Here is a 125489-nt window from a genome sequence, read left to right on the forward strand (position 1 = left end):
AAACACTTGATAGTTGCACGACTATTTTCTGTTGACTGTGGCGCACAGTAGTCGCATGTGTCACAATGTCGCAGCCTAATTGCGCTACACGCGTAGTTACTTAGGGGAAAAAACTCGGAAAACTCGGCTGACAAGCCTACTTCCACTCCGCAGACGGGCGACGACACTAAAATTGGTGGGGAGATACCCAGATACAACGATACCAAGGTGCTCAGATACTCATATACCGAGATACTCGACTAAGAACCAACGACGAGCACTCGAGTCGATTTCAATTTCAAGCACACTGGGTGTTCGTTTTTATGGTCGTCGCCACTATCGATCGGCTATTTTGACACTTTTGTTTTGCCTAAGAAGGTGTTTTAAATATAACTTACTTAGGTCTAAACCAATCTTAACTGACCATAACAAAAGCAAATGTCTGGGATAGGGCACTGGGAGAAAATTCGATAAGGGATTCTTTGCATTGGGAAAAAAATGTTCGGATTCATATATTCTTAAAATAAATAATTCCAACATGTAAAGTTTTTTAAAATATCAATATGCCAGTAGTTGTAGTATAATATAACTTAATTTTAAAACATATCCGATCTTCAAGACATATTCTGAGTCAATACTAATTATTCTATTTAAAAGGATGAACTATTGGCCTTCTAGAATTATTATTATATAGAGGTATTAAGGAAATATCATACTCTTTTTATTTTAACACTCACTTTTCTTAACTCTTTTCGATCTTAATGAGTTATTGTGCTTCAAAAATTTAGTGTTTTTATTTCAGTGTGGCTATAACTATCCCCAGAGGCAGAGGCTATTTTTCTGCCCCGACTTTTCCGCCTTATCGGCCTGGCTCAATCTCCTCAAGCCAGTGCATTAATTGACACCTAGAATTGGAAAACGAAACCGGAGAACCCTTGGGCAGAGAAGAACCCTGGAGACAGGGGACTGTGCTGTCAATTAGGTTGCTGAATTTATCACCGAGCACAAATCAGTTTGGGAAATTTGTTAGCCCCGAAAATAAAGTTAGCCGGGCTAAGAGAGCGATCAATTTTATAGACAGACAGCTCACGGGCAGGGAGGTCCCTGAAAGTCCATGCGATAGAGAGACGGCAACCTTCCCCTCCCAATGGGAACTTAATTGAATTACCAGGGAAAAAACCACAGATAAAAGTGGAAACACCTCGGTATCAAGTTAGTTAGTGGACCAACCGGACCATCTTCCATGGTCTTGACAACTCTTTTGTTTGTTATGGCTGCGTTTTCACTTGTTGTCCGCTGTCTGTTTTATTTTTTATTATTTCATTCCACGTTCTTTGACATTTTAATGCGCCCGCTGGCTTTGTGTGATGTGAGCCCTCTTAAGGTGGCCACACAAACAGGCCAATGGTGTGATGGCCATAATCCGATATAAATAAGACATTATAAGAGGCTCCCCATCCAGGCAACCGAATGTAGAACCCAAGCAGGATCTTCTTCGGGCCCTGGGAATATATGCATTCCCATTCCCATTCCCATTCCCATTTCGGGATTACAAGGAATCGACGACATGTGGCGCTCAAAGCTCTTATTTATTTGAGCCGAGAAAATGACTAAACCGAATCACGGCGATTGACTCATGGACCACCTAACTAGATAGAGCTCTCGTCTCGTTATTTCCTCCCATCATTCATTCTCAAGTGGCTCAGCAAAATTCGATTTGCGGAAAGTGAAAACAAAGGTGTCAGGGAAGTAGTTAAAAAGGGGACAGGTCTTTTTCGTAATAAAGTAAAAGGGTGGGACTTAAGAAGCTTTTTTATCATATGACAGGTTTAAACAGAGTTTCACTGAAAGTATCGCAATAAACTTAGAACCAGTTATAAAAGAAATGTATCAATATCTGCTATATCTGAATTACTAGGTTATTAAATACACTGAATATCAGAATATACAGAATTATGGATTACGAAAAAAAAGTTTGACTTTAGAAAGTAATAGTTCATTATAATATTGAGGTCAAGAGTTGAGTTTAAATCTGTTAATAGACTATTCTTATTATCAATTTTCATTTACTAATATAATCGATAAGTCAAAGCCATTATCTTAATAAAAATGTAGCTTAAAATATTTATTTAGCAGGAAATTTAAATTTAGTTCCTTGTTCCGACAATACTTTCTAGAAAATACAGAAAACTCCCATTGAATTCCTAAAGGTTTCCCTTTCGGAACCCCTAGGCCTACGCTCCTGTTGATCTGCTCCCAGCGTTGATCGATTGATTTCATCGATTATGGCACAACAGTCAAAAGTCTCGGCCTGGTCTGAATGTTTATTTGTTTATTTGTTTGGGCCTCGCACGCAAACAACACGGATCGGAATCGGATCGCCAAGGGAAACGGACAAAACACATGATCAATTACAAGCCGAGGCAGGTTCCCAAGTACCCAAGTCGTAAGCTTCGGGCCCACGCTCTCCGGGGAGATCATTTCTACCCCGCTTAACCCTCTGGTGCGGTGCCCCTCTCCGCTTAACCCCTCGCCACAGGCATGCGCACAGCTTCTTTCACTTATTATTAAAAGTAACAAATTATTTTCAATTGATTTACACGCTGGCAGTTCAGCAGTTCAAAAGCGTACACCCGCGCAACCAAAAAAAAAATGGGTAAAAAAAACCTAACCCAGCCAAACCCTGACCCTGAAACCGACCCCCTTCCATCAGCCTCCCCTCTCGGCCGCCGTCACTGGCTGTTGATTAACCACTCACTGGGAACATTTAATGTGTAATAACGATTTGTATCCGAGCACAAAGTAGTTATGTTGAAATTCCTTGCCGCCGTCGCAGTTACCATCATTAATCATAAGAATGTGAATCTTTTCAGGGAGTTGGAAATCGGTGGGATTTGGGGGGAGTACACCTACATCCTACAGTGGGTTCACATGGCCAGAAGATCTTCCGAGTTCCGAACAATGATCTTGGACCAAGCGATATTTTATATCCATAAACGATACGGTGGGCATTGCGGGGGTATTTGGGGATAGTTCGGGCTCTTCTTCTTCTATGCCCCGATTTAACGCCCCGACATTTACATATGTATGTCCCGCACCTCCTCCCTGAACTTCAACCTGAATCTTATTGGCGTTGGCGTTTGCCAGTGAACGTGCCTACAAATTATGTTTCTACACGTTTACATGCCTCTGACATGCACTCCAGGGCGGGATTGGGCACTGTACGAAAAAGGGGTTAAGAACCTGAAAAGCAATGGATCTTCATTAACTATTAAATTCATTCCTATTAAAAACTGATTTATTTTATAGTCATTTATGAAAAACAAACAAACACAGAACTTATTTTTATAATAAAAGATCCTCTTCTTTCATTATCGAAAACGATATTCTTTATAAAGATTAGAAAGCAATATAAATCCATGGTTAATGGAAAACGTTTTAAAATTTATAAAGACCCAAAAAAGTTAAAAATCGGAACCACATATGGGTATCCTTGAAATAAGTATTGCAAGTAATATATTAAAAATCCTAATGTTGTGGACATTTTAAATCTTTAGTTCTCTACTTCACATCTCCTTTTTCCCAGTGTGATCTCTCGGTTTCTGGATGGGATTCAGCTGGGCCTCATCCACTCCACTGGAGATGAGATGCATCCCAGCCGAGTCGGGCGGAGAAGAGTCCCTGGCTCACCGGGGTGTCCCCGAGCATCAAAGTCAAAGCCATCAGGCCTCATTGATGCCTCGTCATCCATCCCATCGAGCAATCGACAGTGTCGGTGTTTTTTAGTTGGATTTCGACCTGGGTTTATTCTGTTTTTGTTTTTATTTTGGGTGGGTGCCGCTTACCCGCTGCGTGTTCATCGGGTTCGTTGAGCTTTCTACGTTAATTTGTTAACAACAATATAAGCGATACGCGGGGCTGTGTCGCAATCGCAATCGGTGGAGATGTGAGATCATTATGATATGGTAATTATCCACCGGTTGATTGAAGAGCGTTGAAAATTTGCCAAATTTCATCTTAAGTGGTTTTGGGGGTTTCGATTGATTGAGGGGAAAAGTTTTTGATTTGTGAGTTGTACATTTGGAATATTCTTTGGTATTGGCAGGATTCCCAGCTGTGCAACCTTATCTTAAAAGTTTTAAGTTTTATGGTCAACACATAGAAATTTTTTATAAAAACCTATTCAGACGGGTTAGTTTGTGATGTGTTTTATTAAATAAATCTGTTAGCAATAGATTATTTACGATTTTAAAACATAAGCTTGATGAAAATGTTTAATAAACCACCCGTAACATTATCTTCTTTCTAATAAAACTAAGTTATAATCATAGTTGACTATGTAGCAGCATTGTATTTTTTTAAAGTGCAATATATATTTAAATTATTTATTTAATTTCTTATGTAAAGCTAACTTAAGATTAAAAGCTTTAAGCAAAATAATGTGCTCTGAGCACTACCAGCTATTGATATTTAGAGCTTAAATAGTTGTTAATTGTTCTGAATCAGAATAGTTTTCGCTTGACCTACAAAAGAAGTTTGCGGTTATTTTTCCCACAAATTTATATTATTTTCTTTTCTCTCTTGAAAGCTTATTTTCTTAACAAAAGCTTACCTATAAAATCTATCACTGAAAAACCATAAAATCTTTTCTTCATTCATAAAATCACGAAAATCTATTCAGATGTGAATGAAACCCGATTCCCATGAAGATCCAACTATGCGAAATATGGTATATAAATCCATTGATCTCCTGCATAAATATGAATGAAGCCCGCGGCAAAAGAATTGTCTGAATAGATTTCGACCCGCTGCTAGAAGAACCGTTTCGGCCATTTTCACATGATTATGGGAATAGCAACAAAGGCCAATAAAAATCTCCACCACTTACATATGCAGAAAACGTAATTCCCTTGCCTTTTCTTTATTCCTTAACCCTCCCAACTCCCCTCCAAAAATCCTCTTGGCCAATTCCCAACTAATTTCAAGACCATATTGCATGATGTAGTGGGTACAACAGGCGATTTTTATGTTAAGCACAAGGAATTCGGGCTATTAGCGCCAAAGGATTTTCTCATGGTTTAAAAATACTCAACGTGCGACAAATTTAGCCGCCGGCCATCTGAAGCACGAAAGCTGCACGCGGAGCAACCAGTCGATTCGAGTGGCTCGGTGGTTGGCTACACAGGGAAAAACTATAAAAATAACAGACAAATATTGAAAATTGTATTCTAGAATATTTTATGATGATCAAAACTTTGAAGATACGCCTAGGTTCTCCTAGATCTCAATTTGATTTTATCACGATTTTTGTTTTTTATACCATTTTAAGATAGGATTGACTTTGTCATAAAGGTATCATTTTGTATTCTCGAGATTTTTGAGCAAAATAATATAAATTTTTTAATGAAAATTATACTGATCTTAATTAATTAAATAGTAAATTAATTAAATACAATAAACTTAAGGTAGTTTTAAAAAGAGTTTTATGTAAAGTTTAAGAAAAATTATAATTTTAAAATATTTCGAATAATTACATATGTTTTCTTTTAGTGCTTTTAGCGGAGTGAAGGCGTTCCTTTGGGGGAGGTTTAAGGGGATTGGGGAGGGACTGGCCGGCTGCTGACCGGCTGTGACTTGGACCTGGAGCTGCTCCAAAGTTGGGCTTGCGACTGAGGGCTGGACAGGCCATGGCGAACGGGCTGGGGCACAACACATCTGATTGCTCGGTAGGCAGCGGCGTGCTTTATGGAGGGACAACCCCCATCCATCCCCACCAACCCTGCGCCGCACTACGCCCCTCCTCTTTGGGGTCGCCCATGACCGGTCAGAGTGCGATGAAGGGGTCAGGAGCGGATTCGGGTCAAGAAAATGTATTAATTTTATTATCAACATAAAGTCAAAAAATTAAAAAAAAAATGCAGGATTTGCTTGTTCCCTATGAGAAAGGATACATTTGATAAGGGAATTTCTGAAAAATCTTAACATAATTATCATAACATAAATTATTTCAATAAATATGAAAATCCTTTACTATTATCTTGAATATCTGTATTATATCCTTACATTATGTAATTTATACTATTGCCTAATTTTAATGAACGTTGTACAAAGTTAAGAAATTCGTTTGTCTTTATAATAAGAGAAATAGATTTAAATACTTTTAATTATTTCCCTAACCAATTTAAAACTCTACACTGCAGTTAACTCCGTCCCTGTATTTTTGGGGTCTTGCCCACCTTGGCCGGGGCATACAATTTAATATTAAAGTTGATAAACATTTTGACCACGGCAGTTAGTAAGCAAACGTACGATCCACCTACTCGCCTTCTTTAACGGCAGCCAAAGTAAAAAAAAACCGAGGCTTTTGGGGCTGCTGAAGCTGCAACTTCAACTTCGGCAGCGGCGGCACCGCCATCATCATCATCAGCATCAGTGGTCCTCAAAGACGTGGTCGTGAACCGACTTTTGGGGTCGGGACTCCAGCTCGGAGACTCGGACTCCAGCCCCAGACTCTTGCCGCGGAAACTGGTGAAATAAATTCAAAAACTATGCCAGCGAGCCGACTTGTGGTCAACTGATTGCGCCACAGATTCGCACTTAGTCAGTGGCTGACTTGGCTGACTTTTGTGGTCGATCTCCAAGGGAGCGGGTATGGGTTCAGGTGGACCGGCAAAGGGTTAAAGGGGGGGGCTGTCGGATTTGGGACATAAACGGGGGCGTGTTGAGCGCAAAGTTGGCGTGGCAATGAGCTTTGGGAGTCGCCAAAAGTCGAGTCAAGTGTGTGGCAGCAGGGACCCGAAAATCCAAGTAAAATTAAACTAAATCGAACATCAAAATTTAAATTGCGGAGTTTCTAAAAAACTTTTTAAGGACCCTGTTCTGGATTTGCGCATTAAAAAAAAATTTCTTTTCAATCCTAGTTGATGAAAAAGGAACGAATTCTTATCTTAAGTTTTAGAAGAACAAAAAAGTCAAGATATATTTTGAATGTACTTTTGATGAACCATTCATATATAAAAATAATTATATAATGATGAGTGAGGGGAGTGTTATAATAATACATAAAATATTTTCATAATAAATTTTAGTGTGTAAAATTCAGAACCTAATAAATTTTCAACTAATTTTAATGTTAAAATTAAAAAACCTTAAAAACAACATACAAAATTTGGACACATATTTTATAGAATTAAGGATATAATATTAAGAATTTATTTGTAAATGTAATTCAAATGTTTCTTGTAAGGTATATTAAATAATTTTTCGCATTTGTTTGACACTCCCAAATTTTCTTAAAATTGGAATTTATTGAAATGGGAGAAATCGAAAATGAGAACAGTCGATAAACAATGGCAAGTCGCTGGATAATTTGCGTCGGGAGTGGAGCTTCTTCAGCCCACGCCCCAAAGCCGAAAATCTGGCTCCACCTTCGGCATTTTTTACGCGCCAGGCTTTCCTGCAGCCCTGGCTGGATTATATATACACTCGCTCCTACGTATATACCCGTACCCGATTTATATATATATATGCATATGTATGATCGTATAAAGCTGGTTCCTGGACCTCCGAACCAAACGGGCGAACGAACGAACGCTTTTCGAGAAATCAACGTCCAACGCGATTGTTCCCATGCAAGTTTCTACAAATATTTTTTTGTGAATTATTACCTTCGTATTTTTCCAGTTCGCGAGGAGTCAAATTGGTCGGCACACGCTCGAGGGCACACGCCATTTCCCACGGAGCGCATTTATGGTTGCTGCCAGTCGGCCGAAAGGCCCAGTCCCCCGCCTTTTTGCCCCGTGATTGCTGATCGAGGATCGCAACTGGTCGGTTCGAAGTCGAGTTATAGGCAAACTTAAAACCAAAAAAAAGAGAAAAAAATATATGCAGAATATGAAAAACGGATAATAAAAGAATAAAACCTTGGCTGGGCAGGTGGCAGGCAGACTTCAATTAGGCCCAGCCCCACAGTTCAATGCGTAATCAAATCTTGGCCAAAAACCCCCTCCGACAAAGCAGTCCCCTTTTTAGCCAACTGTCAACTGTCCGGGTAATGTGCAATAATTGCCAACTGCCGCAGTTGCCAACTGTCTCGCAAATCAAATATCGCTGCTCCCCTCCGCGCATCCTGCTGCGAATTTGATGCCCCGATGCTGAGAGCATTTTCGGCCTACACCTTTTGCGGCTAATGGGCCCCGAGATCATGGCCAAGGAGCCGGAGGAAGCTTTCTAGGCCCGGCTCAATTCAGCTCCCATTCTCATGCCCATGTGCATCCAGAGTCGCCGCTGAAACCCACGCATTTTAACTCAGCTTTGGGATCCCAAGTGGTCAGGGGTAGATTCGGTTCTGGAAAATTCTACATATCAAGAATAGGAAAATCTTAAGGATTAATTGCATTTTAAAGAACTCGATGTTCTCTTAATGTTATAGAATTTATCGTAATATTTTATATAAAGAATTTTAGCATGGTTAGTTTGTTGAATTTGATCATTATAAAATTACGTGTTTAGTTGGTGCTTTTACACCACGTTACGAATAAATTCTTCTTTCTTCGGTCTTTTTCATTAAAGTAAATTTTTTATATGATCCACTTATAGTACCACCAAATTTAGTTTATGAAATTTATATTACAACAGATTATTTTAATATAGATGACTTAATACGATATATTTTTTCAGTATTTGAGTGATGAGCAACGCTTTAAGAAGTACCTAGCAGTCCATCAATATTCTCTCCCATTTCACTTCTACTTCTGTTGCGACTTTTTTATAGTTTTAATTGGCTTGTCGCTGGGGAAAGAAGGGGGGCGCCCGGAGAAATGAGATTCAGGCTGTAGGAAAAGAAGAAGGATGCGGACATGGATGAGGAGTCATGTAACCCAATGGGCTGGGGACACACTCGCACAAACACGGGGACAGGGCTAATAGAAGTGATGTCGATAGCACTTAAACACGATATCCGTTTCAATTTGTTTGGATTCTTCAATTTAAAAGGTGATAATTTTCTACTTTATGGCCCTCGACATGTGGGCCACCCATAAAACTGATATCGGAGTAGTGCCTGTCTCGGTCCCTGTCTGTTTCTCTGCTTCTTTTCGCTGTCTCTTTCTGTGTCCCTATATCCCTGAGTCTGCAACTGCATCTGGTGCACTGAGAAAAAGGTACCACGCCTTTGGAATTATTTTTTAAGTCGGAAACGGTGTCAGAACTCAGAGAATAGAATAGAATTATTAAAGAGGTGTATAAGAACATAAAAAAGCTTTTAATTACAAAGAATAAAAATATAATAATTAAGCTTTATAATTGATCAAATCATTACAGATCATATCAATTAAGATCTTTGCAATAATGAATATTCTTTGTTAACTTAATATCTTGTACAGTTAAGTTCTTAGAATCAACACTATATTACTAAAACTTGTTTTAATTAAAAATGAAGTTACATTCTCTCAGTGCCCCGAGTTTGGGACAATCTTGTCCATATACATTCAATACACGGCCAGTGTCAAGTTCGAGTTGAGTTCGATTCTCGTTCTTGGGGCTGCGGACATGGTATCACTCGCTTAATTTGTTATTCGCTGGTTTTCACACTTGATAATTGTGGCAGTGGTGCGGATAAGGAGGGGCCCATAGCTATAGCTATATACCACTATAACCAGGTACCAGCATCAACCATCGGCGGATGATCATCATTGACCACTTTGTGGTGCTGGCTTCGCTCTGTGTGGGCAGTTTCATTGCCGTTGTTGATGTTGATGTTGTTGCGCCTGCAATGACTTCAGTTTATCAGCCTCCAAGTCCGGGGAATGTCTATATCTTTTCTTCTTTTATTTTTTTGGTTTTTTTCCTGTTTCTTTTTTTTTTTTTTTGATTGCCGAACTGAACTTTAGCGATTTAATGCGTATGCACACACACACACCGACTCGTAAAACAAACAACAGCCAGTCTCTAAAGTCGGAGGCGTTTTAGCATCGCGTTTTAATGGCCAACTAAATCAACAGACAATTAATTAGACATTCGACTGCGACAATGGTCGCTGCTCAGCCCAGAAACCAAAAACGTTTCCAAACTGGATTCAGATTCGGAATTGGAATCATGATCTGTTATGTTTGATGATGCAAATGCAAATTGCTTTTGGCTTTTGCTGGGTGGTCTGTTCAGAAATAAATTCAGCAGAATTGAATGAATGCCGTGATTTGCATAGAAGATCTCGTGTTTTGTCTTGGCGACCGATAAGCTCGGATTTTGATTCGGAACGAGGGGGAAATCGTAAAAGCTAAAGTTTCTTTTAAACGAAGACAATGAGTCTATCAAATCTTTTTAAGTTCTGAACGAGATGGAGGGGGATTCCGAATGAAAATGACTATAAGGTGATGACTACTCAATGGGTTTCTTTAAATAGGTTCGATTAGCAGGTGTGACAGAACAATAAAATTAAACAAGTAAATTATATTCAATACCCTGAGCTACAAGTATCAATTTATTTGAACAATAAAATAATGCAGCTCACTTTGATTTCCGACGTACATTTAAAAAGATGTGTATTTACATTTATATATCATTCTATTTAAACAGATTATTGTTGGAATTATTTTTTGACCTCATTCCTTCGTTTTTTAGAACGCCCCCTTTATTTCCCGTTTATCTCAGCGATAAATATTTCTAACAACTTCCTGGCCACCCCAACCTCCAAAATTTTCATATATTATTCATCAACCCTCGATCAAGTATGGCCCTCATGAAATTATTCAACCAAAGCTCGAGTCCCAACCCATCTGCAACATTCAACTACCATACATCATGACATCGTTGGAGGCGGCGGCCTTCTCTGAAAAGTCCGACAATCGAACGAAAAGCGAACCGTAAAAATACCACACAATACACAATGCGAAATCATATCACTAGACATGGCTTACAATAACAGAGCCCAACTTTGACTGAGTGCTGCGATCGCTAAAGAAGCGAAGAAGTGAGGGAACTTTTACAGTGAATAACTCGCTCTCCAACAATGATATTAAAAATAACAATTGTCTTCAGTGGTCTTTAACACCCGCACCGCTGATAGACAACAAAAACAGCAGAGCAGCAAAGGCAACATGAGGAAAAGAAACACTTGAGTGGCACATAAAAGTCACATCGACAACTTCGATTGACTAAAGAAAATATTGTACATGAACAACGAATCCAGCCGAAAGCGATCGATGGATCGACGGAATGGATCGGTGGACCAACCAGCGGAGAGCATTTTTGAATACCTGAACAATCATAAAAATAATGACGTTGCACATTCCGAGAGCAGACCAAATCCCAAATCCCAAGTCCCCATCCCAAACCCCCAATCCCAATCCAACTCCATCGTCAGCTGCTGCCGATGATGAGCTTTTTCAGCCACACAGCAAGGGAGCTGCAGTTGGCCAGAGCTCCATAAATTAGTGATATTGCATTATTATGAGCCGACTGGGTTTGAGCGGCACGGCGAGGTCAACGCGGCGTATGCGCAATTTTTGCAGAAAGTAATTCTCACAAGTTGGGTTGTGTATTGCTGAACTTGTAGATACCTCAAGCACACAAAAAGTATACAATTTTGTTATACTTTTGTTTTTATTGTTATTTATTAAAATTATATTGAAAGTATATAAGTTATAATAAATGAATTATATTTTTTTTGTGAAAATCATATGAATGAGTATTCCTTTTTCTACATTATTAGGGTTAGATACATATTTAGGATCAATGATCTATTGATATAAGTGTTATAATCCAAAATTAGTTTTAATTACAAGAGGACTAAATCAACTTTATTATTAAATATTTTATTATTTTTAGTTTAATAAATATATAAATATTTAAAATTATCACTTTTAAAGCCATTAATTTTTAGGTAAGCCAGTTGCTCGAAACGCCCCACTCCATTGAATAATAACAAAGCTCTGGCTTTTGCTTCCTTGGAAATTTTAGCATCATGTTGTGATTAATGAAGCATAGCTGGGGCCCAACTATTGACAGCTTATCAGGGTTCGTCTGCCGCCTGGAACCGAGGGTTTTGCTGTCCATCTTCCAGTTTTCCTGGCCGAGTAGAGGAGTCGGTCTCTTCCTTCTGGCCAATTGTTGGTTTGCGTGTTGCGTTGACTAAAGACTTCAATTCGGCTTCAATCATTTTATTTAACTGATGATCCGACTGCCGCCGCTGCTGCTGATGGACGGCATTTTGGTAAGCGTTTCGGGATTGGTATTTCTTGTTGGTGGCATCATCACGCAACTGCCATTTGGAGCGTTTTGGCTACCATAATATCATATTCGGGGCGAGAGCCTTTGGGGCACTTAACTACTTTATAGCTTCTTCAATATCGCATACACTTGTGAAGATCGGATCGAATGCAGAAGTTCTTTTATGGTTTTTATTGGGGGCCCCTAGACGACGCAGACACAAATGTTAGGATGGGGCCTGTGTATTTCAACGTTACGCCCGATATGGTCGTAAAACCAACGGTATAAGTCGGTTGATATTCACCCCGTTTTATAGCACTGAAGACGTCACAAAACACGAACAAAAAGAATAGAAAACAGATTTCCAAACGCCACACAATCAGGGGCTTCTTCTCATATCGCACTTCTGCTAATAACCCATTTAAATTGGCCATCAACCAAAAAAAATAAAGAACTAGAGGGGCCAACAAGCAAGGGAAAACGGAAAACCCAAAACGTGGCTGAGATTATGGATAATAGTCTGCGACTCGGGCTGTCGTATCATTTCATCGGGTCCATATCCATATCGGCTATAAATTTCTCTATCGGCTTTGGTTGTTTTATTTTCGCCATTGTGTGGGGCCTGCGATAATATCATCGGGTTGGGGCGTGGAATTTATCGTGCCAGGTGACGGGCGGCGGGGGAGCTCCGATATCAAGTCGGCGGAGGAGCAGCAATATTTCACGGCCTGATGGATGGCAGATAGATCGTCCGCCGCACAATACGGGATGGTCACCTTCCGATGGTGTGATATATAGACTCAAGCGGTGGTAAACATAAATCAGACAATGCGGCTTGGTGTGGGGCAAAGGAAAAACCTCCGAAATGTATTGATAGGGAAGTAATGAGAGGTTTTGTTGTTAAGTAGATATGGACCCTGCTGTTTCCTGCAGGAGATTCCACTTCATAATGATATCACATATTTCATTTACCAATATTCTTAGGGCATATTGACAATGGTAACTACATTTTCGATAAACAGTCAATAAAATTTGGGAAAAGAAAATTTAAACAAAGGTTTTTAGGAGGCAAATAATATATTTTTGCATCCAATCACAATATGTGCTTCCATAATTTTTTCCGTTCGATAATTAATCAATGTTAAAACTTCACGAAAAATCCTTTCTTCAATTTATTTGAATTTGAATTTTATTTTGCAGCCCAAATTATAATTTTATATGTAAGCAAACATTCTTAGCTGAGTTTCCCAGGACACCCAGAAATTCTGCAGCAATTTCAGCTTTCTTCCCAAACTAAACCTTTTCACATTGCGACCGGTGCACGCTCGTGAACTGCGACCTTTTGGGAACTTGGCAGCGGCTCCTTGGCCGCCGGCAATAAATGCAAAATTAAGTATTCAAATTCACAGGCTGATGCGAAAGACGTTATTCGGGGTCGATGCCGAACCGATGATGATAATGCCGGCAATAAAGCGAATGGCAACTGAAATCGCACAAACTGGTAGTTGGCTGGGCTTTTAAGCCTTTTAAACTTCAATCAAAAATTCTCAGGCACAATAATAATAATATTGTAATTTGGCTGATCCGAAGAATGCTGCGTAAACATGAAACCTTTCTCTGAGCGGGCAATCCTTCGGTTGGATACCTCGAATCTCGAATCCGACAGATGCCAACACGTAAACGATTCGAAGATTTGCAAGGAGAAGTAAAAGACGGATAGCTACCAAAATTGCCGGGGCCAAAAAGGAAGATTTTATGGCGATGCGAGAAGAGCCGAAAAATTCTTTGATGAAATTTCCTTTTCCACCGCGATCTTTTGGCCATATACAAATTGGCTGGGCCATTAGTCTTGGCCAGAAAAGAAAAGAAATACAGGGACTTAAACGTTTTAGTGGCTGCGCTTAAGACTTTTGCCGCAATTTTTCCACTTGAGTTTATTACGGCATTATAACCCTAACCCCAGGAAGGAAAAAGAGAAGTTCCCACAATTTGTTGTCGCCCCATTCGAGGGGCTATTCTTTCGATTCTGGAGAATCCAGATTCCCTTTATTTGGAAAACAATTCGATTAGAATTGACTTCTGTCGAGTGGCGGAAAAAAAGGACCCGGGAAAATACTTTCACGTAATGCCCTGAAATGGACATCGAGCGATAACAATGAGCCACATTAATTGTTTGCTATTGTAAAGAACCCGTCCCCCTTTTCTTTCTTTTTTTATATATCTTCAGGGACAATGAAAACGCTGACGCGGCCAAAAATAAAATTCGAAGATCCATGCGATTCCACAAGTGTCTCTCGGTCTGCTCTTCTTTTTTTCACGCACTTTGTGAAGTGATAATAATAATTTGTGATAATCCATTGTTTACGGGGGATGATCGACGAGAAGAACAAACTGAAGTTGAAGAAGGCCAGAAAACCGTTTGGTCATTTGGCAGCGGGAAGATGGAATCGATATTGAAATTCGTCTCACGTTTGTTTCTTGTAATTGCAGCTAACTTGGCAGACAACCAGGCATCTGGATTGGTCATGGAATGAGTCTGGCATCAGTTGATTTTGAGTAATGAAGCTACTGAAGTGGAAAATTATAACTAATTTAAGTTTTTAAGATCCCGAAAAAGATTAAAAGATAACAAAAAAATAACATTTAACACCTTTTAAATAATGTATAGAACTATACTTTTTTGAATTATTATGAATTCTCTAATACCTGAAATTTTTTTTATATTTTATAATTCTTCCGAAAAGCACTTTCTATAGAAGAACTTTCTATTCACATAAATGTTATTTGTATATCCAAATTGCTTACAAATCAATAAATAAAACTTTGGTTGGTAAAGTTTCCATTTTGACAGTTTTCAAAATCTTCCCCGATCAATCAAACCCCAAATGGCATTCCATTGATTCTCACCACCCTTCGAGGAAAAAGGAAGGACTGCACTTGACCGAAAACAGTTTTGTTTACCCATCCACCGCCATTACCATTTTATCTTAATCTATCAACCACCTTTCAAAACCCCTCCACCATTCATACGAAACAAATCCATCGATCGAAGCCGAGAGAACCCTCTCTACAGAAATCAAAACTCAATGGGAGTTTCAACAATCGCATTGGGGCGTTTTAAGAATAACAACAATAACTAAGAAAGGAAAACGGGCAGCATCCAAGAAATGAAATCGAATCAAATGATGTGTATGAAAATGAAAATAATACAAAGGTAAACAACAGCAACAACAATAAGATCGGGAGGGGAAAAATGCGCAACAAAAAACCATACAATAAAAAATCAAGAAAAATAACTACAAAAGCGCAAAGTATCCACAGTGCTGTTCAGGTGAGGGAGATCTTACTCTTGTGCACTTGGGAAAAATATATGAATTCGAAATAGAAATGGGTATACTATTGGTTAATATTTAAAATAAAAGTAATATGTGTGGTAAAAGATAAAACCAGAAATTTAGAAAGAACTCCAAGTAAATGGTTTGAAATAACATGGGTTATATTAAAAATGTATACTCATATAAGAACAAGAAAATTATTGTTTCCCCCTTTTTTTGGTTTCTTTGGATTGCAAAATTAATTCTATACGGTTAAAACTGGACCTCATAATACCAAAAGCTATTTCTGGTTTTTCCCAGTGTATCTTGTAGAGTTGTTGTCGATGTTGCTGTTGCTATGTTGCCGTGTTGCTGGCGGCGCTGCAGACAAGCAACATCGAACGAAGCGACAGAGACTCTTAACCTTTGACGCCCGAACAATGAAGTGGTTAAAAGCAAGACATTAACACACAGACATACAGGCGGCATCTGGAGGGGATCGAGGGAACCGAGGGGACCACGGACTTGTAGCACTCGAGTGGAATGACAGAAATTAGTGAAATTTATTATTGATATCCACTTGAATTTATAGAGCAGCGAACAAAGGAGGTAACCCTCTTTTTTTTCCCCGTATAAAAGGTGTATCTTTGTTGGTCAGGCGGCGGTGGCGTCGTAGTCGTCCCTTTGCTTCTCTATTTCTCAGCTGCTGCAGCTGAAATTGATGGGCGAGAAACCAGTGGATTTGGTTTTGGCCCGATCTAATGCGTGTGATAAACAGGTTCGCCTGGTAGGTGTCGCTCGGCCCATAAGTTATGGCCCAAAGACAATAAAATGCACACCGGGCAGCAGCGCTAATAGCCGATAGATACTTGACTCACCGCTGCGATCTCATCTGATCTGATCTCAGATGCGCTTTCTTTTCGTTACCAACTTGATTTGCCTTTATTGTACAATATATATTGAGCCACCCAGAACACCCGCAGCATTATGAAAACGAAAAGATCGGCAGCAGCCGATGAATTTCCGAGAAAACTTACGCACAACAATAGAGTTATTTAGGGCCGAACATTATTGATTTGAAATATCCCACGAAATAACCAAAGTGCGCGTTGAAATAACAGGCCAGATCATTGCTGGCTTCTTGGCCATGAAAAACTTGGAACACTCAAAGAAAATGTATAATAATTTGGGTTCTAACCTTTGGTATTTAATAAAATGTGTATAGTTCGATTTGTATTCAAATCAACATAGGTTTGTCAAAAAAAAGATGAAAAATGTATGGATATAATTCGGTATTACACACAAGATTGTATTCATGTAGTCAATAGATTTTTTGTTTCATAGTTAAAACATTGTTTTCTGAAATCCCTCCTACCATAATGAACCGATTGGTTCTTGTAATGTAGAATGTTTTAACATTTCTTAACAAATTTTTTGAGTGCATATTGGAGAGCGGTAAAAAGCCGCCGAACGCCGAACACACTCCACACTTGAGGGCTGATGCTGATGGACTCGAGTGCTTGGGGAACGGGCGAGACTCCACCTCAAGTTCCAAGACTCAAGACTGAAGACGCGGGACCAGAAGAAACCCAAAGCCTCGAGACAGGGAGGAGCACTCTTGAGAGACCCTCGTGCTCGTGCCCCGTTTCAAATGTTTCGTTCAAAAAAGAGGAATTGTGGAACCTTTAATTAAACGGTGGCCTAAAATATGCAAACGAGCTGGAGTCGTCGGAGATGGGAGAACCGAGAAGTGGGACCAGGCCAGTCCGACTCATAACTCATTTCCGAGCAGCTGGCAAGCAGCACTTTGCATACTCAAGGCGCTGCTAAACGGATCACGCCCCACTTTCAACACAGATATGTGTATATCCAAGGATCAAGAAACAGAACAAAAAAAAAACAAAACAGAACACACGTCCTTCGGGCATTCGCTGATCTTTTTTCGGCAGTCAGGTGGGAGGATCCATGAGGGCAGAGGCTACTGGACAAAAAAAAGACTCGGCTTTCTTGCAATTTGCATGGACCGTGAACATTTTGATTATGGTTTTCGGTTTCTGGGGCCCCCGAAAGAAATCTCATTTAAAATCGATTTATGCAGGAATTAAAATTCAGTTTAGCCGGGCAACCCTTTTCTTCCTCCAGCTATCCCAAGCCCATGCCCATCCTCATCCCCATTCCCTCGGAACTGTCCATCAGCCGGACTCTACGAAGTTGAGAAATTAGTAAAACTCATTTTGCATTTTTAGCCTCTGGGCTTAAACTTAATTCGGAAGCACAGCAGGAGGTTCTAAGTAAATAAATGTGCCTCGAGTCGGAGGAGGATTCTTCAACGGAGAACCGGAGGAGAACTGAGGAACCCGAGGTCTTGTGTTGGTTCGTTTAATTTGCATTTTATTGCTGGCAAAAAAGGAGACGCAACCTGGTCGGTGGAATTCTGCGACTGCAGCCAATTAAGCGTATATTTGCCACGCTTTACAGCTTTCTGCAACCATGGAGCTTCAGTCTCCATTCTCCGAAGCCCATGGACCGAATGCTCTACTTTGGCCATCCAGAGGAGATAAAAATGATTAAAAGCCTCCTCCAACAGCCAGACAGCATTTTATATTAATTTGTGTATTATCTTCCAGGGACTTTGCCTTGAGAAATTGAAAGTGAATGCTTTTTGGCGCTCGGATCCGAATAAAAGGCAGCAGGAAATGAGTTGCCAATAGAACAATCACGGGTCACCATAGGGGGTGACGATTTGTTTATGGCCCAGGACTGTGTGCCATATTGTGCGGTGAGGGCGTCTGCGGAAATTCTGGCAGTTGTTGTATTATATCCGGTGGAGTCCCCGAAGAATTGGGCGCTTTAGTACTTAAAATTTATTTTAGTTCATTGCTTAAGAATAAGAGGTATTCAAGGTGTGCAATTTATACTGGTTGTAGAGACTGGTGCTCTCTAAAATCTAAAAAAAATTATAATCATACGACATTCAAATTCCTTTTTTTATACCCGTTACTCGTAGAGTAAAAGGGTATACTAGATTCGTCGGAAAGTATGTAACAGGCAGAAGGAAGCGTTTCCGACCCCATAAAGTATATATATTCTTGATCAGGATCACTAGCCGAGTCGATCTAGCCATGTCCGTCTGTCCGTCTGTCCGTCTGTCCGGATGAACGCTGAGATCTCGGAAACTATGGGAGCTAGGCTATTGAGATTTGGCGTGCAGATTCCTGAGCTTCTTACGCAGCGCAAGTTTGTTTCGGCACAGTGCCACGCCCACTCTAACGCCCACAAACCGCCCAAAACTGTGGCTCCTACAGTTTTGATGCTAGATAAAAAATTTTAACTGAAATGTATTGTTCTCACCAATAGCTATCGATTGACCCAAAAAAAAGTTTGCCACGCCCACTTAAACGCCCACAAACCGCGAAAACCTGTGACGCCCACAATTTGCATGCTAGATAAAAAATTTTAACTGAAATGTATTGGTGTCGTCAATACCTATCGATTGATCCAAAAATAATTTTGCCACGCCCACTCTAACGCCCATAACGCTTAAATCTGTCTACCGCCGGTAGGTGGCGCATTTTAATTTCGCTTTGCTGCTTGCATATCTCCATTTCCCTTTGAGTAACGGGTATCTGATAGTCGAGGTACTCGACTATAGCGTTCTTCCTTGTTTTTTTTTTTTTTGATAAATTTGCTATCCGAGTTTTCTAAAATATATACATTTATTTTTATGAGTGCAAGTAGTAATTGCCCTTTCACCCTAACCTTGCCAATTCATCTATAAATAAGGTTTCCCCCAACTCACCCTAGTAACCATTCGTTTTTGACCCAATGCGAATGCGAAATTGAAAAAATTTTCTTTCTCACGTAGTCGCCTGTCATTAGCTCAATCAGAGAAACGTTAAATCGCATCGCGCATCAATTTGGCCATTTAGGCCTTTGGAAAAAAGCAGAAACAACAAGTCGACCATTTGGCAGGCAGGAATAAAGAAAGACAAGCGGTGACCGCGAACACGGAACGATGTTATGTTAGGGTTTTGGTTCGGATTCGGGTTCGGTATCAGACCATCAGACACATGACTTCCTATATATACAGGGAAGACTCTATAAATTGATTCAACTTGGCAGTGCGAAAAACCTCAAAGCATATCTCCGAAAAAAGGAAATTCAATGCATTTAAATGAAAATAATGTAAATATTTATTTAAAAATTTTACAAAAATGTAACAAATAATTTTTAAAAAATCGAAAAAAAGGTAGAACTTTTCAAAATAATTCTTTCTAAAATAAAAATTTTACCTTTCGAGGCTTCACTGTAAAGCCCATGCCCCAGTCAGCGATGCAAGACGAAAAGGCTTCGGCCGTCACTCATTCAAGCCGTTCATTCAGTCACTCAATAATTCGGCAGTTGTACGTCTTTTACTACTTCTGGCCGCGAGAAAATTGCAACAATTTGCCATTGTTGCAGTACGATTTTTACTCCGTTTGCTGCAATTAATTGACAAACGGAGCGCCTCGACCCTCGGATCTTTGACTTGAACCACACTCTCTTTGGAGTTTGAGTATTTGTGCATGCAAATTGTATTGAACTGATTCCCACGAACGTTTCGCCTCGGCCAGATGGTTTCGATTTGATTGGACCAGTTCAGTTCGTTCTTCGACCAGAAACTCGGTTTTATATCGGTTCCGATCGGATCTCCAGAGGCATGCAAATCATTCGCGGAATGTTTTGGGGGAAGAAACATTTCACATTCGCACTGTTCTCAACTCGGAATTGGCATTGGATTGGGTGTGGGAATTCGAGTCGAGTGTGATGCATAATCACTTTGGACGTGGCCCAAACAATTCGGAAATTGGCAACCATTGCAGAAATTCGCAAGGTATTGCGCTATTCAATTTGTGGCGCCAGCGAAAAAAGGGGGAAGTGTAGAGGAATTTAAAAGGGCGAGGAATAAGTTTAAGTACTCTAAACAATATAATAGTATCAAGTGGAGCTCATGAATCTTTCGAAAAAATTATTTTTTTAAATTTTTTAATATTTTCAATATATTTACAAAGTGAAACAAACATTTTTAAAAATACTTTCCTTTTCCTTGCTAGCAATAGTAGTATCAATTTGTATGCATCTAAAAAGGGGACTATACCACAGATAATAGAATTTTCACAAGTCCAGTTGTAAGAATCTTTAGAACTCGAAACGAAATCGAAGACCCTACCAAAAAATGTTCCCAGTTTATTTCAATTTTCCCGTTTTCTCTCTGTTTCTTACCCCATCCATTTACCAAAAAAGAACCACTCTTATTTGCAGATGATCTTTAGCCATGCGCCAACTCATTTGTTGTTTGCCCGCTCAAGAACTATATAAATAAACGAAAAGACTTCAAGTACTTCCAAAACAACAAATACGATGGGTCTTGACCTACGGCAAAGATGAAACGAAATATTAATATTTCCTAATCCATTGTAATTATGATTCCCGACCATTGTTTGTCGCAGGCAATGTAACCTTCGGATAAAAAGACAACAAACAGTTCGCAGCGAGGTCTTTTCAATAGATCAAATTACCAAAAAGATATGTCAATTCCTCACGTAAAATGCGATAAGAGATCTGCGTCAAAAGGGGAATAGAAATAGGAAAAGTAAAAAGCAATAACCGACATCTAACCACAGAAATATCGACTACCGCCTGTCTTTTTTTTCCCCCGAAAAACCTGGGCCTCTAATCTCTAGCAGGGGATTATAGTTGGTCCAATCAGCGGCAACGCCTGCGGCTAATGAGCTGCCGTCTGTTCCAGGGAATCCCGCAAGAAACCAAAGAAAAAACATTTTAGGCATCCAAAACGTACGCCCCTGATAATTACTCGGTTCCAATAAAAAAAAAGTCACTCCAAAACAATAGACCAGATGATCGGTGTTAAGCTGGTGATCTTGGCGATCTTATCGCAGCCCTAGATGTGTGTTATGACTTTTACTTTTCTTTGTCACGATCGTGGTGTGTCGCTTCAAATCAAAGCAGCAGATTAATAATTCTGGGCCCCCACCCATCCCTTTTTATCCAGCCATCGTTTGCGATCGGAAAGATGACAAGAGTCGGTGGAAAAATCAAAATCAAATTAAAAGACAGCAATCAATAATTTGACACGACTTGGGGCGATCGACAAAGGCACAAAAGACCACAAGGACCTATGCACGGTAAGAAATATTTAGTAGTTTTACTTGGTTTTAAATATTATGTATAACATGAATTAGGAAATAAAGTGAAATTCGCAGAAGTGAATGGGTGAATTTTTTGAGGTGGTGCAGATTAGGAATTATATATTAAAATTTAAGAAAAGACTAACCTATAGATATTGAACTATGATAAAAAATTAATGTTCTTTACAAGATTAAGATTGTTCGACCATATCTTTAGATCTTGAATTTATTTAAATATTTTCAAGTGCACTGTCGATCGTTTGTCGGTGTCCCGTTGTTCCAGATGGGTCTTGAAGTGAACCTGGCTGTGATCTTGAAACTCTCTGTAGATTTGTACGACTTTTGCGACATTTTGTATGAGGCGATGGATCGATCCGTTCCGATCTGCTCCTCTCTTTCCCATTTCTGCACTGATCCGGATCCCGTCCCGCTCCCATGTCGCCTGCTATGTACAACATCAAGTTTTATCGCTGATCGTGATCATGTAATTCCAGCCCACGCATGCGCACTCGGCGCTCGCTTCGAAGGAATCAAGTTTAGCGCATTCTTATTCGACTGAGACGCAGATGGAGATGGAGACTTCGGCTTCGTCTTCGACTTCGACTTCGACTGGGACTGGAACTGGGACCTTGTGACAGATGGTTGTGAGGCTTCAAGGCATTCCCTTGGATCGCCCAACCCAACTCAGTCCAGGAAAGGAACCGAAAGGAAGGGCAAGGATAGGACAGGCAGGAGCAAGAGGGACTGGTTCCTCCATTTTCCCTACACTTTGGAAAATTAAAGACCACAAACTTAAGGTTTGGTTAGTTTTGGCAATATATTATTAAACGTTACAAAGATTTAACACGTTTTGATATTTCTTTTCGATTTTTTGTTTATAATTTTTCATTAAAAGCGTTTTATAGATCTCTTCATATGTATTACTAAAATTTTTTAACAAGGGAGAACTGTTAAAGTTACCTTCTAGGCTTAACCGAAATTCTCGAAACACTTTTTGGCCAAGTGCAGCTAGCTTAAGCCTGTGCGATCTTTATGTAAACTGGTACTTGAAATTTGAAATCATGTACCATTTGCCTTGAGACAGACAACGATACTTGGGATGGGATGGGATTGGGGACCTGGCAATGGAGCCTGGCAATCGATGATCGTGTCCCTGAAGAGGAGACAGGAGATGCTCGAGAACCGACGATCGAGGCGGCACAGGAAACGAGCATTTAAAAGCGCGACTATCGAAATATAACGACATTAAGCCAGGCTTTTCATTTAAAGGAAGCTTGTGTCAATACGACGGAGTTTACCTTGGAATGTGCAATCGCGATTACTAATCTTTTGATGGCGCCGCCATTCAGGATGATCTGGGGATCATCCTCGCGATGATCATCATCATCCGCAAGTTGGCCACTAAGCGACATAATTGCTACCGTGAGACTGAAGATCTCGGGGCCCCAGACTCGAGTTTCCAGACTCCCGGATCATTAAAAGCTGCGATCCTAATGCGCTCCAATCAAACACACGCGAAACGAGCGTATGACATGTTTGTGCATTATTAATCACGATAATATCTGTATAAATGGTAGAAAACTGCGAGTCCCGGCCAAATTGCAATTTAATGCAAAAATAAATTGCACTCGGAGCTGGACTGGCCTTTTTGTTTTTGGTTTTTTTTGTACCCAGCCAACCGGCAGCCGGAGAGCTGGCAGCTCCCATGATTATTGGTCATTTACTTGCGCCGTTTAGCGCATTAAAATCCAGTCCCCCCACTGAATCCTGAGCTCCAGACTTTTTATATAAAGAATAAGGAAATAATTGACAGTTGAAAAGTCTCAGCTATGATTGCGGTTGTGATTCGAATTGTGATTGGGTTTGCTATGCGAGCGTATTTTTGGATTCTTCTGGCAGCATTCTTCTCTCGCTCTTTCTTCGGCACTTCTTTGGGGATGGCGTGCGAGGAGAATCATTTCAATCAACTGGCATTGCTTGGGGCTGAAGAAATCAACGCGTTGACTAATGGCCACAATTTGCAAGCGCTAGCAGGTTGATGCACTTGGAAAAAATTTTCGCCTATTACAAACAGAGGTTTTATGTATAATCATTTCTTGGAACCCCTTTCAAGGTGTTTCTTCTTGACCGCTCATCAAAACTCCTTTTAAGATCGTTAATATTTAATAGATTAAACCATTGTTCCATATTTTTACTAGGAATTTCACGGTTGCTTTAAAGGTTATACTTCGTTATCAGGAGATCAAAATTCTTTTATGATTGCCGATCACGTTTGATTCTGGAGAAATTAGTTTTAGAATATTTTTCGGAATGTGCTGTTATTTTGGAAGAATAAATATTTGAATATTTAATATAAAATTGCTTTCTGAAAAACCAACAAAACTCTTAGGTTTGGGCTTATGATTACCAATTCCAAATGTGCAAAAATAGTTGGAATTGGTAATCTCAGCTTATTGGTAAATGTATATTATTGGCTTAAACAGTGACTTTGCCTAAATCTATATTTAAACCGTAGTGTTATCCGACAAAAACCCTCAGTATCCAAGGTTAAAAGTACTTTGCGAAAATACCAGAAAGCCTGCGAAATTTCCTAGGAAGAATCATAAACAACTACTTGCAAAAATTATAAAAATAAACGTAAATAATCAAAGAGCGAGATGGCGAGAGAAGAGATAGAGGGAGAAGGCATGAGCGGGCGGAAAAGAGAGGGCGGGAAGAACACCCACTCAAAATCCAGGCATATTAACCGCAGAAACCGGTTCTCTCTTTCTCGCATCAGGCGCGATCTCTCTTTGTCTCCGATTTGAGTTTGTGTGGGTGAGGCGAGAGAGAGGGAGTAAAAGGTGCTCAAAAATACACTGGCAAAACGAGTTTGCACCTGGCCGAGGTACACAACTCCAGTTCTCTGATCACTCTTTTTGTAGGTGATCTTGTGGGCGATTCTCTCTTTTACTCTCGCAGAGAGAGGTCAGCAGCGGTGAGAGAGCCATAGCGATCAACAAGTGAGCGCAGGTCCGCGATATGTCCGCAGAGCAATGGACTTTTAGTTATTCCGTGATCTTTTACCAATATTGTGTGCAGCGACGGCTGATCGACGTCAAGAGAAGAAGAAGAAGAAGCAGCCGAATCAGAGAAAATAAACAACAAATATAGTAATATATATATGTCCTAACACGTGTGTGTGTCTGTGTGGGTCAAGACCGGAAGTCTGATTAAACGGAAATCAAAATATAGAAACTAAAAATCATCTTAAAGATCGTTTACTTAATTTTTCGCGTGTGCCGGCAAGCCAGCTTGCTGAATTACTATATTATTTTATTTGAAAAATCGAAAAAGCGTGCCTGCCAATTTGACTTAACTTGCTGGAGACTGCATTTTGTTGTTTCTCGTTTTTGGCCAGACGTCAAATTCGATTTTTATGACTTTTGAAAGCGTGACTAAGACGTGATTTATGATGGCGTGTGGTTTTTAATATTCATGTGGACGCGCTCCGAACCTCTCAACCTGCGTAGGTGCGCCAAACAATAAAAAATACAAAAAAATCACCACGGCAAGCAGCAACATCGCAGCCTCGAGGCTTTATCCCGATATCCAGCTGAGTGTGTGCGTGGATTCGACTTTTTTATGGAGGCAGTTAAGCATTTGAGTGCCGCTGCTGCTGCTGCTGCAGCTGCAGTTGCAACTTGCAGCGATATGCCGGCCAAGGCAGCAACAACGCCAGCAACAACAGCCGATATTGCCGAGGCGCTAAGCGATCTCGAGGCAGGCACAACAGCAGCAACACTAGCCAGCACCGCAGCAACATCGAAGCACAGCAACAAGGCAAGTGCAGCAGCAACACCCACAACGGCACACAAGAAATCCCAAGAGGGTTGCAACAACAGCAACAGCAAGTGCACGCCAGCAACATCGTCGATTGGCAGTAAAACCAGCAACGCTGCCATGGCAGCTGCAACAGCAACAGCGGCAGCAGCAACTAACGATCTTGCAGCAGCTGCTGCGGTCGTCCTTTCGCTGCAAGGAACCATGGTCAGCAGTCTGCAGCAGGCTGCCTTGCTGCCGGCCAATTCGGCAGCAGCGGCTGCGTTGAATCTCCAGGCCCTGGAATCCTATTTGGCACTGCAGCGACTCACCGGGAAATCGGATGTATTTCGCTTTTCCAGCAGCAATGCCAGCAACAACAGCAGCAGCAACAGCAACAGCAACCATGCTGCCACCTGCAACAGTAACAGCAACAGCAGTGAAACGGAAACTAACGCCTTGCCCTCGCTAATAGACATTGCCAATATAGAGCTCAAGTCGAGCTGCTCATCGAGTTGCTCGGGGGAACCCCCTTTGACGGCAGCAGCAACATCAGCTGCTGCTGCTGCAACATCTACGTCCGGAAGCAACTCTACCAGCACGTCAGCAACATCCAAGTGCCTGCCACTGCCGTCGATTGGTACCGTTAGTGCTGCTGCTGCAGTTGCGGCTGCTGCGGCTGCTGCAGCAGCTGCTGCGAACCAACAGGCGGCACTCGATTGTGCAACTGCCGCAGAACTGGCAGCCGAATGCGATTTACCCCTGCTGGATGGCGAGGATGCATTGTCCTTTGAGGCCGGAGATTTGGACAGCAGCTATGGCAGCTTTATGTTCAATCCATCGGCCTTTAGCCAGGCGGAAACGGACTCTGGTCTGCATTCCCTTCAGGCCACCATGTATCAGGACAAGATGAATGTCATTTCGGGGGCGGCGGGAGGCGGAGCGGTAGGGGGCGTGGAGGAGGCGGGCAGCTCGACGGCAGCAGCGGCGGCAGCGGCTGCACAGCGGTCTAAAAAACAATTCATCTGCAAGTTCTGCAACCGGCAGTTCACCAAGTCCTACAATCTGCTCATCCACGAGAGAACCCACACGGACGAGAGGCCCTATTCCTGCGACATCTGCGGCAAAGCCTTTAGGCGGCAGGATCATCTGAGGGATCATAGGTAGGTCGGGATCTTTACTTTATAGGAAACAACAAAGTTTGTTTTTATTTAGTCAATCAGTCAACTGCATTATAATTATAGAAATAATAGATCTTAACTACGCATTTTCCATAACTATATATCATGTGAGGAAGCTGTTTAAACTTTGCCTTGTTAACATCATAGTAATATTGCTTTTAAGAGTTCTCTTAAGAAATTTGTGATTATCTCCACATTTCAATATAATCTCACCCACTATACCATTCCCTTGTTCTTTAATTTCACAGATACATCCACTCCAAGGAGAAACCCTTCAAGTGTGCCGAATGCGGCAAGGGATTCTGTCAATCACGAACTTTGGCTGTCCACAAGATCCTGCATATGGAGGAGTCGCCGCATAAGTGTCCCGTGTGCAATCGCTCCTTCAACCAGCGATCCAATCTGAAGACCCACCTGCTCACCCACACCGATATCAAGCCGTACAATTGCGCCTCCTGCGGGAAAGTTTTTCGACGTAATTGCGACCTGCGACGTCATAGCCTAACTCATAACTTAGCCGCCGGAGTGGGCGGCGTTGTGGGTGGCAACCTTAGTGATCTATTTGGCTCCGGTTCCAATTCCAGTTCCGAGCTGGGCTTGCCTACGGGATCCACCACCACTTCCACATCCTCCAGAGACCTAGTGGCCGTCAGCGATTGATCTTCCAACTCTATACTATATAATACCCACTCAATAAAATTAAATCTCATTCGCAGCTCTCATGAATACGAATCCCTCCATTTCGTAATCGTAATCGTACTTACTGAACAGCATTTAGTTTAGTCTAAGTTTAGTCTTAGTTACTTTGGTTTAAGCCTTGGATATTTGTGACGTAAGCTTAGCAGGAAAGTTTGACTTTGTGTAAGGCACTTGATATGTTTAGAAAGTAAGTTAAATTGTGGACTCTTTTTGTACTATCGAATAAATGATAATAGCTTAAAGGAAATTCTGAAAATGTTGTTTATTTATTAGGTGGGCTATGCGGCTAGTGCTACAAAAAAAAAAAAAATTTTAACATAGCTTTCAGCTTGAATTTTGCACTCTGTATACAATCTTTTGGACTTTAAATATAGGAAAACTGTATTTTCAGTTCAATCTGTACGAATTTCTTGAGTAGATATACTGAAATTTCTGTGAACGTTAAACCCTTTTCTCACCCTTTCTACCGCTTCGATTGTACTCTTGTACTTACAGTATTTACCCACTTGTAGCTAACTAAAATCAAATATTTGTACCGATGTTTATCGCCCGAGTGCCAACAAGGGCAATTAATGTACCATTAAAGGTGCACACCTTCAAACACCTATCGTACACCTTTTCCAACAAGCCTTTGACAACAAACAAGAATGACAATACTGAGGCTAAAACAAAGAAATATTTTCCCACCATTTCCAGGTTTGGTTTTCCAGGCTGTTCCACATTTTAAGTCAAATAATGTAGTACATGTCGGTTGACAAGTGGAGCAGGCGCTATCTCATCGATCGAATGGACCACCCACATAAGTATATATACACACAGATATTGGGCCACCCTATTTCCCACACATGAAGGAAGAACCAGATAATTTCGGGCGTGTCCGCTGAAAGAGTTTGAAGAAGATTTTATAGCGAAAAATGGGCTGTCCGTTCCAGAACAAGGGTGGAGCTCCAGCTCCACCAGACTGCCACAAAGTTTACAATTTTTATTATCGACTACAAAAAGATGCGGCCATAACGACACAAACACATACAGTGCACTTCAAAAGGGAACGCCGACCGGGTTTCCTTCCATGGCCATCTTACCCCTTTACTGTTTTTTTTTATTTTTTTTCCTTAACTCTTACTTCCCGAAAAGAGATCGCCGCGTTTGTCAATCGTTAAACGGATCAATGTAAAGCCGCCTGCAATGTTGTCTTTATGGGGCCTTTGCTGTTGCTGTTGCTGTTGCATTTCCTGTGCTTCAGCTACACCAAACCAATTACAACGATCAAACAACAATTATGGATGAGTCCGAGTTTTGAGTCCCAGTTTGAGTCCGATTCTTGACCAGAGATCGCGGCTCAGTTCTGGTTTGTTTGTGGTGGCCGGCTCTTCTGCCCCAACTTCCCTCCTCGGGTGGTTAAACATTTTAAACACGACCTGCTTGCTGCTCTCAGCAAATATTTGCGCGGATATTGTTCTATTCAATGGAACAAGCGTGCAAGCGACACTGAGAAAAATAATACAAATATATAAATTAATAAACTGCGAAAGACTTATGACATAAAACCACTTTTACTTTAAATTATAGTTAGTTTTAGTTACTCAAAAATAAATTTACTACAATTCCCCTTTAATTTACCTAAGCAGATTTAACTGGAATTTTTTGTTTAATTTAAAAATCGTTTTTAAATATAAAAAAAATATTTTTCAATCATTTTTTCGAGTGCATTGACATCTCCCATTAGTCCAGGCTCTAAACAGCCTCCAAAGACTGAAAAAAACCCCGAGAATGGAGCGTCTCTGGGAATTGCCAGCAATTTCACACTTTATGCGAGAGGGCTTCATTTCCACAGAGTGTGTCCCCCAAACCCTTTCCGCCCTTTTCGTTGGTCCCCAAGCCCCAAAACTATATAGTACTATCCAGCTCATCCTCCGGCCAAGAGTTGGACATTCTTCCCAAGCGGCGCGTGCGGGAAGAGCGGATGTTTGAACGCTTTCGAGTTGCCAGTTTGGAGTTTACGAACGCTCCAACGTAGCTCCAACCGGCTGTTGGACCGTATTGATGGGAAAATTATGAAATTCATTGTTTGTGTTTGACTAATAATTATGACAGCAAACGCATTGTCGTCATAAATGCGAGGGGACAACCCCGGAAAAAGGTTCGGTGGAGCAGGGGCTGCGGAGGAGGCGGGAGCGCACTAAATTCGCTTTGAGGTTTCCGCACCGCCCCAGCCAAAAAAAAAAATAGAAGAAGAAAACAGTCTGACTAACTCTAATAAGCCCATCAACGGCAAACGACAACGCGGCAACATTCCACCTTCGATCTGCAACACTTACAGTAACAACGACAGCCCAACAGCAATTTTGCACGGAAAAAAGAGTCTAATAATATTAAAAAAAAGTTTTTTTTTAAATTTTATTCGAAATTCTGAAGTATTTAAAGAATGATAATCCCAAGAGTAGAAGTTAAATTGCCAAAAAACATCGAAGTTATAAATTTTTTTTTTTATTTATTTATTTTTTTTTTTTTTCTATGGGAGCTATAGGATTTAGTTATTCGATCCGGCTAGTTCCGACTTATATACTACCTGCAATAGAAATAAGACTTTTGGGAAGGGTTCATACCGACTTCTTTTAAACTGTTCCGTAGAAACGGACAGACGGACTGACAGACGGACGTGGCTAGATCGACTCGTCTAGTGGTACTAATCAAGAATATGTACAATTGGGGTCGGAAACGTCTCCTTCACTGCGTTGCAAGCTTCTGACTGAATTCATATACCCTCTGCAAAGGTATACAATTAGTTCAGATCACTATCCTTTCATTCCAAGTCAATACCCAGCTTTTTCTTTCGGTGTACCAACAACACCATCCAACAATGTTGTTGTCTAGTGTGCGAGGCGTGGCCGTTTCGAAGATTCTTTGAAGTTGGCTATTGCTTTTGGTCAAGGTGTTGTTGTGTAGCTTTGCTTTGGTTTGGTGGACACAGAGATGGCAAAGGAGCCTGCTGATGATGGGGCAGATGATGATGGCTAAGACAAGAAGAAGAAGGGAAACATTTTGGTGCGTTGTGAAATTTTGTTGCGTTTCCCGGAACCAACGCAAAAAAGCGGAACGTTCTCGTTGTCGTCTGGTTGTTCGACTCTTTTCGGTTGTTTAGTTGTTTGGCGATGTCTTTTTGGGGCGAATGTAAATGTCAGGGGGCTGTCGGCTGGTTTATTTGGTTATTTGGCCACTCTGCCATTTTGGCTCCGGCCAGTTAGTTTGTCGGCACCATTTGCTTTATGATTTGATGTATGTGGCTGTCCGTCCGGTCGTAACTACGCCAATAATTTTGACCTGGCCGCATAGGGACCTCAATGGGAACGAATCCGTGTTTGCTCAGCGCTGATATACGCACCAACGAGGCACTGAGCTTATATTTACTATTTTGTTAAACTAAGCTTGATCTTACTTATTAGGGATAATCTGGTATCTCAAAAAGTATAATAAAATACATCCTTTTTGTAATATTGAAAATTGATTGCAATTAATATAATTACATATATATCAAAACATTGGTTTTTATGGTAAGGTTCTTTCGATTGTGCGTTAGAACGACTTAAAAAACCCAACAAATTTACGAATTTTTAAGATTATCTTTTTGTTTTCTGTGTAAGAAAAGCGCCTCTTACTCTTTTTTTGGGCCAGTCGCCGGCGTTCGCGGATTTGAAAACTCTAAAGTTGAAAGCTGCGCCAGAACTGAGGAAAACGTAAATTTCTGGCGGCGTTCTTCTGCCTAATTAGGTGCCATCTCGTAAACGTTTTCGCATTTTTGTTGTTTTTTGTTCAGTTTGGTGATAGGTTTCTAAAGGGGTAATTTACAAGATTTTTTTTGCTTAACACAAAAGGAATGCGGGAGGTAGACATAGGTGGCTCGAAATATTATTATTTAGTACTAGAGCCGCCTGACTTGACAATAAAATTTAAAAAGATTTCTATCCCTTAGCAACACTTTTAAATCTGTAAAACAACAAATTAATTTAGTAAACTAATAAATAATTTACTATTTTCAAGGACCATTTATGGACAGCAATAGTCATTGTTAATGACTCATTAACTTATGTTGACAGTAAAATAGTTATTCCACGAATTCTTTCATTAAACCTACCCCCAAACGCCCCATCTATGTAGATTTACCCACACCCATGTCCTCACAGCTGTCTCCCAGACACCTCGTCTCCAACCGTGCCCCCCGCCTATACCACCCACCCATAAAAGCCCTTTGACAACCGACAAACGATCATAAAGATAGAAAAACTAAATTTCTGGAACTGCAGTCGCCGCCGCGTCTTTGTGCCAATGTCATCACACAGGAGAAGAAAAGCTGCCGAAAATCGTGCAAGTGAATAGAGAGACCTTGCTTATAAGGTCTGCTGTTGGGCCCTTAAAACACCAGAACTTGTCCACGGAGGGGAAGGGAAATGGAGGGGGCGAACGGTGTCCCCAAGTGGTTATTAGATTTTATTGGACGGGACACTTTTGCCGACGGGGAGTTGGGGCACTTCCACAGAGTTCTACGGTTCTCCAGAGTTCTCTTACGTTGCGGCAGAGAACTAAAGCATGCATATGAAATCCAACTCCTAGGTCACTACACCTAAAAAAATATTTGTCTCATGGGGTCGATTTATAATGATATATATCATATTATAATTTTGCGGTTTTTAAAAACCAATAATTTAAAACTTTGGTATTTTGTTGTATAATTTTGTGTAAAAAGGTGGTTGCTTTTCTCATATCGTTTTTAAAGAATACTCCCTTTCTTTATAGTTGTACGACAAAATAGTTATCCAAGTTCACTTTATTAATTTTAATTTCTTATAAATATGATCCAAAAACGTCCAATTGATATGAAATTTAGCACACGCATTGGTTTTCAATATCCTGGTTATTAATCCAACTTTTTGATATTCCTTAAGATGACAATTATATGTCACTATTTTTCAGTGTGTTCCCATATGCCAGAACCTATAACTCTTGCGCGATGTCGGTTGTTGGATTTTATTGCAGGCAGGCGCAAATGCAAACAAATGCGACAAATGTCGAGTGCACACACATATTTAGAGTTGTAATTGACAGTCGGACGAGTGCAGTGAGGTGGTCTCCTCTCTCTGGAGTCCGATCCATACTCTGTACTCTCCGTAATCCGTACTCCGTACCGCTCAGTATTCCGTATTCCCTGCCTGGCATTTCGTATTTGCCCACGGCTTGTTTGACAACTTGCCGGGCACGTAGCGCGGAGCAGTCGCCGGATCGACTTGTGTACTACAACCTCACACGGTCGTCAAACAGTGACAGAAACAGCCCCACAACTGGACTATACACTGAAAGAAAATCGGATTGATTTGGCTCAATACAACACAATACAATACAATTTTGGATAAGGAATGAATCTTATAATTTGTGATAGGAAGTGGCTCTTGAGACAGTTTAACTTCATTCTTGCTTTTTATGATGCTCTTAATACCATCATGAATATTTTTAAGGCTTCAAATGTATTTATTGGTATAATTTAGAATTCAGGATCCAGAATTTGGTTGTCTAGGAGGATATATACTAAACTTTCTTGAGTAGAAATCAAAAATCTTTTGAAAAAAATATATATTACCCACACTTTTTAACCCGAGTGGGGGGTTCTACCCCCCAAATTTCACCCCCCAAGTGGATCAGCGCATGGTATTTTGACACTCTGAAAATAATTCAGTTACACATTTTAGCTGATTAAACTTGTAGGACCCTGAGAGCTACCTTGAAAAAGTATTTGATTTTATTATAAAATCCAGATACATTTTTAGTGTAAACCACATTTTAATATAAAATATTTTTAAAGCTTAAAATTAAGAGAAAAAACATTTTCGCCGAGTGCAGAGAAGAAAGCGAGAGAGTCAGATACTGGTCGAGCTTATCTCCCCACGTCGCCCACCCACCGCCACCCCTCCCCAGGCACTACTGCACCCCCTTCGCCACCCTGGACAAACACATTTAGGGGAAACGGGGGGTTATATGACTTTTCGGAAACTGATAAGCTCCGCTGAGCTGCAAGCTAATTGAGTGACGACTACGAGTACGCGGTTAAATTAAAACGAAATCATTTGCAAGCACACCCCTGAGATCCCAGCCCCCGGTACCTCGTCCCCTTTTAGCACCCCACCTCTTTTTACACACAGCCACCCCCACCCACATATATATATATTTTTTTTACCACGACTACTTCGTCGGCAGTCGACGATGATTAGAACCAAAACAATCAAACAAAACACATCAAAGAGCCGGTGCCGTCAATTTGTCATTAACGTAATATACTGACAAGATTGCTTTGCACGGATATCGCGGACGTTCGTTGAGTTACTTATGTATATGTAAGCACTATACCATACCGTACCGTATACCGTGGTATACGTACCCCTTAATATTTGTCAACAAACACAGAGTTGAGCGTTCGTGAAGGTGTTGTAATACTGTTAGAGTCGGCTATTTCGAGAGTGGCTATTAGTAGAGGGTAGTTGTAAATTTCCGTTTTTAGAGTGAAAAAATGTGACATATTTTCGTTGTTTTCCTTAGGTAACTTGGCTAAGATCTTGTGTGCCTAAGGATTAGCAATTTGTGTGGGATTTTTCTAAATCATGAGATTTCTGTGTGGAACGATAGAGGGGGAAGGAATGTTTGGGGAGTGATTAATGCGACTTTAGATGGGATTTTTTTTATAATTTCTTATAGAGAGACCATTTACTATTTTTTTAAAATACATTTTTTTTAAGTAAATGGCCGAACAAGCTTATAAAACCCTTCGAAATATTATATTGACTTCACTTTCACCCAAGCATCATATATTTGCTTCAATTATCTTAAATCCGAGAAGAACATTCACCGACCAATGAAGTCCATGTTGAAGACTCCTTCACTTTTTCTAAGCCGACAGTTGTGACATGATGACGTTCACTTTATGGTTAATTAGGTTGAGTCCCTGTTCGACGATTACGACATCTAATAACAACGTAAGCTCCATATGAATAGCTAAGTAAAAAGAGAAATATGATGTAGAGCCCCAGGCGGCTCTCCAATCACCATTTCAATTCATCCTCGGGCCGAATTTATAAAAACTCTAAGCCGATGCACACGAGCGATAGGCTGAAACTTATAAAACATATTGACACTGTGAGATATTTAAGAGATATTATATAATAGATACAAATGACTAACATATACAAAACTTTAAACATTTATAAATTAAAAACGTACCAATATATCATATGGTTTTTTTCTGTGTATAAAAGGGATAGTAATAAATTCCACGACGATACCTATACCATTTCCTTAAAACCCAACAGATGCACAGCCAGGCGACCAGTCGACTCAATTATGGTTACGTAAGCCGTTTTGCGTTCAAAGATCAACGAAGCATATAACCAAATATATATCCCGGATTTAAAATTCCCGTGCCGGTAACCCCGACAACCGTTTTCGGATCCCTTCGGGCTGCCGATGACAGTTTACGAGTGGACACATATATATTTCACGCTTATCAGCACCCTTCCCTTTGGCATTTCAAAATGTGAGGGGACAAATTGCTTCTTCACTGTTATATCGGATATATCCTCTTCCTTTTGTTGCTTTTGCTGTTGATTAGCTTAATAATTTGTACCCACTTCGCACCCCATTTCCAGAATTTCCCTCTCGATAAAACGGGGGATGTTTAATGATCTCCGGATGGGCGTGGCATGGTGTAGATTACAAGGGAAACAGTTGCTACTAATGGATGGTTATGGTTATAGGCAGGGTGGATTGCTCATGGCTCTATTTTTCGGGATGTTTTTCCTTGGCCACCATGCTGCGATAATTGAATAAACATTGGGGCGGGACAAGGCGCGTTAATGTTTGAAGTTTACTAGGATTTTCATTCAGTTACCAGCTAAAGTGATGTATATCGTAGCTCTTATCTTCCATAGCCAACGGGGGCGTTACAACTTGATTCGAATCATGACTTTGGCAGTGTTTTGATTTTGTTCTTCTTTGCATATCTGAAATAGAAATCTTTGTTGACTTTTGAGGGAGGTGACCTTTCAAAAATTAAAACTCTAAGGAGAATCTTTTGATCTAGATGGCATAATCGAGTCGTTTTCGAGTTTTTAATTTAAAGATTTTTTATTTGGGAAAAAAGTAGTATGCATGAATAAATCTGTACAAAGAACTTATTTTAATACTTTAAAAAACTGTGCCTTCGCTCAACCCATGGTAATTAATTTGTTAGACTATCATCGACCACTAAGTGGGAAGAAAGAGAAGCGTGAAATACTTTGTTTTCCAAATCTTGAAGGAAAGCTTCTGATTCCAAGCCCGATTTCTCGACCTCTCTCTGATTGATGATCCCAACACGCGACTTCTTTGTACTAATAAATTCCCAGCAAAATTCAGACAAAATTCCTGGCCTCAGAGATAAGGTCCCCAAAAGCAGACACCAAATGAATCCGAATCCGATTCCGAGTCCGAAGTGTGGAAGAAAACGATCATCAATGGATCGGGGAGAGCGGCTCTTCCGGTTGGACATTTGACAGTTGCAGCCATAAATAAGCGTACAATAATTTTGTAGCCCTTTGTTTGAGTGTAAACAAATTAGAAATCACACGGCCACAAAAAATTGACCACACTTGGCGTGTGTGTGAGTTGTGTTTACTTAACCACTGATAACAAAGTTGAAACAATAAACATTTTTCTCGCACAACAAAACACACAAATCCACTTAGCCACGCGCGTAGAAAGAAAGCCACCGATGGGAAGAAAGAACGGGGACCACCAGGTCCCAAAAAAAAGAAGGCAGCTCGAGAAAGAATCGAGAAGAATTCCATATGATCGTGTGGTTGCGTTGGTGGTTCCACTGGCGTCATATAAGCCATGCGAAACAGACGGCAATTTATTGATGAGTTTATTGCAACCACTTCAGGGGGCACGGATTGAGGAGAGACTGAGGGGAAGACTGCAGAATGATGCTCGATGATGTCTATGTCGTCGCATCGGCATCATCATCAGTTGATTCTTTGTATTATTTTTTGTTTTTTGTTTCGACGGCGGGGGACACAATTTGTAAATTTCGTTTTATGACAACGCGCGCCACGTAAAATAAAACCATCTGCGGTGGCTTCGTGTGTCTCCGCTGACAACCGAAACCTGCACTAAAAAAAATGTGTATTCAGTCATTACCACACTTTAAAGATAAACCATATTGTAACTAGAGCCCATATAAACCTTTATATTTGTTACACACAAAACAGAAAGTAGGTTAATATTTAAAAAATAACAAGACTTTTAAGAATAGATATTTATAATATTTTGGCGTCGTCTTAGCTAATGTTAAAATTAAAATTTTGTTCTTTACTAGCATTCTAAGATTATAAATGAAAAGCTATGCTGAGATCGATTCGTTATTCAACGTTGAACTAGATCTGTTGCTAAAATGAAATACAAATGAAGTCAATTCTTTTACAGCAGCAACTAGCTGAATTTATATGCTTACATTGTTTCTGGATGCGGTTGTTCGCGTATTACATCATAATACAGAAATTAAATAAACTGTTTTTTCATTCAAATAACACACCTCATTAAAATTATTTTGGGGCTCTTACTAAAGAAGGCGTTTTTACCTATGTATGTTGACCTATGATTTCAACTATTTTCATTCCTATAACGGACGTAAGTGAAACCCTTATTTTTATCCAGTACTGTACAAGAAAGTTTAAGACTACAAATTTTTTGCAGTGCCATTCAAACTTGAACCAAAGCCAAGAGAAGATGGAACCAAAAATGCTAATTTAAAAAATTACGAGCTTCGTTCGCTTTTGGTCACACCTTAAAATGTTAACTTGATTTCAACCGAGCTGATCAGACTTGGCTTAGGTGCAGTGTTGTTGGGTTTTTGTGTTATTTTGAGAAGTCTTGGCGTATACGGTAGGTCCAGCTCTAACTGTTTTTTATCGTTAGACAAGACAAGCGGCAAACTGCCGCTGTTTTGAAACTCAGTTCCCCTGGTCTTAAAAAAAAAAAAAACAACGATGCGATATTAATAACGAATATTTATGGCACAACCAATTTTTTTGTTCCTGTCAAGAGGTTATAACAAAAGCTAACAATATTAATGAATCTTAGAGCACGAGCAAAATGCAAATATGCTTTAAATTGAAAGAGGTAGTCAATAGAGTTGCTTAAGTCGCTAGCCTGATTTAAATATGATATATCTGTTTTTTATAGCAGCTTGCAATTTAATATAATTCAATTAACAAGTGCATAAATCAAAGTAATCCAATGTATTACTGTTATTACATTGTTCAAGTATTTATAAGCTTCATTGTTAACCTTTTTTTATGATAATAACAAAGCTATCAGCTAGACAAATATTATTAAAACTTTAATGACCTCTTTATAGATTGTTTAAAGAATGTCTTTCAAAATATTTTGGTTTTTTATTTATATCACACTTTGGCTTGAACTTGCTTTTCACAGACTGTTTCAGAGACAGACTGTTTCCTCAGAAAAGTTTCGGACTGTGAGTAACATAGTGTTTTCCCATTCCTATATGATCTGCATCGATCCACGTCCAATTCTTCCCCCAACAGGCGGCGCTGAGTTGGTGAGTGAGTGTTAAAGGCAAATCATTTTTTAGTACAGCGCAAACGTGGTTCCCCTCTTTTTTTGTTGCTTTTTGGTCTTTTGCCGAAAATATGATTTAACTAAATTATTACCTGGAGCACACCTTAAAGTAATACAAAGGCACCAGCCACCACCGGCCGGCAACAACAATAAAGGAAACGCTTAATTCTGCATTGTTTTATTTTTTTTTTTTTTTTTTTTGTGAGGGGAGCTGAACTGAAACCAAACTAAACCGAACCTAACCGAAAGATGCACCTTCAACCAAACCGAAACCAAAACCAAAAACAAATCCGAAAACCTCACGGAAAGCGGGCTGAAATCGCGGGAGGAGGGAGTGGCCCCAGTGGAGCAGTCATCATCATAGTTTCGCTGGCTTTCTGCTCGTGGGTGGGTATCATACATTTGAGCAAAACGCCCCTCCATCTCCAGCCAGCTCGGCAGAAAGAGATGGGGAGTCTGAGGCCGCTTGCTGGGTCCGTTTTTTAACAATTTTTTTGTTTTTTTTTACCAAAGCAGGCAAAACGCATCACCATCACAATGTGCCATCAATAAGTGGTAACAGCGTGTGTTGTGGCCACATACCTCTTCAAAAACTGCAGAAAGGGTATACCGAAGAAGTGATTTCATAGTTTTTTGGGAAAATCAACAAAATTATTAAAATATCAAGACAGCCCAATAATCAAAATCTTCGGTATTTACGGTTGGTAACAGATACGAATCGAGCGTTATCAGTAGTGGCAAAGGAAGGGACTAGTCTAGAATGTAAACAACAATCTATAGATTTGGAATAACAAGGTTTAATACAGACAGAAAATAAAATTTACTTTACCTTCGATGGCTGTTTTTTTTTTATTTTATTTTGAACTGTTCCGTTGAAATGCATTTTATATCTTAATAATGTACGTATGAGTGCTCTTGACTCTCACATCATACTTATTTCATGTTGAAGATGACCTGTTGCAAAAAGAAAATGATGTTAGTTTATTTCAGTTGAAATTAAATGCTTACTTTGTTGTCGCCTCCTGCCCATTTTCTTCTTCCATGGTAGAATAATAACACCTGCAGCCAGTTGTTGAGATTTCGCACACTTCTATTGGACTGTACTTCAAGGGCATGCCCTCAATAACCATTAAGCTGTAAAATAATACAGCTAGTAGCCACACTATTTTCATTTTTTAAATATTTGATATGTTTTCGTGTTGATTGTACTACAGTCCAATTGCAAATGAGTTTAAACTTAGAGATTTCAAACATAATTCATGTTGACCCCAGATAATGTTTGAACTAATCTTTCAACATTATAGTTGTTAAATCGTGGACACATATTGCATAGCAACAATATATTAATATATAAAAATATCACTGCTCGCAAAAATTTGAAAAAAAATATTTTGTCATGTTAATATTGTTATTAAAACATTTGGTCAAAAAAATATTGTTGAAGAATTAATAATTTTTGAATGAGTAAATTAATCTTTTACCCAACCAAAAATATTTTTAAAATTTTTGACAATTTTAATACTGTTATTAAAACACAGTCTAACTTTGATTAGATTGTAGTGTTTTTGGCTTAAGCTCTTATAAGCAAGTTATTTAAAGGGGTATCCCTGGACTCCATAGCCCGACGGCGGTTCCTAGTCTTACAGCTGTTGTCGTTAGTGGTGGCGCGTACCCAGATCTCTGTTCATTCGTGAGCGGAACGTCCATCAATGTGGCAATACTCCGGCTCCGGTGGTTGTTGCTTTTGCCATTGCGACTCCGACGACGATCATAACTTGAAGTTCAATCGCAATGCCGCGGGCCATTTGCCCAGCCTTAGTGCCAAAGCCAAAGCCCAAAAGCAGAAGAAGTCGCAGCTGAAACTCAAACTGAGGCTCAAGTTGAGCCGCCGTTGAGGCCCAAAAGCTAAAAATCTGGGGAAGATGAGGCCACGAGGTACGAGAATCAATCGCCCACGTTTATGAATTGCTGCGGCGCCGAAAAAGAGGGGCCAGCCAGGGGTTAAACGGGGGGCGAAAGGGGCCGCAAAACCACCGGCAACGTGCAACATTTTAGCTGTCCACTGGGCCACAAGCCTTGTGTTTTCCTGTGGTTGATTTTGTGTAGAGTGCCTTGCAACCACAAAACGTCGCCACTTGCGCCTCATAAAATCGACAAAAAAAGTAAGAAAAAAAAACCGAAAAGAAAGAAGGAATGGAGCCAGGAAAATAAGGGCTAGGCACACGCGCCATCCAAGACTTTTCCCTTTGCGGTCTGTGCACTGCGAAAAAAAGGTATACAAAAAGATGGATTAACTTCATAATTCAAGAATGCCCATTGCTGGAAATTAAAGTGATTCCACAAGATTTGCTCTTTTTAGACACATTGCTTTCAGACCAATGCATACATATGTACAAGTAATGTTTATACTGACCCTTTATGTAAAAAAACTTATCTTTTTTTAACTTGTGGGACTAAACATTTTATGTTTGTTAACATTTTCTAAGAACAAAAATATTTTGTACTTCTGTGAATTCATTTAAAACTTTTTTAGAAAGCATACCTAACTTTTAGACTAATTTCTTCCTGTGTTAACCTTTTTTTCTCTTCTTCATTTTCGGGTGGAGGAGCAGACTGCACCTCGTGCACCATGGGGTTAACGTTAACCCAAAGCCAAAGCCACAGCCCAAGCCCAGCGCCACCTACGCTCGATGATGCTCCATGGATCCCAGCCATTGGGGATCGGGATCTCTGGAGCGGTGCTTGCGACAAATATTTCAACACACAGTCTCACCGCTTCGCTCGCTATTCTAATAGACCGATTTGTCAGGGATCAGATTACATGCCTGCTGACGCCCACATCCGGTGTAGGTCTCTTGGCCAGAAAACTCAGCCAAAGTGTTGAATGAATGTTAGAGCCGAGACTGTGAATGAACATATTTCACTAACTCACGCGGCGGGGGAGTTGAAACGCCACAGAAAAATGGTTGAGAAAATTTCATTACAAAATGCTCTAGGGTAGACCAAATGGACTAGAGCTTTTATATGGTGGGAAAGATCGAAGATATTTAAGAAAAAGTAGTATTTTGCATCAGTAGTACACATTCTAGTTATAATAATAACAAGGAATAGATTAGGTCGTAAGTGTTATTATAAGCAGCGGGGTTGTTAAATTAGTTTGTTCTAAAAATTTCACGGATCTTTTTACTAAATAACTTATTATCCAGCTTTCAGCTTTTTCAAGATTTTGTATAACTTTATTCAGTTATGTTAAGTTTAAGTGAAGAACACAAGCGTCCTTCATGATCACAGTCCATTATAAAAGTCCCAAGACTATCCCCTCTTTTAGGCTACCACATGGCTGCCTCCCTTGGCGCATTGTTTATGGTTAATCTTTATCAATTTAAAGAAATATCTTTGTTTCGACATTTGCACATAAACAGCGTAAAAAACTTTTTGAACAAAGCCCGCAGTGGCCGCCAAGATCAGCGATCCGCTGCCCAATCCAATTCCAATCCGATTCTCCTGGCAATTCTCCAGGAGATTCTTCAGGGTCCAATGCCAGTGGCGTCTCCAACGGAAGCAAAACCACAGGGGGTGGGCGTGGTGGCGGCGTCGTCTACCCCCGACCCCACTGAAAAAAGCCCCTTTCTACCCCGGAACAGAGACACCTTGGCCAATGTCTACAGACATATTCTTTTTGGCTGGCATCCCAGAAGAACTGAGCTGACAACAAGAAGCACCAAAAAGCACAATTTTAATGAGAATATATTTTGTGAAGTGGTCAAATGACAGCGGGTTCAACATTGTTCTGCCAACGAAGAGGGAAAAAATAATATTCCGTGAATTATGAAATGTAGGAGGTGGATCCTTAACGAAGCATCCCAAAGAAAATGTCGTTCACACAGCGTGAAATGTTTCTGAAAATGCCATCACCAAAGGCCCCAAAGAACCGGAGAACTCCCCCCCGCTGTTGGGCGATGACTACTACCAGCCAACTACTACTGTGGCTACCCGCAAAATGAAATTAAAGAGGCGGGGTATATAATATCGGGGGATCAACGCAACGGAGTCCCCAAAAACCCATCCCAATCCGCATCACAGTCGACCATTTATATGGTCATCAATAAAAATAAATCAAAGCGCATTTTTAGAAACCTTTCAAAAACGAAATGAAACAGGGAAGGAGTTGCTAACTATTTTGTGCCGACTTCTTAAATACTCTAGAGTCCAAACTATCAGATTTTATAATAATATTATGTAAAGTCTGTGCTTTGACTTAAGGAACTTGAAATATAGACAGATTTTCTTCACAACGCTTTTTTTGTGGTATCATCTTAAACTTAATATACCCCTTGGTAGATGTAGCCAATACGATAGTAAGGTCACAAGATTTCGGCTGCGGGCCAAAGCTGAAGACAAAGAAATTCGAGGCTATATCTGGAATATGTGTCTGCGAATCCATATATGGAAATTATCAAGAGATGCCAAACCACCTCAGTCACACTTGGCTTAAGAGCTGATTCTGGATCTGGGGTTGAGGTGAAGTCTTGTTATTGCGAGTCCTTGGCGCGTTTGCAAAAACAAACATTCATTCACATATGCCCAACATCGCTACCGGATTATATGAGGAATATAATGCCAACTGTGACGGCTGTCCCTGGTGTATTTTTTTTTGTTTTTCGCCTTTTTGAGATCTGAGGATCATCTTCACCACTTGGCACTCTTGGGGCGTCTTGTTAACATATCAACATCATGTCGCACTCTCGTTTGTTCAGTTTTCATTTCATTTCACCCCCTGTCTGGACATACATACCTATATGTGCAACCCTCCTCCCCGCCCATCACTTTGCCTTTTTACGATTATTATTATTTTTACCGCTGCGGCGGGATTCACACGAAGGCGCCTGCTCAGTTCTTTTTTTCATTTTTTGGTTTCGGTGCTGTTTTTTTTTGAGCGCCTCCTTTTATTTATTTCGCATATGGCTTTGCAGCTAATTGGGAATTATTTTTATGCATGAATTGTGTGAAGAAATTGGTAATCATTTGTTGAGCGTAAGCCATGACAGCGGCGACAGCGGCTTGCTGCTGGGTTTAATGCCTGTCCCAAGTCGAGAGCCGATGAGCTAAAGCGCCATCTACGGGGGGATTTGAGCGGATTTCAACCGAGTGTTAGGCAGCTGTCTTCTGAGAAGCTGTTGCTGCATCCGAATGTCTGCCACAAAGAACTCAGCTGTCACTTAAAGATTCCTAATTAAGAAGCATGTTGCTAAAATGTCTTAAGTGGCTCCCTCTATAGAGAGATCTGAAAAGAAAGAGTTTGGAACATTTTCAGGAAATATAAAATAATATTATATTTGAATTACTATGAATATTTTAAAGTTTTCCTGATCATAATTAAACAAAATCTCTTTCCTTAATTTGTTTGGTCTTTCTAGACAATCCATCATGTGCCTCAGCCCACATCCACTTTGTGAGTAATAACCATTTCCGCAACGTCAACCGCAGATCTCGTTTCACACATCGTTACAAAATGGGCTCAACCGCAGTGTCTGAAGACAACGCCGGAACTACGATTTGTTTGAGTTTCAATAAGCTCGGCACACATAATATAACACACACGTGAACTCTTGGGAAAATTGATATTTCGCATTAGCGACAGCAACCACTACAAAGGTAATGACAATGAAAAGGTGTCAAAGTCGGGCCGACCGGGTGCGTGGGACTCACATTCTCGGGGAATGGGAATGGGAATGCTGCACATCAGATGCAAGCTGGCCATGGCCATGGGAAACTCGAATCCAATACGAGGATTGGAAGACTGACCAGCTCCGGAGGGGAAACCGAAACCGAAACTGCAGCATTGAACCATTAAGACAAATGGGCTGGCATTCAAAGCCAAAGCAAAATGCTGGCAAACAAAGCAAAGCTCGAAAGACAAATGAGGCGGTGGCTTGGGGCACTCACACAATGTGTTGACACGCTTTTTGCCGCGCAGGAGAATGTGCGAGTATCGCGCAGATACAAAGATACACAGGTACACATACAGATGGGATACATACAGATGCGGCGACAATTTGTCAGCCCGACAAATAGCCGATGTACGTGAGCGAGCAAACCGTACGTGAACTGGGTGACAGAATCTTCAATCTCCTCAAAAAAAAAACCAAACAAACAAATAATAAAGAAAAGCGATTATGCAACCCAAACATTTGTCTAGGAATTTCATCGATTTGTTGTGACCACCAGGGATACAAAAAATTTAAAAAAAAAACCGAAAAAGACAGGAGAGAAGCCCGATATCAATCTTGATCTTGATTTCAGTTCGGCGCCTCTTTGATGGAAGCGGCCAAACAAATTCCTTTCGAGCTTTGGCTACACGACACCATGCCGGTATCCGACCTCAATGTGCGCTGAATTGTGTAAACAAGCTGACTCCAAACATACTCGGCATCATCAATTTCCAGAGCAGATCAGCCGACTGGAGACTGTAGACTGGAGACGGGAGATCGCTGAAGAGTGGAGAGCGGCGTCGGGTCTTATTGGAAATTATCATAGCAGAGCATCTGAGTTATGCCCTATGCCGTCTCATCGTCGTCGTCTTCGCAGTTCGCAGTTGTCGTTGTCCTGCCGATAATCAGACGCGCTTGGTGGCTCAGATTCTGAGTCGCGACACTGAGAGAAAATCCACTGGGGTGTCAAAACGAACAAACAGAACAGATATCTGAAATATGATCCGTAAAATTGTTTTTTTTTAATTTTAATTAATTTGATAGGGGGTGTGAAACACACTTTGTGCTTTAAAAAATTGGCGCCCAACGTGGGGAATTTTAGAATGACCCGTTCAAAGTATGTAAGAGTAATATCCATTAAAGGCCATATCCGTTGAAAGCCAAATATTTTAGTACGAACAATGAAAAAACGTTGTGCAGAAAAATTGGCGCCCGACGTGGGGCGTTGCAGTCAAATCAATGCAATCCCTTCGATAAGAAAACCATTAAATGCCAAATATATTTATATAAATTAAGACTAGTTTCTCTGGGTGGACTTTCTCGCCTGATTCCCATTCTGACGACTCCTGGCTGGAGCGACTCCACATGCATCGCAGTTGGAATATTTCAAGCGAAATCTGGCCAATGCGGTATCGATTGACTTGGCGACTTGGTCTCGATCTGGATCTCTTTTGCATTGGCCCGGGGTTTGGGCCTTTGGCTGCTTTTTAGCTGCTTTGGCTGCTGCGTTTGCGGCCTTTCAACAAATTGACTCGACGATAATTGAAACTGACATGTGACTAATCTGCACCGAAGACTGCTCAGCTCCGTCTGCTCCATCAGCCCCATAAGAAACTGGTTGGTTGTTTGGTCGCTTGTCTTTTGGCCTTCTTTTTCAGATCTTTTTCGGTTTTTTTTTTTGCCCATTGCCGGTTGACAATCGGGCACTGTACTTTGCGCCATAAATTTTCCAACTGTTTCTCACTCAAGTCCGGGGCCGGCTACTTTGTTGGACACAATTTTCGATTCGATTCGATTGCCTAACATGCGGGCTGGATATTTATTTCCACACACACTCTGTGTGGATTCGGACTGTGTGCATGTGGGTGGCGTGGCTCAGCGGCGCGTTATAGAAAATGTTACTTTTGATTATTATTTATGCGACATGATGAAGCGACGCCTCGCTCGCTTCCAGTCCCGTTTCCCCATTTCCAGTCGCGATCGATGGCCGGAGCGTGAAAACAACAATAATGTGGGAGGGCGGCGGATAGGTAGATGGATGGATTGTTAGATGGATGGAGAAAGTGTCACCAGATAGATCACCAGTTGACGGTGATGTAAGGCTCCAAACTTAACTTATGGTAAGTCTAAAGAGATCCTCTACCATTTTTTTATTAGAGCTGCATAGATTTATAGATAGATAGAAAAATTATATATCTGAATATTTTACTGTCTACCCGCTGAGAAAAACTGACTCACTAAAACTTTCCATTAATCATCATTACCAGCAATTTCGCCGAGCTACGACTATGGGCATTTCCCCAACTTTTTTGGCAACACCCACCCAAGAAAGCTCTTATCTCTGCGCTATTTATATGCCTTCTGGCATTATGCCTCACTACAGTTTAATTGGAATCTAATGGCCTTTCGTCACTTGCATTTCGAGTGGAGACCATAAAGTAATTTCGATTGCCAACGAAATAATCATGCGAAAAGAAGGAATCGTAATACAATTCCAGTAGTTTTTTCATATTCATCTGTGTCATATAAAGCTTGTGCGCTTGCTGTTCGATAAAAAGTTTATGGGGGCCATAGGTACTGAGAAATTAAGATTTTCTTAGATCTTGTCCGCCCACGAACACACAGCGATAGCACTTATCAGTTATCGAGACTCGTCATCGAACACTTGGCACACTTAGCAAATCGCATATCTGATCGATAATGGTCATTTAATTAGTTGTCGAAAGAGCAAAATAATTTAAATGCTAGCTAGAAAAAGGACCCTACAAATTAGATATACGTAGTACGTAGTACGTAGGGTAGCTTTGAGTAGTTTAAGGGGAGCCGGTTTGGGGTAGGGATCTGAGATAGGGGTATATGGGATCGACACATTTCGGGCATTGCTCAGGTTGATTCTTCTGAGACTCAGCATTAACTTTTATATATTTGATAGCATCGAGCGCCATAAATTTGGAGACAAATATCCGAAATACTTGTGACAGCTTTTATTTAGGCGGAATACCCTTTCCAAATGAAGCTTGAAGCAAACTTGGGAAGATACACTAAGCTTAAAAAAAATTGTCTCCTAAAAAAGTATACTTAATGAATGACTTTCATACTTCCCTTTCAATAATATTAAACATATATTTTTACTTGGCGACATTGTAGATAATTTATTTTAGGAAATGGATTGTCAAAAATTAAACTGTACTATCCTGGAAATATAAATATTTTTATTATATAATAGTAACTTTAGATCATTTAATATTCGACTTGACCAGATTAAGTTGGCCCTCTGTCATTCTTCTTTCAATTTTCTTTTTTTTTGGCAAAAAGAACGCCACAATAAAGATAAACTCTAACATGCTTTATACATCATTAAACATTCCTGCACAGTCGTCGCTCTTTTTATTGGCTGCTCTGGAGCTGCGGCCTTCCATTCACCCCTTTTAGCCCCTCTTAACCTACACCTCTGCCTCCCACATCCCCCACTTACCCCTCTTGACCCTCGAGGATCCATTTTGGGGAGATCTTGAGAGGTTGAGGTGGTTTGGGTTTTGGCGCAAGCTCTTTTTCAGGTGATTTATACATGACAGGGCGGGTTTGGTGCTTTGGGGCTCTCGTCCCCTTTTATTTCCCCCTGTTACTTATCGTTAAAGTGGCGTGCCAAAGCTACACGAGACCCGATAAATGTCACTGATATTTAATTAAGTCTGGTCGACCAGAAGTCCAAAGCAGGCTGTTGGGGAGGGAGGTCACATAAATGGTATATCTGACTTGCATACCAAAATTCATTAGGGTGGCTCATCAGGATTTTATATCTAATTTAATTACGTTACCGAAAGAAAATAGGTATTCCATTCCTTGGTTCTGACTAAGATCAAAATGTTTTTGAAGAATATTTTCTAATTTTTTAATCCTCTCCATCGAGCCACCCTAATATACTCAAATATTTATAAGACTATTCCGGTCATCCAAATCAATCGTAAATGCTTGAAACCGAAACTGAAACAAAGACAAAACTTTTAATTTTATTGTGCCCAATAGCCCCACCACCCGACTCGATTTCACCCGTTCCACATTCCAAGTCCGCTGACTCAGATCAGCCGTAAAACCGACTAATTTATAAGCCTATATACCCAAAGTAAGGACAGGGGTATTGGGATCGGAAAAAAAGTATCTCAAGAATCTCCGCTACCGCTGCACGCGCCATAAATATGTGTTAAGTATGCCTTATATCGAAAACTTGTGTTCATAACAATTTAATTTTGCTTTTGTTTCCACCAGCCAAAGAACAACAATGACAAGAAAACGAGGCTACAAGAAATCGGGCAGCGGAACCAAAAACCGAAAGAAAAAAGTTAAGATTGTCGCGTGTCCAAGACAAGACGACGACAGCATCGCCAAATCCTCCAATATTCCGAGCTCGAAGGGAAGTGGATCGCTGCGGTTCGGGATCGGATCTCCAGCGACAACAAGACGACAGAGTCGTGCTAATGGGAATAGTATGTAAACGGATGTTTTAATGTCCAAAAAGTAAACTGCGAAAATACACCAACAGCAACAACTTAAAAATCGTTCGGTTTTCAACTCGGAGAAAAAAATGCGAAAACCCAAAAAAAAAAACACAACGTATCGATCGGTCGAAGTGAGTGTACATTATAAACACCTACGAGAATTCTTCGCTGGCCGATACACAAGTTTTCGAAGCCCCCAGAGTTAAAAACGCGTACAAATTGCTTTAGGAAAGTGGTGACAAGCTCCTCGATCGCCAACATCATCGAGTAAACAAAAAAAGTTCAAATTGTGATACAAAGTGAATGGATGAATGAATATTGAAAGCGGGGAGGGTCGTTTGATACTGGTTAGATTTATATAAGGCAATTTCAATTGTCTATAAATCAAAGAAATTAATTGGTACAAAATAGGTAAAATTTCTAACTTCTTTTAGTTTAATAGGTAATAATAATATTGACCATATAATTTTTCTTGCCTAAACATTTCGTGAAAAATCTTTATACCACACAAACGAAGGGTATTTTAAAATTCCACATCCTTCCAACAGGGGCAGCAAAATGTCGTCCTACAAATTAACAAAAATTCCAAAAATGTTTGACCGTCTGCAAGAAAACTCCTCCTTCACTTTTGGCTTGAATGTTTCGTGCCACATTGATCCAATCATTTTGGGGATGCTATCAACAATACATTATACGCACTATCTCCCTCCCTCGGTATTCTGCATTCCATTTGATATGAAGCATAGGAGAATTTATAATGACCTACAGTAACTAATGGATTTGCCTTTGGCCTCAAAAAGATTGAGCCATATTTATACTTCAATAAAGAATTTTTTCCTTTTTTTTTTAATATTAAAAAAATTTTCCTGTTACCATTTTGTAATTTATAAAGTTTTGGTTTCCATTGGTGACTAAAGGTGACTAAAATGTCTTTTTAATGGCACAAAACCCGCGCGATCTTCATCGATAATATCGCCTGTGAGGGGAAAAAAGGAACAGGGAGAAAATAAAGCCAGCCAAGGAACCCGGTCAAGCTCGATCGGACCAATCGACTAAAACTGGACAGGGAAGTGAGCCCAACACCCGTCTCTTTCCTTGGGCGTAGTCCTGTCTCTTTCGTTTCGTCTGGAGCCCGCGCCCATTCATGTCATCAAGCGTGGTAAAACATGCAACGTGCCATTAGCCTGGGCGATGGGACACAACACAGTCGAGGAATCGAGGGAACCCAGCCAAAACCCAGCTGAAACCCAACTGAACGGCCGGCAAAATCGAATTCCTTGTTAGATGCATTCCGACAAGTTGTTTCCTGACACCTCGCCAGCAAAATACACTCATAAGCAGTCGGCAGTCTAGGTGTTGGCTGCGATTTTACGACTGCGTAGAGGGATCCAGCGATCCAGCCATCCAACGATACAACCATCCAGCGAAAGCTTGACAAGAGTTTATGAAACGAGCCACAGTCGTCGCCCGTTTTTATATGGGCCGTAAGTTGACAGGCCACTGGCGATCCGGCAACTGGACACGGCTTAAGATACAGTACTACTTGACTAACTCGTACTATGAGCCGTTTATTTATTAAACCTTTAAATTATTGTATTATATGCACAGAGGTGCAATGCTAGTTTGCTTATTTATACTATAAACCGTTTAACTGAATAAACAAAATTGAGTGAATAATTTTTTAAGCAATTGTATCAGGATAAATTTTAGTATCAGAAGAATTTATCTAGAAAAAAGGAGTATATTTTTAAAAATATACTAACTGAAGTATCAGACCTAGAAGTATGACTGTACTCAATGGATCGGAGGTTCAGTGGCTCAGTGGTTCGGTGGTTCGGTGGTTCTCCATCGGGTCCGGTTGGTGAATCATTATCCTCTACACCACTCTTGCGGTTGCCCCGCCGCTGAGTTTGAATTAATTATGAAACTTAAGCGAAGTCGCTGCCGCTTGCAATTTATTTTAATCGCACATTGCTAGGCGCATTTATAATCGATTAGGTTGGCAATAGTTGACCCCCCACAGGAGTGGTGGTGAAATGTGTGTCAATGGCTATCGTAAAATGTGTTAGTTTTATGCTAATGCGCCGGGTTTTATTCATTTAGTTATTCGTCTGGAGTCGTCGCCGGTAGATCGCATTTTAATTGCGGTCTTTTCCCGCTTATTAATCCCAAACCAAATGCTATCCCATCTATAACAATCCCTCCCGCGTGGCTACTGATTTAAGTTGGGCTGGTTCTGCTTAATTAGCCATTGATTTGTTTGCTTCCCGACTTAAATATGTAAATTAAAATCGGGCTACATGACTAATAGGCCTAAATGAATCGCATCAGCTGCCGGTTTTTTATCAATATGAAATGGGACTATCGGACTATATTAACTAATCTTTGGAACTCATCGGGACTATAACTCAAAATTAGGGAAAATGGCTTGGACAGGGAATATGGTTCGAAAAAAAATTAATATTCATTTAGAATCTACCATAGCAGATCTTATATTTACATAAAACAAATCAAACCTCAGGTCTAAATAATAAAGTTCACCTTGTGAATAAAGTTCACACAGTTGTTTCTCCCCTACCCCCAAATCAAACATAACTTTGATCTAATTAATAATAGAGCAGACCCAAAGATATAGCACTTGCCACCGCGCAAAGTAAGGATGGGATCGGATCGGGGTTTTTGGATGTGTACAAGAGCGTATAAGTAGGAAGCCCATCCAGACGCAGACACATTTAATCTTAATCATAACTTTGTTGTGAACACTGTGTGGCACTGAAATCTCCCAGGCAAAATTCCCAGAAATCAATCAGACAGCGACTGGAAGTTTCGGTAGCATAGCCAACGGTCCCCAGCCCCAAAATAAAACCCATGGGCAGTCATAAGTTGTCTCAGTTGTTCTTTTTGGGTTTTGAGGGGCGCTGCCTGCTGAATAAACGCATAAATCTGAAAGCCACAAATTGTAACATTGGCTGTAATAAATGCCGCGATCCGCCCACCATTTGCTCATGGGTTAAGGCAGCAGCAGAAGCAGCCACGCTAATCGAGAACGAGGGTTAAGTTCAGGAGAACGGGGAACGAGGGGAACTTGGGACAGACATTTTGGAATTTTCGACAGTTTTTTAGCCCTGAGCCTTTGAAAATTCACACGGGCCTAAACACAAAATAAACAAAATGTTGTGGTCGCAACGGCAGCACCGCAACAGCAGTCAGGATCAGCCTCTCGGGGCATCTTGCTGTGGGGATACCGAGCTCATAAGCAAACCCAATGCCAGGTTCAGATCCCGAGCCATATTGTCTTAATGCGCCGTGCCCTGTTGCCGCCCCCTTCGTGTTGCCTTTGGATCCGTAACCCGTAACCCCCAACCCCAGTACACCAACGCCCAACCGTTGCCCCAATTAGTCCGATCTGCTTCTGATACGCGCGCCGAAAACGTCGAAATCATCGAATGACCCAGGGCCAAAGGGTTCGGCCTAGAGATGGTACGAAAACATGGGAACCCACATACCTAAAATATCAAGTCTTAGGAACGGTTTCTCAAACGATTTTTAAAAAATAAATTCATTTTAGGGAATTTAAATTAGAATCCTATTTTTTAACTAAATTACAAAATCCTCTTTTAAAAAAAAATTTAATTTTTATAAAGATAAGGAACCATCAAACCTGTAAGTAAATAAATGCTGGGAGCTCGAAAAAATGTATTATGCAAATAATTTTCTTATGCAAGTTTTGAAAACATTTTTCTGGGATGCCCTTATGCAGGGTTTTCTTTTAGATAAGTCTCAACCGAAGTGACCCCTCACGCACTCATCTCGAATCCAAGTGAAGACGAGCATAGTCTCTCACTCTCTCTTCCCCCGCTACATATATTTCTCGACCTTTTGACAATTTAATAATAGGTTTTTGGTGAGTTGCACTCGCTGACCAAATGACGGACTACAATGTGGCCCGGTCCATATCCACGGATTGTGGCCACTCCGATGTGTGTGCGCCCACCACATTTCGTAGAAATCCGTGGCGCGACCTCTGGTCCACCGACCATCCCCCTATCCCCTGCCCCTTTCATCTTCCATCTGGAAACCCTACCTATATGGCATGGTAGCTCCCTTTCGTTTTCGATGGGCGTTAAAATTGGGCTGATCACGTTCCTGCACGCCGTTCACTTAGGTAGCCGTTTATATCTGCGTGTAATCCGAGTTCCAAATCCCAAGATTAACACGGAAAGAAATATTAATAAAATTGATCAGAATTTCGGTTTTTTTTAAATATAAAAATTCATTTTAAACCAGATATGTCTAATAACAGAATGATGTTTTGATTTAACAAGCTTGTGGAGATTTAGTCCTCCGAAATGTACATAAACCTGATAAATTGTAAATTTAATAAAAGTATCAAAATTATCAATATTCAATGTTCAAAATTCTAAAAATACATTCTCATTAATTGGCAATAGTTATTATAGCAACTAGTACCTAAAGGAGGTCATTATGATAACTTTTTTTAATTATTACTAATTGACAAATAACACTACTGTTTAAGAATTTAAATGATAAATATAATCGCAACTTGTATTTGTTTAGTAATATTCCTCTCTGTAACATTTTCAGATCTTGCTGCATCATCCAAAGCGTCGGCGTTAGACTTTCTCAGTTCTCTGTTTTTGGGCCTGGTTTAACCATGGGTTATGCGGACTTTTGTGCCAATAGACCGACTGACTGAATGATTCCGTCTATGGCTTTTGATTTTGATAAACGCTGCTAAATTGTGGCAAATTAAATTATTAAACAACATTTTTTTCCGTTGCCTTTTTGGCGTCTGGGTTTGGTTTTGGTTTTGTTTTCGTTTTTGGCTCCGTTTGATTTGGGGACGCTGCAAATTGTTGCAAATTATTTTTGGCCTTGTCTAAGTTTGGCTATATGGCTATATGGGACGTGATCGGAGTTGTGGGCCGTTCATACGGCCATTTTCAGTTAGTTGGATCGATTTAAGCCGCAATTTGAGCCACTTTGATGTGTGGTCGAAAGGGAAGCGGAGTGGGGACTAACATGTCATTAAATAAATAGTGGGGGAGGTTTACAGTAATGGATCAAGTCAGAGATTTGGTTCACAGCGTTCTTAGCAAATTCTTTGAAACCGTCAATAATTGCTTTAAATTTAATATATAAATTTGGTTTAATTTTTATTTAAAAACATTTTTATTATTCTACTACACGGAAAAGACCTTTTGACTCACGAAAACTTAGCCAATAAACTTGCCCATCATGACACATCCAACTTTGGACATAATCGCGATTACTTTAGCAATTACCCGTCTTCGGTTCACTTTCCCCAGTATTCTTATGAAATGCCTTTGACTAATGATTCAGTTGACCATAAAACAAAAACCTTCGGAAACCAGTTCCGTGATGTATTAAACTTTGTCGGCTGCTTATCCACATGAGATCCCCCTCTTCTGGGTTAAGGCCTGACAAATTTGCTGACAAATTCAAGGCAGCAACAGCCACAAAACTGCCAGCCATCAATCAAACCATTAAAAAGAATGCACCGCAAAATGAGTCAAGTCAACGCCACCTACAAAAATCCGCTGTCTGACAAAGGAGGGTCCCCAAAAAATCAGAGAGGGTTCAGAATTGGGGTGTTTACACAAAGATAAATATTGGATCAATCTTATAATATGTTATCTTACCAATTATTGGTAAGTATAACAAATTATTAATTTTAGGAGATAGATAGAATTATTGAAGTCTAACATTTTGATAAAAAAAAAAATTCTTTGTAAAGACCATTGAGATTTTATATATATTTAAAAGAGTATATGATATAATATATTCTTATTTGTATGGCCAATTTAATCTTTACTTTTTCTCTGTGCAGGAAACATTCCCCCAAAAGAGACTGGCGAAATTATCAGCAAACATGTTGATTGTTATTGATCAGCGCTGTTGATTAAAACGACGGGATCCCGAGTTGCCTTTTTATTCTCGATTTCAGAGAGGTTCGGGATCGGTATGGGACATCGGATATTTCTGGCCTGGGTGGCCGTCAAAGCGACACTATGTCGCCTGTCAAAATTCTTAATCAAATACGCGGCGGAATGTCATCATTATGCATAAAAGTAGCCTCCTTGAAGACTCAGCTTCTCCTTTCTGAAGACTGCCGCTTTTGCGCAGGCATTTACAATTACACGGGAGGCGGTTGGCGGGATAAAAGGGGCTCCTGGTGCCACCTTTTCTAGGCCCCTTTACCACTTGACAGACGGCCAACAACATTTGCGCCACATTTACTTCACACGTTGCCGTCGTCTCAAGCCAAAAGTCTCTCCCTTTCGCTGTCAGTGACATTTTAATCGCATTTGCTGAAACTCACTGAACAATTCGCCTCTTGAGGGGGTTAGCTCATAAAATAGTAGAACTTATACATACTCTAAAAAAGTCAGAGGTTATAGATATAGCAATAACCAGTATTTTTACAGCTCATTTAATAGGACACGCATCATTTAGTAACGTTCAATACGTGTCCGAGATTCGATAGATAGTCTTTAGATTTAGTATTAACAACTTAATAATAACATTATAACTTTAAGTAATGAAAACAAGCAGCTAAAGCTAAAAGCTAATTGCTTATTTACTTTCCTATTCAATATAGGCATAGATATATTTGATGCGAACTAACCTGATCATATTGATTCATTCAATGAAACTCCATAGTTTTAATACCCATTTTCATACTCATAATATTCTCTATAGGAACTGCAACTTCCAGCTGCAGGCTTCTTCTACGACTGTCATTAAAATAGAGGATCGCAAACGCGCGCGACTCGCACACGCATTTTACGAGTCAGCGGCAATCCGCAAGATCTGCCTCCCATTCCATCCTCAGGTCTTTTTTTTGCTCACCCAGGTGTATTTCTTGGCCCACTGTGACAAAGTGTACACCTAAAGAAATAAGCTACAAACATGAGTTGGGCATTTACTTTAAATAGTATTTAATAGTTTCTATCTAATTTGTTATTATCAAAATACTCTTTACAGTTTAAGTAAATAAAATTGTTTTGACCTCTGCTTTATCATCAGGATTACGACTATCTTACCAACCAAAGCTTTATAAATTTAAATATGATCCTTTGGGAATATTTATTAATTCGTTTTAATCCACATCCAATTCAATACTACAATAATACAAAAAAAAACTTTAAAATAATTACTTTAAGTACAACATTTTCTCAGTGCCGCCAGGGCCTCCGCATAAAGTTGAGAAGCCCGATTCCGATTCCGATTCCGATCCTGAGACTGAGCCTGAGCCTGATGATAGCTTACTTAGTGACTGCGACTCCGTGTGTGTGTAATGTATGAAGCGGATTTTTGCTCGCCGCGTCGCCTTATTTAGGAGATCGTGATAAAAGTTGGAAGTCGCGTTGATTTATGTCAACGCATGGTCTCCGGCTCTCCGGCCGAAGAATCCCTCACCTCGACCGAAGAAAAGAGGAGAATGCTCCGATCTCATTGAATTTAAGTGCCAAATTAGGAGCAATATTGAAGCACAATTGCCGGAGACTCGGTTCTTTGGGGCCCTCTCAGTTCTGGGATCTTGGGATCTCCCTTAGATTGTCAACCGAACTGAAGTGAGCTGTCACGTTTGCGGTCTGCTTATGTCAGCTTCAGCTGCAACCGGCTGCAGTCCCTCAGATTTCTCAGTCCCGCCTTTAAGCCCTTTAAAATGTGTTGTTATGATCGGGTGGCGGCGATAAGTTTTGCCTTCAGATGGGAATGAAGTTGGAGCCGATCCAAGTCTTTCCCAGTCGCCAAGTTGAAGCTGCAATCGCAATCTGGCAGCCTTGCCACAGACTCTAAAGTTACGCGGCATTGGGTTTTAGGTTTTAACTTTCGATGCAAATCATTTTACGTGTTGGCGACATTAAGCGCGAAATGACCCCGTTATCCCACTTGTCATCATCACTTCATAAATTAATGCTAACCGAGGAGGTAGCCAAGAGACCAAAAGGCCAGGAGACCAGGAAACCTGGAGACACCGGAGACCAGGCAGTGGGTTTTTAACTTATTTTCAGGACTACAATGGTGTGCGAGGGGGTCTAGAAAAAACAGAAGTTGTGCACCCAGAAAAATATTGAATACAACTAAGTATGTGTCATTACAAAGACTTTAAAATATAAGCTAACATTTAAAATTAGTTGAAACCTTTAAAATTGTTACAAGGACTTTTTTAAATACTTGCTACATTCATTTAACTATTTTGGTGAGATAGGTGACATTTCCAAGGGCTGAATATCACCTAAAAAATTTATAAAATATTTATATACGTATATATATTAACATTTCAAGTCGCACCAAATACTTAGTTCTATTCATTGGGTGCGAATCTCCCCTCCTGCCGTCCCCCTCGCAATTGGCCTCAAATTTGTGCAGACAAATTGGTGCCTCGGTGCCTGGGTGCCTTGGACTTGGCCAAAAGAAACCAAGCCAAATCCAAGTCCAATCTCAGCTTTAACTCCACTGAGACACTGGGTCTGGGACTGCGTCTTTTGGGCGTGTGTGCTCCGCATTGCGATTACGATCACTTTTAGATCCAATATATCAGGGGCGCGCTGACGTCGTACATTGGACGACAATTGATATAAGTTGTGGTGAAAAGTTTAGTGGCATTCAACGATTGCTTTGCTAGATTAAAAGCGACAGGCAGCCAAAGTTGGAACTGCGACTGGGTAGTGAACATGGTTTGGGGCTGGAGATCTGGTCCTGGTCCTGAACCTCGACCGGGATCTGAAGTCTTGGCCGGCCACAAATCTTTTCGGCTTCGCCACAATCACAATGCCGGGCAAGACAAACCAAAAGCAACTGAAAAAATGCGGAACAAAAATAAATAAATAAAGGAAAATAAGTTAAGAAGCAGGCAGACAAGTCAGCAGACAAATAGCCGCGAGTTTGTACGTGCCGCTTTTGGAATCCGTTCAGTTATTATACATATATACGTTTTTATATATATGTAGATGCGTACTTCTGAGGGTGTAGATTGTTTATATAGAGTGCCTTGCTCTCTGCACTTTATGGTAGTTGGGATCTTTTAATTGCACATACAGCAGCCGCCACAGGAGCGGCCGCCCGTTAGCCGTAAAAAGCTGAATTATGCGATCCTACGTGATGACAACCTGGTGAGGCATTCCAATACGTCGCACTGATGCTATCGGATCGGGGGCTACGACTCTCGGGTGTACGTATATATGGCCAGACCCACTGTCACTTATTACGTGCAAATTAGTGGTCCTTAAAGATCGAAGATGGGATCCCCTTCGAATTTAGGAACCATAAAGAAAATATCAAATTTTAAACCCATCCCTTGTCTTTAAAGAATATAATTTATATTCTAAAAATACGTATTTTGAAGTTATTTCTTTAAAATTGTTAAAGAACATTAAGCTTACTCTTCTATATTTATATTATACATATCACATATAATATATCATATATATCTTTTAAAACAGGTTTAATAGCAGTTATACCACGCTCATGTAGAGTATTTCAAGTGTTTATCACCAAATGACATCTAATGAGTTAGACACCGTCTCTTAACGGGTCCCAAAGTCTGAATCTGAATGCCGAAAGGTCTGATGAGTTGGAATCTGCTGCTGAGGTTGCTTCCCAGTTGCCCAGATGTATCTGCTGCCGACTCGTCGCACCTCCGAGATCAGTTTTTATCAGTTGGAGGAGGCTAAAAACTGGAACCTGTTGCCAAATATCTCGCTTAGATGAGACTGCGTGAGATAAATCTGCCAGACTTGAATAGAAATTTGAATGAGTCAGTGGGATGAGAAAAAAGTTTTTAAATTTTTTTGGTGGCCACTCAACGGTTATGAAGAGTGGTGAATCAGGCCATAAAAGAAATCTGCATTTGCACTTAAAAAAAACCCAAGTTGTCACACTTTGAGAGACGGAAATGATTATTGCGCTACCGAGGTGTTGAATCAGTTTTGGGCCTGGCCAAAAAGATGACCGAAATCGATAGGGATGATTTAAAACTTAAATGATCATTATTATAATTAATAGTTATTTATTAAATTGAATAAGAATAAGAAAAGGGTTCATAAAATAAATATGGGCTAGAAAAAAAAATTGGGAATATTTGGAATACATAATTTGCCGACTACAACAATATATGGTAAAATGCCCTATACATTTGCATCTTAATCTTTGGAGGTATGATTCGATGACGCTTTTCTAAGGCATTTATATAATTTATTCAGTTGACTGCGAGTGGGTGGGCAGTGGCTCGCCCCTGACCATTTGCGATATGTGTCGTATCGAAAAGGATCGGTTTGGCTTAGTTCAGTTTTGACTGGGTCTCGGACCTTAACCAATGTGCGGCCAAAAAATCAGCGGGTGACGGCGCACACAGCGGGCCTCCGTTTGGGCCTCCTTTTTGGCCCGGATTTGACTCTGAATGTGACTCCGATACCACCGATACTGACTCCTTTCCGATGCCATTTCGGAGTCCAACTGCGTGGCCGTCGTCCTTTTGGCCGGGAAGGTGGAAACAGTTTAGGTTAATGCCATAAGCAGCAGCAGGAAGCGGCGGATGCAGCAGCCTCTCCAGCGGTTAGCTGGAAAACCACACGTGCCTCGGAAGGCGACCACATGCCGCTCCACAGCGGAGGTCAAAATAATAGAAGTGCCACCGAGAAATGCGAGACCAATCCCAGTGCATGCCAATTGCGAAAAATCGGTCTTGCTTACCCTCTTCTCTGGGAAATTCTGGGAATATGTGTCGGAAGTAGTTGTAGAGTTCACTAAACCTTGGTAAGTTGTGCAAACAAAATTATCAAAGCTGATATATATTATTATTAAGGCCTTTAATAGTAAAATTATAAATGGCAACTTCGAATTTCTAAATTGCTTTTTAGTAGCTAAATAAAGTAACAACTAACAACAATAAGAGCCACCTATTTTATTACTTGTTCAAAAAATGTAGAAATGGTATAAGTTAAATTTGGTAACTTAATCAAAATTATGGCAATTTAATAATATATTTATTAGTTGAGTTTTATTTTAAAGATTTGCGTAACATATTTTTAAACCTTCTATTATAGGTTGGGACGACCTGTAAATCGGAAAACTCCTTTTTTTCGACACAATGTTATCAGAAGACATCATTTTTTCGGTGACCAAATTTTGAGGGTAGAATTTATGAATTAAAGCTAAGAACAAGGGCGCTTGTAAGGGAAGAAGGCATTAAAACAGTTTTTTAGTAATAGTTTTACTTTGGTCAAAGTACTAAAAAAAAATCAAGTTATGGACTTACCTAAATTGTCACTAAAAGCAACCAAAGTATGTAAAAAGTTTAAGGGAGAGTTTTATTGATTTTTTATATTACATTATATATCAAAGTGGGAAGAAAACAAGTGTTCCAACCAACAGCCCCCTTCCCTACTTTTTAACAACACCAGGACAACGTTCAAGTCAGCACTTCAGCTACATTTTTCGATCGCCCGGTGGCCCTCCCTATTATTCTGACCACTTTTGTACCTGCCGCGATAACCACAGGCCACATTTCGGCCACAGGCCCAATATCTATATGTCTATATGTCCTGGCCCACACTCACCACAGTAGCTGTTCCAGCATTCGTTTCGCATTTGGAAACGCTTTCATTATGTGCAACTCGCCGTGGGTTTGGTATCTTTTTCTCCCTTTTCTGGGATCCTGCCGCGTAGTGCTAACATTTAAATTTGTGGAAAATCGAACCTGAAATCGGAGTGAGGACTCCCTCCGCGGGGCAAATGTTATGGCTTATCAAAACATAGTCAATATTTAATTAACACGAACGCAGCGGGCCGAAGGGACCTGAAAATTTCGAATTTCGAACTTGGGAAATGATTTATGATCGCATGTGAAATTATATATGCCCCTCTCTTTTACCCGACGGTATTTACGTATTTACCAATTGTGCGAGCCGACAAAGGAGCAGTTGGTCTTAATAGTTTGCTTAATTGTCGGTAAATAGTTAACCTAAATGCTAGGCAAACGTTGCGATGAATTGATTATCGTATCCCTCACAGGTACAGTGGGTTCTCGCAAAGGGGAGATACGGGCCACACATCGGAGGTGAGAAGTTGCCTGAGCACACAGTGCGTACACCCACGTGCTGCAGATAAGAGTTCGATCAGTTGGAAAATTTGGGGTTTTTTCAAAAAGTTTTTTATTCCTAGTGTTGAAAAGTAAATTGATTTCCATATTTATTTTTAAGCATTAACAAATATAATCATCTTGCAGATGAACATGTTAAGCCTTTAAACTGATTTCCTAACCGTTTCCTTCTATCAAAACAAATCAAATATTTTTAAATATTAAATACATTCTCCTTTTAACTATTCACTGCTTAACTATAAGGTCAATTCAATTGCCTCATTAAATCACTATACGTTTTCATGTTCCTAACTGCCTTAATAGCAAGCAAACAAGTTCTGAGTTTAATAACTCATAAGTAAAGGTGAAATACATAGAAATATCTCTTCCATAGAATTACGCTTTAAACTGTCAAGTAACTGATGTTTTGTGTAATTAGAAATTACACTTAGTTAACACAATCACTTAAGCCCCTAACTGCATAATGAACATGCGATTCAAAAGCTTTGGAGAAACATTTACTCAGTTATTCAGGCTTTGTGAAGGGAAAACTGAATTTTTACTTAAATTTTATTGATATAGACATCACTTGGCTAATTAAAATGCACCTTAAAGCAATTTGTAATTCTCTTGTGCAAGACCTTCCTGTCCCCCAAAGAAAAACGCATTTATTGTTGGGTTTTTTTGATTTCTTTTAATTGTATAAATATGTTTATTTAATTACTTATTGTTTCGCCGTTTAAATTAGGTATATTTATAAATTGCTGTTATCGTTTTAGCTGCTTTATTCGAGGAAAATAAAACAGTAAATGTCCAGAGGGAGGATGGCATTATTAATTAAATCATTTTTTATTATAAATAGCGGAAAAACATTTACAATCTTATTGCCGGGCACTTAAAAGAAGGAAACAAAAACAAAAAACATTTTTTTCATTATTTTTCGTTGATTTTACGCATAATTTTTCGCTTTTCTTTCTATTTATTTAAAATTTAAACTTAAACAAAACAATCGCATATCGTAAATATTTATTTAATAATTGTTTTTATTATTATTATTAATTATTATTAATTTTATGTAATACATTTTCAACGTGTTTTTCTTTCGATTTTAAAATACAAATTCTTATGATGTATGTGGTTGGGTGTTTGTTTTTTGATTTCTTGCATTTTTAATAATATTATTAAATTGTAATTAATTTGTATTATTCATAAAATATAGCGAGAGTGGTTGTATGTGTGTAAATCTTTAATATTTTTAAGGCAAGATAATTGCAGCTGATTGTTGTCGCATGTTGCTGTTGTAGGTTGTTGCACGTTGCATGCTGCTGTTGTGTTGCTCTGTGTGTGGCTGTTGTTGTCTGCATTTTGAAAAGCACAAAAAGCTTTGGCTTAATTGCACTTTCGCTGGCAACACGGGCAACACACTTGAGGATGTCAGCAGCAACATGTTGCTGTTGTGTTGCATGTGTTGCTGTTAGGTTTTTTAGTGAATTCTGCTGGGACTTCCGATGATTTTTCTCTTGTTGGGTGTGGATGGGTTATGTGATGGTTTTGTTTTTACGTCTCCTAGATGTTGCATGTTGCTGTTGGCTAGACGTTTCTCAGAATTTAATGTAACAGTTGCAAGTATAAGTTTTCAAGATGTTATATATGTTATATGTTATTGCAGCTATTGCTGTTGTTTTCTTCAGTTTTTGTACCTTCAAGAGCTGCATTTTATTATCTACTGCATTTTAGGATGTTGCAAGCTCTCAACTATTAGATGTTGCAAGTTGCTGGTTGCTGGTTGCTGGTTGCTATGTTGGTGCTCCTCTATCACTTTCCGAAGCAGCCACGCCCACAAGTGTCCATGTGTAGATTTCTGGAAATATTATTGATAATATGCGGCTGCTGTTGCAATGTTCGCTGGAACTGTTGCAACTGCTGCAACTGTTGCTGTTGTGCTGCGCCTGCGCAACATTTGTATACTTTGTTTTTGTCTGCTGTTGATGGGGGCGTGGCAAGTGCATTGTATAGAACAGATAACCGAATAAATTGAAAACCAACACCTGAACTTAGCATTCCATTCACTATAATTGCTTGTCGTGGCTGTAGATTGCATCTAGTAGCTTAAGCAATATTGCAGTTGCTGCTGTTGCAGGTATGTATACATATATATATATTTAAAGAGTGGTGCATGAAGAAGTAGGCGGGGTGTGTTGCAGTTGCCTCATCAGATCCCATTCATTCATTCATTATGTGTGTGTAAGATATAGCTGTGATATTGCGTGCTGTTGTTGGTGCTGCGGTGCTTAGATATCGGTTTTACTTTATATATTGCTCTGTGTGTGGTTTTTATATATATTTATATATATCTTTATATGGTATTTTAGCTTATCGCCAAACACACTGACTACATCTACAAATAGAAGAGAGAGAAACAGAAAAATAGAGAATAATTCGTGATGTAGCAAAAAAAATTACAATAATATATAGTAATATTAACAAAGCGTTGCTGACTGCCCAAAAAAATTATTTCGGCTCTTTTATGGTTGGTTAGATGTTTATGTATGTATATGAGAGTGTGCTGATAATGTGATTAAGCTTTTTGTTCAATCAAAAAGAGCTTTTGATTCGGAAAATTCGATGGTTATCTCGAATATTTCATATAAGTCTGTGAAACGTATGGTACTTATAGATACCAAAAATTCCCTTTCATATTTATTATTTTATTTTATTAAGGCTTTTCAATATATTATAGATTATTGATTGGTCAAATATTTACTTAATTAAAGATTGCTCGAAATCAATACAATTGTTAAAGTTATTGAAAGCTAAACTAGGGTGTAATGTCAGACTGTTTGCCATGTATCTACAGTTTTACATTGTTAATTGCGTGAATAAATAATTCAAAAATATTTTGTTCTGGTTGTGTTTTACATATAATTATCTATAAGAACTTACTGAATTGTACATTAAAATTCATTTATTCCAGGGGACTCAAAGTTTCCCTAGTTATTTATATTTATTTCTATACCTACATTAATGAGTTCAACTTTAAAATATCTATACAAAGGGGATTTTTCATGGAATTTTAATTTTTAAAGTAAAATGTTCCCTATCACCGTAAGTTTCCATACTTTTTCTTAAGGTGAATTTAGAAAAAATATATGTTTATTTCCCATAACCAACACCATAAAAGAATAACCTAATTTTGATAGTTTCTTATAGCTCAATCCATGCATTGTATTCTTGGATATTTACATATTTACACCCACAAGTTTTTCATATTTGTCTTAAACGATTTGAGCCATGTTTAAATATATTGATTTAATATGATTTTCATCAGAACTGTTAATGTAAGAAGTTGTAAGCAAATTGAGGTTTTATTATATTTATAAGAATTCTCAAGTGAGAATATATTTTTACTTGTCTTCAGCAAATATAATAATGCCTGTAAAAGGTATATCTGATGACTTAGGTGCACTTCAAAAAGTAATTTAGGAATTAACAAGGAATAAAGTATTTAATAGAATCGTTTTGGAATTAAAATATGTCATAAATCTGCATAAAAATCATATGAAATCCGTTTTAAGAGGGGAAAAGTTTTCTGTGCGGTTGACATGGGGAATATCGATGATGGGACTTGGGGACTTATGAACAGTACGGGATGGAGGATATGGCTTACCTGTGCTGGCGCAGGTTGTCCCGCTGCTTAAAGTACTTGCCGCACACCTCGCACGAATAGGTGATCTCGGGGGACTTGTGGGTGCGCTCGTGGATCATCAGGTTGTACGGCTTGGTGAATCGCCGCTGGCAGTACTTGCAAATGAACTCGCACTTCGGACGCATCTTGCGGCGGAAATCGGACCGGCAGTCATCGTTGTCGATTCGCATTACAGCAAACATTTTGACAGGCGATATGTGTACTTCTGCTCGGCGGTTGAGTGTTTGAGTGCTTAAGTGGGGTGCTCCAAGTGCGGCGGTTGAATATCGCTCGGGGCTCTCAAAACTGTGTACTCCCGCTCTCGGCAAATGGGGATTTCTATAGGGTTCACTCCCGCTTTTCAGCCCTCTCTCTATGGCGCTCAGTTTGGCTCTTCAGAAGGGGGATTTTCCACTCAATGGGGTTTATTTTCTCGACACCTCTAATCGCTATCTACCCAGATAACACCGCGTTTAATTGCTGCCTTTTTGGCTGATTGGTCGGTGAAAAGCGGCAACGTCGCTTCCTCTTCCTCCTGCCGGCTTTATCTTTTTGGCCCGTATATCGCTGCTCTGTGATTTCACCTCTCCACCCCTTTTTTTTCACGGTTTTTCACGGGTGACCAGTAGGTGGTGTTGCGTTTCGGTGGGCGTTATTTATTTTTTTCCTCTCCGCCGACTTTTAGGTTTGGCTTTTAGTTTATGGCGCACTTTAAGGCAAACACCTAAAACAGAGGGAGACGCAAAGTTTAAATAAAGTTAGCAACGCCTGCGACAACTTTTATGGGTCAATAAATTTCAAGCAGAATATATATATATATAAATGTCCCCAACTTATATCCAAACAGCTGCGGTCAAATGAATAGCAAGTAAAATTTAAGATTTCGATAAACTGCGCATTACATTTCAGAGATTAAAATATATAAATTTGAAGTTCTAATTAAAAAAAAAATATAATAAATCCAGAAAGTTAGGAATTGCTTAAGAAGAATTGCTTTAGTAACACTTTAGCGAGATACACTGGTTTTAGCTTCTGTAGATCAACCGTTTAACTAATTTATGGTTAAGCCCAGGTGTCATTATTTTGACCACAACAGTATGCATATGTGCGGCAACCACAATATGTCAAGATCACGCAACATGAAATCGGCAATGACTCATTAAAGGCAACCAAATCCGCACCTCGGACGCGGTGTTGACATTTACAAATCACCAAGACGTCCAGACAACTGTTTTTCACAGTTGCTAACCTTCAGCGGGCTTTATAATAATTTGTCTCCAGCGACACCAAGGATTGTTCACCGTTGTCTCTGGATATATACATCTAAATATATACATTTTCTTTCAAACCTATAGCGAAGTTCATTGACAGAAGAGGTCTGTACCTAACTTCCGCAAACACAACTATTCAATTACTTGATTTTGAACATTATAGCTATTAGCAATAGCTTTCTTTAAATTTCACCAAGAAACTACCAAATGATCACTATAAAATGACACAAATATCTTGGAAACCAATAAGCTAAAAAGCTGGAGCATCAATAAAAACCTTTTTGGAAGAAGTTTTTATAACAGAGTGACCCCCATACCAAATTTAATAAAGGTATTTCCATAAATACCCAAGTTCCCATGGTCGGTTTTGCATTTCTAAATTAACTGAGTCATCTCGCAGACGAGCCAATTCCTTTTGAAAACTCCCCCGCCGCGTTATGACCAAGTACAGTTGCCAAAATCTCCCTGTTTTTGGCCACTTCATTAAGGTGGCGCTGTAACAAGTTTATTTTTAATTGGCGCCTTGCGTAGCCGATACAAATTTATGCCCATCGATGCGTTTTACCCTTCTCACCCGCGCGGTAGTTAACAACTGTTATTTTTTATGTAATTTTATTTTTGTCATTTCGGCGCCGCTGGATTTCTGGATTTTTTTCTCCTGGCCTTTTCGTTTCGGGATATATATTTCCCAGATTTAGTGGCCTTTTTGTTTCGCTCGGGGTATACGGGAATTTTTCTGCGCGAAACAAAAGCCAGCGCTGACTGGTAGCGACAAGCGTCTCGGCAAGACCCGATTTCGATATTTATTTATATGTTATGGTGCTTTCAGCTCGCAGCTGGAACACTTTTGGGAATGGGAATGGGATTGGGATTGGGACTTGGGACTGGGATTTGGATTCAGATGCGGAATGGGAATGGAAATGGAAACGGTTAGGGTTTGGGGATCGGCGATCGGGGAGCTAACGTTGACAACAAAAGGCAAACGTCACAGCGGGTGCTGCACCGGCCGCAGACGGTACGTAGTTATTGTCATTATAACATTAATGCCCACTAAACATATTCAAATTATAACACTGAGTCTGGCTTGAGTCCTGCACTCGGAGAAAATGGTTCTTGATTTCAATTCAAGTTTTGGTTAAAAATTATAATGCACATTTATAAGTTAAAGCAATCAATGGTTTTAAATTACAAGTATTACCGATAAACGTATGCTAACTTCTAGTATTGAAAAGATTATCGGTTTTGTTTTACTTTTGTAAAGAACATTACATCTTAGTCATCTTCTGAATTACTGCAAACTATAACCTCTTTATATTAAAATTCGATCTAATGTTATTAAACCCTTTACTCTTATCTCCTAACTCCTAATTTTGATACCCTTTTTTTCCCCAGTGGGTGAGCTGCAGAGGTTTGGGTCGCTGATCGCATTGGTCATGTCTGGCTGGAGACTGAGGCTCGGCTCAGATCGGCTCAAAAGCCTGGCCAAAAGAGGGACTCCTCCAATGTTAATTTGTGTACACAATGTGGCGTCACATTGGCATTTTAACGCCGTTAATCATGCGACACAGGGCGCCTGCATAAGGCCATCCATTCGATATGGATTCTTTTGGGTCCGGGTTTCTCCGCACCGATCGGTCTCGCATTTGGCTATGCCTTGCTTTGGATTTGGACTCGGATTTGGATTTGTACGTGGATTTTTATTTGCATTTACTTTGTCTCTGGGAGCGTGGGCCTAAGTGGAGCAGCATTAGCCACGGGTTCCTCTCCGGGGTTAAGCACTCTATTTGGCCATTTGCTGGATCCCTCGAACGACGATGGAATTGTCTGCAGAGTTGGGATGACGGAGGGAAAACCCTTGAGAGCGGTGAAATTCGAGCTGACAATTGAGTGAGCCCATCAATTTGGAAGGTTAAGTGAGTTGGGGAATTTAAATAATAAAGGTTTCCAATGGCAGAAGGACTATCCTATTGCGTGATAAGTTTGGGTTCTTGTAAAGTATTTATTGTAAAATGTCATTAAGAAATAATCCAATATATACAGATGACTTAGCAACAGAATAATACTAAAATTTACCAGGGATAACCGGTCAAAGTCAGTCTCATTACCCTAACTCAGTGTTACATACATTTCGATACGTTTAAAAGACCGAATCTCACGATCAACTAAGCAGATCATTCTAATCCGTTGAAAATCCAAGCAAAACAATCATCAAAATCATGCCAAAAACCAAGCGGGCGTTCCTTGGCAGCTTGTTTGATCCGGGATTCCAAACGATCTCCAACTGTTAGTATTTGGCAACTGCGAATAGCAATCCGCTTAAGCGGAAAACGAACACCCACAGAAACGGAGGGAAAACTGCCCAAATATTGTATAATAAACTGTTGTCCAACGCAAAGATAATCCCATTAATCCGCACTGAAAATAATTAGTGTTGTACACACACACTTTTTGGACGGCCAGGTTGAGATATGGAGATCTGAAGAGATCTTTCGCACAGCGTGATCCTGACTCTGGACTTTGGGTTTCCGTGTGAAGGGCATGCGAAAGGCGTTAATGCTGCGTGAAATTAGATTTGCACCGATGGCAAAGAGAAATAAAATGGCAAACTGCAAACAGAGGGTGAGATTATATATGGAAAGAGATCTCTGGCGATGCCAACATAAGAAGTGCAGAGTAAGTGCGTCGGTCACTTCCACGAATACGAGCCTCGAGAGTTACAGTTTAACACCCCGAGATAAACGTGTAGCGGTATGGGCGATAACAGGCTCAAAAACTGGGTCCAAAAAAGGGCTCAAAGCAGTGACACACACGTCGAAGGACGTGGGATATGGTCAAAAGCGATTACCACACTTCTTTCACCTCTCATCTCTGACCATCCCTTTATTTTTTTTTTTAGGAGGCGGACAGTGAGTTGGCAAGGTGCCATTAAAAATTACAACCGAAAAGTGAAAAAAAAAGAAAAAAACCGAAGCGAGAATAAATGACAATAAAAGGACATAAGGCTGGCAAGACAAAGGCACCGAAGTCCATTTGATACGAATCTAATTGTGCTAATGGCGCAGAATTCCCCAGAAAAACACCCACACACACACGAGGTCCTGTCCTGACAACAGAACCAATAAGTCGGTGGAAACAATTAACATATGTGGCAGTGCCACTTCAACGTTAACAAAGGATGGTAACCCCAAACACAAACACACCACAAGATACAAAGATACAATGACGGAAAGGTATGAGGGATCTCCTTTAGATCCATCGCAAATCGGATGGGAATTTCGGGGCGAAAGAAAGTCGATTTTGGCCGCTTCTCACCTTCAGCCGTAAAGATATGACAGTTGCTCAAAAGTCGGCGCAGATTAGCTGCCAGCTGAGCCCATTTACCGTACTCGCTTAACTAATTAGACTCTAATTGATGAAGCGCAGCGGGAGGTCCAGACGAGGTCAAAGATCAGACAGACGGAAAAGAAATGGTCGCGAGAAAGCGGTAAAAATACCAGAATTCTTCAATGCAAACAGCAAGAAACCAGAACCAAGAAGTACATAAATTATTTAAATCTATTTGCTAACAGTTCCTAAGTTGGAAAACACAACGATTCTAAAGTTTTCTTCAGGAACAAATTCTTTAAAAAGTCACTGTTAATGTTATACAGTTTACTAACTTGAACATATATTTTATATATTATTTCTTAGTGTCAGGAGTTTTTCAGAAAAAAAACACCTACTACTTAGTAATGAGAAATAGAAACAGATCAAAAATACCCACGAATAGTTCCTTTTTCTACATGAGTCATGAAAGTTTTAGCAAAAGTGTTGGCCTCTTGATAAACCCTTTTGTATTTCAAAATACCAGGCTGTCACAAAACTTTTTTAACATCTGTTAGTAGTTTGAGCCGTACTCACTGGTATTTCATAATCGAATCAAAGAAGCACAACTTCATGACTCATAGCTTAAAAACTTGTGCCAAAACGGCTGATGATGATCTGTCGGACATTCTTGGCGATGATTCGCTGGGTTTTGTGCGTCTTGCGATCAACCTTCGACAAACTTTTGTCCAATCTTAAAGAAGTTTCTTCATGCTGACTCATCAACTTTGTGAGCTTCCATTCGTTCGATTTCTACAAATGCCGACGGCTTTATGAGTTTCTAGAGGATCTTTCAGTATCTTCATTATATCATGAAAAAATCAGTGGAATCTAAGCTTAAGTTGGTAAAAAATGGATTTTATCAAGTATATATATTATCAGAAATGGAAAGAATTCTCTTTAGTAAAATAATCGATAGAAATCTTCTTATATTTTGTTTCTTGTATATTTTATTGAACTTTAAAGCCTTTTCAGAGAAAATTTAAATAGTTAGGGGTTCAAAACTCATGTTTAAATTTAAATTCGAAAAATGCCTTTTTCCTTAAAGTTTACCGTGAGTAGTATGGTATGGTTAAATATGGAATAGGAAAGTGTTTGTTTTTTTGAATATTAAACTATTAAAGCTGTTAAAGTATTAACCCATTTTGAAAATTGATGTCAAGATTTGTGTACATGATTTTACAATCCAATGGAATCTTATTTGGAAGATTTACTATTAATATAAATCACCTGATTTGGGAATTTGTGTCATGACTTTCGGGTAAAAACTTTTTACAATCCAATAGGGAAATGTTCAAACTTGGTGTCCGCCATTTTGGCAAATGGCGACACTTTCTCACGCACACAGAGGCCGAAAAAGCTCCGTTGGCCACACGCACGCCATGTTAGACGCATCGCCCTCTCTCCCTCTGGCGCACTATGTCCCAAACAGAGAGGCCCGGGCAGAAAGAGAGGGCGATACACGCACCCGTGTTACGTGTGGGGTTTTTACTTCTTCTTCTTTGCTCAGTTTTCAGTTGTCCAATGAAAGCGGCGTAAAACTGGTAGCGAAACAAGTGTGGAAGGGGGAAGAACGACGAGCAGAAGAACACGAAGAACGCCATTGAAGAGAGAGGCGGAAGAAAGACTTACCCAATGGGATGCACCGGAGTTACGCGTTCTTCGGGCTTTGAAATGTGGCGTTAAACCGATTTCCTTAGCTGTTTTCCCGAGCGATTTTCGAATGTCCGTTGGTAAGATAGATCGATTTGTATCTCTTTTGAAGGTACTCGCGAAGGAACTGATACTGATATTGTTACTGATACTGATGAGAGGGAACTCTATATACGCACGCTCGAGCGGCACAAAGTTGAATGAATGAATGCTACTAATAACTGAAAGAAATAGTAGTCGCCTCTGCTGCCGTCCTCTGTCGGCGTCGCTGCCGGCGTCGCTGCTGGCAAGTTGAGGAAGCGAGATCATCGCTCTGTCCCTGTCTCTTACTCAATTCGGTGGCACTGTGTGTGTGTGAGTGTGTGTGTAAGTGTGTGAGTCATCCGAAGAGAAACGAAGCAAAACGAAGACCAGTAGCCGAAGCTACTGCTCATGCGCAGCGCTCGCTAGCCGTCTCTTTTGCTCGCCCTAAGTTCTTATGCGTAAGTACAGTAGCTGGCAAACAGAAGCCACAAAATGGCGTCGCTTCTAACGGAAGCCAAACGAAAAAGCCACAAAATGGCGTCACCACTTACCTATTGCAAAAGCCCGAAATGAAATTCCCTTTGCTATTTGGCAAGGCAAAGCACAAATAATATGCGATTTCTGTTTGGTAGCACTGTGTTGGGTAATATTATTAATAAAATATATTTCACTTCCGAACGCTTCTGTGCGCGAGAGTCAACTGCAAAGTTACGATCGAAAACTTCAGCTTGATGGGTTGAACTTTTTGTGTTTTTCCTTTTTTTTCGTTACCCTCTTTTTTAACAGCCCTCTCTCGGTTGGCCATCTCTTTCTGGCGCACTGCCTTTGGCCGAGTGCGAACGAGTTTTGAGTGTTTCAGCTGATTGGTCAGAGGAAAATGAGCTAAAGAGCGAGCTGATAAACTGAACGGGAGAGCAGAGTGGGCGAGCGAGCGAGAGAGAGAGCTACCTGAGTTGAGTGCTTTCGAAGGCGTTACCTGAGTTGACTGTTAATTAAGCTTAAGTAAACCAACATTTCAATTAAGCTTTGGCTGCTAATGAGTGCAAGATGTGTTGGTGAATACAAGTTTAATATAACTCCGATTTCTTGGCATTTTCTTGGACTCCCTCTCTTTCCATCTAGCTGCTGTTTAGTTAAAAAGTAACTTTCTTTCACCTATACCTGTGCATATTTTTATAGATGTGGGCGTGGCTTTAGGCGGCGCTCTGTCTGTCCCTCTCACTCGCGCACCCGCTCTCTCTTTCCCTCTCACCCTCTTTTTAACTGCTTTTTAACCCGTTTTGTGTGCGAGCGAGAGGCGTAATATAAAAACCAGTGGCAGAGCAGAGCAACTGTATTACGCAGCACTGGATTTTTTGTATATTTTTGTTATTTCTTTTTTTTGTGGAGCTCCATTTTGTTTTCAGGGCCTGGGAAACTTTTTCTTGCATTTCCTTTGGCTTTGCCGCCTCCGCCTTTGTTGTTCCCCTTCTTCTTGTGTGGCCTCTTTAGACCCCAAGAAAAATAAAACAGAAAAAACACCATATTAATGGTCTGTTTATCTTTTCTGCCCCACCATATCTGTTTATCTTTTACGATTTCTCAATGAAAACAGAAAAATTGTATCTTTCATTCAACAAAAAAACTTCGTTAACTTAACACCCAATGTTTTTAATTAAGTGCGCCCGAAAAGGATTGTTTTTAATTAAGTTTTCGCCTGTCCATAAAGTTTAACAAATTATTTTCGACTGCTTTTGGGCATTTTTAAGTGCAATCCCTTGGCAACTCCACTTTGATGGCTTCATCTTTGTCCGCCTCGCTTTTGTTTTTTCTCCATTTCCGTCTGTCTTATTGCTTTTCGGATCAAATTTGCATATTTTAAATGGGCAATCAGCGGACTCGAAAAGGAGACGTATCGACAATTGCGAGGAGCTTCTTTATAAAGGAGAAACTAATTATGAACATTTCGAAGAAGATACAAAAAATGATTTTGCCTACATGGCGATTTTTGAGATTTAATTTCAAAGGCATGGAATGTGATGCAATATTTCTTTCGATTTTGAAAGATATTTACTATAAAATGCTTCGTGTTCAAGGGGTTCCATTATAAACACTATTCTATTCTACATGTCTCTTCATTTTATAAGAACCATATTCTACACTCATTTATCATCTGTAGACAATCTGTCATTTCAAAGACTCTAAAATTTTGCCCAAATACCTTGCCGCAACTTTCTCAATCTATCAACAAACAAAGTTAGGGCCAGCAAAAAATTCCAACGACTCAAAACTTGTGCCCCAGACAGTGCACTCAAAAGTATTAAATTTCATTAATTGCCAATATTAAAAAGGCAAACAAAATCGGACAAGAAAAAACGAAGATTGGTGAAAAATTAAAAATTCATACGGCAGCGATGCGGTCACATAAATTTCTGAGGGGCAACAAAGACCACGGCTGAAAGCAGAGACAGATGCAAAAAATTATAATAAATATATACACGAAAATATATACGGATGAATCTGTAGAAGCAGGCAAATGTCGAAGACGTGGGCGTTGAATGGGATCCGTTGGGGTTTTTTTTCGGATTCAGTTTTTTTATACTTTTTGGTTAATAATAATGAAACTGGACCGCAGCCACCGCAGCAAGGCGTTGTCAACAGTTGGCGACGATGATGCTGATGATTCCGATGATGACGAGGCCTCGACTTGGTTCCATCTTTATTTCTTCATTTGGCACACGGTAGTTGGCTGAGTTGTCATTTAGCTTCGGGTCTCTGGGCCTCATTCAAGGTGTGCGAGTGGTAAAAACGGGGGGTATCACTTCACTGAAGAAAAAGCGAGACACATATTCTACAAATTAAAAGAATTCGGAAAAATGTTAAGGTATATTATTAGAATATAAAGTTAAGATCGTTTCATTCCGTTTTATTGGATTAAAAAGGAAAATATAAATTTTGCGGCCTAGTAAAACTAAGTGTACACATTACATAAACTTATTTCGTTAGCATTTTAACAAATATTCATCATATTTTTAAGGATCAATAAAGGTATTTTTTCCAAGTGTATCCTCTCCCCACCAAAAGTCGTGACTTGATTTATTTTTTTGGCCCGGACTTGTGTTTTCACATAAATTTGAATTATGGTCGGCTGGCTCGTAAAGTCGCTGGGTGATGTGTCTATTTTAACAGTTAGTCGGGGGACAGAACTGAGCGGCGAACGATCTATCAATGAATCCGCAGCTGAATGAACTGGCCCGAACAAAACTTGATCGGATCCTCATTTGATATGCAGTCTTGATCTTCAGTTTGTATGCTAATTTTCGTTGTTCGGTTTTCGGTTTCAGACCGCGTCCATTGTTCATTTTTTGGCTTTTTTTCCGTGCCGCGTTTTATTTAATTTTAATTTTTATTTCGTAAATTTTAAATTTGTTGTCACTTCTGTAGGAGCAGACTAGGTTTTTCCACTCACACGAAATGTATTTTTTTATTATAATTGGGTGCGGTTCGCAGTGGCTCGGTAGTATTTCTGCAGAACTCCATGAATCGATCCTATTGTTCAGATAAAAAAGAAAAAAAAAACAGTCACTCACACACGAATAGCTATTGCTTTTTGTGAGGCAGCCGCTATAGAAATTAATAAAATTTATGGTTTATTTGAAATTCTTGTTCGTTTTTTCGGTCATTAATTTGCCATAAAGAAGTAGGCAAAGTGTGTGGCAAAAGCTTTTAAAGTGGACGGGGTCGGCGGAATCATTGTTTAAATGGAGGTTCGGTTTAGGTTTCAGGTCTTAAAATCAATTTCAAGTTTGATAACTTAGTTAGGAGCTGTGAATCAAAAGGTTTTCAAAAGCAATACAAGTGTTTAATTCCTCTTTAATACATATTCAATGCCCTGAATACCCACAACTAAATGATTTTACCATTAAATCGCTTTTAAATTTATTTGGATTTAGTTTAATGATCAAATTGGACAAATAACTTAAAAATGGTTTATTTACCATAAAAATCACTCTACCACTTGACCCCAAGAATATAAAACCAACCCCACCCTAAAATATACCATTATAACCCGGCTCTTACATACAACACCATCACTAACCAATTGATCTGAAAAGGTGTCAACCCATATCTCGTTAATGTCTAAATGGAAATTCCTCACCGCTTTGTGCTTAAAAACTTGTAAATTGCGTTATTTTCCTAGGAACACAATCCCCATTCTATACAAATTACCAGCCCACATCTTTTTGAACATTTCCACCTGGATTCTAAGTGATTTACGATCAATTCAGTTCTTTGGTCTTTTCCTAAGCGCCACATGAACTTCCGTTCCGAACTTGGGATATAAAATAATCTCAAAGGTGTCGCCTGCGTGGGTGTCACAAATTCAATTCGAAATTAATAGGATAGGACTAACCTATGCGACATTTAATACTGTTGGCTGCACAAAAAAGAAAAAATGGTTTATATCTTTTTTTAAAAATAATATAACGTGTTTTATTATTGATACAGTCTTATGTTTTTATATAACATGTTATCATTGCCAAGCCGAATTTAATAAAATATAATAATCTTTAAATATATCCTAATTAATTGAGGTTTGTTTTTTAAAAATATTTTTTTTTACTGTAACCAGGTCGCAACAAAGTGAAAAGACGAAAAAATGTTTTATTACATTGATTTGCATTTAAATCGATGTTGGCGGCGGCGTCACTCTTTCCAATTTTGGATGAAGGGGCATATCGGGTTTTTGCGGGGGGATAGACCGATGATTATGGGCACCGCGAGCGGTCAAAATGTTGACAATGATCCCAGATATCCCACACCGCGATCAGGTCAAAACCCAACCCAAAAATCTTAAAAGTTTTCAATGAATTTGTTTCTTTTCTTTTCTCTTCCCTATTCTTTCTTTCTTTCTGTTTTTTTTTTTTTGTTGTTGAATGGGAAGCGCCGAAGTTTTCATCCTTCACTCTGGAAACTTTTTTCTTTTGTATATTAGATCATAAATTATGGGACTTTGCATATATGACAAAACAAATAATTTTTTCGGTCTGTCGTGCTTCCAGTAGCCACCCCGCTGGGTTTCGAACCCCCACTTTGTCCGCTAGTTGGCCAAAATTTATTAGTTTTTCCATTTTTATTGGGGAATTACAAAGAGAGGGCACTGGGAAAAGGAATCTCTGGGGTAGGTGGCGCCTTGCTTAGGGATTAGAGTCTTAAAACTCGGAGAGACACAAAAGGGAGACCCATGGAAGAGATCCGATCCCCTCACGATTTATGCTCACAAAATGCTTTTTAGCCAGAGGCTCAAAAAAACCACTACAAAAAATAAAAAAAATTTCATTCAAAGTCGAAAACGGGCAACAGGTTTACTTATATTGTTTTTTTTGCTGTACAGTGGAGATTATTGGAAAATGCTCTGCAGACATTATTTCTTCAAATATATATATTCCTTTTAAAATTTTTTTTTTAACAATATCAATTTTTACTTATTCTCCTTAAAAATTCTTTAAATGTATAAAAGATTTTCGTATTTTTTATATTCTTTTTTATAGTATTTTTATTTGTAATTACTGTAATTTAAACAATGAAGAAATGAAATTCATCCAAGTACTCGCACAACAACAACAACAATGAGAGCAAGAGAGGCAGATGCCTCCCACCAAGCCAGCGAAGTTAAAACCGAAGCTCGAAAAAGCCGAAGGTAAAACGAAGCTCAAATCGAGCTCAGACCGGGCCGAAAAAAAAAACATGAGTGAGAGCTGCAAAGAGAGGCTCCCCTTTTATTGTTGTTGTTTTCTGTCTCACTGGAATGGCATCCCAGAAGAGCGAGAGAGAGAGAGAAGTCCTACCGTGGGAAATGAACAGTAGTCGACTTTTGGCTTTTTGCACCACGAGCAACAACAGCAATAAGAGCAACAACAACAATGAGCAGCAGCAAGTTTACTGACGTTCCTTCTCCTACTCCTTCCACTCCCACTCCCTCTCTTCTGTTGTTGTTGTTGCTCGCTGAGTGAGCTTTTGCAATTTCACTGCATCGCTTTGCTGTTGTTGTTGTTGTCGGCGCATTTCAAATAAGCCTAATAATAATGCAATTTATGTCAAGTGGGAGCAGTGTGAAAATAGTGAAAAAGAAAGAGAGAGGTACAGGGAGAGAAAGGTGAAGAATTTACATGGGTACATATGTACGATTTGATGTACAATGCACATAGATTCATGTTATTTTTACGTATACGTAATATTCGGTATATTGAAAACAATAAAATAATATAAATGTGTTTATTATATTCACGCTACGCAATTGCAAGTAGTAAAGAATCGCATCAGGAGAATACAAATTAAAAATCTCTATGAATTTATGGATTTAGGATTCGGTTGTGGGAAGTCTCTTAAAATAGATTTTTTGCAGCATAATTTTTATCATTTCTTTGTTTTTTTAAGTTAATTATAAAAAAGTGGTATGGTGGGTGATTTTATTTTAGCAGTGCCTTATTTTTGGAAAATCCCGTTTGTTATTTTAACCTTATTATTAAAAAAAAGTTATTCATTTTTTAACATTTCCCAATTTCCCGTTGGTGGAAAATCCCCTATTTCCATTTCCTTTTGTGTGGTCAGTGCTTGAGAATAATATTTTACCACCTTTTACAGACCGCAGCAAAAATCACAACAAGTTTTGGGCAAAACCGCATCCACATTTGGTCAAACACACGCAAACCAATGAAACTCAGTTTTGGCTTATCAGTTACCGGGCCTTAAAGTATGGAAACAAGGAGTTTTTGAGGGATATGTTATTTGAGATGTGCAAAGTGGGATACCCAATGCAGATGCGCAATGTTGACGCGGATGCAGTGAAAAACACCTCTTTACAGGATCTCGAGGTTTTCCAGGTACATATTAGTTTGCTTAGGTTATAGTCCAGGTTACACTTAGAAAAATTGCTTTAAAGTCTCGATATTGCACATATTGCTTAAAGTATTTACTTGTTTCAATAGGAGGCTAATTTAAAATTCTAAAAATGAATTAAATAATTTCCTAAAATTGTAGTCCTAAAAAAACGATATTATAAAACCATTATTCCAAAAGTGTTTAATGAAGTGAGTTAAATGATTTTTTCTAATTAATGTTCAATTCCAAAACAGTTTTTACCCCTACTTTCTTTACTAGCCAAGATTAGCTTGTTTTTTTAACATTTACTATTGTTCCTTTGAAATAAATTTTGGTATGTTGTACAATTATTTTTTCCAGTGCATGACTGTGTAAAAGGTAGTTGTGTGGTAGTGCGTCGTCGTCGGCGGCTTCTTTTGTGAAGTACGTGCGCCACGGACGACAGTGTACCGCTCTAGCGCGACCTCCGTACCGTTATCTGCAATCGATCGGCGAAGGAAAAGGATCGCACGCGCTTGTTGGTGCATAGATGCACCACGAGTGTGTGTTTTAGCCGAGGAGCAGATAACAAAGAGGTGATAATTGACCGCCCAATTGGCTTGGCAACCAATTACGAAACTTATCAACGCAACCGGCAATCGAATCAAACGATCGTCAAGGGGGGCGGGGTCAACGCGGGTGGTCCTAGTGCCGTTCCCCTCTTGCCTTCAGGCACTCAGAAAAAAATTATACTCAGTTCTAATTCAACAAATAAAATTTGAAAACGATGTGTCACAAAATATTGCTTACTATACCTACCATTTTAAATGTAAATACAAATTTATATACGACCAAAAAATGGACAACATCGAAAATTCATTTTTTTTTTAATCCGTAGTAAGGTACTGTTTTTAGTTTTAAATATAGTCATTTTTAGTAACAAATTGTATTGCAGGCTGTATATTTTTGTGCAGTGCAGCTATCTCTTTGGAACGACAGCAACCGCACACCCATTCGCGAGGTGTGAAAAGATCGGGATGGCAGGGATATACCACACCATGCCATATAGGTAACATGACAGTATGCTAAGTAGTTCCTTATCAGTTGGGTATATAGTTTATGGGTTGTTTGCCAGGTCGGTGGTTTGGTTTTCGTTCAACTGCCGCACCACAATGTCCTGATCGTGGGCATGCACCAGCAGAGCCACTTCCAAATTCAGTTGCGCAATGTCCTCCTTCAGCTTGGCGATCGATTTCCTGATCTGCTGCACCGAACCTGATAAGTAAAAAAGGGCCATTGAGTCGGGATTAGCACCGCATTACATTGTGGGTGGTTTTCGAGGGATCTGTGATTTTCTGTTGACCAGAATCAGGGATCAGAGATGGCAAACAGAGAGGGTCTTATCATTGCAGAGCAAATAGAGTGTGAGAGGTGTCGGTGCCAAAGGTATGTGGCCCTCATCCAAACTGATTGTAATATTTGCCATGCATGGGAATTACCTTACCCAAGGCTTTGCTTAAAGTCTAAAAAAATTGTTTTTAAAAATTGCTACTGCCTTATTCAAGGCAATAATCAATCTGCTAAAGTTATAGGTATTGCAATTAAGATTTCAAGAAGTAGGTTCAGGTCAGTAAGAAATCATTAGGAATTAATATTTAGTAGAACAGGAACACCTCGTGAAATATTCGGGCGGAATGAACGTACACACAAAAATATTGGTTGGATAAAATGTACCAATACAGAAAGTTATTTAAGTATAAAAAAAGTTTACTACTATTAAAAAAAGTGTCTTGTTCTTTGCTTTGGTTATGGTTACTATTTTAAACTTTGTTGCTTTGAGAGATACTATATCAATAGTCAATAGGTGACATTTCATGTGTTGGGAGTATTTAACTATTGTACTGGTCAATCTGACCAAAGTTTTTTCTGTGCAAAAATCAATTCAAGTTATATCTTTATAGTGATATTTGAGAGATACAGTTTTTAAAATTCAAATCTTTTCAAGTAATTCCCAGATACTCACTGCCATCGGACATGACCTGTCCACGTCGCTCCATTTCCTCCTTTTTGAGCTCCTGCTCCATCATGACCTCGTTGAGTTCTGCCATCTGCTTCTCCGTATCCGCCTGCATCTGATTTTGGGCATACTGAATGGTGGACAGCTCAATGGAAAGTTCCTTGAACTGCTGAATCAGGGGCTGGAGCTCATTATTTAAGTGTTTTTCGCGACTCTCGATTTTTTCCAAGCTGAATGTGAACTCGCTATGGAGTTTCTTCAGTTGAGCCTCGATGGTCTCCGAGGTCTCTGATATACTGGCTCCGAAGGCCTCCATCTGACTGATGTGAGTCCTCCAGTCCCGAGCATCGGCTTTGACGAACACTTTCAAGTGCGGCAGAACCCTCTCCAATTCCAGGCGCCACTCCTGATGATCGCTCATCCGGGCATCCAACTCCTGGTTCCGCTCATCGAGATTAACATCACCAATGGACTTTTTCTGTGGTCGGTTTAGCCAGTTTAGTTGCCTGAAATTATGCGCCTCCAACTCCATGTCGCTGTCATCACTCAAGGCGGCTGCGTTCTGCTCATCCTCCAGTTTTTCCAATATAATCTCCGCATTGTCCTCGAGATAATCGCCCAGGAACTCCTCCTCCTGGGCGATATGCAGTTTTTGGTAGCCCACTTTGGCCACTTTGCAGGCCTGCGTGGAGAGGACATCTAGGACCATAAGGCAAATGGGTCCGGCTCCACGGATTAGTTTGTTGGGTTGAAAGTCCACTGGAACATCCTAAGATGACAAGGGTTATTACATCTTTAAAATGTTGAGTTTTTTTAAATAAAGGTACCACTACTCACAATCTCCCCCAGCATTTTAATAATATTGGCTGCCACAGTATTGGGATCATCGTATTCCTGGGGTCGCTCCATATCCTTTCCAAGTTTTTTACACAGCCACCAGCATATTAGAGTAAACATATAGAACTGCTCGCCGGGATTCGTGGCCTTTACGAAATAAAAACGCGACAAAGGCTTGAGTTTGTATTCCTTTAGCAAATGCTTTTCATAGTTTAGTAACTTTAGTTTTTCGAGCAAGTCATCTGATTGAAAGTTTTGCAACTGCTGGGCTTTTTCCTGACCATCGTCTTGCTGCATTTTCGTTATCTTATTTTGACTTGAGTTTGTACTTTCTTAAAAATGTTCCAGCTGTTTGAAAAACAAAACAGTCGCCTTGGTGACCAAATGTGCATAAACATAAGGCAGGCGCATGCGTCTCAGTTACTCATTTTTGTTTTATTATAATTATTAAAATCACTATTATTATAATCATTTGCTTTTTAAAATAAACTTACAAGCTTAACATTTTTTTATTTTTAGTCTTTGAAAAAGGCGCCATATTTTAATGTTTTCATGAAGTTGAATCATAATTTTTTTGGTCTGGCAGCACTTATAATTTGCTTCTGGCAACGCCAGATACCGTTAATAAAATTAACAGTATCAGTGCTACCAGACTGGTATAAAAATGTTATATCTTAACAGTGGTAACTAGCGAATACACACTCCTGGCAGCCAATACACTCTCTGTGCTAGCAGGGACACTCTCCTGGCAGCCAATGCACTATCCTGGCTAGCAGGGACGCCCTCCTGACTAGCCGAGACACGCCCCTGCTATTTTAGGGTTACCATTTACAATCATTTTGGTATATTTTAATTGATATCGTATAGTATCATTTATCGATAACTCAGCAGTCACACTGCTGGCGTCTTTTTTTGAAAAAAAAAACAATTTATTTTTAAAAACGATCGAGTAAACAATTTAAGAGAAAACCAAACCTGAAAATGTTCAAAAATCTGGACCTGAGCGCACTGAGTGTGGACGACATCGTGGAGGAGTACAAGCTGCTACACGATCGCCACCAGCAGCTGAAGGATCAGAGCGACAAGGATGCGCAAAGGATTTATGAGCTAAAAAGGAGTCTGGACACCGCTTTGGCGGCGGAATCGTATTTAACCCAGGAGCTGGAACAGCTTAGCAACCAGCCGGTGGCCAGTAACTCCGGCGGGGATATGCAGGAACTGGAGGAGCTGCGTCGGAAGTACAAGGCGCTCAAGGAGGAACAGGACACCTTGCAGCAGGACTACGACTCCAAGGTGGAGGAGTCCAGCCAACTAAAGAACAAACTGGCTGCCGCTGAACGGGAACTGGCGGATAAGTCAGCTGCCAGGACAAGTGATCCCCACGAGGATTGCTTGGCGCGCTTAAATGCCCTGGAGCTGGAGAACTGCGAGCTGATGCAAAAACTAGCCGAATACGAGGATGCGCGGGTCAACAACACCCTTGCGTTGGCCGAAAAAGAGGTGTCTATCCACCACTAAGCATCACCTAAGCGAAACTACTTATATAAATCTTTAAACCTCTAGAAAACCATTGAGTGCCTGCAGGATCGGGTGAGCTGCATGGAGCAGAACCTTAACTGCAAGCGGGACGAGCTGGAGGAGAAGTTGCAATTGCTGGAGAGCTGCCAGGAGCAGCTGGTGGATGCCAATGCCAAGATAGCGCTACTTACCTCAGCCCCCGAAAACAATGGTGGCTATAGAACAACCACGCCCTTTATAACTAGATTTAAGTTTGGATTTTTGTACCATTTTTGTAGACCGCAAGGGCAACTCGCTGTTCGCCGAGGTGGACGATCAAAGACAGGCCATGAAACAGCTGCTGGCGGCCCAGAAGAAAAGCTACCTGGACATGAAAAAGACCTTCTCGGACAGCCAGTTCGAGATCAGGCGTCTCAAGCGTGAGAACGTGGCCATGCACACGGAGCTGCAGGCCTGCAGCACAATCTTCTGCAGTGCAGATAAGACCTATCAGAGTGAGTATTCCTTCAACGGTTTACTAAAATATATACAAGACCTAACAGTATCACTCCCAATAAGAGTATATAGTATCACCAACTAAGTTATCTTATTCGTTTATACCTATCTTTTCACTACTAATCGCCCTTTTCTCTCACAGATAAGTTGAACGAGCGCATCCGACATCTAATGGCTGCCAACGAGAGCCTGGAACGCCAGTTGAATCTCTCCCAGGAGCGGCTGCGCCAGTTGGCCAGCGAGAAGTCGGTAACCTGGCTGGACTCGATGCTGGATTTCTGCAAGTATGAGTTGCCCCTACTGGTCGACACCGCGCTGGCATCGCTCGGCAGTCAGTTGCTGGGCCTCACCAGCTACGGCCTGTTCTTGCTGACCAGTTAGGTAGCCTCCACACCCCTAATGCCTAATCCTCATCCCCATTTAGACGCGAAACGGACGAGCTGAAGGCGCAGCTGCATAGCATGCGCATCCAGAAGGCTGGACTGGAGGAACGAATGCGATCCGTGCAGCAGGAAATGGCACGGTATATCCCCCTAGGTCAATTTCATGATCAAAATTTTATTCCATCAATGTATCCCCATTTCCAGTTGGCGCTTTGAGTCCCTGAAATCTCGCTGCGTGCTAATTGACCGCGAAAATCTTCTGACGGAGCACAAGATTGGTTTCAAACCGATGCAGGCCATGGAGTTCAACATCAAGGAAGCGGAGCTTAAAGCTGCGTTGCCTCGCATTGTCAGTGTAGCCCCGTCATCTCCCTCTAAATCAGCTCAATTATCTGATCTTAAAACCACTTCAATATCTCTTCCAAAACCAACTGAAATAATACTTTTCGATACACCCATAAAACCAGCTGTTAAAGAAGAGGTAGTGGAGCCTCTTAAACCTACATTAAAACCCGCTCTAAAAGGAACACCTGTAAAAGTCAAACAGGAATCTAAAGAAACCGAAATCAAGCCTATGACAAACAGCACACCCATTAAGACTATTATGGGTGTTAAAATAAAAAGGGAAGTCAACTTAAACTTGGAGCATACTGTCCACGTCGACATCAAAAAAGAAACGGCGGTAAATACCGAAATGGAAGAATCGGAAATAATTCCAAAGCCCCAGATGAAAGGCACACCTGTCAAACCCGATTTCAGTCTTATAAAAATAGAAAGTAATGAAGGAACGCCTATAAACCTAAGTGAAACCGAAGAAGATGACCAGAAAACTAGCGAAACCCCGGCTAAACCTTTGATGAAGGGTACTCCAATTAAGCAGCGCTTGGGAGGCATAAAAGTAAAGTCCAATCAAATTTTGCTGGAGACGCCTGCTAAGCCGCAGCGCAAGGGAACTCCAGTTAAGCTAATAAAGCTGCAAGCCGAAACTGAAGACAGCGGTGAAGAGTCGTTTAAGGAAACTTCCTTGAAGGCAGATGAAATCGATTGCGTAGAAGTCCTGGATAGAACCGCGCCACAGAAGCCGCAACGCAAAGGAACTCCTGTAAAGATTCCTGTCATCAAAGACGGTACTAACAGCAATGTGCGCTCTATCCTGTCCAAAAAACGGGAAGTCTTTGCCGAAGATTCGCAAAAGGCGGTCAAATTTAGTGCAAATGATCCGATTGTCCACAATTTAAGTCCTCTCGAAAGATGCCAAAGTGAAGAGCTCGCCAAGGAAAACACAAAGCCAACGGAAACGGAAGAATCCAACGAGACTAAACCCACAATCAAGAGACCAAACATCATAAGGCGTATCGTTTTGAGCTCCCGAAAACCAACTATGAAATGATTGCATCAGTTTTTTAATGGAAACTTTAATTCGAATTTATACTAAGGCACTCTTAACAATAAATTACACAGCTACAGCAGAAAAATACAAATACAAATAAAGACTAAATAATATAAATTACTCGTTTTTTAGTTTTGACTCAAAACTTTTAAGAGTTTCGGAATTGCTATAAAGTTATTTAAAAGAGCTTATCACAATACAAAAAAAAGCAAGGTCGAATTTCTTTAAATATGTTTGTTAGTTGCTTTCTTAGGAAACATTGAAAACTTCGCAGAAATTCTTAGATGTGATTAGCAAGCAACTTTGCAGGAAGTGACATAGAGCATTCTTGTAACATTTTCAATGCCCGTATGACACTTACTATAAATTTACTGTTAACGTGCGGATTTAAAATAAACAAACACTGTTTATATTTTTATACTTTCTAAGATCTCATCGTTCATACGGAGGAACTCGATTATTGATCCTGATTAAGAAACATTTATCCTTTATATGATCGGAAACGAATTCCATTTACTCTAAGCGTAACGGGAGTATTAACTATTTTATGGTAATTTCGTTTTGATGAGTATAAGTTTTTGAATGCGGTGTGAAGGATATTTAGGAAATGTCTCTCAGTTCGTCCAGTTTTGGCATCTCCTCCACAAAGGACAGATGATCGTAGATGGGAGCCGTAGGAGCTGGAATAACTGCCAAGATCTCATCCGTGTCTCCATTCTCATCCGCCTGCTCTTTGATCTCTGCGTACAGTTGGTATGGCAGTTCGGTGGGTAGAGACTCGTAGGTGACATGATGAGTCCTTGAGCAGGTGGATTCCCTGTGACCCGTGCAATTACAAATCGAGGTACCTCCACTTACTGGAGTCTCGTAACCGTCTGGCAGCTCCGTTTCCAAATCCACTGCAGAACCATTACCATTGCCATTTGCAATGGGAAAGCGCACGATATCCACATGATCCACAAACCTAGGTCCACTGGATGATTTTTCGCCACCAAAACAAGGCAATCCCGAGGCGTAGTAGGAAAAATGGAAGAGTCGCTCGCAATGCAGGTATAGATAGAGCAAAAGGAAAAGAAATGCAATCCCTAGAGGCAACATGAACACGATTATCAAAGCCAATGATCGCTGACTTCGATGCAGTTCGACGGGATTTCCGTAAAGAACTGTAAAACTGGAGACGTTTCCGGGGGGATGCGGTACGGGAATCGCAGAATCCGTGCCATTGATTCTCACATGCATAATTCTTCTCGCCTTGGGCGGTTCTTCCGTGGGCGGTTCTTGAGGCTTACAGCTCAGTCCGTTAACATTAATATGGGATATATATTTGGAGTACTGGAATAGACGAAATAATTGGGGCTGAGTGTGCGAGAAGTTCAGCAACCACTGGCAGCTCCAAGGATTACCATCGATTGAGATCCGGAGCTGTGGGTTCCAGTACGGATAATTGGCTTTTTCTGTTTCCCTAAGGCTCATTAGTTTATTGGATCTCAAGTCAATATGCTGAATTGTTGCTGAAGAAAGCATGCCCAGTTGGAAGAGCGACAATGAGTGGAAGCGGTTCTCCTGCAGGTAGAGAGTCCGCAGACTGGTGGTCCTATAAAACCATGTGAAGTTCAAGTGCTCCAACTTATTTCTGCTTAAGTCCAATGTGGTAAGCGTACTTGGTCCATCATGAAAACTTATATTTAGAGACACCAAAGCATTGCCACTTAGGTTCAGATAAACAATTTCCAGATTGTGTGGGGGAGCCAAAGCAAAGTTTCGCAGCTGGCAATTTGTTAGGGTAACGTTAACAAGTTTGGCTATACCTTTGTTCAGAAATAAGTCCCCCGGCTGGATGGGCGTATCTTCCAGTATCAGGTCGGTTAAATTTTCTGGTATGTTCTTTAGAAATGTGCCCTCAATTTGTTTGATATTTATCAAACTTAGTTTTCTTAACTCAGGCAGCTGTAGAATGAAGTCCTTATCTTTTAGGACCAGATCATTTTCGTCTTGGATAAAGAGCTCCTCCAGTTCCGCAGATCCTTGAAGCTTTTCCAGGTATCTCAAGGAGTTTTGTTGCAGTTGCAGTTGCTTCAGGTGTGGCAATTCCAGGAATGTATCTTCACTTAATGTACCCAACTCATTATTTTTTAAGGATACTATGGTGAGATTTGGTATTGAAGCTCCTCCACAGCTTAATTTCAGGGTAGCATCGCCCACAAATCGTTGGATCTCAACACTTTCTAGATCTACACAATTATCCAGGTACTCCAGACCATAACTTGAGATACCCAAGGGAGGTGTTTGTGAGCCATCGAGGAGGACATGCCTCTTTCCGGCCACTCTTTGGGCGCCCATATCGAAGGGATTCGATTCCAGGGTATTGTTTACACTACAGTCAATATCCAGAGGCAATCCAAAGTCCTCACTGTTCCTTTTCGAAGAAGATGTCATATAGAGCGTTGCCCGAATGACGCAAGCAGAAGGCAATGTTATGGACTCGTAGGCGGAAGGCATCATCTCATCGCCAGCTGCCCGCACGTGTGACAAAATCAGCGATACGACAACGACGAAGACGCACTGCGTCATCATCTCGGAAAAATGCGAAGTGCCCATCGGAGCGTGTCACTGCGAATCCGCTAAACTATCAAACTCATCCGTGGTCGACGCGTCGTGTGCGAAAATCAAACTGAGGCGAGTACAAATCGCCGAGCGACCCTCACATTGGAAAAGCCAAATTGAAAAGCCGAATACATCGGCGCACCTTTGGCTTCATTTCAATATGCTCCCCGCTGGCCATCTCCGATAATATGATACCCACTGCTCCTAAATTGCAAGGTATGCTGCATTTATCTCTCTTTCGGCAACCAAACAAATTTAAAAACTTTTCAATCGAAGGTTAAAAAACCGTTGAATTGGCTCTTACGGCTTTTATGACTCATACAAATTTTAAAAGTGTCCATGGCTGAAAAGCCGCCATAAGCCGAAAGTCCACAAGAAGGAACTTGGGATTATAATGCTGGGGATTATTTCACCACATTGGAATGTTTTCTATTAAAAAAAAAACCATTTTTACAGTCCCGCAATCTCGTATCAGGAAATTTATAAGGACCGGAAGTTTACATATATGTTAAAAATCTAGATCAAAACCCAAATTTTTCTTCAGAACGTCGACATTTATTAGACCCCAGCAGCTTTGAGAATTATTTGCATTGAGTATGATCAAATTGTACAAATCTCTATATTACATATTTTTCTTTAATTAAGTATGATTACCTGCATTGCACTGATTGTTAAATAATTTATTTAGTAATATGGTTTGTTTGAGTTTTGTATATCAAAATACATTTTGAAGTTGTACCAGGTATCTGGTAGTCGCCCACCTTAGCATTTGTATTTTTTGTAATATCAAAAATTATTTCTCGTTGTTATATATTTAGACCGGCTGACGTTCTCTCTTTCTTCTCTCTCTTTCTCCGCAGAAGAATGCTTCCTATTTTCTTCGTACTCATCGACACCAATTCCCTGCCCCTTTAATTCCACTGGCGCCCACAAAGACCACCCGATTTCAAACACTTTTTGCACAGAATCACCCTCCAAAGTGGCTGTGGAAATTGTTTACATATTATTGCATATATACAACACCCGTCCGATGCTATATTCAATGTGAATCAGCTGTAGGAAAGAGCAAAGTGGATTTCTTTAGAAGGGTATTGTTTACATTGCATATTTTGATCGGCAATTGTTGAGTGCGTAATTAGGTTTGGAATGAGATCACAAAATGCCAAAAAAGGCAAAAATTTTAAATAAAATAATGAAGTATTTTATCATTAAGCACAGACCTAAACTATAGGTACTAATTTACTTGCAAGTAAGAAAACTAGAAAGACTTTTAAAGCTTATATTTACATGAGACGGCATTTCCGATTTGAATCTCATGGTTTCTCAGATTACGACCACTCTATAAAACTCTTTTATATAAATGTGCAATGGATAATGAATTTTAGATTAGAAATTGAACAATTGAAATACTGTTTTAAATTTACTGAAATCTCTGGGGACGCCACGTGCAAGAAAAAAATGTATAAAAAAGAGGGAAGTGATTCTACCACTCTATATTATTGTACATTTTTCTTCCGATTTTTCTTCTCTTGATGCTGATAAGAAATCAACCGCTGCTTGGAAATAGTTTCGAAATACTTTATCAGCTCCTTTTTCTTTATCCAAATTTATAAATTCTTGCATTTCGGAGGTATTGAGTTTTATTGCTGAACACGGATCGGTCAGTCTTTCTTCCACTTTTGCGGATTATACATCTAAAGCTACAGCCGCAGTACTTGCAGCTATGGCATTTTACTGGGCTTTCGTACTACTTCTGACTTATAGTATAGACCACACAAATGGAGTTTGTGTAAAATCTTTAGCCTTAGATCACGGAAAGGTCACATATAAGGACAATGGATTTTCAGTGCTGTTTGAGTGTGACCCGGGTTACAAACTGCAGGGAAGTCCAGAGCTTCCCTGCAATGAAGATGGTCTTATTACAGAATTAAAGCCATTCTGTGCCAGTAAGTGCTAAATATTTGTTATTAATTTATATCGATTTAAAGTTGTGTAAAAATAATTTTTATCAATTTTTACAAGTCAAGCAGTCAAGCAGTAATCACTAAACTAAAGCAAACTTGAACAACATTATGGACATCATTTTGATTGTTATTAAAACAAAATAAATTTAAATATAGCGTTAGTCTAAAATTCAAAAGCTTCTGTTACAACACTATTTTACTTTCTAGAACTAAATACGGTTTTAAAATTTGTATTGATTAACAAAGTTTGTGATTAAGAAAGACACGTAACAAGTAAAGCATTTTTGAAGGGAAATAAAAAAAAAAATTATTCTAGGTCAGGTTTTTTTAAAGAACTAATTAAATGTATTAATATTAAAAATATAAATGTGTTATATACCATACAAATGTCCCTTATTTGTTACAAATTTTAGAAAGCGGCTGCATATTTGGAGGCGCAAACATTACAAATTCTTTAAAGGAAGAGGTATCATGCCCAAATGAAGATTTGTTTGGACATTCCATTGCCTATTGCGATGGAGAAAAGTGGAGCAACGAGCTGGGAATATGTGGCACTCAACCCAAAATAGCATACTCCTGCAATTTCGAGAACACGAATCGGTGCAACTGGATGCCGTTCCCGAATCCTAGTCTTTGGAATCGGGTCAGTAATGTCACCCACTTCCATTACGCCGAAACTGGACCCCACGCCGATAGCGAATTCGATGGATACTACATGCGGATGGTGAAAGGCAAGTCCTCGGACAGGCACCACTTGTTATCGCCAACGTATCCCAAGGAATTCAGTCTGCAGAACGCCTGCTTCTCGTTCCGCTACTTCATGTTCGGTCGCGGAGTGGATTCTCTAGAAGTGTCAGTTGCACCAGACTCCAATCCCATCAATGTCACCATTACGAAGTAAGTTGATTAGTTGCTAAAAGGGCAAAGCTTACGCGATAGAAATGTATCATTAATAATTAATATTATTGTCGATATTAGTTCAGAACTAAATCAAAATATTATTATAATATTTAATATAATATTACTATCTTAAAACTTAGATTTCTTAATAATCTATCTATATTCCTTTAGGCTTATTATAACAGAGTCCCAAGCACCCAAGTGGTTAACTGGGACGATTACCATTCCCAAAATGGAGCAGGACTTTAAAGTGGTCTTCACGGGTATCAATTCTAGGCGTCAATTCGCGGACATCGCCATCGATGATGTGAAGCTAATGTCGGGTGAGAACTGTACACAGCTCTTAAGCCAGGTGCCACCAAATCCCAACACTCCGGCACTACCAACACCCAGTAAAGGAACACAATCGCAACCACAAGTAAAATCGCTATCACAAGTAATTTCGCAAGCACCAGTTCAATCGCCAGTATCAGTTCAATCGCCGACACCAGTTCAATCGCCAGCACCAGTTCAATCGCCAGCACCAATTCAATCACCAGCACCTGTTCAATCGCCAGCACCAGTTCAATCGCGAGCACCAATTAAATCACCAGCACCTGTTCAATCGCCAGCACCAGTTCAATCGCTAGTATCAGTTCAATCGCCGGCACCAGTTCAATTACCAGCACCAGTTCAATCGCCAGCACCAATTCAATCGCCAGTATCAGTTCAATCGCCAACACCAATTCAATCACCAGCACCTGTTCAATCGTCAGCACCAGTTCAATCGTCAGCACCAACTCAATCACCAGCACGAGTTCAATCGCCAGCACCAATTCAATCACCAGCACCTGTTCAATCGTCAGCACCAGTTCAATCGCGAACACGAGTTCAATCGCCAGCACCAGTTCATTCGCCGGCACCAGTTCAATCTCCAGGTCAACCAAAGGCACCAGTGTCGAAAGCGGCAATATTACCAAAACTCACCACTGAGCAACCAAGTGCGACCAGCCCTTCGACTAAAAAAGCTAAAAACAGTTCGTTTAGATCTGAATTATCTATTTTCATCGCTACATTGGCCTTAGCTTTGCCTCTTTATTTTATTTAAGAATATCATTGTTTTTTTAAATCAAGCCACAAATGAAGGGCACATCAGCATTTTCCTATTAGCATAGTATTTCTGAGATCAAAATTTGTAAAAGTTTGACGTTCTTTTTAAATCTTTAAATGTTACATTCTTAAACCTTGAATTAAGGATTTTTAATTTCAATAAATATTGGGTACAAATCAGCCCACGAGCACTACAAATTTGAATTTTAAAGATTTGGTGAAGTTATTATCAATGTCCGAAAAATTTTGTTTGGGGATGGGTAGTTATTTGAATAAGGTGGTACATCTGGAACAAGTCCAGGGTCTCGACAGCTGTCATCTAACTTATTTCCCTTATAATGCGATTGAGTACTTTATATAAATGGAGTTTTTTCAAAAGTATAGGGCAGATTGAGAACAGATATGTTTTGAATTCTGCTATTAAGGCAAAAATCATATGTTTGGATGGATATTACGCGGTTGGACATAGCTTTGCCTAATGCGATGGAAAGTGGAGCACAAGAAACAACTCCTTAAGAAACTACTCCTGCTACTTCAAAAGTGAGGGTATGTGCGGTTGGACGACGGAAGATCAGCTTTTGGGGTCTTAGAAAAAGATGAGCACAGTGCAAGACTTCCAATCCATAAAACCAGGGCCCCAAAATGATCACACATTCCGGAGGTCATCATCCAATCTATTCCAGGGAACTTAGTTTGAAGAACGCTTGCTCTTGGTTCCATTATTTTATGCTCGAACAGGGAGTGGATAGCCTGGTCTCCGTCAAACCCATTTCGATGACCTTAAGAGATATGTGGACAAGTTCAGGGTCAAGTGAGTTGCTTACATCGAGAATCTCTTGCTTCTTAAAAAGGTTCTTCCATATTATTACGAAAAAACAGGAATTTCAAGACACTATAATCTCTTGTTTAGTTATAGAAAAATCTGGCTGGAGCACACAATAACCATCGATGAAGTGCAGGTAGACTTTCAAGTGATTTTCACGGCCTCGAATGGGATGTCCCGATTTGGAGACATTGCCATCGACGACGTGAAGCTGACTTGTGCAGACTATCAACGAACCATCATCGACACAAGTAACACCGCTGACTGACGTTGAACTGATCTACGAAATTATATAAGGGAGTGCGTCACGGATCTCGTCAAAAATCCATATGAGACTTCTTTCTCAAGGCGTTGGAATCTAATGGAACGGGAGAGTATTGAATAATTAACTGAACCAACCCAAATACCGCAACACATTAAAACCAATCATTAAAAGGGCTTTTAAAAAACGTGACACGTTCACATGATCATTCGAGTGAAATCATTTGTGTTTCGATAACGGCGGGAAATGTCCAGGCAACTTGATGGTACGGTCAAAGTTACAACCGTGCCTTCAAGTTGCCTGGACAGCTGATGGAGCCGATCTAGGTCTAGGGCTAGACCCCTCTAGATCTTGGCCTTCAGCGTTCGCGGGCTACCGAGTCGTCCGGTGCTGGACCCCTGCTGATTTATCCTGATTAGACTGGGTCGATGGGAACCACCTCCAGCTAAGTGGGTAATGCCGGCCGAACCACCGCCACTACAACCGATGCCCGCACCACCCGGATTCGTCATGGAGTAGATGTGACGCCTTAGAACCCTTATATGCTTCTGCGACACCTCGAAATTGTGGACCAAAGTGTGGAGCTGCGTCTGGAGTTCAGCTATCAGGCTATCCCTTTCCTGGATCAAACTGGACGTGGAGTTTTGACTCCTACTCAGTTTCAGTTCGAGGTCGTAGATCTTTTTCTGGAGATCCCTGCGCTGCTTTTCGCTTTGCTCTCGATGGCGGGAAAGTTGCCTTTTACTGCTCGCCTGAAGCTGTTCCAATTGATCCTTTGTCGTGGACAGCTCCTGCGTTAATTTCCGCTTCTCCGTCTTCAGAGCCGAGTTGTAGTTTTTAAATATCTTTAGATCCCTTTCGGCCGCCTTCAATCGATTGATGGTGACCAGCTTTCTTCGCCCCAGCTCATCGATCTTGACCTTCAGTTGCATGGCTTCCTGTTGGAGGGCATGAAGTTTATCCGCCAGCAGACAATTTTCCCGCATTACCTTCTCGTATTTTGTATGCTCGTCCCGCATCATCTTGGGCAAATGCGACACACTCTTCAATTTGTTATCTATCTTGGATCGCAGACTATCAATGTCATGATAGATGCTCGACTCTAACTGCTTGTTGTTCACATGCAGCTTTTCGATTTCGTGCTTTTGGGTGCTCATGATGTCCTGTGCTTTGACACACCGGGTATGGTAATCAGCAATCCTTTCCTGCTGCTGCCGAATGAGCGTCCGAAACTGGAGCTGCTCGCTTTTCAGGCTCTTGATGGTGGTCAGGAGCTGGCTGAGGTCGTCCGAGCCTCTGTTCCTATCCCGATCTCGTTCATGCTTGTACTTGTGGTCCTATTTGGCGAGAAGGGGAATAGTCAAAAAGTTATAAAACAATAAATAATATTACAGATCATCAGAATTTTAATCTTTTCTAAAAATCCTATGACTTAAAGAGGCGTCTAAAAATAACGAACGCTTTCTGCCGAAAGGTATTGGTCGAAGTCCTCTCTTAAGGCATATTTATTTGCATACTTTTAGACGCCTTTATAAGTGATTTTAAAGCCACACAGATTTTTCTCAGCCAAATCCTACCTGTGAGGTGTTGATCACATCCTTCAGCACATTATAGACGTCCTTGAATGATGCTGGCTCCCTCTCCCGATCGTCCTGCTCCAAGGATTTTTTTCTCCGCTTTATATGACGATTGGCCAAAGTTTCCACAATACGGCTATCGAAAACACTGTCCACCTGCGATGAGAGACTTTCCTTGTTTCGATGATGCTTCGTTTGATGATTACCCCTTTCGGATGGGTATTTCTTTCGGCTGATATCATCACAGGAACTCTGGGCGGAAAGAACCGTCATGAAACTGGTATTGCTGCGCAGGATTTGGGGACTCTTTCGTCGGATGGTCATTTTCGAGACCACACTGCTGGCCGAACTATAGAAACTACCCGGATCCGCTTCACTTCCCATATCCATTTCCGAAATTTGTGCCCTGCCGGATACCAAATGATCGTGTTTTTGCTGCATTTCGCTCAGCTCGTAGTTGATTTTCATATACTTCTCCTCCAGATCCTTGGTGGTTTCGTTGTATTCCTTAAGCTCCTGCTTGTACTTGCAAAGCTCCTCCTTCAGCTTGCTCCCGATAGCTTCTGAGTTGGGTAATCTCCTGTCCAAATTCGCATCTTTGTGATAATCTTCTTGTTCTGGTTCGCCATCACTCATGATTAGATTAACTTCTCGACCTTCCTTGCCGTTCTGGGACAGTTTCATAATACTCGGACTACAATGATCCCGGAAGCCTAGGCTGCTGGCACTCATTTTATCCTGGACATTTGAGTTCTGACGGGATAGGCTGACATAGCTAGTCTTCTCATCGGGCTGATCTCCGCTCTTCTCATCCAATTCGAAATCCAGTCCCATCGAGGTGGAACGTACTCTTTCCCGATTTTTCGGTCGAAATCCAAGTGTGCGTTGTCTTGTGGCTAGCGGCCCCCTTGATGGCTTTAACATCTACGAAAATTTAGCCTATTTGATTTTCAATTCACTTGATTAATTTTTTGCACTGTTTTTGGCCAACAGAGAATTTTTTTTAAAACGTTATGACACATTCGTTTCCCAAAAAAGTAGAATTTTTACGTGAGACGTTACGAAAATTATTTCATGGAAGATATGCTGTTACGCCTACTCATATAACAACTTATTTCTGGACCATATCGCAAAATCTTTAGGATTTAGGATATCTTAGCTTGGTTTAGTTCTTTAATACATTGTAATGTAAATTATACATAACTTTAAAATATAATAATTGTAATATATTTTATAAAATTGTTTTTTTTAATTTTTTTTATAGAAACCTAAAATTCTTTATTTAAAAATTCCATTGCCTTTATATTAGACTGCGTTTTAATTTTGACCCAATTCAAGTAGCGACAGTAGTAAATATAGTTGTTTGTTTCGCCGAACAAATGCCTAGATACGCATTCTTCCTTCTGCAGGACACTTTCTTCACCCTGCCCGGGGTGGGGGTTTCCTGAGAAGCTCCACTCCACCTGGACAATTGTGCCCAACGCAGTGCTCCGGGATCTTTCGTTTGTCGCTCCAAAGTCCGAGCAGGCCATTCCAAATCTGCTGCCAACCGTCCAGGCCGAGCGTCCGAGGGTCTTTCAGTTCATTTTATTCGTTTACGAAGAAAACAACTGATTTTTTCTAAAACTTCTTTCGAAATTATTTCTTTCAGAATATGTGTTAAATTTTCTTGCCAGAATAGAAGTAGCCCAAAATCGTTAGTTATTCTAACCGGGAAAAATACAAAAAAAAAAATTAATCAAATTCCAGACAAGATAGACTAACTTCTATTCGTTTTTTGGCCGAATCGGTAACTGAATCTGAGACGCGATGGCGGAGAACACAGAGTACACGGATGAGGGGGGCGAGTACGAGGACGATGAGAACCAGTACCTCGGCGAGCAGCATATGATGGAGGAGGGTCCTGACGAGGATCTGTTCTCCAAACTGGGCGAATCCTCTGACGATCCCGAGCAGAAGCGAATGTACATGGAGTACCTGGCGCTGATCAAGGAGATAGACTGCCAGAACAAAATCATCCAGGACATCAAGAGCAACATCATGGACATGTGCGCCAAGCCGTGCAAGACGCGGAACGAGCTGCGCGAGATCAAGCGGCTGAGGATATGCATGGAGCAGGAGAACATCAAGCTGCACACCATGATGAACAGGGCGGTGCAGTTGCAGAACTTTGGCTCCCATCGCCACTACAAGGAGCTGCCAATGACCACCACCGTGGACGAGGACAACCTGTCACCCTATATGTGCGGTATAGGACCCTGTGCGCCGGCTGGCAGTGCCACGGATCCCTGCAGCGATGAGCCCAGCTCCTGTGCCAGTGTTTGCGGAGGCGGAGGTGGAGGTGGTCAACGGGATGTGGCCGGTCAGGACGACAAGCTGATCTGCGCCCTGCAAAAGGCCATGCAGAAGATGAAGGGCGCCTGTCCGGAGGACAAGAAGATGATCGAGGAAATTGCCTGCGCCATCATGAGCTGCAAGAAGCAGCCGGTTTGCGTTCCAGGACCATGCCCGAAGCCCTGTCCGCCACCCTGTCCAGGTCCTTGTCAAGGTCCCTGTCCGGAGAGCAGCAGCAGCAGCATTGCCCCATGTCCTCCACCCTGTCCGCCAAAAAGAAGGCCTCAAAAAGCTGCTACTTGCCCCATGCAACAATCCTCACCCGCCGCCAAGTGCGAGTCCTTGGAGAAGCTGAAGCGACGCATCCAAAGCATGCAGTGCTCGGTGAAGAAGTTGCTCCAGGAGGTGACCAACCGGGATGGTCCGGAGCCCTGCGAGGCCGACGACGACAGCGAGGAAGGGGAGGAGGATCCCTGCTCCAGGCCCTGTCCGCCCAGACCCCCGTGTCCCGAGGATCCCGACCCACTGGTCATCTGCGGCGGAAAGCGGAACACCAAGGCCGACAAGTACGAGAAGATGAAGGAGAACTACACCAGGCTGCTGACCGAGTTCCAGCGCAAGGACTGCCAGATGAAGGAGATGCAGAAGCGGTTGGTTATACTTAAAACTATATATTAATATGACATTTAAAATCCCTTTCTCCTGCAGGATGAAGGGCATCTGCGGACCCTGCCCATCGAAGGGGGGCGATGGGGATGCCGATGCCGCAGAACTAAATCTTCTCCGCGCCCGGGTCAACGAGCTGAAGGAAGAGCAGCTGGAGTTCAAGTGCATCATGAAGGAACAGTCTCAGCAGCTGGAGGATTACCGCAACAAGTACCTGCTGGCCCAGCAGAAGGTCGAGGAGCAGTGCGTCTCCCTCGAGAAGCTGAACATGAACAACAAACGCATTGAACAGCAGATCAACACCGAGGTCAAGGAAATCCGGGCCAAGTTCCAAGAGAAGCTCAACGAATTGCTCCATTTTCCCAAGCTCCTGGAGAACGAGCAACTGAAGTTGGCCCAGGTGTGCAAGGAGAAAGACGAGATGCAGACGAAACTGGTGGTGGTCTGCAAGGAGTTGAAGGCCTGCAAGGCCCAGCTGGAGCAGCAGCCCAATGTAGATGTGCGACCCCAGTTAGCCCAGTGCCAAATGGAACTGACCCAGGCCAGGAACGAACTGGAGGAGCTCCTTCGACAGCGGGATCTCTTCTGCGAACAGCTCAAATCCACACAAGACGATCTGGACACCCTGCGTACCGAATCCGCCAAGATTATAGCCGGCACCAAGGAACGGGCTGAGCTGATCAAGTCCCAGCAGCAGGAGCAGATCAATCGGCTGGAGAAGGAGCTGGCCCAGTGCCGAGCAACGGCCTCGCTGTCGGTCAATGATCGGGAGGCTGTGATCCGAGAGATGCAGGGTCAGCTGAATACCCTCTCCTACAGCTTCGATGCCGCCCAGAAGCAGATCAAAACGCTGCGCAATCACATCGCCTATGTGTCCAATGAGAACTGTTTCCCCGTCAAGTGCTAAGTGGTGAAATAACCGAACTACAGACTCATCGAAACATGTGCAACATACTGGCGTGCCTGTGCAAAAAAATGATACATTCTTTTGTTAACTATTTGTAAACCAAATCCTAGTCAATCTTATAAATATATTAGTATTCTTTCGGCCAATTTCGATTAAATTGATTTTTGTCGATATACAATAATACAGATTTGGATCACAAAGACAAAACGAAATTTAAATTAAGGTCGAGTGTGACAAACGTAGTTCGTTCGTGGTTCGTTGGAATTCTATAGTCATTACAGACCTTTCGCACACGAATAGGCGATTAAAAACTATTAAATTATTCTACTTATAAAGCAAGGGGTTGTCTTACACTAGCTTGTACTTATCTGACGCTCTTTCTCATCGCATCTTATCTGCTTTTCAACAGTCTAGAACATTATACGATCCAGGTTAGGTAACCACAGCTGGGGCTTTTTGTTTTGGCGCTCCATAGGAAACAAATAGATATTGCTTTATTCTGGCATTTGAGAGGAACAACTACAAATGGTCGGTTTGTGTACATTAAGGAGGAGCGCTCCTTGCGGCTAATGGCACACTGGAGATAAATCTACAGGGACTTAACGGCCAGTCTCTTCATTTTGGGCGCATTCCTCTTGGCCTGGCGCTTCTGCTCCTTGGCCTCCCAGCGGCGCTGCTTCTCCGGGTCCTCGTCGGCCAGGATGCGCTCCTTCTCCTGTTTGCGCTTGTCCTCGCGTCGCTGAGCAGCAGCTTCGGCACGAGCTGCATGGGTGCTCTTCAAGAACTCCTCCTCCACGCGCTGGCGATTTTTGTCCGACTTGGCTTTGCCCTGGAATGTCCACATTAAATTAGTCTTAATTCGAGCAAAACTCCCCTATATTAATCATAGATAATTACCTCCTTGGACATGCGATAAGTCTTCAAACGCTCCATCAAATAAAATATTAACAATAACAACGGTTTAATGGTTTCCATTTCGGCGTGCTTCGGCAGATTGAAGCCGGCGAGGAGAACGGCTTTGGTCTCGGGCTGCTTTAAGGTGCCGCCCTCCTCCTGCTGGATGGGTCCACTGAATTGGTCCGAGATGTGCAGGTAATCGATATAGCTTTGGTACTTATTAAGTGCAGTAATAACACGTGACTCGAGGATGGCAGACGTGGCCTCTGGGACTTCGGAGAGCACGCCAAAGCCGGTGGGAACATTGTAGCGATCCTCCGGCTTGCCGACTAGACTACAGAACTTGTTCTGTTCGTGAAAAGGGATGTGCGTTATTAAATGTATGTATAACTTAAGTTTATTCTCTTACCAGATCCGTGTACTCCTTAAACACCTTTGTTATAGTCTTTTTGGTTCCGACTGCAAATACGAATGCATCCATTACACCGCGTGTGAGTTCAATTTTGATGTGGGCCTGATCGAGCTGTGGGCGCATCAATCCCGCCACCAAGGACACCAGATCCTGTCGCTTGATCATCTTAAGCTCAACGAGCATGCCCTCGCAGCAGGTCCGGCCGGAGCACCACAGGGTGTACAGGCTCTCGCTCTCTTTTATCAGTCCCGGATTCTCGTTCTCCGCCTTGCCATCATCGCCCACCAACGCGAAGTTTTCATCCAGCAGGGCTCTGTGCGTACTGAACCAGAGCTGCGCTAGACGAGCGTTCTTGGCCTTTCCCGCAAAGAAGTTGGCAAAGTAGGCAAGTAGGCCGGCCACCATGAGCATTTCCATCCAATAGGAGTCCCAGTGGGTGCGGAAGTGCAGCGGGATATTGGGTATGTTGAGTTTGGGCTCAACTTTCTGGTCGATGGGCGGATCCTTGGAGTCTCCGCCATCGTAGCCCTCGAACTCTTCCTCGTCCTGGAAGTATTAAGTAAGTATTAAGTATATATAATATTTGATTTAGTTTCAATGGCAGTAATGATATAAAGAATATACAATAGATGTGATGTTGTGAAATAAGTTCTTAGAGGTCAAATGCTACTTTATAACGTTCGAAGTTCAAGATACATAGGAATAAAAACATGTGCGTACAGTCGATCTTCAGTAACTGTAACTGATATCTAGTTACATAAGTGGGTGGCTAACAATTTTAATAATTTTTACATATTTGACGTTGCAGTTCGTCAAATACTTTTAACTATAGAGTTGGTTTACATATATATTTATATAGCTAAGGTGAAAGTTTGAAAACCTTGTTTTAATTAGCCAATGATTTTTAAAACTTCCCAACGGAACAGTAGAATGACCCCAAGACAGAAGACCCATAATACAAATATAAACGTACAAACTCGATAGAAACTCATTTATAAAACATTTTAAACGACTAAATATGCATTGGATCAAAGTTCCTAGCCCTGGGAAGAAAACACCTGTCTTTGTTTACCTGGAAGTGCTCGAATTCATCGTCATCCTCCACGAGTCCATCCTCTTCGTCGCTCTCCACATTTTGTGCTGGCTTACGTTGCTCCTTGGCAGGCGCATCCTCCCGGGACTCCCCGCGGCTGGATCCTGCTCCTCCGGAGAAGGAGTCCGCGTTCTTGGCCGCTGGCTCCGCATAGAAATTGCCGTCATCAAATTCGGCAAAATCATCACTATCGTCTTCTTCAAAATCACTCTCCGATTTTGTGCTGGCAAAGCACAGAAGCGCCAGGAGCAGGAAAGCGAATACTGGTCGCATCTTCAGAGTAGATTTGATTACGTTGGCCCAATCTGGCGGTTCACTTAAGTTACAATTTATCTAAATGTCCTAAAACTTTTCACTAATTAAGAAAAAAAAACTAGGTTAAATTAGTGATGTAAAAAAACATCGAAGCAACGGGCATCGATGTTTTCCGATATTTTCGTTGATATCGAGTTGAGCAATGAATCGATGTTTCAGCGGTTCAATTCTTTTGAATTCAAAAAAATAATGAAAAAAACATTTTCTCCAAAAACAAGTATTTGCAAATGTCGTTCCTTTATTGATTTTATATCACTATGTTTTACGAGGCCTGGCAATGAAGAATTAAAAAAAAGGGTATTCGTTGGATAAGCACATCCCCACCGTTCTTAGTTTGTGCGGATTATTTGTCAAGTTTAATAAATGCTTTTAATAAATAAAATGCCACTACAAAAGTCGATAAATAATTGTTTATTGCAAGACATTTATATCTTAAATAATTGGTCCGATCAAAGTTATGAGAACAAACACGTTAAAATCAATTTTTGCAAAGTTTGGCATTCAAAATGTGAAAATGGATTCAGGCTATAAATGCACTGCGATAAAAATATCGATGACGCGCGGTCAAAAATCTAGGTTATCGATGTTTTCAAACCCGATGCTCCCACCTCTAAATAAAACCTATTTAAGCGAATCGCAACTCTCATCTCTCCGTAATTATTTGGGCGCGTTTGAGTAATCCGGAATCGGAGCGGAGGATCGGAAAAATGGGCAATTTCGACGGCGATTCTGGAACGGTTTTCGAGGAGAGCTACGCGACAACTAATGGAAGTGGAAAGGTGGCCAACGGAAATGGGGCGGTGAACTTCAGTCCTCCGGAAAAAGAGGAACTTCTCAGCCAGCGGAAATTCTCGGCACCTGCCTACACTGAAATTCGCACGCGACGCTGTCATGCAAAACCTGCAGTAGACGACAAGGTGAGCGGAACATTTTGGCGCAGTGTACTAAGCCAAAATAAGGAACCCATTAAAATTGGCCGAAAATGTGGTTCCATTTGGTTAACACTCCCTCTCGCTCGCTCTTTCTGCCGGCTAGTCATTGATTTTGTGAGAGGGTGAGTGAGGGAAAGAGAGGGAGTGATGAGGGTGCGTCAGCTGGATAAGTTCGCCCCAATTTGAACTCCCTTTAGGGCGAATTTCCTCGGCTTTTCCCGTTTTCTGGGTCAGCCACAGCTGTTTTGCCCCACTGCAGTGTTTTCCTTGCGTGCATTCATTTTCGCCCCAAGTGCTGCCCAGTTGGAATTTTGGCTACTATCAAAGCATTTTTGGTCTTGTTTGAATTTAGGAGGCAAGTCAAAGTAATTATTTTTTAAGAAAAAAATGTAAGTCAGATAAACAACTTAGTCAGCTTTTTAATATTAAAATGTCTTTAAGGCTTAAAGCACAAAATAAACTTCACGAAATTGGCTATGTCATATATAGAGTATTATTAGACCGATCGCAAAGATGTTCAACTTTGATCTAACTACGAAAATTTTTTAATATTATGAGGTATCAAAACGATTAGGGAAGGAAGAGTAATCAGTTATTTTAATCATTCTTATTAAAAGTAAAGGTTTTATAATATATGTAAAACGAATTTTAAAGTACATTTTTTTTTTGGAAAATTTCCCAAGTGTCAAGAAATTATAGCGATTTTCAGGAAATATGAAAAACACCTTTTTGGTTAGGTATATAACATAAATAATATTATCTGTGTAATCTCTCCAGCACTCCTGTACTCATTTGTAATTTTCCTAAGGTTGGTTGTCCGTACCCAAAACAAATTCATACTTCTGGGTGCATTGTTTGTAAAGAGCGCCCCTTAATACTGGGGTCTGGTAATAATATTGTCATACCATGCCATGCCGGGCCAGCCTTATCAGGCCCGTTCCGGCCAATCTTTTACGTAAAGCCACGCTGAATGCTATTCGTGGTGAATCACAATGCTTCCACAATCTCAAAAGTCAATGCTTTTCGGGTGGGCGTTGATTTGGCGCTGATAAGATTTTTTTTTGTCCATTTTTCGGAGAGTTAAGTTCTTAATCTAACAGATTATGTTATATCTTAAAGTATTTACCTGTGTTTAAAAGAAACATAAGTAAATATTTTATTTTGATAAGGTTTTAACTAAGGAGGTCATTGAAATAAAAGCTTTCAAGAGGTAGTGTTAAAGCAAGACAATATAATCCATAACAGAGACTGAAGTATTTCTTCGAAAAGCAATTAGATATTTTCTTTAGAACTTTTTCTTCGATGCATAGTAAAAGTAACATGCCTTACACGGTTGGTACCGAATTAAGAAAGAAAGTGTTAAAGTTTTAACCAAGTGTAAATATTTAATTGGGGTATAAAAATGCCTGCGCGTGCTAGCCTTGATAGTTCGTGCTATCGCATAGCTAATTTTTATCAGCATGTTGCATATACATATGCATGCTTTTTAAGATAGTGGCTTGGATAAGGATGAACAACATTTTAAGAGAGTTTTATTTTGAAAAATAAGTGAAATACCACAAGTGTGTCAAAGCAATTACTTAATGACTCACAGGTAAAAATCATGGAATCCCCATGAAAGTCGTTAGAACATTGGCATGCGCTGGTCGATTGTCAGTCGTTATCTGGGATTGTAGGGATCCACAACATATGGAAGTCATTATCTAGTTCTCACCCACTTTGCTACTTGTCCTCCTTTTGCACCCATCAAATCGCGTAATTAGTATTTTTACGTATTTCTTTATTTATTTATTCAACTCTGTTTCGATTTTTATCTATTTACCACGCTCTCTTGGAGTTCGTCTATATACATACTCTAACCCAGTCAGTCCATTAAAAAACTCACCAGCGCGTAACCCACTTCATATTGCCTTCCTCTCACTGTATCTCTCCAATATTTAGTAAACAAGCCCGGTGGCAAATGATAATAAACACGAAATGTTATTGTCGCCGACTCGTTTTTGTTATACGATTAAGTAGCCATACATATAAACGTATATATCAGCAATGCGAATTGCTCAATTAAAGGGAGATAATCTCCTATCGGATCCTTTGGCCTGCAAAATCAATAAGTGAATAATATCTACATATAAATAAAAAAGTTATTTATAACGCTCTATTTGTTAGCCACTGAGGTTAAAGTGTGCCAAGTTGGGCAATTGTAGAACACAGATATACATATATGGCTTCCTCGACTTTCCGTCTCTGTCTCTCTGTGACTTCATGTCGAACACGGCTCATGTGAGCGGTGAAGCAAATTGTTCATTATTCAGTTGTCGTGTGACTGTATACGTAGTACCTTGCATATATGGATCTGTTAGTTTAATGTTAATTGGCTCGAGAATTGAGTGAACGCATGGAAAAGCCAAGCAAGTTAAGAGGTGATGTCTATAGGCTTGATAAATATGATAAAGATTCTATATTTTACGGGGGATACCTTTGTAGTTCCGAAATGGTTTTAGATAGTTACCTAAATTATGATATGCTTAATGATCAAAGGCCCATTAATATATCCAATATACTAAAACTTGGAATACCTTCAGAAAGCCTATATATTAGGATAATTATTTGATTTTGCATCCAATTGTTATAGTAGTTATTTCCTCAGTGTAACTTTGCTCGAACTTAATTATATTTCGCACCTGTTGGTCATACAATTCCCTCGGTCAATTGTTATCTGCCCTCGCATATTTGAATTTCAATAAGTGGCTATTTAGATTCCCAGCGATACCAAGAATCAATAAGCAGCGATAACTAACTAATAATCGTTGTTCTCTCCTTGCCTTTTAACAGAAACCCAGCTTGATTAACTATCATCCGGAAAAGAAGTCGATACCCAATGGACATGCCTCCAGTCTGCGAGATCAGGAGTCCAAGCCCAACCAGGCAGAGGGCAAACTCTCGCCGGAACTCGAGCACTTTCAGAAGACCTCCTTCGAGGAGGTGCCCCTGCATACGGCCTGCCTAACGTACCTGGGATTCTATCTTCTGATGATCCTGGGCTACATCAACCAGCTGCTCTTCGTGCCCAAAGTGGCCACCGAGAAGGGTCGCGAAGGTTATGTGGCCCTGTACGATGCCTTCGAGAGCTTCTACTCGAGATACGTTTACCGGAGGATTAAGGATTGTTGGAATCGACCTATATGCAGTGTTCCGGGGGACGAGCTCACCTTGAAGGATCGTGTGACCGATGATTATGGCTGGAGTTTCAAATTTACCGGGACAGAGACCCGCTGTTTGAACCTGGGATCCTACAACTACCTGGGATTTGCCGCCGCCACTGGCCGATGTGCTGATGATTCGGAAGAAAGCGCTCGGAAGTCTGGATTGGCCTACTGCAGTTCTCGCTCTGAGCTGGGTGACAACGAACAGCTGCAAGAGCTAGAGGCCCAAACAGCCAGATACTTTGGCGTGGAGGATGCCATTGTCTTCGGCATGGGTTTCGCCACGAATGCATTGAACCTTCCCTCGCTCCTGGGCCCCAATAGCTTGGTGATAAGTGACGAGAAGAACCATGCCTCTATCATTCTGGGATTGCGTTTGTCAGGAGCCACCACAAGGGTCTTTAAGCACAATAACATGCGCGATTTGGAGCGTGTCCTTCGCCAGGGCGTTTGCTATGGTAATCCCAAAAAGGGCGGTCAGCCGTGGGACAAAGTCATGATCTTGGTTGAGGGCATCTTTAGCATGGAAGGTTCTATTGTCCGTTTGCCAGAAGTTATTGCTCTGAAAAAGAAATACAAGGCATACTTGTATCTGGACGAAGCTCACAGCGTTGGAGCCATGGGCTCTCGAGGACGTGGAGTAACAGACTACTTCAATGTGGATCCCAAAGAGGTGGACATCCTGATGGGCACATTCACAAAGAGTTTCGGCAGTGCTGGTGGCTATCTGGCTGGATCAAAGGTAGGTTTATAAGGTTACCCTTGTGAGTATCGCAAACTAATTCATTTTTCTCTCTAGAAACTGATCGACTTCCTCCGCACCAACAGCCATGCCCATTGCTATGCAGCGTCCATCTCGCCTCCCATCGCCCAGCAGATTCTGACCTCCATGAAGACCATTATGGGTGAAGATGGTTCGGAAATTGGCCGCCAGAAGATACATCAGCTGGCCAGGAACACGCGCTATTTCCGTCGACGTTTGGCTCAGTTAGGAGTGATCACATATGGCCATGAGGACTCCCCAGTGGTGCCCATGCTGGTCTACCTCTTTTCTAAAATTGGGTAAGTTTGAGGCTATATATACCTATTTTTGTATAATATTTAATATATTTTTTCTTTTGATTTCAGCGCTGTAGTTCGCACCTTGACTACTCGGCACATTGCCGCAGTGGGTGCTGGATTCCCGGCCACGCCCATTATGGAAGGTCGCATTCGCTTTTGCCTTTCGGCCGCCCACACCAAGGAGCAGCTGGACTTTGCCCTGGAGGCGATAGATGAAATTGCCGATGATCTGGGCCTTAAGTATTCGCGCAAGCCACGCGATCCGAATCCCGTCGTGTACTAAAAGCACATGCACGCACATAGAAGATAAGATGGGGTAATAAGGTAGACTCCGCGATTGTTAGACCAAAACTAAAGTTCAGTCCAGAAAATGCTAGATCTATCACGAACGTTCAATCACGTTTACAAAGCTTCTGTTGCACTGGGCTTTTATTTATGACTACTTCTCTGGGAATATCCCTTGAAAGGGAAGATCACTAAGGCAAAAGAAACAAAAGAAAAAAGTACAGCACATAGCTTAAATGATAAAATATTATTAATTATTTAGCATTTACCTACACGTAGTTCTTATTGTAATTGTAAACTCCAAATGTCTTCTTCAGTAAGCAGCTGTATTTTGCGTACATCTAGATGAGAAGGTGGCTGCGAAATGTATTAAGCAAGTGAGGTTTTTGTTACATTCAGAGCTAAGCTAAGGGAACGGAACCCCGTTTTTCGTGGGACAGTCGAGCACCTCGCTTCTACCATTTAAGTCATATGAGCTAAGCCAAGCAAAACGCTTCAGCGACATAATTGTATTACGCCATTTTGTTAGACCTTCTAGGGCCGAAAAGTTGGGCCAAGGTTTGAGGCATTGTCAGGAAAGTATGTATGTATAAAATTATGTATTAATGATTTTATTTTTCTATCAAGAAATAAATTACTGTTGCTTTATCTATTACCGAAGAGTTTTAATTCCTACTACTCGTAAAGTATCGTGAATTTTAATCGCTTGATGTATTTTATAAAAGTATGAAGATCGTCACTATCCAAGTCGATTTCGACAAAAATTTTCCGCGGCCACAATTCGCAGTATGGTTCCTACATGTTATCTACATGTGCGTATTTTTTGTTGCTAGAGGGCGTTTTCGTGCCACTAGGGGGCGCCACTCAAAGTAACCCACCGGTAAAAATGGCGCCCACTTCCGCCATTATAATAAAATAGTCAGCAAATTGTTCTAATAGTAAAAATAAATGCATACAATTTTAAATATCTAAAAATAACGCCTTAGAAAGCTTTTTTAATAATTCTTGAAGCAAACGGTTTTTTAAACAAATAGTACATTTTTTCTTTATACTTTCGACCAACGTTTTCCTCCTCGTGTTTTTCATGCAAAACGCAAATAAAGTTGTAATAAAAAATAGTTATATGACTGAATTAAAACGATTTAAGACAATAAAATTGACAGTTAAGCCTAAAGTTTTTCTAATCTACCCCCAAACACGAATTCACACTTTAAATATCGATGCCCGACCCGAATCCCTTGAATAACAATTTTCTAATTAACAGTAACTCATGACATCTCTGCATCGCTCCCTGTTTTCCTTTTCCGGTGCTGACCACAATGCCAAATAAATTCCAATTGTAATTGTCTCGGCCTTTTAAGAAATTAAGACAAAGAGCGAACAACGTTCAGATCGAAAGACAACCAGAGGACGAGGACGGAGGGATATGTTAAAAGTTTTGTTGTTTTATGGGCTTAGGCAATACTTTCAATTTTATATCCTGGGCAATATTTATTGAGTTGTCCTTGTTTATTCTGTGGGGAATACATGTAAATCGAATTTAAATTTTTGGCTGGGGAAGAGGGCGTTTGAGTGCTCGTTAGAAGTGCATTCGAATTGATTTTAAAGTAACATGCTGCACTGGGCATTTCACACAGGCAGTAATTATTTATTTTTAACTTTTATAAATACATGCAAGGTCATTATATTGAAAATGCTTTCAGTTCTGTATTGATTTTGTATTTAGTTTCATAAAATTTGGATGCATTATAAATGCAAGATGTTTAAACCTTGGGTGGGTTGTTCTCTGGGAAATATTAAATATCGACTGCAATTAAAACTTCAACAATTTTGTAAAATTTAACCAAAAACGAATATGTAAATCAGTTAAATTCTGGGATAATTCTGAAAATATACACTCTAGATACTGGCAGGTTGAATAGAATGACAGGGCCGCATCAGTTTGGACGGGTTTAATTTATCTGCTCGGTTCTGTTTACTTTTTTCGAGCTGCCAAAATGGAAAATGACAATACACGTCGGTACACAAATATGTGTATTCTATGCAAGCACGTGTGAGTGGGCGTTGGGTGGTGGGTTTATTGGGTGGTTGGGCGGTACGGTGGGTGGTGCTGTTTTCCCCGGCAACTTGGTGTGAGTAATTGACTACGTGCGTATAAAGTTTGTGCTGGCATTTTACCCGAGTACTGCCAAAGTGGCTGCAACAACAACGGCAGCATTTCAGCCTGCCCTTGAGTGCGGTCAACATTTCGAGAGGAGTGTGCAATCATAAATATGCATCCTGTTGGCCATTTGTCATGGCTTTTTGTCCGATGCCGCAGACAAGAGTCGGCATCTTCAGCGCCGCAAGTGCCCGAGCTCGAATTCAAATGTTGTTTTCCAAAGCATCGTTTAATAGAGATTGATAAGGATATGTGCGGCCAATCGGGGTCACCGATCGGACTATCAAAAAACACCAGCATTTCTGTGGCCTCAATAGCATGCTTTCATATTTTTTCCTGCACTTCTTGTCCTTTACAAATTGCTGATGCGATTTTCGCGTGCAGCTTGTTTGCTTTATCACCTGTGTTTTTTTGCTGCTCTATGCTAGAAAAACTAAAAGCGTGCATCTCGCGCTCACGATAACATATTTTGGCAAAGCGGAAAATCCATAAATTCGTGCTATTAGCTTGCCATTTGGATTTAAAGAAAACTAATATAAACATAATTTAATCAGGGTTAATATTATGAGGGCATTTCAGAGCCATTTATAGCCATAATACTTAAAATGGGATTGCTCAAAGCAATCAAAATCAACTTTTTAGATATGATACTTGCAAAAAAATTATATTATATATTTGTTAAAATTAAATAATACATTAATCATATAATAAATTGGTATATTTTTTTATATTTCCTTAAAGAACGTTCAAATTTAAAGATTTAAAATTACTTACTTTTAAATACATTACAATGAGGTATACGTACGTTTACCTATTCTTAAATTTGTTTGTACTCAACTTATTACAAGTTTTCCCTTCAAACTTGAGCTATTTTCAGAGGACTTTTCGCATGTGCACCTTTTATGATTCTCCCCTGGATTCGCAATTGTTGTGCTTCAGTTTCCAAGCCCCTCAACTCCCGCGGTTTTGGCTCACAAATACAATTTTAATGTTTCCGCTTACTTTGCAAAATATGTGGGTACGGTAAGAACACATTCGAGTTCTATTTTTCTTTCTTCTTAGTATATTCCCAGGACGGGAAGTTGCATTTTGTGTGTTTCATAATCTGATAAAATGTTGCAAAAAGTTTTCCCCTCGTCAAGCTGGCGCAAAGGGAATTTATGCAATGCGGAAAAATCCAAGTCCGAACCCCATTTGTGAACACTCGAAGCATGCAAATGGCGGCGTCTGAGTTATGCGCATACTTTTGATAGTCACTGTGCGGCTGAAGGGGTTGATTGAGTGGTGTAAGATATTGATAACAATGGGGCGATCAGATCTGCAAGTAAAACCAATCATTGGAATTTATTCGAGATATATTTTTAAAGATTTATAAAAACACATATCACTTGAACTGCATTAATTGAATTATATTTTAATCCACTTTAACCATGAATTGCACTTAAAAGTGATGGATCTCTTATGTTGGACGTGTGTTCATCCTTTATCTTAAGGCAGTTCATATGAAAAATCAATAATAATTCAAAGCTTGTCCTTGACTCCTTGCTCGATTCAATTTTGAGTTCCATCAACTCGGCGTCAGGGAATTTCCCATCAAAGTGCAAACAAATTAATCTTAACCCCGTTTGCAAGAGTGGATTGGCAATCTGTTACACGACTTCACTTCGTATGCTATTACTTAAGCACATGTTTTATAATAAGATTTGCTGAAACGATTTTTCATGGGCAAACGTGTCGCCGTCGCCGGGCTGCTCAGTTATGGAATAAAAAAAGGGGATCCCGTCTATAGACGAGGGCCCAAGGACAATCAGTCATTCGCCATAAAGGCTGGCAATGAGACTTAGCTTGACTTTTGTTGCTGCCCAAGGATAAGGATATGAGGGTACATGCCTGCACTCACTTTATGCCCAACACTTTCAATTCGACACACACGTTAATCAATCACAGCAACCTTGTGCCCACACTTCCCAACAAAAGAAAGAGATTTAATCAAAGAATTTCCTGAGATTTTGCGCCAGCAAATTTAAATGCCTGTCCTTGTGCCCTGTCCTTGCCACGGCTGAGGTAACCACAAATTAAATTTGCTCCTAAATGCGCTGCTCTGCAGGATATGGAAAGGGAAAAGGGCCGACCGCAGTTTTCTAATTAATTCCATGGGCAGATAGAAATGGCATTCGAATCCTGCAGACACCTTAGCACCTGTCACCGCCACATGCTAAATGTCCTGGCCCACAATTTTCGGCTCGAGTGGCTCCTCCACGTTGGGCATCATTAAGTTCTGGGTTCTGTGGGCTGACGCGTCGGCTTCTTGTTAACATTTATGGTTATTGCTTTCTCCAGACAATGTGTGGGCGTGGTCAGGGCTAATGTCTCCCCAATATGCAAGCAATTTACTGGCCCAAATTAAAATATCTGCTGGGCGCCATATGCTGCCGCCAGTTGTTTATATTTGCCACATCGATAAAGAGGATGTTTTCAAACTCAAGGGTGAAGGTGATATGTGAAACATAAAATTAAACACTCAAGTTAGCTGTGCGTAATTCGATTAACGTATGTGTATATTTCAATTAATTTCAACACAATAAAAGATAATAATTATTAATTATCAAGTTAAATAAGACTAGAAAGTTATAAGGTATATGAACAAAACACTTAGCTTTAATATGTCCCTGTATAAGATATTGTTCAATTCAATGAATCTTCAATTCAACATTTGTCCTTTTCAGATTTCTAAAGGTAATTAAAATTGTATTGTTTATTTTAGCTTTTTTATATAAATACATTTTGTAAAACATATCAAACAACTGAAACTCTATTTAGCTAAAGCGATGATGGTTTTCTTCAAACAATAAAATGAACAAAAAGCTGAAACGCGCAGCTTATTAATCTCTTGTGATTTTCTGCAGCCAATTAATTTGATAACTGCTAAATATTTGCCATTGGTTTGTCAATAAAGAGAGGAAATGAACATTCCGTATGCCTTTCGGGGCATTATCCTCTCAGATCACGCTATAGTCGGGCCTAATTGGATTCCTAGACGACTTTAATTAAATGAAATAAGTTCCACTGCGGTGGGTATTTATTAAACACGGTATCTGTGAAGAATTGCATTTAAATTGAAAGCAGCGTGTCACGTGGCGTATGCGTAATTTGATTATTAATTAAATTGCCAGCGAAGAGCGAACGAACGGCGCCACTTAAACGGGGGCCAATCAAATTAGGCCAAGGGGAGGGGATTGAAGAAATCCTGGCCGGATGCTGAGGCCACAAAAACAATGACCCGTGTTTAATGACAGGCACAAAGGACAATGGCCAACAGATCCTGAGCAGCTCATTTCGGAGTCCAGAGTTAGGAGTCCGCAGTCCAAGGAGTAATGGGAAGTAAACAAATCAAATGAGATTTATTATGTGACACGCATAAAACGAGGACAATCGCATGGCTTAACGAGCGGGGACATCATGTGAGCCTTGCTCCCCTTTCTGGAAAATCCTTCAGACGGACTTCGGACTCCATTCTCCAGTCTCCGAGACCATTAAATCAATTGAGTGTAAGATGGCACGCACGGGACTCGGCCACAGCCTCCATCATTCCGTTTCCATCCAATTCCCGGAAATGGTTTCTAATTAACGCGCCTCATTTAGCAGACGCCTTGCTCGGCACTCGGAGAAATGGCAAAGATCAATTCACTCGGGTCACAAACATAGCTCAAAGCCTAAGGAGAAATGTGTACATTCAATGGGGAATTCAATTTTAAATTTAATTATATTTTAAGGAGTTCCTTGTTTTAAATAAGTATCAAATCTTTTTATAATTTAAATAATTTCTCTTATTCATTCTATTCGATGAATAAAATGTATGAATAACTTTTATTGTAACTGATTAACGTGATTAGCTTTTAATCTTAAAAATTCAGAAAGGTCATTCCGGACTGGAAATAAGTACGAAATTTAAAAAGTTATATTTAGGTATATTATAATATCAGCATTTGGTACTTCAATTGGAATTTTTATGTGCCTTACAAAGATGTGTTGTACATTTTCCTAATTTTTTAAATAACTCAAATGGTTAGCTGTTAAGCTACAAAAATGAATAATTTCTAACAGTGCAGCCTCTTTTCTGAGGCAAAGACTTTCAAACACAATTTGTTATCAATCAAAGACTAAACTGTCCTCAATCTTGTCGAGTTCGTTGAACATGATCCGTTCAACAACAGGGACAGGATTATGGGGCAATTATGTGCAAGTGCTTAGCGCATTTCCCAGCTAATTAGCCATTTGGACAACATGAACTGCTGCATTTCGGGTGTCCACTGCCAATTGAATTCGCAATTGAATGCCCAGCGGGCAATGCCTGACTGTCTGACCTGGTTGGCATCGGAAATGGTGCTGGGAAAATGGGGTAAACTGGGTGGAAATGGGGCCCACCTACACTTCCCACAACATGGCCAACAGAAGCGCGACAGATGACGATGATGCGGGGATGCAGGGCCACCTGCCAGGCAATCAAAAGGCTCTTTCCAGCCCCCCCTCCTTTGGCTCATCGAAAGGCCCCTGCCCGGGGGAGTTTTAATAGCCTTTTGCATTTTGGCTGGGGGAATATTCCCATTGTGAAATCGACAATAGTTTGCAGTGGCCCTGAACAAGAATGACTGAATGTAGAGAGTCCTTTGCCGGAGGACGAATGAATATGGTGAATACTGCAACGTGTGTGAGCTTCACAGCTGTTGCTTTAGTCAAAATTCCTAAAGCATTGTCTCGAAATCACCCTGGGTATCATCATCTCATGAAATCAACTGCTTAAGTCAGGGCTTATGAAAGTGGCCAAAATGGTTTTGCTCTATCTTTGATTGGCTTAAAAGTTCCAAAAACTATCCTTGTTGAAAATATAAATCTGGACTTATTATTCTTAAGTAGAATTTAGATTTATAATTCTTGAGTAGAAAAAAAAACGTTCTTAAAGTCCACTGTTTTTTAATGAAAATAAACAAACAAATAAATTAATATCTCGAAGCAAAGCCAGAAATATTTAATTATTTAAAATGAGTTCGAATATTGTTTCCCTGCATATCTTACAAAAAAGCTGGAAAAATGACCTGCTACTTGGAAAATCCCTGTCCGCACTTGAAAAAATAAGTAGTAATAAATTTGTAAATACTTTCCGGCAGTTTTCTTTATATTTCCTGCTTTGATTTGATAAGTATGCAACGCACCCATATCAAAGAAAAAATATTTAATTATTATTATAAAATATTTAATTATTTAAAATGATTCCAAATATCGTTTCTCCATTTTTCTTACAATAAGGCTGTAAAAATAACCTGCTACTTGGAAAATCCCTGTTCGCAATTGAAAAAATAAATCGTAATAAAATTGTAAATTCTTTCCGGCAGTTTTCTTTATTTTTCCTGCCTTGATTTGGGAAGTATGCAACGCATCCATATCAAAGGAAAAGCGTGAAAGGGGGGGGGGGGGGGGGAATGCGAATGCAGCTGGCAGCGACATCTGGCGGAAGTAATAGCAACATAATCGATTTGATGCCTTTCCCTTACTACGGCTGCAGTTTGCCGTCTGCGGATGTGGATTCGGATGCGGATACGGAAGCTTGCTGCTCTTGGCAGGAAGTAATTTTCCAACAGTCACAAATCTGAGAAATATTAAGGTTGCTTATGGCACAAAGGCTCTGGATTTGGTTATTGAAAATTTGTGGAAATGCCCAAGCCGATGAGCTTTGTTCAATCGGCTTACCAGCTGCGATTACCAAACTGTTTGAGCGTATTTTAAGTGGATTTAGCTGAAATGTCTTCACTGCCAGATGTGCGAAAATTTTTAAATGAAGTGATGAAAAATGTTTCACAACTAAATAAGCAAATTCAGAAACATCAAAAACTTTGCCAAAATTTCTAGGGTCACATGTGTGAAAGCCTGCTTGATGGGCGACAAACGAAGTCGACACAAATCCTGGCATCTTGAAAGCTGCGAGTCCTGCGAACGATGACAGGATGACAGGCCCCGTAAACGGCAACTAAAACTAACAGCAAAGAAAATGCTAAAAATTGCCATAATGCAGCAAGCTGCTATCATTTGTTGGTCTTACTGTTGCCGTTGTAGTGTCATTATTTGCCATAATACCCGCGATGTTGCCGTCATCAGTTTTGTCGCATTTTTGCTAAGCACAAAAATCATATTTTATATTCCTCAAGGCGACCCAGTTGGCCAAGAAAAGAGTGAGCGTTATAGTGAGGAGCACGTGCCATAGCTGAAAAATATTACAATATAGGAAACGTAATGCAGGGTAAAAAATTAATTATATTCTTTAAATATTGTTCTATTTTTTTCTCTGGGGAAAAAAGTATTTCTATTCTACAAAAAATATAAAATAATATTTATTTAATAAACTACCTTTTTAAATGTTTAAATTATATATAAGTTCTTTTTTTAAATTGCTCTTTAAAAATTTAAATTGAGCTGACATTTCCATCTGTGTTTTTAGCTCATCCCTGGCAAGGACATTAACACGATTTCGCTCACCTGCTGCGCTGTGCCAGGATCTCCTCACCTCCGTTGCTCGCCTGGCTGCCACTTTTACATTTTAACATAATCATAAATTTTTATGCGGCGCGCCGTCTGCAAGGAATGTGCCGCCCATCGTCCTTTGCACCGAGCAGCTAGAAGCTCCGTAGTTTCAGTTGCCTAGTTTCGATAGTTGGTCTCTGGTCGGGACAGGACCTTCGTCCTTGCCGCTTACTTGTTGCTCGCACTCAACAAATTGTTTCCCCCCCAAAACCGACCTTCTTTTGGGGGTAATCGTAATCGTATTTTGCCCCTTCAAGTGTTTCCCTTGAGCTGTTTCCGTTTCTAATACATTTCCCCTTTTCGTTCTCGGTTTTGGCGAGCACGTTCCACGCTGGCAGGTACAAAGTGGCGTATACGTAATGTCTTCATTTCCATTGTGAGGCGCTGGAGTTGCGTGCGCCGATTTATTGTAAATTTATGCCAAACAGGGCAAGCCACCATTTTTGTTTGGCCAACTCCTTTTCTAAATCCCATTTCTTGGGTGCCAAAGCCTAAGTGCAAATAAATTTATTTAATTATAATCAAGAAGGGGAAAAGGATAAAGCCTAAATGACACTCCGACAATAATTAAAAAACCGATTACAGGAAAGAAACAACGAAACCACTTCCAAGACTAAATTCTTCAACTTTGTTGGATGGTGTCCACACAATTTGGAACAATTTAAAAAATAATAATAAAGGGATTTTACGGAACTAAAATCAAAGCAAATTAAAAAATTGCAATACTGATTGTGGAAACATGTTGCAACAATATAAAATTGAGAGAAGTTTTTAATATAAAATGCATGCGAGCTCATTGCATTAGTCCTACCGATTGCTAATTAAATATTCTATTGAATAGATTTTCAATTTGCACTGCTCTCACTGCACAATACAAAAATAACATTTTACCAGTTCTCCATAAATTTTGAATTTACAAATTAATTCCTGCGTTTTTTTTCCACTCGTGCCTTATCAATGTATTTGATTTGATTTTGGTGTAAATAATTTGAAATTATATTTATAATTTAATAGTAATTGATATTTCTGTTTGTGGGCTGCGATTTTCATTTTGTCTTCGTGGAAAACCAATTAAGCTGCAAGTGGGCAAAGCAAAGTGAAACATAAATACAAATCGGTTTATGTTTGATAACCCAATTAAATAATTATGTAAATGCATGCGTAAATATTTCGTAATTGCATTTTCGGACCAGAATTTAAGAGTTTAGGCCCAGCTGGCGAGTCTGAGGAACTTTTTCGCCCGTTTGACTGCGGTAATTGCCACAAACGACTGGCTGTTTGTTTTCGACAATTGCAAGAGTCTGGAGAACTTTTGCGGCCGACTCAACTTTTATGCCGGCGCCACCAACACCGAAATACATTTTGTGTTTAATTCAAAAATTCTATAAATTGTGTAGCATTTATAAATTGTGTTAAAAGTTGTGCCCAATGCCGGGACTTTTCGCAATTCGCCATGCACTGCACGTAGCAACAACTCTGGGGGAGTCCTGGTTTCCATGGGATTGGTAGTATCTCCCGCTGTCGCCGATTTCTGGGAGAGACTTTTACACGTGCCTTCATGTGGGAAGGGGTGTTCCAGATACAGAAATCATCGCGAAATCTACAAAAAACCATTCAGAAATGTATAATTTAAATACTGTAAAAGCAAAACATATTAAGATAAACCTACGTCAATCCTTATTTATTTAGGTATATTAATAGTCTGTTCGTTCTAGGATTTTCATCTTACTTTTACTATGAAGTGTGTTTTAAAGATATAGTAAAAAAATATCCTAAAAGCAATATAATTCGAATATGTAGTACTTAATCTATAATTTTTGAATAATAAGAATAAAGTCTTCTGGCGAAATTAAGGTGAATTTGAATAGTATAATCTTAATACTAAATGTTCTTAAGAGATTGCCGAATACAGAATTGTCACATCCCAGCTCTCTTATCACTCACACTCCCATCCGCTTACATATCCACTCCGTTAACTATCCCTACTTTGCATTCTGAAAACGTTTAGCAATTATTTCATTTCGAGGAGGGGGTTTTGAATGCCCCGCCCCTCAACCGCCGCCACTGAAAAGTTTCGCGAAATGATTTCGAGTGCATTAAATCGGTTGGCTTGCAACAAATGCGACTAATTAAAATGTGGCAGGGCGTGGGGCGTCTTAAAAGTTCTCCGTGTCTTCCGAAAGTCGGAGTTGAATTATGACTTTCAGCCGCCGTTGTTGTTGACTGTTTAACTGTTGAACTCGGGCCTAGAATCCCTGGATCCCGGATCCTAATGACGGGCGGACACCTCGCGTTAGGTGAGCCACTTGGCAAGAAACGCAAGTGTCTGCAAGTTTTTGCTCAAGCGTTTCGCGCAATTTGCTAAAATAATTATCCATTTTGGCGAAATTCAAAGCAGCAACACTGAAACTTTTAGTTTGCAAACTTAAAACGAATTAACTAACACAAGCCGCTGGAGGAATCTTTTGCGATGGGAATAGAAAATGCTGTTAAGAAGTGGAAAAACCCGCTAGGGGAGATAAACGGCGAGTGGGGTATGCAGTTTTCACAGATTATTTATTCTCCGCTTAACCAAGCAATTAAAAACAACATCTATATATTATTAACTTTTAGTATAAACCATTTTATACTTTTAGCATGCATAACTTTATAATTTAAAAAGTTATGCAACATTTGTGATGAATGGATAAATTTTATAGCTTGTATAGAAAAGCTAAAAATTGCTTTTTAACAAAGCTTAGCCATTAACCCATAAAAGTATAATTTAATGTTAGTAAAATTAATTTAAACGCTTTCTTAAATGTAAAGCTTGCTTAAAGCTTTAACTTTGAAATGTTGGTTCAAAGTCTGCAATGTCAATTGACTTTAAGTGCCAGCCAGAGTGCGGAATGTGTACTAATTTCCGGCTTCATTACGCTTAAAACCATTAGGAAGACTTCTGAAATGAATTCCGCTGCTGCCTGAAACCTTTTTGGCATCCTTCATTAAGGATAAAGTCTCCCAACTCTCGACGTCCTCTCGATACGCTCGAATCGACATTCCCGACTGGGATGATTGAAAACGCATTAGCCGTGGAGTCGTAAAACTTGGTCCGTAAGTGTTGCCTAATCAAACATGGAATCGTCTAATCCAGCGGCATGGAAATGAGTGCCAGTCATAATTAGAGTTGCGCACTTGCGGGGCCACTCGAAATGCGATTTTAAACGGCGTTGACATCGATTTATGCCTTAAAGTTGGCCACTGCCAACCGCAGCAGCAGCAGCTTGGCCAGAATTTATAGTTGGTAACTTCACTACGGTGGTCAGACATCAGCTGGTTTATCTCCGGCCGGATCGGATCGGTTTGGTCGGGTCCTCTGGTCTGTTCTGGTCTTGTTTGGTTTGGCTTGGGTTGTGTTGGGTTGGTTTGGTTTGGGGAAACACAAGTGCAAGTGAAAAATGAAATAACAACTTCAACAATCCGGCGAGCGGAAGGCGTAGAGTCCGTGCAGTGTAAATTAGATCTGTTCTGTGGAGCCAACCTAAAGATGCTCTTCCATCTAAAATAAGCACTTATTATACGGAAATAGCTTGAAACTTTTTATATTATTTTATCATTTTTTATCTAATGCCTAAATCCGTAGACTAAAAAGTGTGCTGTTTGTGACATAAATATATTTCTGTTTACTGGCCCTTCACCTTCAAAAATTAACAAGCCCTTAGGTCTTGCAATAAATTTGGTTTTAATTCATTATTCATATAAAAAAGGGCTGATTTATTAATTAATTACCATTATTTAAGTATATGTTTTGTGTAAATGTTCTCTAGACATCAGATTTTTAGGTAAAAACGTGTTTATTTTTTGCTTAGTCCAAGTCAATTTATTATTCGTGAGACAAAAAGCTCCCTTATTTTATAATTCATTAAATTGGTTATAAATTTTACTTTGTTGTTTTAGTAAAAATAATGATTATCTCCGATTTTTTTTATTGTTTTTTTAGTAGAACTGGGTTCTACCTAATAATCTGATGTCTACCTATAGCTTGCAGAGAACGAATATTACAAAAATAAATGTTTATTTTCAGTTTAAGGCAAAAATGTAGATCATAGCTTAGGGGTTTTAAAAGAATATGATTAGCTAGTAGCTATATCCTTGGAAAGTGTATGCCGAGGTAATGTCGCTCTCGACTGTCCTCCGGAACTGGAGGAGACAAACACTCGGATCTCTTCAGAGTGCAGCAGAAGTAGCTGAAGCAGGAGCAGAATGGTCTGCCGGGGGAGGAAGGAAGTCGCCCGGCGAAGGCAAACAAACTTGAAGTGCGAACTGGTCAATAGTCTGAAATAACAACAAGACAATAACACTGGCAATAACTTGGGCCACTCGAGGGGGCCGAGAAGCAGGCAGAAGTTCGCTCCGGGCTGCTGGCCAAGTACTTGGCAGCTGGCCCCTCAGGGCTCTTAATTAATTTTTATGAATTGCACGAAACTCGCCACAGCACAAGTTCGCTTTTTTGGCAAGTGTTTGCCACAAGAATAAGACAATGGATCCTCGACTGGAGAGCCAATTGCCGAGACGATGACGAAGTGTCGGAGGTTGCATTTGAATAGCTCGGCTGGGGAATTTCCGGCCTTGCACAAAAGCGAGTAAATGATGGCCACACCAAATTGGCCAGGACACTCAAGGGGGTCTTGAAAAATGTGTAGGTCTTCAGAAACCTAAGTAGAATTTCGCAGCTGAGCTTTCGTAGGTTAAGAAAACTATGAAGTTTTCATAGTTTGTATATTTACTTACTTTCAAACTGAAATAACATAGTAATAGTGTTTGTTGTTACAATATATTTATTAATACAAGCATTAATGGAAAAAATAATAAAAAAATTATTATTAAGGTCAAAAAAACATCAAAACTATGATATGCTTAACCATTTCTAGATGTTTATATCTTACCATTTAAAAGATTTACACAAAAAAGTGTATGGTTAAAGTTGGCCAATACGGATAGTAGTAATTGTAAAAAATGGTTAACCACTATTAAAAATAGTGACTTTTATTTTATTGTGGCTTTGGTTACTATTAAAAGGTACAACTTCCATAAAATGTTAAGTTGTGAGTATTTTGTTTTTGGAAGGTAACTATTTCGTTGGTCTAATTGACAATTCGATTGGAATCGTTCAACTATTATATTGGTCAATTTAAACTAAACGTTTTTTTGTGTGTTGCTATAGCGCATCTGTAGATACTTTATCAGCAGTTATCCATTCCAATCCTGGCCCCATTTATCTCTCCCATTTAACTAAACGGTGTGTAAGTGGACTGTCCGCAGCAGTTTGCTTTGATGCCGCGATAAATCCCGGCAGTTTTACAATGCTTTCACCCTTCGAGGACAGGTCGATTGCAGGACTTCAGGACTCTGGGACTCCTGGCACATTGTGCTTAATCGCACCGATCCGATGCGGCGGGTTAAGGTGTAATTATGTGAGGTATTCCCCCGGCTCATATCTGCCAGCCCCATCTTGGCCAGAAGGTAGCATAGGTACTGGTACTTGGGTAAACCCAAGAAGGCAACAATAAATTATTTCATTGCTGACCACAAACAACTCCACTCGTTGCTCTCACGTCCGCCATTAAGCGCGGCATAAAAATAGCCTGAAATATGTAATTTTCCGGTTCAATTACACCGCCAGTGGGTTTGGGTCCTGGTACTCGTCCTGTAATTCTGATGCCGCACATCCGCATCGGGGCCAAGATGCATGTCCACCGATAAGGACACTCCGCCGGACTCTCCACTCGGCGATGTGCGGTCCGGATAGATTCCGTAATTTGTAGTAAATCTCTGGGGCAGCGAGTCCTTTCTGACACTTTGAATAGATCCCACACACCCACAACCACCCACACACTCTGCGGTTATTTCGGGCGTTTTTGAAAAATTCATTTTCTGCGTGCCGTCCTGAAGAGATGGAAACCAATTTGGGCAAGCAAATAAACGGAAATTTAATATTGAAATTGTATCTGAATTTAAGCAGAATACGGTTGGCTAGCATTTAAATAAATACGGAAAATCAACAAAATTCCTGTCACAAATATGCTCGTCCAAGGAATCCAATATCGTAAAAAATAAAATCAATGCAGCTGTCGGGACGGCAAAAGGATATAGAGATAGAGCCGAGCTTTTGGGGTTAAGCAACTCTCGAGTTTTGGGGCAAAAATGCTGGCAGCTGAGTAAATTTTAAACATCGCACGTGGCCATAAAAACCAGGCTAACAAATGTGCCCCACGGAGGAAAGGATGTGGCGGGCAAAACGGAAAACTGGGAGGTGGAACTGCATTTTAGCGCCATATTTTATGCACACTTAGAGTCACACACAGAGCCAGGAATCCGAGGACGCAGGACACCGAGTGCTGCAGTGTCAAAGGCAATGCAGGCAAAGATAAAGAGCCGAAGGACGGAAGAGAGCCTCGAAAACAAAAGGTTAACAACTTTTTTCCCATACAGATAAAAAAATGCTGGAAAAAGTTGGATATTCACGGGTCAAATAAGTATTAAAATTTCATTTATATAATTTAATAAGGCATAATAGATATTGGAAAACGAATTTTTTGGTAATGGATACCGAATTGCATATAAAAAAAGAGAACAGGACTATTTTATTCGCAACTTAACAATTAATTAACATATAGTTTATACCATTAAATAATATAAATTAGATTTTGGAAAATACAGAAAAGTAATACAGTATTTTATCAAAAGCTACTATGATTTCTTACCATATTTTCAGTGTATGCAGAGTGGAAGAAAGAGTGTGAGAATTCCTCGAAAAACGAAACTGGGTTAAGCAAATGCCACGCCCCCGCACAACAGTGCGTATAATGAATATTAATAAATGCGTCTCGGAATTAATTTCCCCTCATCGCGTTTCCAATTAACAGCTCAAAGACGGGCAGACAAGACATTTTGCATGGCAAGAAGGCCCACGTAATTGAATTTTAATTAATTAACAATGTTTGAGGGGTCGCCAAGTGTCGAAATATTGGCCCGGAATGACCGCCATCTGCCGCGGCTAATGAAAATAGGATGGAAAATGCTGAGGATGCAACACATTGCCAAAAATATTTCACAGGGTGGGGGGCCTGTTGTAATTGTTGTTCAATATGCCACATCATTTTCGGCTCATTAATCACTCGGCCATTTTCATTAGAGCCCAATCATTTTGGGCCAATGAAATGTATTTTATAGATTCAATGGTTTAGTGGAAGCCAGATGGAAAACAAGATTTTCCTTTAAATGGAAAGTTAATAAGATGGAAATGGTTTGCATTAAGAAATGGGTGGTTAAATATTCACCCGAAAAGTTTATTGAAAAAGATATTTTATACATATACATATTGACAGATATTTTAGACAAAGTGACTTTTAGAAAAAGTGATTTTCTAAAAGGAAAAAGCAATCTGTGTAGAAAATCCTTTAGGAATTCGTTTTGAAGTTTCACAACTGGGCTTAAAGTTGGCTTACAGACATTTTCTCACTTTCCTGGATCGAAGTGGAAGTCGGAGCCAACGTGCCCATTCAATTGGAAAGTTGTATGGAAATGTGTTCCCCAAAAATTCGGGGGCATGTGAGGCACGTTCGCGAGATGTCGCTTTTGGCCATTTGGCTGCCATTTCGATGCCATTTTGTTGGGCTGCTGACAATTATCGATCAGTTCAACCAGCCGAAGGATAAGGGAAGGGACGGGTTGAACAGTGGGGAATCACGCACAATGGCCGAGCTTAAATGGGCCAACGCATCCTTGCATCCTTGGCCTCATTTGCATAAATGACGCGAACATCCCGCATGTTGTTGGGCCCTGAACGAGCCATTTATATGTGCATATGCAGAGGGGGGGGACTCACAGGAAAGGGCTGGAAACAGCCATCAATGGCTGAGGGGCCATTTTGCCCACGATTGCTGCAACAATTGTTGCATTAAGAGTCCTCCTGCAATTTGCGGGAAAATTGCGCGAAACGTTTCAGGGCCATTTCAAGCGAACCGGTCATTCAAGGGTTAAGAGCCTAAATCAGGACCTTCAAATGAAATGTCTTCATGAAATTAAGCTGGGCCAAAATTAAAATGCAACGCTGACGAGAACGAAAAGAAGGGAGCAAGAAATATTAGTCCCGGCCAAGTGTAATTGCCAAGTGTTTTATTGCCAAATTTTCGTAGCACTAAGTCGCCTCCGTCGTCTAACGTCGAACATTTGTCAAGGACCCTGCTTCGCCTCCTTTCCGTGATCATAAATTCTCAGCCCCCTTGACTTTTCGCGCGGAATTCATTAGTTTGTTCTGTGTGTGTGTGCTCGGTGAGTGCCTGTGCTCAGCTGTGGGCCAAATTAAATTACGTTTAATTACTTGGCCCCTTACTTGGCTCATAACTTTGGCCAGCTCTCGAGCATGCCATCCGCTGATAAACTCTGGGCCCCGGTCCATATGTTCTCGGTCTGTCATCTCTAGACAAATGTCCCCAACTCGAGGACCCTTGAAGATATTGGGAATTCGGAGAGGCAAGTGCAGCTGCAGCTGCTGAGCTGCATCTGCCGTTGAGTTGGCCCAATCACTTTTGGCCACTTCTGCCTGCTGCCGACATCTGGAAAATATTTTTGTTGACTCTCGAGTGGCGACAGCCGGCTAAGACGGAGATGAGATGCGTCCTCGACCAGTACAAGATGGCCCACGAAAAGTTAACGGGCGATAAGGGCTTAAAACTGCAGGCGATGGCTAATACAAATGCTGGCCAAAAATATTCTGTTCCTGAAAACAACACTCGAGGCTCAAGTGCTTATGTAGAGCTTGTAGGACTGGACATTTTCGGTTTAATTTGTGGAAAAGACCCGAGACATTAATAATAAACATCATTGTGTATAAGATTATTTAATGAGATGTCATTCCATATGATATATATAATCTTTATGATGAAGAGGTCCCAGTTCAAAGTCTAAATTATAACAAATGGTATTGAAAATTAAATTTAAAAACTACTTTTTAAAGGTTGACAGAAACATCTTTGTTTTTAAATTACGTCATATTAAAATTTTTTAAAATAAAACTTTTTAGCCCCCCATTGGTTATGGTAGAGTTAACTTTGCAAAACTATTATTCCCAGCCAGAAGTTGCAGTTAACTTTCTAATTACCTCGACTCCGCTGCAAATTTCCACAACTCAATTCCGTTTGCCAAAAGCCTTTGTTTCTATTTGGCTTTGGCCAAAACAGAACCAAAAATAAAGTTGGGCCATTTCTGGGCCAGGCACTCGCACTCGATATCCAAATTGATGTTAAATGGCATACTATAAAAAATAAATCAGTGTGGGTAAGTTTGCCTTGCGATTCGGGAGCATGGCCTCAATTAATTTCAAGTGGGTTGGTATGGGCTTGGCTGGAGTGTTGGTCCAAGCGAAAGTTTTGCCGTTTTGTTAGTTTTTAAATAATTTTCCACAAATTTTAATTGAACCCAGTGAGCATGGAGCGAGCGTTTAAAGCTAAGTTTTTGGCTGAAATGTAACCAGCTGCGATCTGAGCTTCACTCAACCGATTTGCAGTAAATAACTTTCGCCGGCTCTTCGTCCTTTTTTAACATTTTTTTTCCACCATTTTTCCCGGCCCGTTGATGTGTGTGGCTGACCGCAGCATGTGGCCGCCGGTCGCGTCCTTTCCCGCTTTTCTTTTTCAGACGGATTTTTCCACATGCACCGCACACGCATATAAATAACAAAAGCGAGGAGGAAAAACAACCGATGGCCGGCCAACAACAAACGTGGCCAAAAGGCAGCAAGTGTAACTAATATATCAGAGCAGGCCACTCGGCAAAAAACAAATACGCGCAATCCATCTACATATGTAGTTGAAACAATAATAGCACTTGCGATTGGTCAGGCCGGGAAATCCAGGGAGTACATTAACCTTGATAAGCTTTCTAGGGGCTCTGTGGAAAAATAATATATTAAATAAAAATATAGAAACGAACTGTTCTCTTTCAAAGCATTTAAACTGATTTAAAAGGAATTTTGTATGGTTGATTACCAAATCAATCAATAAACAAAATCAAATGAGAGAGGTTTTTACTGCCTATTATATTAACATTAAAATGCTTTTAGTAAATGGTATAAAAACTATTGTTTTTATATTTTTAAAGTAGGTATCCCAATTACAGTTGTATGTATTTATAAACCTAGAACTTTTTTGCAATGTTGCAGTATATTAACAAAAATATAACAAATATAACTTAACAAATATAACTTTACATTAAAGTAAATACAATATTTACTTAAAAAAAAGGTACCTACATATAGTTCTTCAATTAATTATATGAGCTTAAACCAGTGTTTTATAGAGAGTATAATAATTATGGAATTAAGCCCTTGCGGTGTCTTTCCCAGTCCCTTAATTTGAATATTTAATTGCATTCGCTATGCCAATATTGATTTAACTTTAAATATGTCTGTATTTCAACATTGATTGAAGTCAACACAAAACTCGCAATTCATTCGGTCACATGCAAATATTTGTGCTTTTCTCGTGGCAATTATTAAACTTAATCAAATGAAAACCGCGCGCCGAACCTCAATTAACTCAGCTATAAAAATCATTTGCGGTCATTTGGCGTTGGCAAAACAGAGCCAATATTTTGTAAAAAATAAAAGGGTCAAAACGAGACGGATCGAACGCATTAAAAATAAACGTTTGCTCACAATATTTATCCACATGTGTAAACAGTTTTTCCAGGAAGGTGAGTGGCACCAATGATATGTTGACCGCAAATTTATATCGACTTTGCCCGGACTATTCGCACTCGCTCGCATTGAAATATTAATGCGATTTACATTTGTAATTATGTGTACAATATTTTAATTTGCATAATTTAGTAACTTGTGTGGCCGGCCAGAAACGACAGGTGAAATGGCTAGGGTTCATCGCTGATGACCGACCTTCCTTCCCCCATTTCAGCCAAATTATTTTGCAACCAGTTTGCGAGACGAAGCATTTCCAGTTTTGGCCAGATTGAAAAACTTTTGCTAACCAGACAATGCCACAGAGCAGGGAACATAAGGGGTCAGTGAGGAAGGTAATGAAGCATTCGTCCGGACGGCAATTGAAATGTTTATCCTCGAGTACGCAAATCCAATTGCCAAAACGAAAATCAGATGCAATGCATTTGCATTGTGCCAGCCAACAGAGATGAGCAAATTCTCGGATGGGATGGTGTTTCCTTAAAAATAATGTAAAGGTCCTTCAGGTTATCAAATGCGTTTTGCCAGTAGATACAACATGTTCATCATTTTAATAATAGTATACCTTCTTTCTTTTTGGTAATTCATAAACTAAGCTAATCCTCCTTTAAACAATTATATATTATTGGAAAATCCTTAAATTCAGTGACGACCATTTCATTAAATAACACATTTTTTGTGAGAACCATTGAATGTAATAGATCATATTAATATTTTCAAACTCAATTTATAATCAGAATAATATTATCTGTGGCTTAGCAAACGCCTTCGCTTGATTCAAGTAAATACTAAGAGGAGATAAGCAAACGATTTCATTCCCACATATATGCATTTTAAGAATGTAATATATTTAT

At 40.3% G+C, this 125489-nt stretch overlaps 11 protein-coding genes and 1 long non-coding RNA gene across 16 annotated transcripts; 6 read left to right on the forward strand and 6 right to left on the reverse strand.

Annotated features, from left to right (window-relative positions):
* Nucleotides 1-24726: 24726 nt before the first annotated feature.
* sob (sister of odd and bowl) lies at nucleotides 24727-27616 on the forward strand. Its single transcript, XM_017071546.4, has 2 exons — nucleotides 24727-26652; nucleotides 26919-27616. The coding sequence occupies exons 1-2, from the start codon at nucleotides 25313-25315 to the stop codon at nucleotides 27328-27330; spliced, it is 1752 nt and encodes a 583-aa protein (XP_016927035.3). The 5' UTR covers nucleotides 24727-25312; the 3' UTR covers nucleotides 27331-27616.
* Nucleotides 27617-28481: 865 nt separating this feature from the next.
* On the reverse strand, nucleotides 28482-29580 carry LOC108011913 (uncharacterized). Its single transcript, XM_070996819.1, is given in 3 exon segments — nucleotides 28482-28612; nucleotides 29268-29349; nucleotides 29351-29580. Coding segments are annotated over 3 exon segments (297 nt in total). The 5' UTR covers nucleotides 29435-29580.
* An 18120-nt stretch (nucleotides 29581-47700) lies between these two features.
* Nucleotides 47701-48293, forward strand: LOC139352451 (uncharacterized). Its single transcript, XR_011603649.1, has 2 exons — nucleotides 47701-47944; nucleotides 48006-48293. It is a non-coding gene; the product is annotated as an uncharacterized lncRNA (long non-coding RNA).
* A 12740-nt stretch (nucleotides 48294-61033) lies between these two features.
* drm (odd-skipped family member drumstick) lies at nucleotides 61034-71069 on the reverse strand. 3 transcript variants are annotated; one of them, XM_017068806.4, is made up of 3 exons: nucleotides 70913-71069; nucleotides 64033-64774; nucleotides 61034-62226 (listed from the first exon to the last, which is right to left on the reverse strand). In XM_017068806.4, the coding sequence occupies exons 2-3, from the start codon at nucleotides 64251-64253 to the stop codon at nucleotides 62181-62183; spliced, it is 267 nt and encodes an 88-aa protein (XP_016924295.1). In that variant the 5' UTR covers nucleotides 64254-64774; nucleotides 70913-71069; the 3' UTR covers nucleotides 61034-62180. The 3 variants fall into 3 exon arrangements, with proteins under 3 accessions (XP_016924295.1, XP_016924288.1, XP_016924302.1); XM_017068799.4 differs by lacking the exon at nucleotides 70913-71069 and adding an exon at nucleotides 70317-70545; XM_017068813.4 differs by lacking the exon at nucleotides 70913-71069 and adding an exon at nucleotides 70317-70541 and having other exon boundaries at nucleotides 61034-62763.
* Nucleotides 71070-78094: 7025 nt separating this feature from the next.
* On the reverse strand, nucleotides 78095-80396 carry IFT57 (intraflagellar transport 57). The gene is made up of 3 exons (XM_017077391.4): nucleotides 80056-80396; nucleotides 79225-79987; nucleotides 78095-78476 (listed from the first exon to the last, which is right to left on the reverse strand). Exons 1-3 carry the CDS (start codon nucleotides 80350-80352, stop codon nucleotides 78319-78321), a joined length of 1218 nt encoding a protein of 405 aa, XP_016932880.2. The 5' UTR covers nucleotides 80353-80396; the 3' UTR covers nucleotides 78095-78318.
* Nucleotides 80397-80934: 538 nt separating this feature from the next.
* Nucleotides 80935-83958, forward strand: Spindly (spindle apparatus coiled-coil protein 1 spindly). The gene is made up of 6 exons (XM_017090492.4): nucleotides 80935-81555; nucleotides 81619-81784; nucleotides 81852-82067; nucleotides 82211-82352; nucleotides 82493-82591; nucleotides 82656-83958. The coding sequence occupies exons 1-6, from the start codon at nucleotides 81037-81039 to the stop codon at nucleotides 83839-83841; spliced, it is 2328 nt and encodes a 775-aa protein (XP_016945981.3). The 5' UTR covers nucleotides 80935-81036; the 3' UTR covers nucleotides 83842-83958.
* Nucleotides 83847-86558, reverse strand: LOC108021678 (uncharacterized). Its single transcript, XM_017090493.4, has one exon. It carries the CDS (start codon nucleotides 86437-86439, stop codon nucleotides 84442-84444), a length of 1998 nt encoding a protein of 665 aa, XP_016945982.3. The 5' UTR covers nucleotides 86440-86558; the 3' UTR covers nucleotides 83847-84441.
* A 1547-nt stretch (nucleotides 86559-88105) lies between these two features.
* Sr-CIV (Scavenger receptor class C, type IV) lies at nucleotides 88106-90596 on the forward strand. 2 transcript variants are annotated; one of them, XM_070995603.1, is made up of 4 exons: nucleotides 88106-88391; nucleotides 88823-89306; nucleotides 89481-90104; nucleotides 90213-90596. In XM_070995603.1, the coding sequence occupies exons 1-4, from the start codon at nucleotides 88169-88171 to the stop codon at nucleotides 90394-90396; spliced, it is 1515 nt and encodes a 504-aa protein (XP_070851704.1). In that variant the 5' UTR covers nucleotides 88106-88168; the 3' UTR covers nucleotides 90397-90596. The 2 variants fall into 2 exon arrangements, with proteins under 2 accessions (XP_070851704.1, XP_036675796.3); XM_036819901.3 differs by having other exon boundaries at nucleotides 89481-90596.
* A 1054-nt stretch (nucleotides 90597-91650) lies between these two features.
* LOC108021619 (myosin heavy chain, clone 203) lies at nucleotides 91651-94167 on the reverse strand. Of its 2 annotated transcripts, XM_017090422.4 has the most exons (3): nucleotides 93061-94167; nucleotides 92473-92820; nucleotides 91651-92421 (listed from the first exon to the last, which is right to left on the reverse strand). In XM_017090422.4, the coding sequence occupies exons 1-3, from the start codon at nucleotides 93982-93984 to the stop codon at nucleotides 91828-91830; spliced, it is 1866 nt and encodes a 621-aa protein (XP_016945911.3). In that variant the 5' UTR covers nucleotides 93985-94167; the 3' UTR covers nucleotides 91651-91827. The 2 variants fall into 2 exon arrangements, with proteins under 2 accessions (XP_016945911.3, XP_016945910.3); XM_017090421.4 differs by having other exon boundaries at nucleotides 91651-92820; nucleotides 93061-94165.
* Nucleotides 94168-94601: 434 nt separating this feature from the next.
* LOC108021618 (myosin-6) lies at nucleotides 94602-97113 on the forward strand. Its single transcript, XM_017090419.4, has 2 exons — nucleotides 94602-96044; nucleotides 96103-97113. The coding sequence occupies exons 1-2, from the start codon at nucleotides 94870-94872 to the stop codon at nucleotides 96965-96967; spliced, it is 2040 nt and encodes a 679-aa protein (XP_016945908.3). The 5' UTR covers nucleotides 94602-94869; the 3' UTR covers nucleotides 96968-97113.
* A 307-nt stretch (nucleotides 97114-97420) lies between these two features.
* Nucleotides 97421-99747, reverse strand: LOC108004882 (PAT complex subunit CCDC47). The gene is made up of 4 exons (XM_017067969.3): nucleotides 99349-99747; nucleotides 98274-98822; nucleotides 97865-98212; nucleotides 97421-97796 (listed from the first exon to the last, which is right to left on the reverse strand). The coding sequence occupies exons 1-4, from the start codon at nucleotides 99640-99642 to the stop codon at nucleotides 97557-97559; spliced, it is 1431 nt and encodes a 476-aa protein (XP_016923458.1). The 5' UTR covers nucleotides 99643-99747; the 3' UTR covers nucleotides 97421-97556.
* A 556-nt stretch (nucleotides 99748-100303) lies between these two features.
* On the forward strand, nucleotides 100304-105821 carry lace (serine palmitoyltransferase long chain base subunit). Its single transcript, XM_017089848.4, has 4 exons — nucleotides 100304-100601; nucleotides 103449-104561; nucleotides 104619-104881; nucleotides 104948-105821. The coding sequence occupies exons 1-4, from the start codon at nucleotides 100392-100394 to the stop codon at nucleotides 105162-105164; spliced, it is 1803 nt and encodes a 600-aa protein (XP_016945337.3). The 5' UTR covers nucleotides 100304-100391; the 3' UTR covers nucleotides 105165-105821.
* The last annotated feature ends 19668 nt before the right edge of the window (nucleotides 105822-125489 follow it).

The sequence above is a fragment of the Drosophila suzukii genome, chromosome 2L, assembly GCF_043229965.1.
Source record: "Drosophila suzukii chromosome 2L, CBGP_Dsuzu_IsoJpt1.0, whole genome shotgun sequence".
In the NCBI taxonomy this organism is placed as follows: domain Eukaryota; kingdom Metazoa; phylum Arthropoda; class Insecta; order Diptera; family Drosophilidae; genus Drosophila; species Drosophila suzukii.

What these genes read in the sequence shown, in the direction of transcription:
- LOC108004882 (XM_017067969.3), bottom strand. Translation starts at nt 99,642, where the DNA reads ATGCGACCAGTATTCGCTTTCCTGCTCCTGGCGCTTCTGTGCTTTGCC. An exon ending in TTAAGGAGTACACGGATCTG is followed by an intron (nt 98,213 to 98,273) that starts GTAAGAGAATAA and finishes TTTCACGAACAG; the next exon opens with AACAAGTTCTGTAGTCTAGT. An exon ending in CTTATCGCATGTCCAAGGAG is followed by an intron (nt 97,797 to 97,864) that starts GTAATTATCTAT and finishes TGGACATTCCAG; the next exon opens with GGCAAAGCCAAGTCGGACAA.
- IFT57 (XM_017077391.4), bottom strand. Translation starts at nt 80,352, where the DNA reads ATGCAGCAAGACGATGGTCAGGAAAAAGCCCAGCAGTTGCAAAACTTT. An exon ending in TTAAAATGCTGGGGGAGATT is followed by an intron (nt 79,988 to 80,055) that starts GTGAGTAGTGGT and finishes TTGTCATCTTAG; the next exon opens with GATGTTCCAGTGGACTTTCA. An exon ending in ACAGGTCATGTCCGATGGCA is followed by an intron (nt 78,477 to 79,224) that starts GTGAGTATCTGG and finishes TTTACTTATCAG; the next exon opens with GTTCGGTGCAGCAGATCAGG.
- drm (XM_017068806.4), bottom strand. Translation starts at nt 64,253, where the DNA reads ATGTTTGCTGTAATGCGAATCGACAACGATGACTGCCGGTCCGATTTC. An exon ending in GACAACCTGCGCCAGCACAG is followed by an intron (nt 62,227 to 64,032) that starts GTAAGCCATATC and finishes TAATATTTCCAG; the next exon opens with AAATCTACACATGGACACTT.
- LOC108021618 (XM_017090419.4), top strand. Translation starts at nt 94,870, where the DNA reads ATGGCGGAGAACACAGAGTACACGGATGAGGGGGGCGAGTACGAGGAC. An exon ending in ATGAAGGAGATGCAGAAGCG is followed by an intron (nt 96,045 to 96,102) that starts GTTGGTTATACT and finishes TTTCTCCTGCAG; the next exon opens with GATGAAGGGCATCTGCGGAC.
- LOC108021619 (XM_017090421.4), bottom strand. Translation starts at nt 93,984, where the DNA reads ATGTTAAAGCCATCAAGGGGGCCGCTAGCCACAAGACAACGCACACTT. An exon ending in ATGTGATCAACACCTCACAG is followed by an intron (nt 92,821 to 93,060) that starts GTAGGATTTGGC and finishes CTCGCCAAATAG; the next exon opens with GACCACAAGTACAAGCATGA.
- LOC108021678 (XM_017090493.4), bottom strand. Translation starts at nt 86,439, where the DNA reads ATGGGCACTTCGCATTTTTCCGAGATGATGACGCAGTGCGTCTTCGTC.
- Sr-CIV (XM_036819901.3), top strand. Translation starts at nt 88,169, where the DNA reads ATGGCATTTTACTGGGCTTTCGTACTACTTCTGACTTATAGTATAGAC. An exon ending in ATTAAAGCCATTCTGTGCCA is followed by an intron (nt 88,392 to 88,822) that starts GTAAGTGCTAAA and finishes TACAAATTTTAG; the next exon opens with AAAGCGGCTGCATATTTGGA. An exon ending in ATCAATGTCACCATTACGAA is followed by an intron (nt 89,307 to 89,480) that starts GTAAGTTGATTA and finishes ATATTCCTTTAG; the next exon opens with GCTTATTATAACAGAGTCCC.
- sob (XM_017071546.4), top strand. Translation starts at nt 25,313, where the DNA reads ATGGAGGCAGTTAAGCATTTGAGTGCCGCTGCTGCTGCTGCTGCAGCT. An exon ending in GATCATCTGAGGGATCATAG is followed by an intron (nt 26,653 to 26,918) that starts GTAGGTCGGGAT and finishes TTAATTTCACAG; the next exon opens with ATACATCCACTCCAAGGAGA.
- lace (XM_017089848.4), top strand. Translation starts at nt 100,392, where the DNA reads ATGGGCAATTTCGACGGCGATTCTGGAACGGTTTTCGAGGAGAGCTAC. An exon ending in AACCTGCAGTAGACGACAAG is followed by an intron (nt 100,602 to 103,448) that starts GTGAGCGGAACA and finishes GCCTTTTAACAG; the next exon opens with AAACCCAGCTTGATTAACTA. An exon ending in GCTATCTGGCTGGATCAAAG is followed by an intron (nt 104,562 to 104,618) that starts GTAGGTTTATAA and finishes TTTTCTCTCTAG; the next exon opens with AAACTGATCGACTTCCTCCG.
- Spindly (XM_017090492.4), top strand. Translation starts at nt 81,037, where the DNA reads ATGTTCAAAAATCTGGACCTGAGCGCACTGAGTGTGGACGACATCGTG. An exon ending in CTCAGCCCCCGAAAACAATG is followed by an intron (nt 81,785 to 81,851) that starts GTGGCTATAGAA and finishes CCATTTTTGTAG; the next exon opens with ACCGCAAGGGCAACTCGCTG. An exon ending in GTGCAGCAGGAAATGGCACG is followed by an intron (nt 82,592 to 82,655) that starts GTATATCCCCCT and finishes CCCCATTTCCAG; the next exon opens with TTGGCGCTTTGAGTCCCTGA.